This window comes from Leuciscus leuciscus (genome assembly GCF_965113295.1).
Source record: "Leuciscus leuciscus genome assembly, chromosome: 4".
NCBI classification, from domain to species: domain Eukaryota; kingdom Metazoa; phylum Chordata; class Actinopteri; order Cypriniformes; family Leuciscidae; genus Leuciscus; species Leuciscus leuciscus.
In genome coordinates, this window is record NC_138728.1 from 36,415,617 (window position 1) to 36,559,795 (window position 144,179).

At 39.1% G+C, this 144,179-nt stretch overlaps 4 protein-coding genes across 5 annotated transcripts in view; 2 read left to right on the forward strand and 2 right to left on the reverse strand.

The window, feature by feature from the left end:
* Positions 1-12,435: 12,435 nt before the first annotated feature.
* Positions 12,436-90,220, reverse strand: LOC309497339 (uncharacterized protein). Of its 2 annotated transcripts, none has more exons than XM_082167558.1 (11): positions 89,910-90,220; positions 88,349-88,480; positions 87,863-88,216; positions 77,218-77,349; positions 76,849-77,082; positions 74,124-74,222; positions 18,766-18,950; positions 18,463-18,626; positions 16,592-16,837; positions 13,827-13,997; positions 12,436-13,707 (listed from the first exon to the last, which is right to left on the reverse strand). In XM_082167558.1, coding segments are annotated over exons 1-11 (1,791 nt in total). In that variant the 5' UTR covers positions 89,983-90,220; the 3' UTR covers positions 12,436-13,706. The 2 variants fall into 2 exon arrangements, with proteins under 2 accessions (XP_082023684.1, XP_082023683.1); XM_082167557.1 differs by lacking the exons at positions 12,436-13,707; positions 13,827-13,997; positions 16,592-16,837; positions 18,463-18,626; positions 18,766-18,950 and adding exons at positions 69,123-69,601; positions 69,767-69,929; positions 71,378-71,623; positions 72,147-72,310; positions 72,450-72,634 and having other exon boundaries at positions 89,910-90,101.
* Positions 36,583-38,624, forward strand: LOC309496387 (uncharacterized protein; the record flags this gene model as incomplete). Its single annotated transcript, XM_082166380.1, has 6 exons — positions 36,583-36,601; positions 36,700-36,765; positions 36,860-36,931; positions 37,096-37,170; positions 37,265-37,471; positions 37,911-38,624. The coding sequence occupies 6 exons, from the start codon at positions 36,583-36,585 to the stop codon at positions 38,441-38,443; spliced, it is 972 nt and encodes a 323-aa protein (XP_082022506.1). The 3' UTR covers positions 38,444-38,624.
* Positions 38,738-49,505, reverse strand: LOC309498082 (uncharacterized protein). The gene is made up of 6 exons (XM_082168597.1): positions 49,207-49,505; positions 49,043-49,108; positions 48,877-48,948; positions 48,638-48,712; positions 48,337-48,543; positions 38,738-47,900 (listed from the first exon to the last, which is right to left on the reverse strand). Exons 1-6 carry the CDS (start codon positions 49,223-49,225, stop codon positions 47,368-47,370), a joined length of 972 nt encoding a protein of 323 aa, XP_082024723.1. The 5' UTR covers positions 49,226-49,505; the 3' UTR covers positions 38,738-47,367.
* A 48,076-nt stretch (positions 90,221-138,296) lies between the features above and the next one.
* Positions 138,297-144,179, forward strand: part of LOC309497360 (tripartite motif-containing protein 16-like) — a 6,542-nt gene continuing 659 nt past the window's right edge. Inside the window, exons 1-6 of the mRNA XM_082167594.1 lie at positions 138,297-138,918; positions 140,255-140,350; positions 140,437-140,670; positions 142,231-142,390; positions 143,274-143,321; positions 143,560-144,179. The exon at positions 143,560-144,179 is cut by the window's right edge and continues 659 nt beyond it. Coding sequence (XP_082023720.1) covers positions 138,349-138,918; positions 140,255-140,350; positions 140,437-140,670; positions 142,231-142,390; positions 143,274-143,321; positions 143,560-144,077 — 1,626 coding nt within the window. The 5' untranslated portion in view covers positions 138,297-138,348 and the 3' untranslated portion in view covers positions 144,078-144,179. The remainder of the gene's footprint in view (positions 138,919-140,254; positions 140,351-140,436; positions 140,671-142,230; positions 142,391-143,273; positions 143,322-143,559) is intronic.

The following is a 144,179-nucleotide window of genomic DNA, read 5'->3' on the forward strand; positions in this document are numbered from 1 at the left end:
TGCCCAGAAATGGCCAACCCAAACTGAAACAGATACAGTTCATGAACCCTTTGTACTAAAAGCACAAGTAGTGTGTTATAATAATAAACAAGTATTATAATAATAGTTATAAATAGCTTCAAAGTTTTGTAAAGTTATTTCTTAACTTATTAAAGTTATTACGTTATTGTTTAACTGAAAGAACGAGCAGAGAGAGAGACCGGGTCTCTCTCTCTGCTCGTTCTTTCAGTTAAACATGCGCCCTGTCACAAGCGCAGCAGTTCATCCACATTACTCACCGATCAAATAAGACTTTGGCAGGACAAAAAAATCGCTTTGGCGGGCGCTAAAACAAGTTCAGTGCAGGAAAAACCCTGTTGTTGCTTAAGTAGTTATCCTTGAAGTGCTTCGCGTTCGCGCACACAAAAATGACATTATGGGTACATTTCCGTTAAAAATAAAACTCAACCAGGCACTTCGAAGAGGTTCTGATGCTGGGAGACGGTGTAATGAAGCGTGTGGGTTACTACATCCAACAACCGAACATTTTGACTTACTCTCTCGTAACTTCTGCATCCTTGAGCTTAGACTACAAAATCACAGCGAGAAATAAAAATGGAGGATTGCTCAAAGTGTTGGGCCGGGAGTAGGTGTCCTTATTTGGCAGTTCCGCTGCAAATACTGTGACGTAATAGTTCAAAAAACGTAATAGAGAATAGAAAAATCGGAACAGGTTGAAAAATATGACCAAAACAGAATATAAAGATATCAACGAAGCACCTGAAGAGACTAATTTAAACTTTTCTGTACTTCTAAACACTCCAAATATACAACAAAATGGATTTAGCATGATATGTCCCCTTTAAAATCTGAAGATGATAAGTCTAAAACTCTGTATTTAGTTGAATGTTTTTCAAGATCATGTCATATGACTTTATTTTGATTAGACTCTAAAATGCAAACTGATCTTTATTGTCATCTTCTAAGCATCTATTCAGTCTATTGTCTCTATTGTTTTGTGGTGCAAACGAGCCCCATTTAGTGTCAGTCTCCCCTGCACACATTCACACCTCTCCAGCCTGGTTATGGCTCTAAATACGCATTTCTTTTGTCTGCATTATAAGTACTAACGACTGGCTATTCACACTGTATCAATCCCTAATTTCTTTTATCAAAGTTATCACTTCACATTTGAAACTGTATCAAATGCCCTTCTTGAAAAAAGAAACATTTCAGTAAGCATTTTTATTTAAGAAAAAAATCATAAAAATAACTGCTAGGTGGCAGGTGCACCTAGGGCTAGCTAGCTTGTTAGCTTAGCACACCATCAATACACGACAATTTATGAGATTAAAACCATGTTTGTGCTCCAAACCTACTTTATAACGCAAGTTGAGTGTTTTAAATAACCTTCTGTGATCTGATTTGGCTTCAGATAAAAAAATCTGACAGAAAATATATTATTTTATAGTATTCTGCACGATGATAAAGTCTATATCAATTAGCATTACATTATAAATATAATCTATTATTATGAAAATACCTGACACGGCTCAAAAAACACAGGTAAATCAAATATCATTGCAATCATGTTTATTGTCTTCAAAACGTCTTTATCTGCATGTTACAGCGATCTCTATAAGCTGTTTGTGTCAGGGACTTCCTGGAATGTCACATGCTTATGGCACTTCTTCATGTGTTCCATATATGGACTATACTGTGCATAGTGCGCCCTCAGGCTGCTGGTATGGATTGAAAACAGTACATCAGAGTATCCAGCGCTCATAATTATTACATCGACGCATTTGGGTATAAATTCAATAAATATTTTCCTGTCTATAGAAATCTGATGTAAACCTATGAGAATCTATCAATATTTCTCCATATCTGCACATTTTTACATTGCTTGCATGTTATCACTTTCCTGAAACCAATTGCACAGGTTAAAACCATGGGCCCAGCCACATCCATTGAATTCTGGCCATTTACTTGGATACAGTTCATTTCCAGGCCTCACTGCACAAGGAAAAATTGATAGGATATTTCTGGTCTCGTCCACCCTCCCAGACAGTCTAAACCACATGTGTCAAACTCAAGGCCCGCCACATTATTTTATATGGCCCGCGAGAGCATATGGGTGTCTTAAAATTAGGGATGCAACGAAATTTAGGCTGCCGAAAATTTTCGGCCGAAAATAACATTTTCGGTTTTTGGCCTAAAGATACTAAAAAGATGCCGCGCCCCTCCGTGTTCGGCGATGGTTTGACTCTGGCTCAGCGTGTTTTATGACTTTGCGTGCGAGTCCGCTTCCGAAGATGCATAACTTCGAAGCGTGTTCCGCTGTGTGTGCGCGCTGAGCTCTCCGCTCCGTGTTCACAGCGCGTTCTGCTCAATGTTCCGCAAGCAAACCTCCGTGTGTGTGTGTTTGTGTTGCGAGCTCTTCTCAAGCTCACCGGAAAGGCAAAGTCCGCAAAAAAAAACGTGCCGACATGAAATTTCTCTGTACTTGTTTCTTTTTGCAATAGCACTACTGTGCTGTAACATGGTGTGTATAGCCGTGCTGGGCAACACTGGTAAAATTACACGAATCACAATCCTCTCGTTCACTGGTCCTCTCCCTGCTCTGCTCATGCTCTGATAAAAATAGCTTTGTAGGACTATACTTTATTTTGACAGTTGGTCAAAAAAATGAATCTGTTATATCTGATTCTGCTGCATAGAACTGATTGAAGAATAATATATTGATATTTTATATTATTTTAATATAGGTACCAGTATTAGCCTTTTCACCATTTGTATCACTCCGCTTGTCTGTGTTTGCGCCACTTGCATCATTAAGCCAGTAGGTGGCGACAAGTGACTGTCTTTATGAGTGAACAATTGAACTTTAAACTGATTAGTGCCAAAAACATTGATTAACTCAGGAAAGAAACAAGTTGCTGAAACCAATCTTTAATGCTAATATAAATTGCTCATTTGCCTCTGGACACAAAAAGATTGCACTGGTTTTTGATTGAAATGTAACATCTATGCAAAATAATCCTTGAAAGATTTCTCATTTAAGGCCATTCCTGTTTGGAATATGTGATTGTGTATTGTCAGCAATAAGCAGAAACATTCTGCATTTCCATTTTGTAGTGTGGATCATTCATTGCAACATTTATCCTCATACTCATTTTTAAGAATCTGTTATCTTGACAAATAATTTATGCTACTGCCCACTGACAATGCTTTTAAAGCTATTGTTATCCAAATTTTTGGGCCTTTAAACACCTTAAAATGCACATATGTAGGTCGGAGAAATCCACATTTTATCGGGGGAGCATGTCCCCGAACCCCCCTAACTACCTCACATTTGAATACGCATGACTGTGTGGTAATGTGTGCTGGTGTGGCTACAGTGCCAAGGCTGAATTTGTTAGCCAGTTTGCCCCTGCATATATACAATATACATTATTCTCTGTATCAAATCATTATTACCCAGCCCCTGATGTTTCGGGCTCATCCTCTGATGTTTTTAAAACCTAGAAACACCCCTGCAAATGCATATACAATATTTGTAACTTAAATAAGTAATAATCAAATAAAGAGACAATATATTAACATTTTAAAAGTCTTACAGTTACAACCGGCCCTTTGAGGGCAACCATTATGCTGAAGTGGCTCTCAGGGTGTACTCACACTAGGCACGGTTGCCATGAACCGGGCCCGAGTACGATTGTCCCCTCTCCCCACTCCCCCTCTGGCCTGCACTCACATAGGGTTTCAGCATTCGTGCCGGAGCACGCTTACTTCATTATGGTGCGACGGTTTCGGGATAAACAGGAAGAGCGGCGCTCTCACTGAACACAATGGAGTCCAGCACGGTTAGCGCTCACACTGCATGCGAACCGCGCCCGAGTCCAACTGAACCGTGCTCTGGCCCACCTCTTCCAAGCGGGCCAGGGCCGGCTAATCGAGCCGAGCCCGGGCACGGTTCGGAGCACTCACACTAGTCAAACGAACCGCGCTTTGGTGGTCAAACGCACTCGGGCACGGTTCAAACTGGCTAGTGTGAGTACACCCTCAGTGAAAATGAGTTTGACACCCAATGCGAACTGCTATCTTTGCTCGGCCACTTACACTTCAGATGCGCATGATCCTGCAAGGCTGTCCTTTTCATCTCTCACCTCCTCTTCCTCGCGTCTTTGATTTATGTGCTAGAAGACGAGCGTTGGCCTACCAGGCCCCACTCTCCTCCTACCTTCGCCCAGCCACGTACCGCAGCTTTTCCCGGCACTGCACCCCATACAACAATGCCCGCCCCTCTCAACGAATGCCTTCCCCTTAGCGTGAGGTTGCCTCCACCAATAGGACAAGCTCAGCAGTCTCAGCCAATTCATCCCGCGGTCTCTAACTCTCCCCATTGGTGCGAGGCTGCTTCCGCTAGCGACGCAGGCCTATAACACTTCCTTCTCTTCCCACTGCCTTTAACCTTTTTCCGTACCATTGCTCTACAGCTCCTTCAGCAGACCCTAGTGTGAAGGATGCCTCCGCTAGCGAGTGTCTTCCAAACTGCCCCTCCGAACGGCACACTATCAGCCCTGCACTCTGCACTTTTTGGGGGGTCCTCAGTCCTGGCTGCTGTCCCACATTGGTTTGCAATTTTTGGGGAGTATGGGTTTATGGGTTTGGGCCGAAAACACAGAGCTCAGAGTCCTCCCCTCGGAAAGCACGCCAAAATATGTGTACTACTTTACTCTATCTGATTATTTGGAAGTGTGAATCTTGTGAATGTTGGCCGTTGGGCCACCAAAGCCCACCATTCAATGAAACCCTCTCATCCAGGGCTAAAAGGAGAACAAATATTGAAGACTAACTAACTGCTATTGCAACAAGTCTGGGACAGAAGTCTGAAGACAACAGTAGGCATTTTTTATGTACCGTGCCACCTTTGGATTCTATGGGTGTGGCCAACTGCCCCAAATGGAGATGTATAGGCTTGAAAATGAAGACATTTGCTTTTCTGTTTTAACCCCTTCTTTCTTATCAAAAGGGCCATTTGGAATTATTAAAGGAACACTATGTAGCTTTTCAACCTTCATAATATATTTCCAAGACCCTTGTGATGGTACATTGACTTACAATAGGTTGAATGACACATCTGCCATAGCCTGACGGGGTCTGTATTGCTTTTACTGGCACTACATAACTTCGGGGTTCGGATAGTAACCCGGCACAAAAAGAACTACAAAATTCGATTGCTTTACGGCATACAGTACGTCACTTCCCCCACCACTTCCTCAAATTTGGACGTGAGCGTTTATATACTGTCTATGGACGTGAGAGGCCAACCAGTGTTTGTTTTCGGCTTTCGTGCGTATGTTTTTGTCATGGGGGTTGTTTACACCTGGCCACTTCATGCGTTTCTCAGATCGGATAGCTATCTGATCGTGAAAAGACCAGGTGTAAATGTCCTCCGAAACGCATTCAAGACGGATTTGAATCCGACCGCTCAAACCACTTCAGGAGGAGGTCTGTGCCGCATTCCAGACGATGCATCTGTGTAAATGCATCTGGTTGTTGAAACCACATATGTAAATTGTACTCCTCCCAAAAATGTTAAAAAAATAAATAAAAAAAACGTGTGAGAGCGTGTTATAGTCTATATGTTATTGCCAGATATGACGACGCTACTGGAACACGCATTACCGCAGCTTAGCATCGATTCATCAAGCCAATGTGCAAACTATCGCAAATCAAAATGAAAGCAAGTCGCTGACGCTTATCACACAATCATCATCATTAAAAGTAAAGAAACGAAATGATCTTACCAGGGCTGTTGCCGCTCTCTCTTATTGCTGTCTTTGATTTAGAAATTTTAGCTGATGATCAATAAAATGCAGTTCATATCTGTTGCTTTCGGTGATGTGCACTCCATTAAATCTGCATATAGCGCAAGAATTGAAGATCGGATTAAAATCCGTTTCGCAAAAACACATTTATGTGACCAGGTGTAAATGGAATCGTTTTGATCAATCAGAAATCCTATCTGAGAAAACGCATTTAGTGGCCAGTAAATAAATCTCTTATTTGTAAACTTGTTTGCATTCTATGTTGTATGTTGTTGCGCTTGCTTGTAGTATGTCATTTTTTTACATGCTGTTCATTCATCCATTGCTGATAATTAGACCAGTCCAATAATTTCCACATATGTCTAGCTAGCTTTCGATTATCAGAGCTGTTAACAGACTTGCTAACAAACACTCGTTTCTCTTACGTGTTTTTTGCGTTATGTTTTATTGCCTAGCTTGCCTCACGAACTAGTTTGCCAGCTGAACTCAGGTGTTGTGAGGTGTATTTATCACGTAGTCCTGAGGGATATCAGATGATGCTGTTGACGTTGATTCTTGCGATTATCATGAGAACAGTTTTCAATATCTCACATAAATATCAAGACATAAATAAGTCTAACGTAGAGGTTGGGTTGGGTTGGGGGGTGGGCGGAGTCACATTAAATTTAATGAGCTGAGATGAGAACGACTGACATCTCTCTCTTTTCATGCATATTATATTTTCATACATTTCATACAGTGATCAAGACCTGTAGGCCAAGGTGTGTGTACATCGGGTGTCTGCTAATTGTCACACTTTTAGTACGTTGAGGCAAGCTGTGTCTTGACCTCACCCCGTTGTTAACCCTCTGGGGTCTAAGGTGTTTTTGGGGTCCTTGAGATGTTCTGACATGCCCTGACATTGTGCTTTTTTCAGTTGCTTATAAACATATTAATGGCAAAGGTATAATTACACTCTATTTAGCACAAACAGGGCTACCATAATATGTGAGCAACATGTATGTACATGTTTGTATTTTTGAGAAAATAATGTTTATGCATGGTTATTGAAAAAACTAAAAATGAAAATTTCTGAAATAAAGCCACAAAACACATACTAAATGTGTCCACAAGACTTCTGAATAATGCATTTTGTCGCCTAGAGTTTTTTCTTCAAAATGATGTGAAAATCATCCTGCCTAATCGTTCACATAAAACAATACATTGATTTAAATTTTGTAAGACACTTTTTGTTTGGAAAGGCAATATGTGGATGGGCGTGATTCACACCTGAGGAGACAATGCCCCCGCATAATAAGGCTGCATACTTAATTAGCCTTTCATTCAGGTGTGTCACTGAGCCACGAGAAAGAATGCAAGGACAATATATATATATATATATATACTGTATATATATACAGTGAGGAAAATAAGTATTTGAACACCCAAAATAGCAGGGTGTTCAAATACTTATTTTTGCTTTGTATTATTTTTGCAAGTTCTCCCACTTAGAAACCATGGAGGGGTCTGAAATTGTCATCGTAGGTGCATGTCCACTGTGAGAGACATAATCACAATGTATGATTTTTTAACTATTTATTTGTATGATACAGCTGCAAATAAGTATTTGAACACCTGAGAAAATCAATGTTAATATTTGGTACAGTAGCCTTTGTTTGCAATTACAGAGGTCAAACGTTTCCTGTAGTTTTTCACCAGGTTTGCACACACTGCAGGAGGGATTTTGGCCCACTCCTCCACACAGATCTTCTCTAGATCAGTCAGGTTTCTGGGCTGTCGCTGAGAAACACGGAGTTTGAGCTCCCTCCAAAGATTCTCTATTGGGTTTAGGTCTGGAGACTGGCTAGGCCACGCCAGAACCTTGATATGCTTCTTACAGAGCCACTCCTTGGTTATCCTGGCTGTGTGCTTCGGGTCATTGTCATGTTGGAAGACCCAGCCTCGACCCATCTTCAATGCTCTAACTGAGGGAAGGAGGTTGTTCCCCAAAATCTCGCAATACATGGCCCCGGTCATCCTCTCCTTAATACAGTGCAGTCGCCCTGTCCCATGTGCAGAAAAACACCCCCAAAGCATGATGCTTCCACCCCCATGCTTCACAGTAGGGATGGTGTTCTTGGGATGGTACTCATCATTCTTCTTCCTCCAAACACGGTTAGTGGAATTATGACCAAAAAGTTCTATTTTGGTCTCATCTGACCACATGACTTTCTCCCATGACTCCTCTGGATCATCCAAATGGTCATTGGCAAACTTAAGACGGGCCTTGACATGTGCTGGTTTAACCCTCTGAGGTCGGCAAACGCGCCCCCGCGTTTTGCTGGATTTTCTTCACATTGTAGTACAATAAACTTAAATTACTCCGTCATTTATGGTTATACAGAAAAAAGAAATATAAAAAAAGAATCTGTGATATTTCTACTTTTGTATGTGTCCACTTGTGCTTTTGTAAAATAAAGAAAATAAACAGGGTGTGCGTTCTGCCTCTCCGTCGCGGTGAACTTTTTTTTCTTGAGCACGTCTATAAACTGAAACAAAACTCAGCGAATACTTGTCACACATTTATGAGCCATACACCTTTATACACATTTAAGTGTGTACTTTTAAATGATCGGATTCAAACTGAAAACAAATATTCTCTGTTTAAGTAATTTGTATAAAACCAACAGGATGTCCAGTATCTCAAACACTTGCTAATTACTTTTAATTCGACCACGCCCACTCGCGCAAAAGTGATTCACATGCAAATCGTCCACATGGGACGCGAACGCCCTCGTTACCTCAAACACAAAACACCAAAACACTTCACAAGTCTCTGCTTTTCGTCGAGTTTGGAAGACACGTCTGAGCTTACATTGGATTTACCCCCAGAAGAAGAAGAACGCGATTTGAAGACAAGAAAGATGTAAGGTAAGAAATTCGTACTTATTAGTTTATGGTATTGTTGCATAAACTTCACATTGCAGTTGAACTGTTGCTAGATATATGGTGAATATTATACTATTTAGACCCGTGTTTACTGTTAAATACTGTTTGTGGATATCTGCTCAAACAGAGATATGTATAACCATAATGTTTAATATTTTGGAGCGCGATGGCGTTTGAATGTATCATATTTTGGAGCGCGCTGTGCGTTTGAATGTATCATATTTTTCCACCTTTTATGAGGCCCAAAAAAACTGGCTGGTAAAAAGTCACTGTGGCTGGTGTTCAAAAAAGTTAACTTCAGGCCCTGACAGTTACTTCAAATCCAAACAATCTAAAAGCCATTCTTTTTTAAATCTCCTCATTCTTTGTGCAAGGTTGCTCTGAATGACAGGGCCTGAATGACAGGGCCTGATCGCTCCTAATAGGGCAGTTAGGGGAGTGTCTTTGTCTTTCTCAGGTGTTGAAGGCTTACATATTCATGAGATGATCACGCCTCTTCGCATATGGCTCTTCACAGAAAACACGTCTTAGAAATTTTAAATCAATATATTGTCTTATCTGAAGGAGCAGTCAGGGTGATTTTCACATAGTTTTGGAGCAAATATTCTAGGCTACGTGATACAATTTTCAAAAGTCTTGTGAAGAAATAATCAGTATGGGTTTCATGGCCTTATTTCAGTGACAATTTTTTTTGGTATTATCACAAACCACGCATAAATGTCATTATCTCAAAACTACAAACTTTTACATACATGCTGCTGATATATTATTGTAGCAGAGTTTGTGCTAAATACAGTGTAATAAGACTTTAGCCATGACAATGTCACAAGTAACAGAAATAAGCACAAATGTCAGAGCATGTCAGAACACCTCCAGGGCCAGAAAACAGCTCAGACCTCAGAGGATTAAGCAGGGGAACCTTCCGTGCCATGCATGATTTCAAACCATGACGTCTTAGTGTATTACCAACAGTAACCTTGGAAACGGTGGTCCCAGCTCTTTTCAGGTCATTGACCAGCTCCTCCCGTGTAGTTCTGGGCTGATTTCTCACCTTTCTTAGGATCATTGAGACCCCATGAGGTGAGATCTTGCATGGAGCCCCAGTCCGAGGGAGATTGACAGTCATGTTTAGCTTCTTCCGTTTTCTAATGATTGCTCCAACAGTGGACCTTTTTTCACCAAGCTGCTTGGCAATTTCCCCGTAGCCCTTTCCAGCCTTGTGGAGGTGTACAATTTTGTCTCTAGTGTCTTTGGACAGCTCTTTGGTCTTGGCCATGTTAGTAGTTGGATTCTTACTGATTGTTTGGGGTGGACAGGTGTCTTTATGCAGCTAACGACCTCACACAGGTGCATCTAATTTAGGATAATAAATGGAGTGGAGGTGGACATTTTAAAGGCAGACTAACAGGTCTTTGAGGGTCAGAATTCTAGCTGATAGACAGGTGTTCAAATACTAATTTGCAGCTGTATCATACAAATAAATAGTTAAAAAATCATATATTGTGATTTCTGGATTTTTTTTTTTTAGATTATGTCTCTCACAGTGGACATGCACCTACGATGACAATTTCAGACCCCTCCATGATTTCCAAGTGGGAGAACTTGCAAAATAGCAGGGTGTTCAAATACTTATTTTCCTCACTGTACATATATAATTGGTTCACAGTTGTTGTTGTTTTTTCCACAAATTGTGCTTGCAAATTGTATAATATCCAAGGTAAACATTTCTAGTAATTGTGCAGTTAATTGTTCTCATACTGTATTTTCAGATTTGGAATATATTCTCTACCCAAATGTGTCACTAATAAAGCATAATACAATTATTTAAAGAGAAGGCTTATATTGACCTTTTAAGATTTTGTTTACATATATCCTTGTATATATATATATTAGGGCTGGGGGAATTAACGCGTTAATCTTTGCGATTAATTTGAAATGTTTAACGCGTTAAAAAAAAATAACGCAATTGACGCAGCACTTTTTTTTTTTGCCTCGTTTTAATGATTTCCTGTTGCGTCTGCTATTAAAAAGGCCGAAATATGCCGTCCCGCCCCTCCATGTTCGGCGGTCAGGTTTCATTCTCGGGCAGCTTTCATGAGCGGGTCTTTTCCGCTCGGTATGTGCGTCGCGCTCTGTGCTCCGCGCGCACGCGCGCGTGAGTGAGAGTGTGTGTGTGTGTCGGTCGGTCGGCGCGCTCTGTGCTCCGCGCGCGCGCGTGCGTGTATGTGTGTGTGTGTGTGTCGGCTCGCTCTGTCGTTAATGGCCCAGCAGCGGCGAGCTCTCCGTTCCATGTGTGTGTGTGTGTGTGTGTGTGTCGGCGGCTCTGTCGTTAACGGCCCAAAGGCTTCAATCATGTACTAAGCACTGGAAAAGTAAAGTCCACTCAAGTAAGGTGAAATTTCTCTGTTGACTTCTGTTTGCTGAGCTGGTATAGCCATGCTGGGCAACAATGGTAAAATGACCTGCTCTGATCACATGCTCTGGTAAATAATAGCTTTGTAGGACTATATTTTGTTTTAATAATTAATAAAATAATAATAATAATAATAATCTGTTAAATTGATTATGTTGATTGATTATTGAAAAAGAATAATATATTGATATATTGATGTTTAATATTTTAATATAGGGCTATTTTCTGTTCCCTTTTTTTCCTGTGTTGTTTAATTAGGTGATTCTAAGTTTAAATATTGATGATTACAAGCTTGGGGGAAGCGCAATTAATTGCAATTAATTACAGAAATTGTGCAATTAATTAGTTAATTTTTTTTAATCGATTCCCAGCCCTAATATATATATATATATTTTTTTTTTATTATTAAAAAGGTTATACAATTACAACAACATTTAAAATTGTAACAATATTTCCAGTGTAATCTTTCTTTGTAAAAACTAAAGTATACATTTTATCATACGTAATTCAATTCATATGAGCAGAAATTGGCAACATTATAAGCTTATTTGATGTGGCAGTATTTTACAGTAAAAACTTTATAATCTATCCGATTTTGTAGTCGATTTTTACTCATCTCAGTATAGCAATAGAGTTTGGTAAAAGCTGTTCATTCATTCACACACAAAAACACGATTCATTTTGAAACAGTATTTTTGCCAGCTGTAGTAGCTCCACAACAGCACGCATCTGTGCGTTCATTCATTCACACACAGAAACGTGATTCATATTTAAACAGTCTTTTTGCGTACAGACACTTGCGATTAGAACAAAGCAAATAGAACTGACCTATTCCTCAGCCGGATCCGTTTGCTCCTCGAAATGAAACTTCCAGAACTTCTGAGGTAAATTTTCCAGGATTATTATCAAGATAGTATTATTTCTCACAGCGTCGTTAAGTACATGAGTCTGAAAGTGAACTCGCGGTGTGTGTTATCCAGATGATGTGGGCGTTTCACAGGTCTGTATGGGATCGCCTCACATTTGCGTTTGAATAGTGCGCGCTCTCCGTGGGCGGAGTCACATTAAATTTAATGAGCTGAGATGAGAACGACTGACATCTCTCTCTTTTCATACATATTACATAAACTGTGAATATTTGTTTTTTATAAAAATTACTTCATTTAAAAGAAGAGAATTCAAGCTTCATGCCTGTGTGACTGAGTATTCGCTGAGTTACAGTTCACTTTCGGACGCGTTTCAGAATGGACTATACTGACAGAGAGAAAGCAGAACTCGCATCATGTTTATTTTTCTTTATTTGGCGAAAAGCACAACACTTTGTTTTTATTGTGAGTATACACAAAAATAATACACACTTAACAGGATTGAATGATGTAAAACACAAGTATGTAAGATCAAAATCAACAGAGTATTTTTCGTCTCTGTTGCACTGATAAGGGAAAAAAACGAGCCTATCGCGCCGGCACGACAGCCGACCTCAGGGGGTTAACTCATTTTTCGTTCATTTTCCCTACCTGCTCTCCCTTGTTCCCTTCCTTATTTCTATCCCCATTTATTTTCCCTGTGTGTTCTGTCCTGTGCCAGATTGTTGGGAATGTTTCCCTGTTTAGGTGTCTGGTCCTGATGTGTTTTTCCTGCCTTGCCCTTCGTGCCAGTGTGCCGTGCTGTGCTCCAGTCCAGCCACTACTAGTACTGGACTGTGTGTTTTCCCCTCACGGAGTCGTTTATGTTTGCCTTTTGGTTTGTTTGCACCTCAATAAAATCCTTACGTTTCCCTGGGTCTGAGTCCTCACAGACCTGACAAATTTATACAACATCTATCTCTGGATGTGTGTACATTTATTTTACTTAACACTAGTACAGTAAAGACTAATGCTCTTACTATGTCAGAACTACAAGTTACATTTTAAGAAGAGATGTGTAACCTCTGAGTGACCGGTTCATTCTCTGCAATACTATGTAAGTAGCACTAAAATATATAATTCAATCTAAACACATTAAACTAAAACTCAAGAAAATAATGACAACTTTTTTCTTCATTTCTAACCAGGTTTATCAAAAGGTTAGTCAGGTATATTGTATTCCAAGATTACTCCTTGAACAAAGAGAAAGACAGACAGCTAATTATTTCATTTAATTCAGTTTATAGTAAGTTTAACCCATATCCACCCAACAACCTTAAAGAATTTAGTTTGCATATATTGTTTTGAAAAGCACTTCCTCTATAACGATAAGACAATACATATATGCAGAGACTTATTAGAGAGATTTTTAAAGAATTTATTTGTAGTGTCTTGGTTAAATTTAGTAGTCCTTTTTTCACCTATCAGTAAGTTATCATAAGTGATGTGCTTATTTAAAATGTAGATGTTTAAAGACAACAAAGTGCTTGCAAAACTTAATTTAAATGTATTTTTTTAACAAAGTGTAAAATTGATTACAAATGCAGGATCTTTCATTCATCAGGGTTACTGAGCTTTCAGACCCATGGAGATCGCTGAAGAGTGGAGGAAGTCCAAAGATCTTTGCATTGGATGTTACATTTATTTTCTTGTCTGTCATCTTCAGCTATGCGACCATGGATATAGAAGTAGAAGGCAAAGGCTGTTGAATGCGTTTTCTTTTAGAAAGACCCGTTGTAAAAGGTTTAAAATTTGCTTGAAGGCAACTAACTTACCAGAGCACATCTGCCATTTTGTACAAGGCAAAGATTAACCTGACAGTGCAGGAAGATGTGGTCAGAAATGCCTGAGAAGGTGAACATCCTGAAGGAGAAATGGCTTGTTGTATCAACACCGTTCTGAAGGACTTCCACAGTGGTATCTTCAGGGTTGGCGCATCTAGGAAGGGAGGAGGGTTTTTCAAACGAAGGTAATAAAGGGAAAATTAGAGCATGTCAAAATTTGAATGCCTTGTTTATGATGTACTTGGTCATCAGGGCTGTTTCTAGGCATAGGCGAACTAGGTGCAGAGTATTTTTTAGTGAGACTTTAGAATAATGGTCCATCATTAACAGGTAACTGTGCAAGAAGAAATGCAGGACAAATTAGTACTGCATTAACAATTCAGTTTCTTAACTAATATGGAAACATGATGATCTAATCTTTAGGTAATTAGCAATAGCTAATTTAGGACTGTGCCAGTTTCTTATTATGTAATCAATCATTATTGAATCAAATTCACCTAATGAAGAACTATTATCTAAATATGACCAATAATAAAGAAATGAAAGCGTAAGTTCTACCAGAAAGACTCCACTGCCACGTCATTCATTTATAATTTCGCGCAGCCAATCACAGCTTGACATCAAATATAAAAAGACTGATCTTACCCTCCTATTTTGTTGCCTGTAGGTGTTATAGCGAAGTTCTCCTCCATCCTCCCCACCACCACCAGGATGGCTCCCATCCACTCGCCCGGGAGTAGGCTCCGCCCCTTCCTCTATCATCAGGCAGGACCTACCAGTTAACTTCCAGACCTGGCCGAAGGATGGGGCCTACGCCAAAAGACTTTGAGACGGAGCTTGTTGAGGGTTTACCAGCCCGTTCCAGTCATCCCAGAGACTGTCCAGGCCGTTTCAGTCATCCCAGAGTCTGTCCAGCCCATTCCAGTCATCCCAGAGTCGATTAAGAAGACTTGCAGTCACCCCAGAAACGGCCAATCATGCACTTTTGTGCCCCCGGAAATGTGAGAAAGGGAGGGCGCATGTTGTGCGGTGAAATGTTCTTTCAGAGGTCCCAAGCCCACTGGCCCAGGAGGGCCCGAGTACAGAGGTCCCAAATCCATTGGCCCAGGAGGCCCCGAGTCAGGTGTTCAGTGGTCCCAGAGGACCCAATTCTTATGGTCTCAAGTCCAGTGGTCCCAGAGGACCATATTCAGGAGAGGTCAAACCCATTGGTCAAGGAGAGCCTGAGTCAAGATGCCACTAGTCCAAAGGTCCAGGAGAGCCTGAGTCAAGAGGCCCCTGTTCCAGAGGTCCAGGAGAGTCTGATATAGGAGGTTCCTAATCCTTTGGTCCAGGAGGACACGACTCAGTTGGTCCTGTATTCGGTGGTTCCAGAAATATTTAACCTGGAACCAAACCCTAAGCCGCCTACTTCACCAGCTATGCATGTGTTGAAGGAACCTGGGACTGTACAGCTTGAATCCTTTACCAGTTCTGTCTTGTCCAAGGTGGGCATTCAAATCAGCACGGCTACCTCCACAGAGACTGTTCTTTTCAGTTAAATTTGTTTATTTCTTTTCTGTAGTCACTGTGCTAAGTCCGTTTTTATTTCTGTTTTGCTTTTTCTTTGTTGTTTGTTCCTGTCCTCCATCCTGATCCTCTATCCTGATCCATCCTGGCTGCTGCTTTCAAGACCAGGCAGTGAGACTGATACAACATCGGTTGCAGCTCAAAGTTTCCAGCCTCTGGTTCCTCAAGCTACAGCTTGATCTCCAATCATTATCTAGTGCTTCTCCATCTCCTTGATTCTCCAGCATAGCCATCTCATCTGGCTTCCCTTTCTCCTGTTGACTGCCCTGTCCTACTGTTTGGATCATCCTCACTCTTAACCATCTCTATTGTGCCTTGTCTTGTCAATAAAATTCAATCCCTTGGTCATTCTGCATCTGGGTCATCTTTCTCCATAAGACTGCTGTGACAAAACCTGACACAATTTTACATTGGTTAGTGTCATAAAATAAAATGCTAAATCCTCTCTGGGCTGATCAAATCTGACCTATGTGACTGTACGACCATTTAAAAAGGAAAGAAAACAAACGATAGTTAGCTGGGTTTTATGGTATGTAACATTAATAAATACATTTCCATAAATATATCTGACGTGCAACTTTTTCTTAAGATGCATTTTATAACCATTTTCAGAGTAAAAAAAAAAAAAAAACGTTAGACCTGTCGTTCCGGAGACTGTAAGCTTGATCACGAACAGTTGTACTGATCCATCCTCGAGTAACAACGAGAGTAAATGAAGACTGCTATGTTCATTCTTACATCTTATAACAAAACACCTCAATCGCTTAGAAGATTCTTATCTACAGCTGCTCCGGCGTCGAAACAATGGCGGACTGTGTCCAGCTCACTCAGGGCAGATCTACGCTAAAACTGCAGTGTCAATCAACAATCGTGGGAGGGGCTTGTGCCAAAGTACGTCACATAGTCCCGAATCTGAGAACGGCTTGTTCTGAGACAGTGCTTATGATTTATGGGGATTAAAAAAAAAAAAGCACTGGGTGGATTTTGATCATTATAGGGTGGTTGTGTACACACTGCCAACACACATTTATGTTCAAACACCAAGTAAAAGTGAATTTTGCATAATAGGTGCCCTGTAATGTAGTACTCATTTCTACTGCATTACTTCCTGCATAGTTACCTATTAATGATGGACCATTATTTTTTAAAGTAAAACAATTTAAACATCAAAACACTCACTCTCCGATAATCAGATTCCAGCGAACATGATATTCGGCATCATTAACCGGTGTGGCCCAGCAGTTGTCCAGAACTGTTGCAATTTGGTTTCTATCCACTCCTTCCACCTCAACAGCCACATATATCTGCTGGTTCACCTGCATTTGCACCTCCCCGTCATATGGGCTAGTAAACTCTGCATCATGGTAGGGAATCATGCGGATCTGGTATGTGCCCTGGCCAGCAGGAAGTTCCTCACTTATCACACTGTAGGCAAAAACATAAAAACAGGGTTCGTACAAGGTGCTTAAAGTACTCGAATTTTACTTTTTGAATTTTAAGTCCTGGAAAACCCTTGAAAACACCAATATTTTTGAAGAGGTAGTTGAAAAGTGCTTGAATTATTGAAATACAATATATATATACATATATATATATATATATGAAATTAGTGGGTTTTTTTTTTTTTTTTTGGAAAAAACACACCATCTTTTCACATAAAATTCACGCTGCAGCCCGTCTGAGATATAGAGCTATTTCGCATGATATTAAGTTTATAAGTATATAATACAACTTTCATTCTTCAGGTCAATCATATATTCATGGAAATAAAAACAGTTTGAATAAGGAAGGCGATATATTTGTCATAGTATCCTTTCAATGGTTACAGGGATTTCCCATGCCTGACAGCGCTGGTCAATGGATTGATCTCGATGAAGTGAAACATCAGATACCATATACATGTAATTTGAGTTATAAAACAACAACAAATAAAATAAATAAAGACATTGTTTGATAAGTGCTGATTTTAGTCCTTAAAATCCAAAAAAGTAGTGCTTGAAAAGTCCTTGAAAGTCCTGGAATTTCATTTTACAGAATCTGTACGAACCCTGTAAAAATAACAGCAACCATGACCTAAGTCAATTGTAATGGTGATAGCTCATGCCTTATGACACTCAAACCTCCAGCCTTTCAAATATCAGCCTAAGGCAGCAAACCTGCTTTACAACTACTGTAACCTTTATCAACACTTAACTATTAACACTTGTGGATCAGGTGAAATTCTCTGGAAAGTCCTAAATTAGATAAATGATTTTATTAATTTGAGTATATAATAAGCAGTCTCTGTCATGTTCTAAAAGACAGACATGTTAAATATTAGAAAGTGAATGCAGTCAATCCAATTTGGCAAAACATGGTGATTTATCAAAATCACAAAATTATCAAATTTGCCACGATCACTGCAATTAAAAAACGGTAAAACGGTTGTTTATGTGGTGATTAATGTGCATACACTAAAATAAACTAACAATAAGCAATCCACTTTTTTTATAGTAGTTATTAATCTTTAACGTTGTTAATAAAAATACAACTGTTAATTCTTGGTTCATGTTAATTCAGGTCCATTTAATTACTTTTGATTTTAATTATGTCTTAGCAAATATTGAAATGAACATTAAGATTAATAAATGCGTTAGAAGTATGTATCATTGTTAGTTTGTGTTAAGCAATGTAGTTAACTAATGTTAACAAATGGAACCTTAATATAAAGTGGTACCTAAAAATATTATAGATTGTCTGAATACTACCAAAGTCCCTTTAAGACAAGTCTTTTCACTTGGCGGCCATCTTTGAAACGCCACTCGGGCATGCAAGTGCAGCTCCTATCTTTTTGAATGGAGAAACATCAAATTCTCCAAAAGTGTTTGCCAAGCTTACGATTAAATTTCATATTTGAGATCACCAATGAAATCTGAGAACAACAGTCTCATAATTTTTTTCTAAATGCTCGAATCATGACAGAAAACAACATTTTTCAGGCTGGATCAAGCTAATGATCTATAGTCTTTGATACTACACACTGTTATTCAGAAGATATTGAGAACCCTTACCCGCCTTCGGCTCGGAAACCCACGGGCACAGATATGGTCTGGATCAGAGGGTACGCACAAAAAAATGTCATGTTCATCCATATCTCTCTTGAAATGATGCTGTGGTCAGTGTCCGTCAGGTCAGACTGAATGGAGTTTTGGTAGACGAAGTGAGTCCTGTTGCTCTATGAGGAGGAGAACTAATGTCAATTTCAAGCTATGGGACAACTTACTAATCATTACACACACAGGACTGTATGTACAGTATGGATATGCATCTCATTTGTAGCTCTAGTGATGAAACAGAAATGGAAAGATCATTACCATCAGAGTAGTACCACATATGTGGCCTTCATTGTCAAAATAAAACACAAGTCTGCCATCCTCGAGGGTTCCAGTGCAGTTTGGGTCATTTAGGTGCAGGTGCTCAGGATAAAAACCAGATTCAAAGAGCTGGCAGCGGGAGAGAGATATGGAGCCGGTGCTGCTGGCACAAGACTCCACAGCATCTGAGCAGATAAAGGATGGCAAAGATTAAGTATATGTATATTGTGTGTGTGTGTTGAGATCACATTAATAGATGTAGGTGGCAATTTTATTGTGAAATAATGTTTTATTGCGAAAGTGGGCGATTGCAATACAGTCATCTGTGTTGGTTTATCACTAGCAGTTCATGCCTAATTTTGCCTCTACTGCAGCACTCTTAAACAATCTTGTCTAGAAAAGCCCTACCTAAACAGGTAACACGGACCAGAGAGACTGAACAAAGCTCTGAATTGGTGACCCATGTTTTGTGATTTAACATCTATTAACTCTTGCCCCGCCATTGATGGAAATTTCCAGCAATCCATGTTTTCACTGTTATACGGTAGGAGGCGCTATTACAAATATTCAGAAAGAGTCCTGAATCTCCGGTTCAAAACACAGGCAAAGAAGGAGAAACAAATGAAAAAAAAAAAAAAAAAAAAATCAAGAAAATAAACCAAAACTCCTTAACGTTACTGAATGAGACGTCGACCCAGGAAAAGATACAGGTATTTGCAAGCTTTGGGGGTGTTGAGGAACTCGATCTAATCCATCTATGTATTGATCATCATTCTGAGATAGTCTTTGACAAAAAAATTTATTCTCATCTTTTTGTTCAAAATGTTGCTTTTTTTAAAATTAACCTTACCCACATTCAAGTGTTGATAAAAAAAAGAATGAATGAAGCTAGAATAAAAAATAAAATGTTTTTAAAGCATAGGCTCTGTTCTTTCTTTTGATATATTTTATGTTCAGATATTCATATTACAAAATATTCTGGGGGCCATGAACATTTTGTGAAAAATTATCAAAAAGCTGACGGGGAAAGAGTTGATGTGATCTCAAATTCAATTTTAAACCATATGCAAAATGTAAGAATATTTTTACAGTCAGATTTCCTCAAGAGGATATTAATGACTGCAGTTTCATTTATTTGGCTAATTTAAACTGATTGTGTTACAAGTCTTACAACCATCCCTGAGCTCCTCTATACAAACCATTCAAATCGAATGGAGAAAATTGTGACATTCTGATGGAAAACATCAAATAAGAAATCCATTATATAATAAACATGTTAAATATCAAACAGTTCATTATCTATGATTTTCTTATTAATAATATGCAATGTAGTGCTGTGAATTGATTAAAAAATATTATCTAATGTTTCTGTGTGATTCATTATTTTAATGTGAATATGTTTAATATTCCTTTAAAGACAAAAGGTGAAAGTCTCCCCTACAGCTAATCCAATCAACTTAACGATTCAACGTCTGAGTCAGGGGCTCCGAAAGCCATTTGGGCTCCGAAAGGTGAGACTCATTTAAAACACAATAGAGAAAACAGGACTGGCCGGAGTCTCTAGCTAGAAACTGACCCTACTAAAATCAAAGTCTTAAACCTAACTTAATTTAATAAATTTGTAATACAACACCATCAAAGAAGTCTTCAGACAAACAACTTCAGCCCTCTCCGTCTACGATCAACTCTTTCGCCTTCACCAAGGTACCGATTCAGTCAGTCAGTATGCCCTAAACTTTTGTACAGTGGCAGCCTCTAGTGGATGGAATGAAACCGCTCTTCTGACCGCCTTTCGTCATGGCTTGAATGCTGATATCCGCCAACTAATGGTAGTTTACGAGCATTCGATGGGGCTCGAGAGTTTCATCCAGAAAACATTCCGGGTGTCACGACGACTGTCACCTGCTCACCGCATCCATCTCTCTGCTGTATCCTCGGCCCGCTGCAACATCTGTCGGCCTTCCAGCACCCGAACCCATGCAGTTCGATTCCACCCATCTCACTCTTGCGGAGCGTCAGCGGCAAATTAACAACCGATTGTGTCTCTATTGAGGAGGAGAAGGACACGTCTTACAGAACGGTCCCATCCGACCACCACGCCCAGCAGTGAGTACAGTCCATCTACCGCAACAAATTTCTCCTCAAACCCGTACTACCATGTGTATTCTGACTCATCAAACCTCTGTTTCTGCACAAGCCCTCATCGACTCAGCGGGAAACTTCATATCACTCAACCTCCTCAAAAGGCTCAACGTTAAGAGGAAACATAGCCCCCAAGCACTAGAGATCCATTCCATCCTGGGAAAACCGCTGGGCCGTGGTCGCATCTGTTATGTCTCCCCCACCCTGACGCTCTGCATCGGATGTCTGCACACGGAGGAAATGGTGCTGTTCATTCGTCCTTCGACATCCCCTGCCGCTTCCAGCTTTTTCTTTGTGGGCAAGAAGGGCGGAGGCTTGAGGCCATGTATCGATTACCATATTTTGAACTCCCAAACCATAAAGTTTAGCTATCCCCTTCCTCTGGTCCCAGCAGCATTGGAACAACTGCGTGGGGCTCGCATTTTCTCAAAGCTTGATCTTCGCAGTGCCTATAATTTAATCTGCATCTGCGAGGGAGACAAGTGGAAGACCGCCTTCGTGACCCCCTCAGGCCACTTTGAATATCAGGTCATGCCATATGGGTTGTCCAACTCTCCAGCCATCTTCCAGAACTACATGAACAAGGAGGTATTTCGAGACTTCCTCAACCATTTCGTCATCGTCTACATGGACAATATTCTGATTTACTCCAAAACCCTGTCGGAACATCATCAACATGTGAAACGAGTTCTCCAGCGTCTTCAGGATCACCAACTTTACCTCAAACTAGAGAAATGCGAGTTCCACACTTCCTCCGTCCACTTTCTGGGATACAACATTGACCAACACGGCATCCAAATGGACCAGAGGAAGGTGGAATCCATCCAGAACTGGCCACAACCCACCACCATTAAAGAATTACAGAGATTCCTGGGCTTCGCAAATTTTTACCATCGTTTCATCAAGAATTACAGCTTAATCAGTTCACCTCTCACCTCTCTCCTGAAGAACCGGCCCAAGTTTCTGTCCTGGACACCTCTTGCCCTCGTCCCCTTCGAAGACCTCAAAACAGCATTTGTCTCCGCTCCAGTCCTCCGCCATCCGATCCCTGAGCTGCCGTTTGTCGTCGAGGCCGATGCATCCACCACTGGAGTCGGAGCAGTGCTGTCACAATGGCAGGGTGATCCCCTACGCCTCCATCCATGTGCCTTCTACTCCAAGAAGCTGTCCCCGGTGGAGCAGAATTACGACATTGGGAATCGTGAGCTCCTCGCCATAAAACTCGCCCTAGAGGAATGGAGACACTGGCGGGAGGGAGCAACTCTCCAATTCGAAGTAATTACTGACCACAGAAATCATGAGTATTTAAGAGAAGCTAAACGACTCAACCCTCGTAAAGCCAGCTGGGCTCTATTCTTCACGAGATTTGACTTTGTAGTCACCTACCAACCTGGAAGCAAGATTTGTAAAGCAGACGCACTCTCCCGTCTTCATCATCAGGATCCAGAGTCCACAACACCTGAACCCATTCTCCCTCCAGCCATGATCGTCAGTCCCATCCAATGGGCACTCGATGACTAAATCCGTCAAGCTACTTTGACCGAACCTGCTCCGCCGGGAGGTCCTGAGGGACGTATCTTTGTACCATCGACCTGTCGTCTGTCCCTCATGGACTCAGCTCACACCTCTCCGGGCTCTGGACACCCAGGTAGCCAGCGAACCCTCTCGCTCCTCAACTAACGCTACTGGTGGCCCTCTATGGCCCAGGATTTCTCCCGATTCGTCAGAGGGTGCTCAGTCTGTACCATCAGCAAAACTCCCCGTCGACTCCCAGAAGGTAAACTCACTCCAATAGGCCTATTATAAATAAAAATCTGTAATATACACTGCTGTTCAAAAGTTTGGGGTCAGTAAGATTGTCTTTAAATGATTTTAAAACAAGTCTCTTCTCCTCATCAAGGCTGAATTTATTTGATAAAAAATTCAGTAATATTGTGAAATATTACAATTTAAAAATAGCTGTTTTCTTTTTGAATATATTTGTATAATATAATGTATATTTATGATATATTTTATATAGGCTATAGTCTGGTGCGCTACATGTTTGAACAGTACTATGTTTTAAGTAAATGCTAGCTGCATTTGAGTCGCTGGATTTGCATTTGGGAACGCAACATTTCGTCATTCGAATCGTTAATAAATCTGTTGTTGTTTACAAAGAGAAGTTTTAGTGTCACTTGATCCTTCAGAAATCACTCTAATATGCTGATTTGCTGCTCAAGAAACATTTACCATTTATTAGTATCAATCTTTAAAACAGCTTCTGATGCTTAACATTTTTGTGGAAACAATGATACCACTCAAACGTTTGGTAAGATTTTTAAAAAAAGAGAGAAATTAATTATTCATCATACATTAAAGTGATGAAAAGAGTGAAGTGAAGACATTTAAAATGTTACAAAAGATTTCCATTTAATAAATGCTTTAATAAATTGAATAAATATATTTGCTAAATACAAATGAATGCTGTTCATTGAGCTTGCTATTTATCAAAGAGTTCTGAAAAAAAAATAAAGCATCACCATTTCCACACAACATTAAGCAGCACAACTGATTTCAACATCGATAACAATCAGAAATGTTTCTTGAGCATCAAATCAAATTGTAATGATTTCTGAAGGATCATGTGAGACTGAAAACTAGAGCAATGATGCAGAAAATTCTGCTTTGCATCACAGGAATAAATTACATTTTATAATATATTAAAATAGAACACTTTAAAAAATATATTATATTTCTGTTTTTACTGTATTTTTGATCAAATAAATTCCCTTACAAGACAGAAGCAAACGCAAGTCTCCGATTCATATCGGATTTATTTCCACGTATGAATGAGGCCTGAAACTGATCTGAGAATATCAGAATCCACGCACTTTTTTCTTGTTTACACGTTCGTGGGTCATATCCAATCTGTGCCACATGGGAGGAAAAAAATCAGAATTGCACTTATAAGAGCTAATGCACAGTTCCAATATACTGATATACATACGTTTTCTTTCTCAACCATCTTTTAAGACATAACTGCCTATTGTTTATGAGGATACTCGCCAATACAGGCATTTTCAAGCGCAAGAAGACGGGAAAGAGGGATCCATTCTGTATTTGAGCGCTTTCTGAGATGCGGATTTATGGGCGCGCTTTTCGGATATTTGCGCACAGAAAACTTCCCACACAGCGAGTAACAAATAAAGTTCCCTTTCGCGTCTTCTTGCACTTGAATATTTCAACTTGCAAGTATAAAATTGTGACGATGCAGCACTGGACACTGGACTATCAACTGTCCTGAGCCTTGTTCACACAAAATTGTATTGCTACTAGTAAACAAAAAAATATTACTATAACATATTATTAATAATACTGGCAAATGAAATAGTTTCATATACTCTCGCAAACGGCGATTTTTAATTTAATTTTGCACGTCAGGCGAGCGTTAATTTTAGATGTGTGTATACACATTCAGCCGGGGTTCACCAAATTTTGCTCAAAACCTCCACTGACACCGTTATTTTTCAAAGGGCGATGTTTTCATTTTCTACGCTGAGTGTGTGCAGGGTAGGGCTGTCAACGAATATTCTAAATTCGAATATATATTCGAATAGTTTTAAAAAACAGAAATTCGAACGTGAAAATTAATATTCGAATGTGAATTTCGAATATGGAAAAACACGCCCGCGGAAGCAGAGGCGCGGCTGTCTGCTTTGCGAGTGGGCGCGCGCGCTGCCTGAAGCCTTGTTTATACTTTCGCCTGTCTCCGCAGCGCGAGTCTCCGCAGACTGCGCGCGCACCTCCCCCAAACGGACGAGGCGTTTATACTCGACGCGCTCGCCGTTGTACTATTCTTTGAAACGATAGGGGGCGATTCGCGCTCGTGCGGACGCGTCGAGTATAAACAAGACTTGAGGGACAGGTCACACGAGTCGCACTGTCTAGCACAGTCGTGCTGAAAGTTGACAGTGCACTAAAAGACAATGGAATAAATTGCAGTCAGTTTTTCCTTTTTTAATACAAGGACCAATAATGTAAGTAGCCTTTTTCTTTTTTAATAGCACTTTATTTTTTATGAACCTCAGGGTAAAAGTTCTTTGTTGTCACATTTCTCGGAATTGTGTGCCTCATTTTATTTAAAGTTAAACAGAAAAGTTCCATGTTTACCACAGCACAGCTCGCTCGGAGCTTTCAATGTCGGTTCTATACTGTAAAACTTCAATTAATGTAAATACATTTGGTTCAATCACTGAATGAAGCCTGCTATATTTGGGGCAAGAGTCGCGACCTTAAATTGCTTGCACAAAACTCTTGATCAGCACTCAACATGTGCTTATTGTTGTTCATTTTACCGTTATGAGCAGAGAGAGAGCGTGAGCGCGAGAGAGAGAGAGAGTGCCTGCGAGTGAGCGAGACTGAGGTCTGCGGTCTTGGCCATTAGTTTATTTACTTGGTTTTGTGTTGGTAATACATTGTCAAATATGTTTAAACTTAAATTAACTACCTATACAAGTTATGTATGTCTCTTTGTATTAATTTGTCCTGTTATTGACGTAATGCGCGTCATTGAAAAAATGCGCAACCAGATGTTCGAATAGTTCGAATATTCGTGTGTTTTTTAGAGGGAATATTCGAACGTCATTTTTGAGCAATTTTGACAGCCCTAGTGCAGGGTGATTTCAGTTTCATACAGTCATGCTCTGCCATTCATCTATTATTCCAAACTACTTTCACATATACAAAGAGGAAGAGGGTTTTGACAATGACAATAAAAAAAATTAAAGCTGCAAGCAGCATTTATCGGGGTTCAAGTGTTTAAAGCCTTTAAGCACACATCCGTAAAAAGATATTAAGTTTTATTTAGCAAGCATGTAAACACTTAGAAAACTTAGGAAACCAAAAGTAATTTATAAAAGATCATACAAGAGATTCAGTCAAGAATCATTTTGTAAGGACGTAAATAATGTATGTTGGATTGATGTTTATAAGGAAGTTCATCCTGATGATTCATTGTCAGCATTATTTTACCCTTTGGTGGACAAACATGCACCTATGAAAAAATGTACAGTGAAGAATGTTAGGGCACCATGGATTGTTAATGAGTTGAAAAACATTATGTTTGAGAGAGATGTGGCAAAGGGTACAGAGCAAACAGAACTAGGAACAAGGAGGACGTCTATTGCAAATTAAGAAATCAAGTAACTAAAATTAATAGGAAAAAGAAAAGAATGTTTTACAAAATTAAAATAAGTGAATGTAAATAAAGTACACTCAATGAAATAATGGAAAGGAAATCAAGTCAAATTCCTTCTTTTATTGATATAGGTGACTCATTTGTAACTCTTTTTAAACCATATGAAATTGGAAATTATTTTAATGATTTTTTCATAAAGTTGATAAATTAAGAGAAGAAATGTTGTTTGGCAGAACCAGTTTAGCACATATTTAATATCAATATTTAAAAAGGGATTTTTCCTTTAGCTTGGAAAGATGCAAAGGTTATTCACTGGGTTAATGGTCATAATAGTCGACCAATACATTTGCTACCAGTTCTTAGAAAAGTATTGAAAATGATAGTTTGTGAGTAAAGTCAATTATTCTCTCGTGCAGGGGCTGCTTCACTGCATTTATGCGAGAAAGCGGTGTTCTTTTTAAAAGAAGCACTTCAGAAATAGCTGAAATTGCATTTATTAGGATATTATAAAAAATTATACAAACTATACTAGCCTATAATAACCTAACCTACATATTTTAAAATTGTATCATATATTGCTGCCACAATAACCTTTTAAAAATTTTACGTGCTTTCTCCCCATTTTTGTTCGCTGAGGTGGAGCTGCGATGAAATGGTGTTCTTGTAAATAATTTCCAGCATTTCAGTAATTAAAGTGTACATCTTACATACAGTGCTCGGCAGTGATCAAAAAGGATTTAAACAGTGAATTTTGAATCTCTTCTTGTAAACTCAGAGATGTGGATTCACACATCAATTAAATTACCAAACGACCTGTTTGTCAAAAAACAGTAGGTACTAATTTGGCCAGGGATTTTTACGCGGGTTGGTTGTGAAAAACACTGACATTATGGATTTGGACAGCACTAAAATCATCGACTTACCCCTGTAAATGTTTAAAATACCGTACGAGCCAATGAGCAACAATTAGCATCTGAATAGGACTTAATTGATAGTCTGCTTTCACTGGCCTTTGAAAGCGCTCCACAGATGGCGCCGTCTTTTAGAACAACTATTCGCTGTATCGCTGCCATAGTTTGATCAAACTCCCCACCACAATCATTCCCTTTAAATGGACTAAGCCTTTGATGGTTTGCCAGCTGATGTGGTCAAAACAGATAGAAAATATGCTAACAGGTATGGGAAGAGGTTTGTCAGTTATTAAGAGATGTGTAAACTTTTTAACCACAAATGTAACCATTTGAAAAATTACAATTAGTTCAGAACACAACTCACTTTAAACTGTAATAGAAGGTCTAATATAATAAGAATGCACTGGTGAAGGATTGCAAAGTCTCTCTGCTTTGTTTTATAAGAAATATTTTTGTGTCTAGAGTTCCTAATGTCCTGTACTCTCAACTTTTGTATAGTAGTACTAGTCATAATTTTAACACCAGGCATGCATAAAAGGGATGTTTTTTATTCCCTGTTTCGAAAACCACTGCAAAACAACAGACTGTAATGTATAGACTAATGAAAATATGGAATGATTAACCATTGATATTACACATTTTTAACAAGAAAAATTTGTTTAAAAAAAAACTTAAAGGAATATTTAATGGCACAATATATAGTAAATTGTTGATCTTGATATTTGGAATGAATGCTGGGTTAGTATGTTTCATTGACATGACTTTTTATTGTTGTTGATTAAATATAGTTTTGTATTTTTTACTTGTTGGGACCCCAGGAAGAGTAGCCACTGCCTAGGTAGTGGCTAATGGGGATCCAAATAAACAAATAAACTTAGATCATAGATGGAAAATACAATTTACAGCCAATACAGGCAATTTACTATTTGCCAGTTATATCACCACGTCTTGCCTGATCTCCAACACTTTTATTAGGTGTCCTCAAAGTGTGCCCATACATGTGTCAAATTTGTTGTAAATATCTCATTTTGTTTTGAAGTTTAGACACTTATATTTATGAGAGCATAACAATTATCCATGGGTGACATTGATTGGATTTTTTATTTTTTTTGTCAGTTTCATCATAATTTTGACATTTGGGTGTTATTGTTTAGCTATTGACCTGTGTTTTCAAATTTCCTGTGGTGTTTTTGTCTCGATCGAACTAATGGTTTTGAAGATAATCGCAAGTTTTTTAAGCACTGAATGACACAAACCATTCCTGGCGAAACCTGGCCCTTCTCAGGCTTTTTCAGGGCATTGTGAGATACTGAGTTTTTGAGATACGCCAATGTTCTTATAGACTATCATGGCACCCTGCACAAAAACACTGCATGCCAATTTTAATCGGACTAACGGTTGGGTGCGGTAATAGCCATTTTCATGATTTTTTTTCCCCTGTTGTAGCGCCACCAAGTGGCCAATCGTCAATCGCGAATATATATATATATTTTTTCATGTGACCTCGGATTGAGCTCATGAACATGTGTCCCGAGTTTAGAGAAAATATCTCTTTCCGTTCACAAGTTATAGCCGCCACAAGTGGCCCCGGTCACATCAAACATTTTGGTTCCCCTTAGTGACCATGAATTGAAGTTTCAATATTTTTTTTGTTTTTTGATGATTATTGATAGTCACTCTCCTTAGAATATTTCTGCAGTGGTTTGGTTCCGATCAGGCCAAAAACCTAGGAGTAGTTCGCAAAAGTAGGTTTTTCAAAAAAAACTAAATTTTCTCTCAAATGGCGCCTGAAGGGCGAGCAAATCTGAGGCAATCATTTTGTCCGCCCTGAGCCAAGGATTCCAACGATATAAGACACTTGAGCCTGCGCCTAATGGTTTAGGAGTTATGAGCCATTTCATACTTTTGACCGCTGTAGCGCCCCCATCAGGCCGATCGGGGCGGGCCTTGTTGACGTTGTAGGCGGTGTGAGTACTACCAGCCCTCAAAGTTTCAAGTCTCTACGACTTATCGTTCGGTCTGCCCGATTAGTTTTAGATGGTGAATGCTGCATCATGGGAAAATTAACAATAACAGTAGGGTTTCAGCACTACGTGCTTGAACCCCTAATTACTATTTGCTCTGGGTTTTTCTCATCTCTATCAGCTTACAACGTGATTTCATTTGTTAAAGCCACAGATTCTAATTTTGTATGTTTGAGCCATATTAGCTGAGGCACACATAGCATAGTCAATTAGCGTTAAGCTATTTGGCAAAGCAGGCCTAGGTACACATAGCATGGTTCCCAACCTTGGTCCTGGAGAACTCCTACATCTGCACATTTTGTATGTCTTCCTAATCAAACACCCGATTTAACTCATCAGCTCATTAGTAGAGCCTTCAAGACCTGAAATGGTTGTGTCAGAGAGACATCCAAAATGTGTACTGTTGGGGGTACACCAGGGACCACACTGGTAGATTACAATGGATCTCCTGTTCCTGGATACGTACCTTCCAGCAAAGTTCAGCTCCAACCCTGATCAAACACCCCTGAACCAGCTAATTACTATCTTCAGGAGCACTTGATAATTACAGACAGGTGTGTTGGATCAGGGTTGGATCTAAACTATGCAGGCAGATAGATCTCCTGCCTTGCGTCTCAATTTCCATACTATCCACCCTAAACAGTATGTGAGATAAAATAAGTGTCCCAAAACATAGTATGTTGAAAAGAGAATGCCAGAAGTCCCCGGATGGTCTACTATTTCCGGTGGTTTTTCGAAGTGTAGATCTGTGCTCACTATAACAGCTAATATTGCCCACAATCCATTGCGCTTTTTATGGAGTTTCCTTTGTGTCTTTTTTATTCAATCAAACATACTGCGTTTGAGAGTAAAACTAATTATTTTGTAAATAAAAAAATTTAAAGATTGCAAAAAAGTCTTCTAAATAAAGAAGTTGATAAAATGATTTGCAGTGCATTTAAATCTTTGAAAACCTTTATTTTGCTTTGTGCATTTCGAATACGTTTCATCACAAACGCACACTTTCTGCTGTCTTTTTTGCGGATCTAAATCTTTTGCTTGCGAGTGAAGCTGGTTCTCAGTGGGCAGACAGAAAAAGACAGCAGAAAGGAAAACATAGTGGGCGTGGTCAACCTGTCACTTCGATCCAGGGTGACCAATAGAAAAGGGCCTTCCATTCTGGTTGGTAGAGACCCTACCAACCAGAATGGAAGGCCCTTTTCTATTGGTCACCCTGGATCGAAGTGACAGGTTGACCACGCCCACTATGTTTTCCCGCTGTTGCCACACACAGAGAAGAGCGAGCGAACGAACTAGTAACATGGCGAGCAACAGGTCCTTTACTGGGTAAGATAACTGATTTAATATCACTGTGGCGAGCAGGACGAGGCTGGTGGCGTGATTACAGATGAGCGACACCCGTGCGACGCACCGGTCTCATGTCTATCACGGAGGAGCGGAAGCATAAGAGGAGGAGCGACGACAGGAAAGATGGAGAGAGGACTGGCCTGGATTGTTCATTGTGTTGTGTTTTGTTCTATTATGTGTGGGGGCAGTCGTCCTTGACTTTTGTTTTGTATTTGTTTATTTTTTAAAGTCTTTGAACGTTCACCGGTTCCCGCCTCCTTCTTCCCACAATAACGAACTGTGTTACAATCACAAAATCAGTGACAAGTGAACTGAATTATTCTCTTCTTATGCTCTCCCATTTAAATACTTAACGTTGGCTAGTATAAGAAAGTGAATTGAGACGCAGCACAGGAACAGAATTGGGGACCCCTGAGCTACACTGCAACCTGCTTCTTGCGTCTTATATACAACTCATGGCTGCCCACATTTCTTTCTCTTGCATGTTGGGGGATTTTTCACATGTACACTCGGCTTGTATTGTCCAGTCTTCATTGTCACCTGCTCATTGTGCTGCAGCATGTATTGCTCACAGCGGCGTGTCGTGTATGTATTGGCAGGAGCAAGTCTCGTACTTATTAACTTAATAACATTTGTCATATCCATTACTGTGCCAAACAATCTGAGAGTTGTCATGATAGATATAGAAATAAGAACAGCTTTGACAAAATTGTTTTCTGTTCAATGATTCTGTTTGTGTTTAGGTTAGGGATGTCCCGATCAGGTTTTTTTGCCCTCGAGTCCGAGTCCGAGTCATTTGATTTTGAGTTTCTACCGATACCGAGTCCCGATCCGATACTTCTAGAATACATAAAAAAAGAATAAAGAAGAGCGAAAAAACAGATCCAGGATGTTCCTTATTTTTTATTTAATTCACCTTATTTTAACATTCAACAACTCTGTTAACAAACAGAGATCGTTTCGGCGCCGAGTCTATTTTTGCTGCGCCGAGTGACAATGCATTGATCATGGCCAAAATACACCGCAGTTTTATCCAAAAAGTGCATTGATGATATCTATTGTGTTTTAAACAGTCAATCAAATGACCAACAGCAATTTAAAAAGAAAACAAATGTCCAAAAACAAACTTGTTGCCAGAACAATAAAAACAAAGATGAACCAACAGTTATATTAATGAAATTATTAATAAAATAAGCTTCTTGACAAGTCGTTTCTCTTAAATGTATTTGAAAACGAAATAAAGCAATGGCAACTTATCCATTATAGAGTACTCTGTCTGTACACAACCCGCGGTTCAGCCGCGCGTGACAAACGCTGCAGTGTGAAAGCAAATCGTGCCTGTCCTGCTCCTGCTCACCATACGCGCTGCTCCTGCGCTGCTTACGCTCTGCTCGCGTGCAGTGTGAAACCGGCGTAACTCTGTGGCACCGCATAACTATAGATGTGTTAAAAAATAATGAGAATATATATACATATATATCCGAGTCCTGATCGGGAGGTAACGTCCGATTCCGATCGAGTCTGAAAACACGTGATCGGGCCCGATTTCCGATCACGTGATCGGATCGGGACATCCCTAGTTTAGGTATTTCATCTTTCTTTCCTTTTTCCTAATTCTTCCCTTTTACAAGTCTTCTATAATTATGGCAAAAGCTAGGTCATCATTGCATCTTATTTTGACTTCAAAATGCATGCGCCAATGTCGTTGTACATTTTGTCATTCCTTAAGATGTTCTGCCCTCTAGTGGTTAAATAGCACTACTGTTGGTTTCCTAACCTAGAATATGCCATCTCACATAAAAATCATGTGGTAACAAGCATACATACACAATGTGGTATACAGCCAATTTAAATTAATTATTAAAATAGTTAAAATAGTCACCTGATGGTGAGGCTATTGATGAAGATGTTGGAGAGGTTGTTGACTGTGAGGATGATGATGGTGCTGAGGTTTGTGAAGATAGAGTATCTGGCAATGAAGATGATGAGGATGACAAAGTTGGTGAGTGTGGTGTCGTTGCTAAAGATGGTGAGGATGGTGATGAAGGCTGTGAATGTGCTGATGATGTTAAGAATGAGGAAGATGATTTTTAACACTTTTACACATTTATTAAGACTTCTTGGATGGATGTTTTGTGTTGAAACTATTAAGTCTTACATTGAATGCACGTCTGCTGGTAGTCAGGACAGCAGTCACCGATTAGGATGCAAACCTAGTCACAGTAACACCCACGGTAGCATTCATTATTATGTCCAGCACAGCAGAGCACTGTGGGTACTGAACACTGGCCTGAAAGACATAAGACCCAAGACTGTGCAGATCATAAAATTATCAAGACATGACAATACAAATAACAGCAATACTTGGTGATCTAAATGTACTGCATATAAATAGAAATATGCACAGCTTTGGCAAAAGTTCTGTTCTGTATAAGGGTTCTGTTGTTTTTAAGTTTTTCCTAATTCTTTCCCCAGTACTAGTGTTGTTGTTGTTGTTTTTTACTTGTGGCAAAAGTTTGATCATCGTTGCATTTTATTTTGGCTTCAAAATGCACACACCAATGCTGTTGTACATTTTGTACCCTTAAGATGTTCTGCCCTCTAGTGGTAAAATAGCACTACTGTTGTTTGGCAGATCAGCTTCTTTAACATGGAATAATTGTGATACCAGGCTGTTTTTTAAGCATGACAATCACTCAGTTTCAGTGTTTTCCTAACCTAGAAAATGTTAACTCACATAAAAATCATGTGGTAACAGGCTTACATGCACAATGATGTATACAGCCAATTTAAATTATTCAAATAGTTAAAATTGTCACCTGATGGTGAGGCTATTGAGAATGAAGATGTCGGAGAGGTTGTTGACTGTGAGGATGGTGCTGAGGTTTGTGAAGATAGAGTAATTGGCAATGAAGATGATGAGGATGATGTATCTGGCAATGAAGATGATGGTAATGTTGCTAAAGATGGTGATGAAGGCTGTGAATGTGCTGGTAAGAATGGGGAAGATGACTTTTAACACTTTATAAAAATTAAGACTTCTTGGATGGATGTTTTGTGTTGAAACTATTAAGTCTTACATTGAATGCACGTCTGCTGGTAGTCAGGACAGCAGTCACCGATTAGGATGCAAACCTCGTCACAGTAACACCCACGGTAGCATTCGTTATTATGTCCAGCACAGCAGAGCACTGTGGGTACTGAACACTGGCCTAAAAGACATAAGACAATGACAGAGAACATAAAGAGTTCTGTGCAGCTTTTAAAATCATCTAGACATGACAATACAAATAACAGCAATACTTGGTGGTCCAAATGTACTGCATATAAATAGAAATGTGCACAGCTTTGGCAAAAATTCTGTTCTGTATAAGGGGTCTTGTTTTTTTTTTATTACTTTTCTTTTTCCTAATTCTTTCCCCGGTACAAGTGTTGTTGTTGTTTTTTACTCATGGCAAAAGTTTGATCATCGTTGCATTTTATTTTGGCTTCAAAATGCACACACCAATGCCATTGTACATTTTGTCATCCCTTAAGATGTTCTGCCCTCTAGTGGTTAAATAGCACTACTGTTGTTTGGCAGATCAGCTTCTTTTAACATGGAATAATTGTGATACCAGGCTGTTTTTTAACCCCCTGGGGTCGGTGGTCGCGCCAGCGATACCAGCTTGCTTTTTTTATTATCAGTGCAAAAGAGACTCAAAATACTCTGTCGATTTTGATCTTACATATAAGTGTTATACATCATTCGATCCTAAGTGTCTATTTTTTGTGTATACTCACAATAAAAACAAAGTGTTTTGCTTTTTGCCAAATAAAGAAAAATAAACGATGCGAGTTCTACCTTCTCTCTGTTAGTAAAGTCCATTCTGAAACGCGTCCGAAAATGAACTATAACTCAGAGAATACTCCGTCAAACAGGCATACAGACACACAGGCATGGTGCTTGAATTCTCTTCTTTTAAATGAAGTAATTTATATAAAAAACAAAGATTCTCAGTTTATGTATCTGTATAAAAAGAGAGAGATGTCAGTCGTTCTCATCTCAGCTCATTAAAGCTCATTAAGTTTTAACGTGACCCCGCCCACAGAGAGCGCGCACTATTCAAACACAAATTTAATTTAAAAGTTAATTTGAAAAAAACTATTGAACGAATGATACACTATTCGTAAACCGTTTTTGTAAAATAAAAATAGGCTGATAAAAAAAAAAAAACAGAAAAAAAAAAGACTTCCAAAATAATCCGGCGGGCCAGAAAATATTGCTGGCGGGCCGCCTATTGCTGACCCTTGGCTTATAATGTTGCCAATTTTTAAATAAAAATGTTAAATGTTAAATATATATATATATATATATTTTATGTTTTGTCAAAAATAAAGTCATCAACTAAGATTTTGTTCCAATGTAGGCTATATTCAAACTAATGAATCCTTATATATATATATATATATATATATATATATATATATATATACAGGGGTTAAATTGGGATTTATTATGTGGGGGGGCTCTCCCCCCCCCCCCCCCCCCAAAAAAAAACATTAAATGGCAATTTCTGGAGAGTTTTGTGCAAAGAAATGGAGAAATTGAGTGTTACATGATATGTGAAAAACTGCAACGTTAAGAGCATACTTTGCATTGTTGTAGTATTAACAGGTATTAGGACATTTAGCATTTACATTACTGTTAATCAGCAGTGGTGGAATGTAACGAAGTACAAATACTTTGTTACTTTATTTAAGTACATTTTTCACATATCTGTACTTTACATAAGTAGAATCAATAGTGCATAGGCTACTTTTGACTTTTACTTCGTTACATCTCCTGTTTTCGGTGCTGATGCGGTGGTGACGCGTTCATGTAACATGTAAGGGTGGCGCTGCCAATAAAGGCCTAAAAGCTGTCACAAAGAACCGGCAAAAGTAATGATTATGAATATGTAAAATATAGCAAGGAGACATTTTAATTGTTTATTAATGAACAAGTGTTTTCTAAAAATTACACATGCAGCAGTCTGTTTACTTTTTGAATTGTTTGTTTAAAAGAAGACATTTCAAGCTTTCTATATATTTTTTTTACCTCAGAATAGTTTATATCTCACAATTCTGATTTTATAACACGAAATTTCGACGAATATCATGCAATTCTTACTTTATATCTCCAAAATTAATTGTGACTTTATTACTCAGAATTGCGACTTTATTTCTCAGAATTGCGACTTTATTTCTCACAATTCTGACTTCATATCTCGCAATTCTGAGAAAAAAAGGGGCGTCGCCACTTTTGAATAAGAAACAATATCAAGACTATAAAACTCTGCACATCACATTTTTGACTTTATTGATTCTGCTTTTATTCGTAATGCAATGGACCGGTCAACGGGACATAAATTAATCCTTAAAGGATGGGACTTTATGGGACATTTGCACAAAAAGAATAAATAACTTACTGTAAACATAAGAAAAAACATAGCCTAAGTTGCACTGGACTAAGTCGCATTTTTTTAGAAATTTATTTCACACACACAAACACAAAACATTTTTACAGACAGTTCTCCGTTACGGACGTGAGCGCTCTAAAGCGGCACTAAAAGAATGTTTTAAAACTTTCACAGAGACCTCAAACTAAAAGCACAAAGCCTGTCAGTAGTATTAACATATACTTTGTGTCACTTTTGGGTTGATTTATGACCCTTTGATTGATTTATGACCCTAGTGTCACTAGTGATTGACAGGGGAATCCATGTGTCAAGAAAACAGGGACTCTGATTTACAGTGTCAAGCTAGCTGAGATTTGCGTCCTGATTGACATGTGACCGCGATGTCACATGTCCACCCGTGATGATGTCCGGTTGGGTGGCTATTTTAAAAGACAAAAACAGATCAAACAGACGTGTCTCTGATTTACAGTGCCAAACTATCTGGCCATTTGTCCTGGCTCCTTCCAGTCTGATGGGGATAAACTGTTTGTCTGGAGAGGATGCGGGATGTGTGAGCGCTATTATCTGTGGTGTTAGGTGTGTATGTAAATGGCGTTGTATGGGAACAGCCTACATTTAACACTTTTGACCATCCATGTGGCCTGTATAAAAATGGGTTCACTTCATCAGTAATCTATGCAAGCAGTTCGCGTCTGCATCTCTGTCGCGTTCTCAAACTACTATTTTCCACGCCGCATTTCGTTATTGGAAACGTGTGCGTAGGTCACAAGAAGATGGACGCCTGTCTTAACAGTAAGTGTTTTTTTATTATTTAGTAATATTGTTAAGAAACTTTATTTATACGAGTCACTGTTCTATTGCGTTACTTAAACAGGTTCTCTGCGCTTCAGGTGATGTGACTGATATGAGTCTTTTCGATATCGTTGAGGAGCTTAATTTCCTGAATCAAGCGAGTGGTACGTAATAATTACGTTTTATGTTTAAATGTTGCTATTGTTTGTATGTTTGTATGTGTGTGCGTGTGATGCATAATCGCTTTTTATAAACCAGGAGGAGATCCGAATCAGAGGTCCAGCACTGTACAGGCCCCATCGCGAGAGAGCGCGGAAGTCCTTGTGCATCGTAAGTGTTTGTGTATTCTGCTTCCTAAAACTGAACCGTGTGTGTGTGTGTGTGTGTGTGTGTGCGCGTGTGTGAACACATATGCTTCAGATATTGTATTGTGCGTAAGAAAAAATATCGTATCTTCTTTGTATCTCACTCTCTCTCTCTATCTTTTTTACCAGCCCGACCGAAACGGGAAACTGTCGCAGCATTAGTACATGCACCCCCGCGAGACAATGTGTGCATTCCACCAATCAGTAAGTGTTGGTATTTCGACATTATCGACCAGTATAATATTTGCTATTACGGCCTGATGCTTTTAGTTTAAAACTACCTTATGTGTATTTCCAGAAGGTTTATCAAACATTGTGAACCGTATTGGTGCGTCTGAATCCACTAATGCTACGGAGAAGACTAGTTCGCGTGGAATAGAAGCAAAACCGAAAAACAGACTCAAGCGTAAAGCTGCTGTGGACATCGCACCAAAAGCAAAAGTACCAGCTGATTTCAAACCACAGACATCATCCCGGAAGAAGCCAAGACGATCTGCTGCTAAAAGTATGTGATCAAACAAAGCTGTTGGATTGATTTCTAATTATACTAAATCAGATGCAGATAATGTAGCAGAGTATGATAATGTTTTTATTTGGATGTAATAGAGAGAGAGTCCCGTGTATGTGTGTGTGTGTGTGTGTGTGTGTGTGTGTGTGTGTGTGTGGATGTGCGCGCTAACATTGCGTTACTTTAAAACTGTTGTTGACATGCATGTTGTTTAAAAAAAAAAAAAAAAAAAAACGTGAACTTGCATATCTCTTAGCCTATCTTTTTAACTTACTGTGGTGGAGAACAATGTCTAAAAGTGTAGACATCTCTTCTCAAACACCTTTATAAATAGGCATGTTAAAAAAAAAAAATAAATATATATATATATATATATATCATCTTTTAATGCATAAAATATACAATTTTTATTTTATCCCATCTTTTTTCTCAACAGATGTGGTCGTGGATGACAATGCAGTCCCCGATATAAATGACGTTCAGAGCTGGAGTGATGGTCTGATAGAATCGTGGGACGACTGTGTATTTACACCCGAACCCGAAACACAGCGACGTGTTCCATCCAGCGAGAGCATAGTGGCTGTGGAAGAATCCGACCATGAACAGCTGCCTTCAAATCAGGAGGCTTTCAGACGGGAATCACAACCCAAAATAGACATTCAACACATATTCGGACTGATACAGGAGGCTGTCAACACCACATTGAACAACATCGAGGTACGATTAAACAAAACCCTTAACGAACGCCTTAATGGTTTTGAGAGACGCTTAGATGCTTATGAGAAAAAGCATGATGTTTGTGAATGTTCTACGAAAGCAGTGCTACAACAGCAGGGTATTTGGATTAAACAAGTCTTAGCAGTGCAACGATTGCATAGGGGTGATAACCAAAAAGAAGCCCAAGGTCAAAGTCTGATGGTGGATCTGTTAAAACAGGTTGTGTTCATGCTTAAAAAGAATCACAGATGAGTTGTGATTAGTTGCGTATTATTTTAATTTTATTTTTGTGTGTTTTACTTTTTTTCTTTTACACAATGTGTTTTTTCTTTTACCGTGTGTAATTTCAGACTGGTTGTGTAGCTGTTGATTAGGTAGTTTTTCTTTCTTTCTTTTTTCACTGGTTTTATTTTCTGTAGTTTCAAGTGTACAACCTACCTATTGTTTAAATAAAAAACAAAACAAAATTTTCATTAAAATGGTATATTTCAACAATCACAATGTTGATCCCATGCGTTATGTGGCCTATTACCAGAATCAGGCAGGCAATGGACTTCCGGGGTATGCAGGAGGCGGAGTTATGTATGGCGCTGGTTTGGGCGGACTTTTTAGGGGTCTCTTTAGAATGGCTATACCATTACTAAGACGTGGATTTAGCATAGCCAAGCCACATCTTAAATCAGCAGCGAAAAACATACTAAGTGACGTTGTTAGTAATACGTTATCGCGATCATTTAATAACAATTACGATACTCAAGACGGATCCGGGTTAATGGTGATGGCACGCAAGAGTGTACCTAGACCACCGGGGGTGCGGAGGAGTGGCCAGAAGCAGAAGAAAACAAAACAACCCCCCAAGAAAACATCAGTTGTAAAACGCAAGCGCAAGGAGACAGCTAAGCGTACTGCTTCAAAAAGATCAAGGAGTTCTGTTAAAACAATATTTTAGATCATGGCGTTACTACACAACATGTCAGAAGAGTGTTTAAAAACCGAACTGGATCTGTTTACTGTACCACTGACACAAACCGCTATTGAAAAAAACACTTATATAGAAATACCACCATTATCAGCGATATCTGACACATCCCCTCTGGAATTTTTTATTGCGGGGAATGGCGAGGATTACGTGGATCTAAACAACACTTTGTTGTTTATGCGTCTCAAAATCACTTATGCAGATGGAACGGAAATTAGAGACGGCGATCCCGTAGGGCTTATTAACTATCCGGGAGCCACTATTTTTTCACAAGTGGACGTATCGCTTGGAGATCGACTCATTTCACAGAGTTCTAGCACATATCCATACCGCTGTATGATAGAGTGTCTTACTAATTATGGTAAAGACACCCTTGAAACACTTTTCTCAGCGGGGCTCTTTTACAAAGACAAGGCGGGGCATATGGATGTGACGGACCCTGCCGGGGAAAATAGCGGTCTGACAAAGAGAGCTGCCTTCACCAATGCTAGTAACGTGGTCGAACTACTCGCACCAGTTCACAGTGACATCTTCTTTCAAGATAAACTTTTACTCAATGGATTGGACCTTAAAATTAGAATGACTAGAGGTAAAGATGAGTTCTGTCTGATGAGGAACAATGACATAGCCTACAAACTGAACATCCAGACAGCATCGCTATTTGTGAAAAAAGTGACAGTGTCACCAGCTGTGAGACTGGGTCATGCGCAAGCCCTGCTCTCAACCACAGCCAAGTACCCCATCGATAGGGTGTGTTTGAAAAACTTCTCAATACCAGCCGGATCACGGGTCTGTAATCAAGAAAACTTATTCTTAGGGCCTTTACCAAAATCTCTGGTTCTAGCGATGGTTGATAATGATGCATTTGTCGGGGCCTATAATAAAAACCCTTTTGCATTTAAAAACTACGATTTAGAATTTTTAGCCATTTATCTGGATGGTCAACAGTATCCCTCGAAGCCTCTGCAGCCTGAATATGAAAATGGTTCTGCAGTGCGGGAGTTTTACCAGTTAGCGCTGGCCTCTGGAAAGCATCTTAAAAACCAGGCTCTGAGTATCGATAGGGAGGATTTTCTGCATGGCTATACACTCTACGCGTTCAATTTTACACCAGACGAGGAGTGTGGCCAGCATGTATCGCTTATCAAAAGCGGCAATATCAGACTAGAAGCCCGTTTTAGACAGCCACTACCACAGACTGTTAACTTAATTGTTTATGCTTTATTTGACAGCATAATTGAAGTGTCAAATCGTCGACAGGTCCTTGTTGATTACTATTAACGTGTTAAAATGAACACCGTACAGCTTACGAGTGTCATGGATAAGATTTCGTGCAATACTTATTTTCTTGGAGTACTACCATGTGACTATCTACCGAAAACCCCTTTAAGAAGATTACCATCAATGGTTTTAATCAATACAGATCCATCAGGACTCCCAGGTCAACACTGGTTGGCCATCTACATAAACGATGACAGCGTAGGTTGTTTTTTCGATAGTTTTGGTAATAAACCTGATTACCAAGGCTTTCACCCCGTTATCAAAGACTTTTTAAATCTCAATTCTAGTGAAGTACAACATTCCACTGTGCAAGTCCAAGATTTTTCATCAGACACATGTGGTCAACACTGCGTGTTCTTTCTCTACCACATGTCAAAGGGGTTTGATTATGATTATGTGTTGAAATTGTATACCAATGATTTAATTAAAAATGATAAAATGGTGTCAACATTTGTGAAAAAACTCAAACATGTTCCATGTAATGAAAATGTTTTTAAATGTATTCAGTGTGTGCAATTGGGTGAAATGTACATGTATCATGCTTAATATTTTTAAATAAAACAACTTAAGAACAAATATTTCTTTCTTTAAACTCTTTTTATTAAACACACACATCATATTCAACAATACATGTCATAAGTTCTCAAAAACAACAACAACAACAACAGGCTACACACAAACTGGGGGATTAAAAACTTAACCATTGACTCTGGTCTAGACTGGGTGATATGAGGTCTTCTGGATGTCTTGAATGTATCGGTGTGCTCGCATGCAATTTGCGTTTTTTACTCTTCCTAGGTAAATCGGTTACAGTTGGGGTCGATTTGGTTTTGAAAGAGTTAATTGCATGTCTGACATAGTGGTTTGGTACCACAGAGTGTGGCAAATTTAAACTAGCAAAAGCCTCCAGAAACTCGTCCCACCCACCAGGTCTCCTCTCTTCAGCAATCTTCTGTGGGGCCGTTACGCTTTTAATTAAGTCAAGCATGTGTGAACCAGGTATTGTTCTGCCTTTAAACACAAACTCTCCCGACTCAGTCCACGATGTAATATCTTTTGTTTTAGACATTTTATCTAAAATGTAACGGACATTTTTCACACTCCTCTGTGGAATATTCTTTAAAATCTCTTCTGCAAAATCATCTAAACCATTGCGGCCAGTAACACGATCTGTTGGGGGTGGGTCTTCTTTTACAATGCTGTCAGGCTGTGGTAGACTTAATGTTAATTTGGCGGATTCCCTATCCCCCTGTCTAGTGAGTGTTAAAAACCTCTGTAAAACACCGGTGTACATCTTAGCTTTTTCGTGGTGATCTATGTCAGACCTTTGCAATATATTTCTTATAGTCGCATCCAAATTGTTCTCCACAACATGTTGTATAGACTCACGCGTGTTAGAGGATTTCAGCTTATCCAGCTGGTGTTGCGGGATTAAAAACATCTTCTCAGCGTACTCCATCACCAGCTTATTTAGATGTAATTAAACTGGTTATAAAGGGAATTGCGACGCTTAACAACGGTAATAGAAATCCTCCTTGTTGATTGATTAACCGTCTTTTACGTCTAACGCCAACCTTTTTATCTGCAACAATCTTGATCTCGTTTCTTTTTCTCTTTAGTTTCTGATATTGTTGTGGTGATAGTGGAACATTACCATGGACTACGTTGAGAGCTACTTCACACAACGACACAATGAGTTCGTCTGTAGCGGCCTCTAAAATTACGCGTCTTTGTTTAGGTGTGGCTTTTAATAACAATTTTAAAAGAGGCAGGTTTCTTAAAAGTCTTGCAGACATTTTCAAATTCCTGTCTAACAAAGTCAAAGTTTTCTTTTCTGAACGTACACAACTGGATATTGTGACAGAATGTCAGTTCTGAGACGGTACTGCTCTGGTGTTTTTGCTTTAAAGTCAATCAAAAGGTACCCGAAAGGCATGCTGGTCGCATTTTCATAACACTCCATAAAAAATTTTGTGTTTCTGGGATACATCTGGCGTGCTAATACATTGATTTGTGTATTGTCTCTGGGGTTTTTGAACAGCACTAGATAATTGGTGTTCAAACTGATGGTCCTGCTGGATTTACCTTGAGAAAATAAGTTTTGTACAATATACAAGGCACTCAGGTTTTTGTGGTGCACATACATCGTGAATAAACGTTGGATTTCAGAATTGTTACTAGCATCATCCATAACATCATCTAAAATCACAAAATTATTCTTGTCGGGTGGAAACAAACGATCGTCATTCAGAGTCTGGGGGATACCTTCAATAAATTTAATATCATACAGTTTCAACAATTCGTCATATAAAGACTGCCAACAATTATAAATGTATACAATGTTTTCAACATTTTTAGAAATTACACTTTTAGCATTTTCCAACAACATTTTTACAAAAAATGTTTTTCCTGAGTTAGAAGGCCCACTTAACACACAGGAAAAAGGGTGTTGCATTCTGAAATCGAAACCATCTGCGTCTAACACCCCTCGATGACCAAAAACGTTGTCAGTAGCCATATGGTAATGTGGTAAGGTCAGGTAGCAAAACACGCTTATTGTACACAACTTGGAATTTTTTCACAACTGACTTGTTGTGTAATGTGAACTGCTTTTTGTTCCTCACTATACTGTCGGTGTGTGCAAGAATATAATCTCTGTCGCCCCGCCCCCTCACATACTGATCAACAAGCCCTATTAACGAGTCTAGCCTGATGGCCTCAGAGTTTACTGCATTCAGAGTGATGCCTTTGGCCTTCATACACACCTTACCCTTGGCAGTACGATACCCGTAACTCTTAGGGCCACTTGAAGAGAATTCAACAATGTGGTCTTCGCCCCCGACTTCATCAGTAAGGTCGCCAAGGTATGGGCCTAGTGGGGGTTCGTATTCACCGTCTTTAGATATGTACACAACGCTATCGGTATCGCAATAAATCAGTCTGTCCCCCAACCTGTCCATAAGATCATAAAGTTCCAACCGTGCGTGCGCTGTCGTAAAAGCCCCGAGAAACACATTAATGTCACGAGTCTGAGCTCCTTTCCCATCTGCGTAAGACCACTGAACGACCGCAACGGTGTCTGACACAAATGAGAAATGCTTGACGTCATACTCAACGCCAAAAATGTGTCGGGCAAACTGTTCAGGGTCTGTAAGTATTTCAGTTGTCGGTAGCTGTTCGCGCATAGAGAACCGGCCCCACAATGAATTAAGAACGAGTTTCATAATGGATCTGCGTGCGGCATTAAACTCAATCTTGTCCAGATTCAGCTTAATCCCTTCTTTCTCAAAGTAATCTCTAACATAAGATTCTTTGTCGTCGTCTGTCACAACATCTTTTGGAAAACCTGAACTCTCCTGTTTGAACTGTAAAAATGTTTTAACATAATCACAAAACAATGTTTCAGATCGTTGGGGGAAATGCCAGACCTCATCGATTTTTGTCACTTCATAACCCTTCTCAATTGCTTTTAACAGCTCGATGCTAACCCAACAACCGTGAATAGCCCTTTCCTCATCTGTGTGTACACACGGATGTGTCTGGTTTTGTTGTTCAGCACAGGACCTACAAAGTGGAAACATTAACTTGCCCCCAGTCCTATAAGGCAATACAGGATGAAGCAGCTTCCGCGGCGGAAGGACCGTAGCCTTGACGAGGCCATAATAATCTTCAAGGTTTTGAAAATCCTTGTATATTATTTCAGGGTGACCAATTGGGTAGCATTTTCGCGCCTGGCAGTAGGGATAGAGAGAAGTAAAATCTACATACTTAATACGCTCGCCCTCCGCGACTTTGTGGTACAGTTTTAACGCATTAGTTCGACCCCCGAATAAAGCTTCACGTGGTTTCAATCTTTCAGGGTGATTGTAAGTAGCCATGAAGTCCATCACTGCTACGTCGGTCTGTTTAGCACGGACCCAATCACACTCCCAAACCACCTCAACCTGAAGACCGTACGCACGCTCCAAAATTTCAAGCTTGTCATCACATTGTCTTTTCAGAATACCATAAGGTACTTTTGATAACGGATTGAGATCATTAGGGTTATGACAACGTTCGCAACCATGAAAAAAACACCCAAGAAATTCGAATGCTTTTTTCACGGTACCCTCGCCATAAAAACCATCCACATAGTATTTTCCAAATGACACCTCACCACGGTTTAGAGCATGTTGAACATCTATGGACTGTGTTGTTCGGATATATTCAAGCCATTCAATTGAAATGTTTGAATACGTCTTGTTCTGGTTGATGTACGCACAGTTGCGTGTTAGCGCTATTGTGTCTTTAGGGATGAAGTGTGTTTTATACGTAGCCATACATGTGGCTGCCAATGTAGTGTAATTAAACGGATCAAGGCCTGTACACAGAATGAATTCATTGCGATACTTCATACATACGTCCCTCAGCAGAACAACGTCGTTTTTACCATAAATCGCCAGTTCTTTTTTAAAATCGAACATTTTGTCTGAAATGGTACTGTACCAGTTATCAAACGCCTCTCTGTCTTGGCTCGACATTGTCGCGTACCCGTAAAATTCCTTGTCAGGGTACGGACCTATGTAGTTGTCATTTTCAACACGGTTAAAGTGATGCGGGAAATACCCCTTCTCAGTGTTAGTCAGATTAAATGCAGCAGGTGTCTTGGCCAGCCGCATGGGTATGAAGGAGTATGAATCAATAAACCGCTGTTTGAATGCAGCGTCATACATTAAGATTAGACGACAGCCTTGCATCGTAATTTTAGGGGCAAACCCCTTCTTAGTAAAGTATTCCAAAAGGATGAAATTATCAAACCCTGCCGCGTTATGCGCAATCCATGTGTAATTACTGTAACGAGGCTGTCTGAATTTTTTAACGAGGCGATCCACACAATCTGGTCCTTCGGCCACGAATTCTTCTCCAGCAAACGTAATAGCGCATACGAAATTGGCGATGTGCCTTCCGTTTTCATAACGGGTCTCAAAATCGTAGAAAATGTAACGATCGTTTGGCATCTCTGCCTTAACCGGCTGGATAAAACATTGATGCACACCATCGGTAACCAAACTCTCACCACAGTGCACACAACGATCTGCAGGGCATTTATGAGGTCTGGGTTTAGTGCCGCTGACATGGTAACGTCTATTACATTTTCCGCAATATTTGGTGACATCACACTGCGCGTATTGCATACCTTGAGGTGGTTTTTTATGCATCTCAAAACAGTAGTCAGACTTACAGTAGCGCAGACAGTCGTTGCAATGTTTTGGCTTTTTGGGTTGTTTATGACATTCTGGGTCATTACAGACATCACAGACGTACCGACATCTGTGATCTCTCCTACATGTGAATCCTTGGTAGCAAAACTCACACACATATGGTGTCCCAATAAATGCGCGTAGGTTTTTAATCATATAATAATGATTGTCATGCAGGTACAAAAACACTGTTTTAGCATGCGGATCGTCCGTGTTTGTATACTTCTCCAAAACACCCGTATCAGACCGATAGAAGACAACTATTTTAACATTGAGAATGCGTTCAAACTGTCTGATGTCATTAAATGCTATCTTGTGTTGATCAGCATATCCAGCTGACTTCTGCATTGAAGTTGCTACAGACTCTAGCTCTGCGTGCGGTTTCTGAGGGTTTAGGAAATGTGCCAGGCAGATTGCAAAACAAAGATTGTTTGAGACGTTCGTGGGGCAGAACAGATTAAGTCTGTTTTTGCCAATCACTTCGTTGTGCGCATGGTCACGTAACTTTCGATAAGCACCGCCATGTTTACCTCTTGCTATCGACACTCTTAAATTCAATCTCTCATCAAACTGTACATCAGAGTTGCTCTGCATTATTTTTTCAAGCTCGTTTATAAATAGATCTACACTGTAACCATTGCCACCTGACAAAAGTGTACTAACATCTGATGTCAAACTCGGACCCCTCAAGGTGATGCTGATTAAACTACCATCTCCACCTAACAGTCTGGAAAACGCCACTATTTCAGAAAGTGTGTCATGTAAAAACATGGTGTAGGCTGCTAAATCTGTAGAAGATATCTCCCGCAGATTTATAAGCCTGTGGATTTCCAGACCATTGAACCTAGTTCGTGGCAGTACAGTGTACCCACTCACATCACCGCCCTCTCTTACAAGTGATTCTATATCGCCACGTGTGAGACCCATGTTGGGTGCATCGGGGTTGAGTGTGGGTTGTGACTGTGTACACATCCCTCCTCCTGACTGCTGGGGAGTTACAAAATGTTCAAAATCAGAATTTGGTTCTGGAGTAGGTTCAGATACCACTCCTGACTGCTGGGGGGTTACAAAATGTTCAAAATCAGAATTTGGTTCTGGAGTAGGTTCAGATACCTCTCCTGACTGCTGGGGTGTTACAAAATGTTCAAAATCAGAATTTGGTTCTGGAGTAGGTTCAGACACCTCTCCTGACTGCAGTGTATTCACTAAATGTTCAAAATCAGAATTTAGTTCTGGATCTTCATCTGACATCGAGCTCATAATGGTTAATAATTCTACCAAAGTGTCTTTTGTAGACTTAGGCCTATTAATTTCCTCCATTGTCTGTATTAAATAACGCAATGTTTCTGTGTTATTGCACTGATCAAGGGGTACCACACTACCATCATCTCGTCTAAACCTCGCTACCCGATCCTGATCAAAATCATCTGACTCCCGACAACGTTTGGCCATTTAAAAAAATTTTGTTTTGTTTTTTATTTAAACAATAGGTAGGTTGTACACTTGAAACTACAGAAAATAAAACCAGTGAAAAAAGAAAGAAAGAAAAACTACCTAATCAACAGCTACACAACCAGTCTGAAATTACACACGGTAAAAGAAAAAACACATTGTGTAAAAGAAAAAAAGTAAAACACACAAAAATAAAATTAAAATAATACGCAACTAATCACAACTCATCTGTGATTCTTTTTAAGCATGAACACAACCTGTTTTAACAGATCCACCATCAGACTTTGACCTTGGGCTTCTTTTTGGTTATCACCCCTATGCAATCGTTGCACTGCTAAGACTTGTTTAATCCAAATACCCTGCTGTTGTAGCACTGCTTTCGTAGAACATTCACAAACATCATGCTTTTTCTCATAAGCATCTAAGCGTCTCTCAAAACCATTAAGGCGTTCGTTAAGGGTTTTGTTTAATCGTACCTCGATGTTGTTCAATGTGGTGTTGACAGCCTCCTGTATCAGTCCGAATATGTGTTGAATGTCTATTTTGGGTTGTGATTCCCGTCTGAAAGCCTCCTGATTTGAAGGCAGCTGTTCATGGTCGGATTCTTCCACAGCCACTATGCTCTCGCTGGATGGAACACGTCGCTGTGTTTCGGGTTCGGGTGTAAATACACAGTCGTCCCACGATTCTATCAGACCATCACTCCAGCTCTGAACGTCATTTATATCGGGGACTGCATTGTCATCCACGACCACATCTGTTGAGAAAAAAGATGGGATAAAATAAAAATTGTATATTTTATGCATTAAAAGATGATATATATATATATATATTTTTTTTTTTTTTTTTTTAACATGCCTATTTATAAAGGTGTTTGAGAAGAGATGTCTACACTTTTAGACATTGTTCTCCACCACAGTAAGTTAAAAAGATAGGCTAAGAGATATGCAAGTTCACGTTTTTTTTTTTTTTTTTTTTTAAACAACATGCATGTCAACAACAGTTTTAAAGTAACGCAATGTTAGCGCGCACATCCACACACACACACACACACACACACACACACACACACACATACACGGGACTCTCTCTCTATTACATCCAAATAAAAACATTATCATACTCTGCTACATTATCTGCATCTGATTTAGTATAATTAGAAATCAATCCAACAGCTTTGTTTGATCACATACTTTTAGCAGCAGATCGTCTTGGCTTCTTCCGGGATGATGTCTGTGGTTTGAAATCAGCTGGTACTTTTGCTTTTGGTGCGATGTCCACAGCAGCTTTACGCTTGAGTCTGTTTTTCGGTTTTGCTTCTATTCCACGCGAACTAGTCTTCTCCGTAGCATTAGTGGATTCAGACGCACCAATACGGTTCACAATGTTTGATAAACCTTCTGGAAATACACATAAGGTAGTTTTAAACTAAAAGCATCAGGCCGTAATAGCAAATATTATACTGGTCGATAATGTCGAAATACCAACACTTACTGATTGGTGGAATGCACACATTGTCTCGCGGGGGTGCATGTACTAATGCTGCGACAGTTTCCCGTTTCGGTCGGGCTGGTAAAAAAGATAGAGAGAGAGAGTGAGATACAAAGAAGATACGATATTTTTTCTTACGCACAATACAATATCTGAAGCATATGTGTTCACACACGCGCACACACACACACACACACACACACACGGTTCAGTTTTAGGAAGCAGAATACACAAACACTTACGATGCACAAGGACTTCCGCGCTCTCTCGCGATGGGGCCTGTACAGTGCTGGACCTCTGATTCGGATCTCCTCCTGGTTTATAAAAAGCGATTATGCATCACACGCACATACATACAAACATACAAACAATAGCAACATTTAAACATAAAACGTAATTATTACGTACCACTCGCTTGATTCAGGAAATTAAGCTCCTCAACGATATCGAAAAGACTCATATCAGTCACATCACCTGAAGCGCAGAGAACCTGTTTAAGTAACGCAATAGAACAGTGACTCGTATAAATAAAGTTTCTTAACAATATTACTAAATAATAAAAAAACACTTACTGTTAAGACAGGCGTCCATCTTCTTGTGACCTACGCACACGTTTCCAATAACGAAATGCAGCGTGGAAAATAGTAGTTTGAGAACGCGACAGAGATGCAGACGCGAACTGCTTGCATAGATTACTGATGAAGTGAACCCATTTTTATACAGGCCACATGGATGGTCAAAAGTGTTAAATGTAGGCTGTTCCCATACAACGCCATTTACATACACACCTAACACCACAGATAATAGCGCTCACACATCCCGCATCCTCTCCAGACAAACAGTTTATCCCCATCAGACTGGAAGGAGCCAGGACAAATGGCCAGATAGTTTGGCACTGTAAATCAGAGACACGTCTGTTTGATCTGTTTTTGTCTTTTAAAATAGCCACCCAACCGGACATCATCACGGGTGGACATGTGACATCGCGGTCACATGTCAATCAGGACGCAAATCTCAGCTAGCTTGACACTGTAAATCAGAGTCCCTGTTTTCTTGACACATGGATTCCCCTGTCAATCACTAGTGACACTAGGGTCATAAATCAATCAAAGGGTCATAAATCAACCCAAAAGTGACACAAAGTATATGTTAATACTACTCCTGTCTTTAAATTTAATTTCGTTTTGTATTAATTGTATCTTCATTTTAATTGATGTTTCATCAACCAATTGTCTGGATTTAATAAATAAGTAGCCTAAATATACTAGGCTATTAGAAAATAGATAATCAGGACACGGAGGCGCTGGCGAACCTGGAGCTCGTCTCATAAATGAACCGAAACTCAGCGTGGGCCTATAAGGTAGCCTATTGCCTCACAGACCTGAGACATATAGATAGCTTGAAATGTCTACGTTTAAGCAGAACAATTCAAAACGAAAGAAAACAGACTGCGCTGCTTATGTAATTCATATGAAATGTGCATTTCTCTCTGGCGCTGCGAAGATCGCGAGTCGTCAACTTCATCTGTCTAGCCGACACTGACATAAAAAATAACTGTTTTAATAGTAAACAATTAAAATGTCTCCTGCTATATTTTATATATTTGCCTGTTCCTTACAAAACACTGACAGTGGGGTTTTTGACTGGGTTTTTTTTTTTTTTTTTAGCAGCTGCGGACAAATTCTTTCGACACACACACAATAGACTATTACGTAACACTCTGCGCTTATGTTTTAAAAACATAATTTAACATATAAATAAAAAAAATGAAATAGCCCACTTAAAGTGTTTATTACAAATAAATGACTAAATGCTAAAAATTAATACATTTTAATGAACAAACATATGCGTTGCATTTACAATTCTGTGAAAACAGCACCCCCACTTCCCGCGGCCCTGAATAAAATGAATATGTTATGTTCTGTGGAGAGTATCCGGTGGGTAGCCTAGTATTACTTTTGGTTTGCGCAGTGTAATTCACAGAATTACAAAAAAAATATTTTGCCACCTAAAAGTTAAAGATTTTTTGTGTCACGTCCATGGCATGTGTAGCCTATTTCCCTCATATTAAATATTAAACGCATGTGTAGACTGATATTTTTCTAATGTCTGGACTCCTTTATTAAGGGAGTATTGATATATAAACAGTTTTAATATATTGGTATTAAATGCATTTTCTGAGAATTTTTCTGAGAATTATTTACTGAGAATTTTACTGCATGTCACGTCCATAACGCTGGAATTGACATCACTTGATTACACATTGTATTACCTTGTTATGATATAGTGACCCATACAATGTGCCAAACATATTTTCCTTACCTTGTCGTTCAAGGCCAGGGCACTTTTTGTACAACCAACGTTGTGCTGAACTTGACAAAATTGATCTCCAGCGGCGGCCAGCAGCTCGTGAGTTTCTATTTATTTATTGTTTAAGGGGGTTGAAGGTTCTGGAACTTTTGCGCGCTTCCACATCCCGCACAACTACGGATCTCCCAGGAACATTCATTATATATTGCTGCGTACATTTATCCGTGTCGGAGTTTTGAGTAGTAGCCTAAGATGCGCATGGCATGCGCGAGCGGTGCGCGATCATGGTCGACTGACAACGAGATTAAGCAGCAGCTGAACAAGAATACGGCCGTGTCCCGATTGTTCTCATCTCAGTTCCGCCGAGACAAAATAGACATGCCATTTAAAAAATCTTTCATTTATTGTCAGAAATATGTTTTCAAAAGCATCACTTTCATCAAATTTGATGTGACATAATTTCCATTAGGCAACTGACTGTAAACAGGCACATCAGGACACAAACGAGCAGGCTTATGTGCCGGGGCTGAGCCCCGGAGAGCCCCGGCCCAATTTAACCACTGTATATATATATTGTCCTTGAAATGAAAGGTTCATTATGCGGCTCATTATGCGGGTCGTTGTCTTCTCAGGTGTGAATCACGCCCCCACGCATATTGCCTTTCCAAAGTGTCGTACAAAATTTTAATCTATGTATTGTTTTATGTGAATGATTTTGAAGCAAAAACTCTAAGCGACAACACCTTGTGGACACATATTTAGTATGTTTTGTGGCCTTATTTCAGAAACTTTAATTTTTAGTTCTTTCAATAACCATGCATAAACATTATTCTCTCAAAAATACAAACATGTTGCTCACATATTATGGTAGCCCTGTTTGTGCTAAATAGAGTTTAATGACACCTTTGCCATCAATATGTTTATAAGCAACTGAAAAAAGCACAAATGTCAGGGCATGTCAGAACATCTCAAGGACCCCAAAAACACTTTAGACCCCAGAGGGTTAAGCATGACAATCACTCGGTTTCAGTGTTTTCCTAAACTAGAAAATTTTAACTCACATAAAAAAAATCATTTGGTAACAGGCTTACATGTACAATGCGGGAAACAGCCAATAAAATTATTATTAAAAATAGTTAAAATAGTCACCTGATAATGAGGCTATGGACAATGAAGATGTTGGAGAGGTTGTTGACTGTGAGGATGATGATGGTGCTGAGGTTTGTGAAGATAGAGTAACTGGCAATGAAGATGATGAGGATAAAGTATCTGGCAATGAAGATGATGAGGATGACAAAGTATTTGAGTGTGGTGTCTTCCATGTTGATGATGGTAATGTTGCTAAAGATGGTGAGGGTGTTGATGAAGGTTGTGAATCTGCTGATGATGGTAAGGATTGAAGATGATATAGAATTAGTTTCTGTGATATTAAAGTGTTGTGATTTTTATTTTTTTTGCACTTTTTACATTTATTAAGATTTCTTGAATACGTTTTGTGTTGAGAGTTTTGAGTCTTGAGTAAATTCACAGATTTGTCATATTCCCTTACATTATTAATCATTTCATTCTATCACAGACAACGTTTTGCGTTTTGTTGAAATACTTAACTTAATATGATTTATTTATTTTAAAATGTTGCCACAAGGTAAAAGATTTATGGTATTACTATCCTTGTGGGGACATTTGTACTGAGGGTTTACCAGGTACACACACACACGGTGGATTCATAAAGTAAGGCCCTTTAATTTTTTTCCTACATTTTAATTTGCGGCCAATTTTCTGCTAAAATGATTTCCATTACTTATTTTTTCACATCAATCTACACTCCACATCCTATGATGCGAAGTAAAACCAGATTTGAGATAACTTTGTAAATTTAGTAAAAAGAAAAAAAACTGAAATATCACAATGACCTTACCATTCAGACCCTTTGGTATGATAGTGGAAATTTTAAATTTAGTGCAACACTTAAACTTGAGTAAATATATGGGAAATTCAATTGATTGGACATGGTTTGGAAATGCACACTTGTCTATAAAAGGTCTAACTGCTGTAAAGTCATATCAGAGCAAAAATCAAGCCATCAACTTTGTTGCGTTGCTGGACACGCCCCATCCGGCCCTAATGTAACCCTCGTTCCCTAAAGGAGGGAATGGGAGACGTTACGTCAATGCGACAACGTAATTGGGATCACTTCAGGGAGCCCTATCATCTACAAATGTGTCTACAGAACGAGCCAATGAACGCTGGTGTGCGTTAATCGCGTCATGCGATTCCCTATCAGTTGCTCACATTCGACGGTACGTCGACGTGACTACGTAATTGGGATCCCTATAGAAAACGCTACGATTAATGCCACATCTAGCGCCCTACGCAAGACTCTCAGACCCCCAACTGACTGGGGCGGAAGGCCTGCATAGAGGGAGTTCAAACTGCTGTTCTGTTATACCCCACACATTGGAACTCTTGGATAACACAGGGAAAGTGTGCCTTTCCAGGGGAGAAGCCACATCCTGCCCGAAGGGAGGTACCATGTGGAGAATACACATATGGACTGGCTGGTTAGGGGCAGAGCAACATGTGGAATGTCACTGGGTGGCTCCAGCCTGAGAAGGGGGAGGCAACACCGGGCATTGACGGCAGAGTGGACTCTGCCAAGGGAAAGACATGGGCTCAACACAGGGAGCTGGTCATGGAGGAATATGCATATGGGATCGCTGGAGGGATCACAACATATGGAACCCAGCCTAGCACAAGTTACACAAGCATACGCGCACTAGGCCTGGCGTCAGACGCTCCGCAACGTCTGACTGCCGAAGGGGTGCGGAGGAACTCAACAGGGTTTGCCTTAGTGGGGAACTCGACTGGAGCAAAAAGCGCACATATCCACTCCATGTGGAGGGGAGTGGCGCAGCAAGCCAGCACGAGAGGCTTTGTGTTATGTCCACGTAAAGGCACAGAGCGCGAACGGGACAAAGAAAAACAAGGGCTGGGTCTGCCTCCTCCAAAGGTAGCGATGCAGGTTCACCACCTGGTCCCGGAAGGGCCAGGGCGGCACGATTCGTCGACCGAAAATGCATGCAGGTCCCTACCCTCTTGATGGAGGCCAATGCAACCAGGAGTACTGTTTTACAGGACAGAATTTTTAACTCAGCTGATTGCAAAGGCTCAAAGGGTGGTCTCTGAAGTGCCGAAAGGACCAGAGTGGGCGAGGCAGATTTAGTCTCCTCGTCCCCTTCAGGAACCTGACGATCAGGTTGTGCTTTCCCAGCAACTTACCCTCAACTGCATCGTGATGTGCGGCGATGGCGGGCAACATACACTTTAATGGTGGAGGGAGACAGCCTTCGCTCCAACCCATCTTGCAGGAAGGAAAGCACAGCTCTGATCGAGCAAGTTCAGGGGATTCTCCTGGTGAGAAGAACACTACTCAACAAACAGGTTCCACTTCAACGCATAGAGGTGCCTCGTAGAGGGGGCTCAAGTGGAAGTGATGGTGTCGACTACCACCTGGGGTAGGTCACCTAGAACCTACTCGTTCCGAGTTTTCAGATATCTGGACGCGGGTGGCATAGGCTGCCCCGTCTCTGAGAGAGCAGGTCCTCTCGGGGGCCAGTGGCGGAACAAAAAGAAAAGGAAACAAAATATTCTCTGCGAAGGAGAGGCGCATTCACCATCTCCTGAAGAGCAGTCTGATCCACCTCTGGGTCGCCAATCCCAGGGTCGTTTGCACCTCAGCTTGCCTCCTAGTTTGGCAGTGGCGTGGACGGGCGGGGCCGGCTTGCTCCACACTGAGGCCTGGGTGATGGCAGCTGTTGTGGCTTAGCGGGAGCAGAGGATGCCGCAAGAGGTCGACCAGCAGTCCGCCGGGGCAGGATGTGCTGGATGGCCTTCATCTGCTTCTGGGAGGCTGAGAACTGCTGGGCAAAGCTCTCGACCGCATCGCCGAATAACCCATCCTGGGAAAGAGGGGCATCCAGGAACCGATATTTATCGGTGTCCCTCATATCTGCCAGGTTAAGCCAAAGGTGGCGTTCCTGGGCCACCAAGGTGGACACCTGACTGATGGAATGTGCGGTTTCTTTCGTTGCTCGGAGGGCGAGGTCAGTTGCCGCACGGAGGAGGAGGAGCAGCTCTGGGTCCCGGAGGAGCACTGGGTCAGAACCACCCTCGTGCATATCCATAATTACCTGGGCCTGGTGGACCTGCAGGAGCGTCATGGCATGGAGGGTGGAAGCAGCCTGTCCACAGGTGGATTACCCCGCCAGGAGGAAGCGGACGCTGGACACAGTTGCATCGCAACGGCACGCTCCACTGGCAGGACATTCACATACCCCTTAGCTGCTCCGCCATCGAGGGTGGTGGGGAGGGAGGAGCCAATAGGACGGCTTCTGGCACTAGACGGCACCGTCCAATCAATCAATCAATTTATTTATAAAGCACAATTAAACACAATTATCGTTGACCAATGTGCTGTACAGAGTAAAAAACAAAAACAATAACAGAATAAAATCAACAAGAACAAACAAAACTAAATCAACATTTATATTTTGTAAGACAAATCAAATAAAAATGGACAGAGTGGGCGCAGTTCTAATTTCAGTAGGCAAATTGTTCCAAAGTCTTGGAGCAGCAATCGAAAATGCTCGATCTCCTCTAGTCTTAAGCTTGGATCTAGGAGCCACTAAGAGACCTAAGTTTGCAGACCTAAGAGCTCTTGCAGGTTGATGGATTGTCAGCAGATCGGAAAGGTAAGACGGTGCTAACCCATTTAACGACCTTTTTCTAATTCTTCCCCTGTACAAGTCTTCCATAATTATGGCAAACGTTTGGTCATCATTGCATCTTATTTTGACTTCAAAATGCACACACCAGTGTCGTTGTACATTTTGTACCCTTAAGATGTTCTGCCCTCTAGTGGTTAAATAGTACTACTGTTGGTTTCCTAACCTAGAATATGCCATCTCACATAAAGATCATGTGGTAACAAGCATACATACACAATGTGGTATACAGCCAATTTAAATGAATTATTAAAATAGTTAAAATAGTCACCTGATGGTGAGGCTATTGATGAAGATGTTGGAGAGGTTGTTGACTGTGAGGATGATGATGGTGCTGAGGTTTGTGAAGATAGAGTATCTGGCAATGAAGATGATGAGGATGAAGTAACTGGCAATGAAGATGATGAGGATGAAGTATCTGGCAATGAAGATGATGAAGATGAAGTAGCTGGCAATGAAGATGATGAGGATGAAGTAACTGGCAATGAAGATGCTAAAGTTGTTGAGTCTGGTGTCGTTGTTGCTAAAGATGGTGAGGAAGGCTGTGCATTTTCTGCTGATGGTAAGAATAAGGAAGATGATACAAAATTAGATTCTGTGGCATTAGAGTGGTGTGATTTTTAACATTTTAAAAAATGTATTAAGACTTCTTGGATGGATGTTTTGTGTTGAGACTATTACATCTTACATTGAATGCACGTCTGCTGGTAGTCAGGACAGCAGTCATTGAATGAGAGGCAAACCTCGTCACAGTAACACCCACGGGAACATCGGTTATTCAGTTGAGGACAGCAGAGCACTGGGGGTCCTGAACACTGGGCTGAAAAACCAAAAGAGTGTGCAGATCTTAAAATTATCAAGACATGACAACATCAATAACAGTAATACTTGGTGATCCAAATATACACCATATATAAAAAGAAAACATCTTTCGACAGATTTTAAGTCAACTTCATAGCTTCGGCAAAATGTATTCCCTTACATTGTTAATTGTTTTGTTCTATTTAATATTTCCCCCCTAATCCCTCTCCTTTTTGTATCTAAGATGACATCACAATTATAGACTTTTAAAATAATAAATACAATTTTGAAGTTTGTGTTCCTTCAAATACTATTTAAATTTTTTATGTATAAAAAAAAAATCAAAACAGAAACACACACGCTTGTTTTGTTTTACTGTATTACTGAGGACTTTGCATAGACTTCCATTGATTTTATATCAGGATAATTTTTTTTTTTTTTTGCCTAACCAAACCCCAACCACTGAACCTACCCATCACAAAACACTACATTTAAATGAAAACATGGTTTGGCAAATTTATAAGCCTTTTCAACTAGTGAAGACCAGAAAAATGTCCCCACTAGTCAGTCGGTTGTCATAATGTTCTACTATTTAAGTGAGGACATTTGGCCCTCACAAGCAGTGTTGGGGAAAGTTACTTTTAAAAGTAATGCATTACAATATTGCGTTACTCCCCAAAAAAGTAACCAAGAACTTGTATTACTTAGGGCGTTTTTCCACTGGGTTCGTTTGCTGCGGTCCGAACCCGAGTGCGCTAGTTCCCGGCGCCTCCCGCAGCGTTGGTCTGGTTTCACACTCAATTAGTTGTATCGAACCCAGGTGCGTTTGCAGTGATCTTACGTCATCGCAAACGCACACGGAAAATGCATGGATAATACAACTCGACTGAGCATAGCTGTAATTTGTCTGTTTTTTTGGTGCTATTATGCACAACATAGTGAGAGACATCACCTCTTCAGTGTCCCACAACGTTCCCCTGCCACTCATGGTTGTCGTGTGTGAGGAAACAATGATATCGACAGTGATACGCATGCGCGGGATACTATACTTCCTGAACAAGCGCGCACCCGAGTCCGTGTTGCTTGCACATTAACGCGAACCGCGCCACGGTTCGGGAGCAACCGAGCTCAGACCACCTCCTCCAGGTAGTCTCGGGTTCGGTACTCTAGTGCGCACCCGGGTCCGATGACAGCGTTCACATTAGCGATTTTTCATGCGAACCGTGCCCCGGTCCGCACTAAACTGCCAGTGTGAAAGCGCCCTAAGTTACTTTTTATGAAAACATTACATTACATTACTTTTGCGTTACTTTTTCTTACCTGGGCTGAGCTTGCTTGTTTGTTTTTTAAAAACAACAAAAACAAGCAAATGTCAAGGCCCTTTGAATAAATGAATAAGCTGGCTGAAGGAAATGCATATTTATGCTTGTACAGTAGAGGGCGCCACTCAAACAAACCTTTCAACTGTGCTGCCATTCTGGATTAAAGAACAATAGCATACAGCCACTCAGGAGAAGGAAGTTCAACACTCTTATTTCTAAATCTAATCTAAAGATAACTTTTGCTTATTCCTGTGGTTGAATTAGATAATTGAAGGTCAGCTGCAAAGACATGTGGTTAATAAAGTGAGATTAAAAACAAAGTATATTTGTGTAATTTAATATGGTTAATTATAAGAGTTTTGCATAAAATTCTGAGATTGCATTTTACTGTTTTTATTAATTTTGAGGAATACTGAATGTTTTCATGCAAGTGAGATGAATAAATTGCATTTTCACATTTAGTCTACAACTAAAATAACCATCATGTTTTAGTTATTAAGTTAACTTTGGCTAAATTTCATCATACATGCTTCATGTAGTTAGGTAAAGCCTTGATTCAAAATGAAGTATTTAATAAATGAATAAATAATAACAGTAATCACTGTTACTCTTTATAGACACTAAGTTTTACTTTGGTTGTTTTTATCTTCTGTGAGTCCCCGTCCCAACCCCTCTCCTCCCCTCCCCTCCCTTCCCTTCCCTTCCCTTCCCTTGTAGTTTGTCAAGTATGTCAAGTACAACATGTATACACACAAGTTACTTGAAGATTGTTGTCTGTCTTACCTGAAACCATGTTCCTGTTTTTTTTGGTTCAAGAGCAGTAAGAAAAGCCAGATGTGGACAACTAAAACCTTCATCCTGGTCTAGGTGTCTTATCTAACACAACTCACTTTATTGTCACTTCACCGTGTACAGAAGTATGAGATGGGGTGTGTGTGTGTGTGTGTGTGTGTGTGTGTGTGTGTGTGTGTGTGTGTGTGTGTGTGTGTGTGTGTGTGTGTGAGAGAGAGAGAGATTGAGAGAGAGAGAGAGAGAGAGAGTTTCATATAGGTGGAGATATGCTCTCACTAAGCATGATTTGATGTACGTCAAAGTGGCATTTGTCACAATGCTTTGAAGTCTGAAATTATGACAGGAAGGCTGAGGGAAAAATTCTGCGATTTTATCATTCAAATAATGTCAAATACTTTCTCAGTAATTTACAGAGGTGTCTAGATAAAAGTAATGAGGGACCTTAACAAGGTTTTAGTAAGAGGGGAACCTAAACTATTGTATCCTTCAAATCTGCCTATTCAGTGTATTGTGTTGTTTAGACAAATCTTTTCTTTCAGTTCTGTGATAGGTGGTCCAGCTAAGGCCAAGCAACAGCAAGTCAATGAGAGACTTATTTCAAATGACAGGAAAATTAACCGATCATTTTGTCCCTCTAAATGGGTGGGACATGTTATCACATGTTAACGATATGGGGAACACTAAAAAAGCTGGAAAAATTGCTAGCGTTATTCGAAATGGAAACTGCTAGCAACATTAGTGAGGAGGACATTGTTGATAATTTATTGTCCACACCGTTTAAGATAAATTTTGAAGAAAAGATGTAGTTAATCGACAAAAAAAAGACCTACAACTAGAGCTTAATTTGGTGCAGAAAGCCAAAGCTTTTGAAAGCATTTCAACCCCAGCAATTACAAGTGAGACTCTGGAAGACAGCATCAAAGTTATTTAAAATCTAATAGGTCATGTGCCAAATGATTTTATTCAGGCTGCCACTACTACCGTTTTATATTTTAAGCTTTATTTGAGAAAACAGTCATTTTGCAGGATTACCTGTCAATCTGTAAATTTACCAACTCAGCGACTATTATGTACATTTGTTGAAATTCTACATAATAGTTCATCTTTTTCCAAATAAACCATACGTTTATTGAATGTTACATTTAACCCTCTATATGGTACGGTGTTGCCTCCAAGTTTTTTATAAAAATGAGACACCCATTTAGGAAAACTCAAATACTAAACAATTAAAGAGTGCAAAAAAGTGGTCACATGACCCAAAGGGGTCCATTTTGTGTCCTGTTTCAGCACATGTGCACAGGTCACATGGCTCCATATTTTCTCCAGAGAAAAGTTAACTTTTCACTCATTTGCGCAGTTATAAACCCAGTTATAATCACCATTAAAAAAAATATATTTATAAGTATTTTCAGGAACTTTGCAATATATATATCATCAAATGTCTTAGAGGACATAACCCAAAACTATCCTGAAGTGAAAGAAATCTTTCGAGACTGTGTTGTTATAAGCACAGCGCTGCTTTGCTTTCCCTTTTCTGAAGTGGTTCCAAATGACTGTTTGTTTTTTAATTCTCCCCTTCATAACAGTCATGGGGGTGGCTTAGTGACTGTCTTAAAACAGACTTTCCTCGCTCGTTGTAAAATGGTTTCTGTAAAGGTTTTTTCTAGTTTTGAAGTGCAGATATTAAAGGTGAACTAAGTAACTTTTTTTTCCTTAACTGAACAGCTTCGGAGTCATTGGAATGGTTATATTACTTATTTCGGATTGAATGGTGGACGTTTCGCACCCCCCTGGTGCCCGTGAGCGGAAAATACGCACTTGCAACTTTGAGCCGGCGGGCCGCTGCGTCAGGAAGTCTCGCGTGATATCAGGTCTCGCGATGTAAACAATTGCTTTACGGCCAAAAGAAATCTGCTAAAATGCTGTCATTATTGCGCTCCCTCACGCTGTTCGAACCCGAATGAAGAAGACGTTTTAAAGAACGTCCCATCTGCTTTGATGTCGTTGATCTATAGCCTCTGGTGTCTGAGAATCAACAACGAGTTTTTACAACAGTGTTGTCAAATATCTATTCCGAAGCTGTGGGGGGAGCTCTAGAGAGAAACCTGCGAGCAAAAAGCGAGAATACAGCGAAGAAATCCCGAAGCTACTGAGTGCTGCTTTAAGGTTTGAGTGGAATGGCCCTGTTCTTTTAGCAGTGTTGTATCTCCCCCCCACATCTTGTAAAAGACTTTATTCTTGAATTTACGGTATTATTGGGGGATATCACTACTAATTTTGATCGCTTTTTATTAGTTGGTGATTTCAGCATTCATGTTTGCTGCCTGTCAAATACTCTCTTAAAGGAGATTTTAAGTCTCATTGACTTTTTTAACCTAGTACAGTGGATAAATGATTCTACTCATATTCATGGCCACACTTTGGATTTAGTACTTACCTATGGTTTTTCCATCTCAGAGATTGAAATATATGGGATACACTGATCTCGGACCATAAGCCTATTGTATTTTATATGTCCCAGCCAAATCTATTCTATTCACCTGCAAATGCTCAAACACATGCTCGATACTTTTCTTCTCATTTTCATGTGAATTTTAACACGTGAGTTCAAAACTGTCGTTGGATTCGGCTCTTCCTGATCTAGATGTCAACCAACATCTGGAGCTGCTTAATGATGCATGGCTGGATGTTTTAAATGAAACTGCTCCTTTGAAAGTTTTTAAACCAAAAACTTGAACTGATCGGTGGCAAACCTCTGAGACCCGCACATTAAGACAAGCTTGTAGGAAAGCAGAGCGGAAATGGAAAAAGGACAGACTTCAAACGTCATCTAAGTGGCTCAGGGATTGCCTTAGTGGCCTACCAGTCTGCTGCAAAGGCCGCAAAAGCTGCTTATTTTTCGAACGTAATTTCTAATAACCATCATAGATCTTGTTCTCAGTTATAAATGCTGCCTTAAATCCACCTGTCAATACTTTTCCAAATCCCTCAAATGCACTATGTGAAAGCTTCTTGAGTTTCTTTATTGATAAAATAGCTAATTTAAGGCCTCAGGCAATAGTGTCATATAATGATCATTATGCTCCAACTATGCCGCTAACCTCGAGGGAGGTTTTTCCATTTAACAATTTTTATTGATTTTCTATTAAACCATGTAACATTTTTTACAACACATATTGGACCAAATGTATACAACCAAATGTTGCTGTGTTATACAAATATGAATTCCTATGAAGATAGTATAGTATTCTAAGAAGGGGCTCCAAACCTTCCTGAATGTTTGCAAGGAGCCTTTAAGGGTATACCTGATCTTCTCCAGCTTCAGGAAATGCATTACATCCTTAACCCATCTAGTGAAGCTGGGGGGTGTTTGCTCCTTCCAGGAGAGCAGAATGAGATGTCTGGCAATCAGAGAAGTGAATGCTGTAATGGGGTATGTTTGGGGGCGATTTTCAGAGGTAAATCCAAATAGGGCACATACTGGGTTGGGGGTAATGTTTTTTTGAAGTATCTTAGAGTAAGCACTAAAGATGTTGGCCCAGAATGTATAAAGTTTAGGGCAGGACCAGAACATGTGTATATAATCCGCTGGTTGGCCTTTACAGCGAGGGCACGTGGGGTCTATATCAGGGAAGATTTTCACCAGTCTTGTCTTGGTCAAGTGTGCTCTTAGAACTATTTTACGAGGGAGGTTTTTAAACCCATTACCTCACAATATCTTGCTGAAACTATTGCCACCCTCAAACCCTCTTTCTGTCCTTTTGATGAAATACATCCTCGTTTTTTTTAAATGTTAACAGAATCTATTGGCCCAGGCCTGTTATCTTTTGTGAACAAATGTTTATTAACTGGTTTGGTCCCTGCATGCCTAAAAATGGCCTTTGTCACTCCATTACTCAAGAAGCCTTCCTTAGATATTTCTGAATTTGAAATAATTATCAACCTATCTCTGTGATTCCGATTTTTTTTAAAGGTACTGGAAAAGGTACTGGACTTAACCAGACTGAAAAATTTCCAAAATTTTAGACGTATTTAGAAATGAGTTAAGTCTTTTCACAGCACTGAATCTGCTCTGCTGAGAGTGCTAAATGTAATTTAATTGCTACCGATGCTGGCGACCCTGTGGTTTTAGTTCTCTTAGACTTAACTGCAGCTTTTCATTCTGTGAATCATTCGTTGCTCTTATCTAGATTAAAAGATGTTGGGGCTAAAAGGTTCAGTCTTAAATTGGTTTAATTCCTATTTATCTGACAGATATTTTTCAGTCAGGATTGGCAGCTTTAACTCCTCGGCTGCTCTCCTTGAAACTGGACTTCCCCAGGGCTCTATCTTAACTCCCGTGCTCTTCTCCCTGTACATGCTTCCTTTAGGCTTGATTTTAAGAAGGCATGGTGTATCTTTCCATTTTTATGCGGACAATACACAGATCTATTTGCCGATAAGAAGAACACATTTAAATCTTCTGCATTTAAATCTTTATTAGATTGTCTCGATGAGGTAAAGCTTTGGATGGCAAGTACATTTTTAACATTGAACGATTCAAAGACTGAGGTTATAGTTTTTGGCTCATCTGACAAATTTGAGTTCGATAACAACACTCTAGGTAATTTGTCTGTTTTTAATACCAGATGTGTACGGAACCATGGAGTTTTCCTAGATAGTCGATTAATGGATGTTCACTAACAGTGAACGGAATTGTCTAGCCCCTCTCTCTCTAACATCACTGTACCAACTCTAGTTTAGTTTAGTAAAATATTTTTACCCGACTGTTTTTTATCTCACTGCCATCTTTTTCCCTCCACTGACGTTTCTCTTCGCCCAACACCCTGAGCGTTGAAACAATCCTGGCTCTCAACAGCCAGTAAGGACTTTTAAGTTAAGACATAACATGTTTTTCTTTCTTTTCAAATAAAATTACCATATACATATATTTAGGGGGACATGCATACACATACAGTATATATTACAAGCACTCGCAAATTCGATCATATTACTCCGGTGTTAAAATCATTACATTGGTTGCCTGTCACTTTTAGGATTCATTTAAAAATTTTGTTATTTGTATTTAAATCTCTACATGGTTTAGCCCCATCGTATATTGCTGATCTAATCCAGGAACAAAAGTCAATGAGATCACTACGATCACAATTTCAGAAACGTCTTGTTGTTCCTCGGTCTAAGATGAAGTCTAGAGGGGATCGCGCTTTTGCGGTCGCCGCCCCTAAATTATGGAACAGTTTACCTTTATATATCAGGGACCTTCCCACACTCAATCAGTTTAAAAGCCATCTGAAAACATATTTTTTTATGATAGCGTTCGATCAAGATAAGTGTGAAGGGTGCTAGTGTCATTTATTTCCTTTTTATAATATATGTTTTTTGACTGTTTTATGATGTTTATACTACCTATTTAGATATATGGATATGCATTTTCTTTTATTTGTTTTTCTCTGCTCATTGTTTTATTGTTTGTACAGCACTATGGTCAACTTTGTTGTTTTATTCAGTGCTTTATAAATAAATTTGAATTTGAATTTGAATATAAAATGTTACAAAATAACCTGCAAGAAATATTAACAATCCAACTGAATTAAACTTCAACCAAGATTCATAAATATAAAAAAATCTACCCCAAAATATTAGTTTGACACTGCATTAAAATATATATTATACATAAAATGCATATTTTATGGGGAAAATGAATTAGTTAAATGGTTAAAAATACTATAGACTGAACTCGTAATACGCATGTGCACGCCATCGCCGTTCTCACTGGTTCGCGTTTTTGAAGTTTGCGCAGAAAGAACTAAAGAGTGTTCTGTTAAACGATGTCGTGTTAGCGGCCCCTAAGTAAATAACTAATGATCGTTGCGATGGAAGTGAATCAATCAAACTAACTTTAGCTGGACAATAACTTTATTCTAGAGCTGCTATAAAGCCAAAACAATCTCTGTTACTTTACTTTCCTATTATCAATGTAAAGCCACTTTGGAACATTCTACATTGTTAAAAGCGCTACATAAATGAAGATGAAGATGACTTGACTTGACATGACAGATGCTTTTATCCAAAGCGACTTACATTGCATTTCAAAGTACACATTTACATTCTTATCAGTTCTTGCTTTCCCTGGGAATCGAACCCATGACCTTGGCGCTCTACTGTTTGAACTACAGGAAAGCTTACTACTAGCACTGGACTGTGCGTTTTCCCCTCACAAAGTAGTTTATGTTTGCCTTTTGGTTTGTTTGCACCTCAATAAAATCCTTCCGTTTCTCTGGGTCTGAGCCCTCACCTCATACTTCAAAAAGTACACTTAACACTAGTACAGTAAAGACTATTGTTCTTACTATGTCAGAACACATTTTAAGAAGAGATGTGGTTAACACTTTATTTTGATAGTCCGTTTGTTGAGACTATACTAGTTATTAGTAGCCATTCAGTAGCTTGTCAACAGTGCATCAGTTGACATTCAACAACACTGTTTCAACAGACAAGTAACATACGTTCAACTGACTGCCTATAGACTATAAGGTACAATTCAAGTGTTGCCTGTTGCCAAAAGTGCCTGTTGACTGTCAATATTATTTTGCAACAGGTTATTAACCAATTGTCGACTAACTTTCAATTGTCAACTAACTTTCTGTAGATTGAGTACCAACAACTCAAGATCAATCTGTCAGTTAAATGTCAACAGTCATGTCAGCATATGAAGTATATGATACTGTATATCCTACTCAAGGGGTCTCATATGCATCAAATTAATGATTATTTTAGCTGATTTAAAAATGTTTTTAAAAAATTGTTAACCATTTGTAGATAATCTGTTGATAGTCAACTAAAGATTAGATCTGTTGCTTGTCAACAAATAAATTGTTTATGATCAGTAGACTATTAATAGACATTATCCACTAAGTGTTAGTAGATATATTTTAGGACTATCTAATTAAAGTGAAAAACAGTTTATATCAGTAGAAAGTCTATAACCTATCAACAGATTGAAAACATACTTTTTTGGTACGTTTGGATAGATGCTGAAACGTAAGATACAGACATGTCTGCAACTGCAACGTAGAATTATTACGAATTCACAGCTACAAAACGTTTACGAATCATAAAGATATCTGTATCATTTCCCTTATACTGTTTTATAGATAAATGTAAGTTCCCTTAACCCTACTCCCAAACCTAAATATAAATTACTCATTTTATACAGAATAAAACACTTTATGGACAGAGATGTGTAGGGAAATGCCAGTTTTATTAATAGCATTAAAATATATTTTGAGTCACTAACATTAATCCTACTCCTGCCCCTAAACCTACCCATAACTATTTCTTAAAACTATGCAGGCTAAAATTATGAAGAAAAACAACAGATGTGTAATCATAATAATTTATTGCGAAAATGTAAATCGGTACCAAAAGTCGCTCAAATGACGATGTGTTGCAGTCCTCTCTGGCAGTATATAATAGTTTTGTATAAGGGACAGAGCAGAATTTAAGTTATTAATCCATGAAAATGTTAACCCAGCTTCCCTCTGCGTGAAGACGGCGTGCGCGCTTCAGTATTTCAATGTTGTTTCAACTGAAACACGGCATGCTGCAATTTGTGACGAAGCAGGCGAGAGCCAATGAGCGCTTGATATCACTGCCGTAAAACATGTCGTAACGCTTCTTGAGGGCGCAATTTTTGAATTTAAATTCATCACGAGCGCGGGATTTGACATTTACGGTCGCTTCTGAGAATGGAGATGGAGACCGCTGGATGTGGATGAAGGGATGAATTTGGATCTGTTTCTTGCTTGCGTATGGATTATAAAGATTTGGATTACATCTAACGTTACGTTAGCTAATAAAAATTATGTATTTTGTTAATTTATATTGTGTTTTGGTGTATTATGGTTCTATAGGAGAAAACGCCTTTTGTGTCTCACCGTAACGTTAAATAAACTAAATGTTACAAAATGGTTAAACGATTAAAGAAGGTATTGTTAAGGGTTTAAACTATAGTCTTGTCTGTTAATCCTCCGAAGCGAGTTTGCAGCAGGAACAGAGATTATTTCTTAAATGAGTAACTGTTATAACGTTAAACTGCATTTAATAAATGCGATTTTCTGTAAACTTACTGTCATGAAAGGCTAAATGTATTAATTATAACTTTTGATCTTGGCCTCGGGCATTTGAAATGATGTAAGTAAGTAAGCTTTATTTCTATAGCACTTTTCACAGACAATGGAGTCACAAAGTGCTTCACAGAGTTAAAATACATACAATACAAAATTACACATATAAAGTATATGTGCCACAATAAAAAAAAAACAAAAAAAACATAAAACTAGTTAAAAGCTTGTCTAAAAAGATGTGTCTTTAGGTGCTTTTTAAAAATTTCTACAGATTCCGAAGCTCTCAAGTCTAATGGAAGAGCGTTCCAGAGCCTTGGAGCCACCACGCAAAAAGCGCGGTCACCTCTCGTTTTTAAACGTGTTCTAGGAACAGTTAAAAGATCTTGACCCGAAGACCTCAAAGAACAGCCTGAAGTGTAGGCATGAAGTATATCCTGGATATACGCCGGAGCTTGATTATGCAAGGCTCTAAAAGTAATGGTTAAAATTTTAAATTGCACTCTAAAACTAACTGGAAGCCAGTGAAGAGCCTTGAGTATAGGTTTAATGTGAGATCTTCTTTTGGTCTTTGTTAAAAGTCTAGCAGCAGCATTCTGAACTACTTGCAATTTGTCCATGGAGGAATTGTTTAAACAAGTGTACAGTACATTGCAGTAGTCAAGACGAGACGAAATAAAAGCATGAACAAGCATCTCCATCTCATTATTAGAAACTACAGATCTGATTTTAGCGATATTTCTGAGATGGAAAAAACAGGAACGAACCACAGATTTGACATGACTGTTAAAACACATAGATCTATCAAAAATGACACCTAGGTTTCGCACAGCATTACATTCTGATGGTGATACAGCCCCAATGGCCAGTTTAATCTTGGGAAAAATGTTGTCAGGAGCAAAAATCAGCACTTCAGTTTTATCTTGGTTTAGCTGCAAAAAATTGTCTGCCATCCAATTGTTGATGGAGGCTAGGCAGTTATGCAACAAAGACAGTTTGTCTAGCCTATCAGAGTTAAAAGAAAAATATAATTGAATATCATCTGCATAGCAGTGATATGATATTTCCCCAAAGCTACTAATAATCTTCCCAAGAGGAAGCATATACAGGCTGAACAACAGAGGGCCAAGCACAGACCCTTGGGGCACACCACAGGACAAAGGAGCAGAATCTGACATATATTACCCTACGGACACCGAAAAGCTCCTATCGGAGAGATAGGAGGAAAACCAATCCAGAGCTGACCCAGTAATTCCCACAGTTTTTTTCAGTCTATGTAGACTATTGAGAGTTCAATATATGCTCAATATAATTTTTGTCACATAATCAGATGGTTCAGATGTGATCGTGATATCCTAGTAAATAATGGGTTGTATTATTTTGTATTTAATAAAAGTGATTTTTTTTCTCTCTGATGTGCTGGCCATAGTGTTTGTTCTACTTCAGTCAGGTCAGGTATGCAATCTGTTGATAGGTTATAGACTTTCTACTGATATAAACTGTCTTTCACTTTAATTAGATAGTCCTAAAATATATCTACTAACACTTAGTGGATAATGTCTATTAATAGTCAACTGATCATAAACAATATATTAATCTGTTGATAGGTTGTAGACTTTCTACTGATATAAACTCTTTTTCACTTTAATTAGATAGTCCTAAAATATATCTACTAACGCTTAGTTGAGAATGTCTATTAATAGTCTACTGATCATAAACAATTTCTTTGTTGACAAGCAACAAATAAGCAACTACATGTAATCTTTAGTTGACTATCAACAGATTATCTACAAATGGTTAAAACATTTTTAAATCAGCTAAAATAATCATTAATTTGATGCACATGAGACCCCTTGAGTAGGATATACAGGATCATATACTTCATATGCTGACATGACTGTTGACATTTAACTGACAGATTGATCTTGAGTTGTTGGTACTCAATCTACAGAAAGTTAGTTGACAATTGAAAGTTAGTCGACAATTGGTTAATAACCTGTTGCAAAATAACATTGACAGTCAACAGGCACTTTTTTGTAAAATCTGTAGATTAACACTTGAATTGTACCTTATAGTCTATAGGCAGTCAGTTGAATGTATGTTACTTGTCTGTTGAAACAGTGTTGTTGAATGTCAACTGATGCACTGTTGACAAGCTACTGAATGGCTACTAATAACTAGTATAGTCTCAACAAACGGACTATCAAAATAAAGTGTTACCGAGATGGGTAACCTCTGAGTGACCTGTTCACTCTCTGCAATACTATGTACTACTTTGTAAGTAGCACTAAAATATTTAATTCAATCTAAACACATGAAACTAAAACTCAAGAAAAAAATGACAATGTTTTTTCTTCATTTCTTAGCAGGTTTATTCAAGGTTAGTCAGGTATATTGTATTCCAAGATTACTCCTTGAACAAAGAGAAAGACAGACAGCAAATTTTTTCATTTAATTCAGTTTATAGTAAGTTTAACCCAAATCCACCCAACAACCTAAAATTATTTAGTTTGTATATATTGTTTTAATTGCACTTCCTCAATAACGATAAACCAATGCATGTATACAGAGAGTTATTGGAGAGATTTTTTAAGAATTTATTTGTAGTGTCTTGGTTAAATTTAGTAGTCCCTTTTCACCTCTCAGTAATCATAAGTGATTTGCTTATTTAAAACAAAGTGCTTTTTTATATAACAAAGTATTGAAAGTATTGATTATCAATGCAGGATCTTTCATTCATCAGGGTTACTGAGCTTTCAGACCCATGGAGATCGCTGAAGAGTGGAGGAAGTCCAAAGATCTGTGCCTTCTACGTCTATATCCATGGTCGCATAACTGAAGATGACAGACAAGAAAATAAATGTAACATCAAATACATGCTTTCTACAAAGCTAAGGCTGTTGAATGTGTTTTCTTTTAGAAAGACCCGTTGTAAAAGGTTTACAATTTGCTTGAAGGCTACTGTCAGTAATGCAGTTGAAATTTACTGTCGAAACTTACCAGAGCACATCTGCCATTTTGTACAAGGCAAAGATGAACCTGACAGTGCAGGAAGAAGTTGTCAGAAATGCCTGAGAAGGTGAACATCCTGAAGGAGAAATGGCTTGTTGTATCAATACCGTTCTGAAGGATTTCCACAGTGGTATCTTCAGGGTTGGCGCATCTAGGAAGGTAGGAGGGTTTTTCAAAGGAATGTAATAAAGGGAAAATTAGAGCATGGCAAAATTTGATGACTTGTTTATGATGTACTTGGTCAGCAGGGCTGTTTCTAGGCATAGGCAAACTAGGCGCCAAGTATTTTTTGGTGACTCTTTCGAATAATGCCCAATCATTAATAGGTTACTATGCAAGAAGTAATTCAGGACAAATAAATAGTACTGCATTAACAATTCAGTTTCTTAACTAATATGGAAACATGATGAACTAATCATTAGGTAATAGCTCATTTAGGACTGTACCAGTTTCTTATTATGTAATCAATCATTATTGAATCAAATTCACCTCATGAAGAACTATTATCGGACTATGACCAATTATAAAGAATTACCATTTAATTACTAATCACAACATTAACCTATGTGACTGTATGATCATTTAAAAAATAATAATAATAATAATAATTAGTTAGCTGGTTTTTATGGTATGTAACATTAATAAATACATTTCCATAAATAGATCTGAGGTTAAGATGCATTTTTTTCATCTTTTTCTTAAGATGCATTTTATAACCATTTTCAGAGTAAAAAAAATTATTATAATTGCTCATGTTTCAGATACGTTAATGTTGTGAATAGTAATTAATTAGTAATAAGTGGTCATAGTTCGTTAATAGTCTGAGGAGTTGCATTACAAATGTATTAAATGTTTAATATAGGTTGCAACAGTAAAAGTTGAGTACATTGAAGTTAGCATTTTTAAGATTCAGTTATGATGATTATATCAAGAGATTCCTGCCAGTCCTGTTCTCTAATTGCTGAGACGACTCTCACCCTTACCCTTTGTCTTTATGCATTTCCTGACCATTAAGCTCAATGTACAGTTGTGCTTTTGTCTCTATGATAATGTTAATGTATGGGCGATCTAGTCAGGCTGATTGGATTAGCATATATGCGTTTGAATAGTTATGCTGATTGGATTGAGACTGGTAACACGCTGGAGTCTAGGGCGGTTCCTTAATCTGTACATGCTTTGTTCAACCTCAATGTAAATCCCTCCCCCTAAATGTATATAAAAGTGCAAGGCAACTTTCTTTAGATTAGACTTGATGATGATGATGAACTACATACTTGATGAACTACAGACATGGAAGAATAAATCTCTTCTGCTTATAAAATCCATCTCAAGTCTCCTGGTTTCTGCTTTGATGAAGGAATAAAACTTTCTAACAGAGGCTAATCTCAATCTGTGATTGTTGATTACCTAATAAAGAACTATTTCAGCCCTAAATTCACTATGTCTTGATAATTAGTTAATCTTGTTTCCATATTAGTTAATAGTTACCTATTAATGATGGACCATTCATTTTTAAAGTGTTATCCAATTTTGTTGTATTCACTTTCTGAGATTGAAACAAATTTAATCATATAACCATATAAACATCAAGTCACTCACTCATTGATAATTAGATTCCAGCGAACATGATATTCGGCATCATTAACAGGTGTGGCCCAGCAGTTGTCCAGAACTGTTGTGATTTGGTTTCTATCCACTCCTTCCACCTCAACAGCCACATATATCTGCTGGTTCACCTGCATTTGCACCTCCCCGTCATATGGGCTAGTAAACTCTGCATCATGGTAGGGAATCATGCGGATCTGGTATGTGCCCTGGCCAGCAGGAAGTTCCTCACTTATCACACTGTAGGCAAAAACATAAAAAATAACAAAAACCATAGCCTAAGTTAATTGTAATGGTGATAGCTCATGCCTTATGACACTCAAACCTCCAGCCTTTCAATTATCAGGTTAAGAATGCAAACCTGCTTTATAACCACTGTAACCTTTATCAACACTTTTAACCCATTGTGGATCAGCTGGAAATTCTCTGGAAAGTCCTAAATTAGATAACTGATTCTATTAATTTGAGTATATAATAAGCAGTCTCTGTCATGTTCTAAAAGACAGACATGTTAAATATTAGAAAGTGAATGCAAATTGGCAAAACATGGTGATTTATCAAAATCACAGCCCTCCTTTGCCGCGATCACTGCAATTAAAAAACGCTAACACTTGAGGTCCCAATTAATGTGAATAAACTAAAATCAAATAACAATAAGCAATACATTTGTTACAGTACGTATTAATCTTCAACTGTAATAAATTAAAATACAACTGTTAATTCAGGTCCTTAAATAACATTAATAGATATTGAGTATTCTTACCCGCCTTCGGCTCGGAAACCCACGGGCATAGATATGGTCTGGATCAGAGGGTACGCACAAGAAAATGTCATGTTCATCCATATCTCTCTTGAAATGATGCTGTGGTCAGTGTCCGTCGGGTCAGACTGAATGGAGTTTTGGTAGACGAAGTGAGTCCTGTTGCTCTATGAGGAGGAGAACAAATGTCAATTTCAAGCTATGGGACAACTTACTAATCATTACACACACAGTACTGTATGTACAGTATGGATATGCATCTCATTAGCAGCTCTAGTGATGAAACGGAAATGGAAAGATCATTACCATCAGAGTAGTACCACATATGTGGCCTTCATTGTCAAAATAAAACACAAGTCTGCCATCCTCGAGGGTTCCAGTGCAGCTTGGGTCATTTAGGTGCAGGTGCTCAGGATAAAAACCAGATTCAAAGAGCTGGCAGCGGGATAGAGATATGAAGCCGGTGCTGCTGGCACAAGACACCACAGCATCTGAGCAGATAAAGGATTTCAGAGATTATATATACAGTTGTGTTCAAAATAATAGCAGTCCAACATCACTAACCAGATCAATCACTGTTTTTGGTAGAAATGATATGTCTACATGGCAAATAAATTACTAGTAGGTGTAGTAGAGTAATAGAAAAACAATAGTCATGACATATATGCTGCTAATTCTGTATAATTGAATCATTAATTGAAAGGGGTGTGTTCAAAATAATAGCAGTGTGGAGTTCAATTAGTAAGGTTAATCATTCTGTGAAAAAACTAGTGTCAATAAGTGGCCCTTATTTAAGGATGAAGGCAGTACTTTACTGTACATGATGGTTATAGTGCATTTCTCTCTGAAGATCTGAATAAAATGGGCCGTTCCAGACATTGTTCAGAAGAACAGCGTACTTTGATTAAAAAGTTGATTGGAGAGGGGAAAACGTATAAAGAAATGCAGAAAATGATAGGCTGCTACCAGAAAGACGTGGAAGAAAACGGAAAACTACCATTCGAATGGATCAAAGAATAGCCAAAATGGCAAAGACTCAGCCAATGATCAGCTCCAGGGTGATCAAAGAAGATCTAAAGTTACCCGTGAGTACTGTAACAATTAGAAGACACCTATGTGAAGCCAAGCTATCAGCAAGAAGCCCCCGCAAAGTTCCATTGTTGAAAAAAACGAACCCTTACCCGTCAGGGATCACTGGTGATCCCGGATTTTTGTAGTTCAAAATATTTTTGAGCTTATATATCTCAATATTAATAACAGTCTGGTTAATTTTGAGTCTTGAACTATAAACTCTCAAGGGTTGGCTTTCTAAATGTATGTGTGTTATGTTTCTATTCAGAATTACTTATGAGCAGTAACCTTTTTATTCTGGGTATGTCATGTATGCAGCACTTGCCAAAATTGGGGGTGATGAGGAAGGGGTTTTAAGGGTTAACTTTTAATGTTCTCTTTTGTCTTGTCACGCTTCAGTGGTTTAAAAGCATTTGTATGAAGAATGTGATCATATAATGTAACGCTAGCTAAAGCATGACAGAAAAAAACGGATGCTGTGATAATTGCGTTAAATATTTTTAATGCATTAAGCTGAAAAAAAAAAAAACACATTAATCACGTTGCGTTAACATTGACAGCATGGATGTAATCAAGGCGAGACGGGTGTTGACTATAATTTCTTGTTTATTTGACCGTAAGCGCAACAAGCCATGAAAAAGAGGCAGCTTTGTTTGCAATTCCATGCCGAAAATTTGAATTTTTATTATAAATTTGTGTGCGTTATTTGTTGTTATAAATTATTTTTTAGACATTTTTTTTAAATGTTTGAAGGAGTTTTTAGACAGCACCCCTGCTCTCGCCAGACGACACCCGGTTGAGAAACGCTGATGTAGACTGTGAAACTGACTTGAGTGAATGAAAATGTGTTGTTTTTTGGTTTGTTTTTAGATTAATGTATGAATACACAACAAGTGTGAGAGCACTTACCAAAGTTTTCAGGATTTGGTCTTTGTCCTTGCAAGCAACAACAGCCATAGACACCACCTCTCTCCTGGCAAGCCTCGTTTTCAGTGCAAGTACTACAAACTAAAACAGACAAGAAGACCATTGCACAAAAGGACATTATTATTATTATTTTATTTATTTACCAGGACAATGCATATTAACAACAGTATGCCTGTAACATGCCAGAGTTAGCCAGTGGCTAATTTTCATCTGTAGTCCTGATTGCCAGATGTACAGTGGCACCCTTATTCATGGAAGCATGCAGTGATTTGGATCTCTGGATCTTGATTTGGATCCATATGTGTTAAAGTATATCAATTGGCGGACATTTAAACATCCGGAGTATGACTCCTAAACGCGAACAACTTGAACATTTACTTGAACATTATTTCTTTTCAAGAAAACTAACAAAGCAACGCTTTTTAAATTAATTTAAAACCACTTCTAATCATGATATAGATACATTTATTGACTAAACAAAAGTTACCTTTAGATTAGATTTAGAAATAAGAGTGTTGAACTTCCTTCTCCTGAAACCTTTTGTTCTTCAATCCAGAATGGCAGAACAGCTGAATGCTTTGTTTGAGCTACGCCCTCTACAACAGGCGTAAATATGCATTTCCTTTTACCTGAAGCTTATTCATTTCACTTTGAGTGTGAAAGGGCCTTAACATTTACCAAAAATAATAATTAAAAAACAAACAAGCAAGCCCAGCCCAGGTGAGAAAAAGTAACGCAAAAGTAATGTAATGCCTTACTTTCCATTAAAAGTAACTAAGTAATGCAATTAGTTACTTTTTGGGAGTAATGCAATATTGTAATGCATTACTTTTAAAAGTAACATTCCCCAACACTGCTTATGAGGCGTTTCTTCCTCCTTTCTGCTTCAAGGTCTTGATAAATTGTGGCATTTCTTTGTTGTTTAGAATCCAGTGTATATATATATATATATATATATATAAGAACACCTGGGGCCTATACCATGAAGCCGGTTCAAGTGGCTAGCCAGCTTAGAGTCCTGCACGGGTTCGGGTACCCGACGGGTGACCCGCAAATTTTGCTCAAACGGGTGAAAAATATCCAACTGTGTCGGATACGGGTGTGGGTCGGGTCGGACACGGGGGAAACACGGGTCTAAACACGGGTTTAAAACAATCACATGCAAACGTAAAAATATATGCATATTTTTAGGAACACATCTACAAAAATATTCCTGTATTTCAAGTTGATAAAATAATAAAAAATCCACATCAGTTTATTTGTGCCCACGCGCCACGTCCTCCCAGGATCTATAACGTTACCTAGGCTACTTTCACTTTTAAAAATTCCTCATAACTGCGCGCGCAATCTGCTTGCAGTCGTCGAGATGGATGCTGAGGAGTTGAAGAAAAGAATAGCTAGTGGAGATTGTAAAGTTGTCGACAATACGTCATCAAAAGGCAAGTCCAGTGTGTGGGAGAAATTTGGAGTTATCTGAAGAAAATATTGTGAAAGGCTTTGCTGCATGCATTTTCGTGTTGGATAGCCGCAAATGTGGAACTTCATCGCCGAGGAAGCACGCAGAAACTGTGGTAACCAAGCAGTTCTATCGAACAGTATTTTTCAAATTTAACACTGTTCAGTATGTGTGGTGTGCAGGGCGTGTTTGAACCCAAAATTGTCAGATGTAGGCTAGACGAAATTGCGTGGCAGATATAGTGTTGCAGCCGCATCTGTTACTCAGTTTTGTGGTAACGTTTGCCATGTTCTTCATGTATCGGCCTTTTGACAGCTTCGGCTGAAGTTGTCCTTGTGTTAATTGTCGTTTTAACTTCTGTATGACCTGGCAATAAACATTTTTGTAATTGTGTCTATATTGTGATTGGCTAAACTGATTTTATTTCGGGTGCGGGTCGGGTGTCGGTTCTATTTTAAGCGGGTCGGGTCGGGTGCGGATTTTAATTAGTGCTGTTGACGGATAACGGGTCGGATGCGGTTTGAAGCACTGCGGGTACGGGCGGGTGCGGATTTACAAAATCGGACCCGTGCAGGACTCTGAGCCAGCTATGTTTCAGTTTAGTTTGCGCCAACCCTGGGTTTTAGGCACCATGAAAGTGGTTTGGCTTTTAGCAGTGTTCATCGCCATAGTAACTTACGCTCCACGGCTAACCTGGTCCGGTTAAGTAGCAAAGTAGCAAAGTAGCATGTCTGATGCGATAAAGTCACTCCACCTGTTTCTACTCCAAATTAAAGGTCACTACATAGCAAATGATTTTTAAAGACAAAATCGTCTGGCTTTTAGTAATGCTTATTTAGAATAATAATTTTGTACGATTTACATATTATATATGTAATTATTAATTGATCACACATGTACGATTTTAATTTATCAGTTATTATTACGCACAGTTTAAATGCAAAAGTAAAGGTATGAGAGTCGGCTGTTAATTGACTAATTTGTATGTTTTAATTTAAAATGTTTGCGATATTAACACAAGTACATGTTTAAATGTTTTACCACTTGCTTGAGCAACTTAATATATAAATCTAAACAGTTGCACACTGCAAACGCAGCATATGTGAAAGCACAATGCAAACGGAGTATGTGTGAAACAGGCGTAACCTAGAATGTCATCTCACATAAAAATCATGTGGTAACAGGTTTTCATGTACAATGTGGGATACAGCCAATTTAAATGATTAAAATAGTTAAAATAGTCTATAATACCTGATGGTGAGGCATTTGATGAAGATGTTGGAGAGGTTGTTGACTGTGAGGATGATGATGGTGCTGAGGTTTGTGAAGATAGAGTAACTGGCAATGAAGATGATGATGATGAAGTATCTGGCAATGAAGATGATGAGGATGAAGTAACTGGCAGAGAAGATGATGAGGATGAAGTATCTGGCAGTGAAGATGATGAGGTTAACAAAGTTGGTGAGTCTGGTGTCGTCCACGTTGCTGATGGTAAGAATGAGGAAGATGATACAAAATTAGATTCTGTGGCATTAGAGTTGTGTGATTTTTTTTAACACTTTAAAAAATGTATTAAGACTTCTTGGATGGATGTTTTGTGTTGAGACTATTAAGTCTTACACGGAATGCACGTCTGCTGGTAGTCAGGACAGCAGTCACCGATGAGGAGGCAAACCTCATCACAGAAACACCCACGGTAGCATTCGTTATTATGTCCAGGACAGCAGAGCACTGTGGGTACTGAACACTGGCCTGAAAAACCCAAAGAGTGTGCAGATCTTAAAGTTATCAAGACATGACAACAACAATAACAGCAAATTGGTGATCTAAATATACACAATATATTTATAGAAAACATATTTTGACAGATTGTAAGTCAACTTCATAGCTTTGGCAAAATGTATTCCCTTACATTGTTAATTACTTTGTTCCATTTAGTATTCCCCCCCTAATCCCTCTCTCCTTGTTGTATCTAAGATGACATCACAATTATAGACTTTTAAAATATAAATACTTTTTTGAAGTTTGTGTTCCTTAAAATACTATCTAAATTTTTTATGTATATATTTTTATGTATGTATGTATCAAAACAGACACACACCTTTTTTGTTCTTTTTTTTATTTATTATTTATAAGCCTTTTCAACTAGTGAAGACCAGTAAAGTGTCCCCACTAGTAGGTCGGTTGGCATAATGTTCTACTATTTAAGTGAGGACATTTGGCCCTCACAAGCAGTGTTTGGGAAAGTTAGTTTTAAAATGAATGCATTGCAATATATATACTCCCCAAAAAAGTAACTAATTGCGTTACTTTTTCTCACCTGGGCTGGGCTTGCTTGTTTGTTTTTTAATTATTATTTTTGGCAAATGTTAAGGCCCTTTCACACTCAAAGGGAAATGAATAAGCTTAAGGTAAAAGGAAATGCATATTTACGCCTGTTGTAGAGGGCGTAGCTCAAACAAAGCATTCAGCTATTCTGCCATTCTGGATTGAAGAACAATAGGATACAGGAGAAGGAAGTTCAACACTCTTATTTCTAAATCTAATCTAAAGGTAACTTAAGCTTATTCCTGTGGTTGAATTTGATCATTGAAGGTCAGCAGCAAAGACACTGGTTAATAAAGTGAGATTAAAAACAAAGTATAGGAGACTTCCGGTCGCGACATGTAGGGAGAGGACGCACACGCGGAGGCTCCCAGTTTACTTTTTGTCATAATCTCATTCTAATTCATTCTTTGCTCGAATCTCGACATAACTTTTTTGGCTGTAGTTGCTTTAGCTTATTCCTGCAAAATGAGCAACTCCAAAAGCACAAAATCAGCCAGTAACACGCAGACCCCGGCTACACGTGCAGCTGGAAAGCTAGCATCCTTTGCAGCTAACGTTAACAACTCTCCAACAACTGAGAAGGCGCCTGCGACACCCGAAGCGGGGGTTATGGACCAACTTTCGGCTGAATTCGCAAAACAGAGAACCTCGCTCAAGGAGACCAATTCAAACGTCACTGGATTCGCTACAGACGACAATCAACTCATTCCAGAGCCGTCTTACCTCTGTGGAATCTGTAGCTGGTGATAACTTTGAACGGCTAACGGTGGCGGAGTCTGCCATTAGAATGCTCCAGAGCCAAAATCAGGTGCTTCTAGATCGGTGCGATGACCTGGAAAACCGCTCGCGGAGATCCAATCTCCGTATATTGAACATCCCCGAAGGCTGTGAAGATGGCAAAGATCCCCTAAAGTTCATGGTAGATGTACTGATGCAAGTGATGGGACCCGAAGCCTTCCCTACACCGCCTGAGCTGGAGAGAGCCCATCGGACCCCGACTTCTAAACCCGGCCAAAGATCATCCCCTCGCGCGTTCCTGGTCTGCTTCTCCAGATTCCAGCAGAAGGAAGCTGCGCTGCGCTGGGCCCGGAATCATGAACTCAAGTATCAAGACGCCACTCTAAGGGTCTATCAGGACCTCAGCGCTGCTCTCGCTAAAAAGAGAGCTGCGTTTAACGGTATAAAGCAAGCCTTGTATCAGAAGAACGTCAGATTCCACCTGCTCCACCCGGCCCGACTGCGAGTGATGTATGGGAACGATGTACTCACTTTTGATTCGCCTGATGAAGCTCAGAAGTTTTTCGACCAGAAGTTCGGCAAAGAGTAGGACTTCACCTCATATGTTACAGTCTGGTTTGTCTGTACAACCCGACGATGGTTAATTGCCCGAACTCAAGGTGTCTATGTTCACCTTATAATGGTAAGCAGCAGTCCGGTACGAATACATAACGATGTTTATGCTAGGCTAATTCATACTATGCTATGCACGAGTTTATACATTTAAATCTTAACGGAGTAAACCATTCGTGCTGCTTTCCAGATGTGTGTAACGTTACGCGTGCATATAGGTATGTTTCTGCGTGTATCAATTTATAATATGTGTTTTCTTACAATAAGGGGAACAGGCTTTGGCCTCTGTGAATGTTCAGTGGTTGACTTTTACTGCGTTTCCCAACCACCTCACCCCTCACTTTTTTTTATTTTATTTTTTTATTTCCATTATTATATATATATTTTTTTTTCTCTCTTTAATTCACTTGAATGTTGAGAGGATTTATTGTTGAATATTAAAAATAACTGGGAGCCCCCCCCCCAGACCTAAATATTAAGAGAATGTGCTACCAGAAGCTCTTGGAAATGGTGTTTAGCCTGCAGCTTGCCTCAGGGAGAGGGACAAGTATAGGCTTTGTTCTGGTTTTGTGTTTAGATAAGGTTAAGATTAGGGATAGGGTAAGGGACAACTCCACACTTTTGCAACATAGGATCTTCTTTTTTTATTTTATTTTTAACAGAAGTTTCTTTTCCTTTGCATCATATATATTTTTTGTTAAACATGGTGCATGGTACTGATGCAAGAGGGGCTGCTGTACGTTTCATTAGCTGGAATGTGAAAGGTTTGAATGGGCCTGTTAAAAGAGCCAGGATATTTAATCATCTTAAACATTTAAAATGTGACGTGGCATTTCTTCAAGAATCCCACCTACTGGTTAAAGACCAAGTCAGACTTAAAAAAGGTTGGGTTGGTAACATATTTCACTCTAATCTTAATTCCAAAACTTGTGGAACAGCCATACTGATTCATAAAAAAATTCAGTTCAGTGCGACTACTATTATTTCAGATCCTCAAGGACGCTTTGTGATGGTTTCTGGACTCCTCTATCATAAGCCTGTGGTTTTGGTCAATATTTATGCCCCAAATTGGGACGATGATAAATTTATGGGTAAAATGATCTCATTAATTCCAGATTTGAATTCTCACCAGTTGATTTTTGGCGGAGACTTAAACTGTGTGATAAATCCAACACTTGACCGCTCCCATTCTAAACTTACAAACCTTTCCAAAAAAGCCAAACTTTTATCACGTTTTATGGATGACATAGGATGTGTTGATCCTTGGCGTTTTTTGTACCCAGTGGGTAAATCTTTTTCTTTTTTTTCTCCTGTACATCACTCGTATAGTCGAATAGACTATTTTTTCATTGATCAGAACCTTCTTTCTTCTGTCACAAAAGTCGAATATTTGTCTATAATTATATCAGATCATGCGCCTGTATTACTAGATCTTGCTTTTCCTCTTTGCAAATTGGAACGCCCCTTTTGGAAATTAGATAGAAATCTTTTGACCGACGACATCTTTTGCAAAATGATATCCCAAAAAAGATGATATTTCCCCCTCTCTCCTCTGGGAAACATTAAAAGCTGTAATCAGAGGTGAGATTATATCATATTCAGCTAAAATAAATAAAACTAAAAGAATCAAACAAGAGGAGCTCATTAAATCAATATCTATGGTGGATGCTCAGTATTCTACCTCTCCTTCCCCCGAGCTTTACAAAAGGAAGCTGGATCTCCAAACGCAATATAATTTGATATCAACTGAGAAGACAGAACGTCTTCTTTTAAAATCACGGGGATATTTCTATGAACATGGCGACAAAGCTGGACGTTTATTAGCACACCAACTTAAATGCCACTCGGCATCCCAACAAATCCCCCAAATACGGAAAGATGATGGTGTACTAACTATCGATCCAGTTGAAATCAATGAAACATTTGCCTTATTTTATTCAAATCTGTATATGTCAGAGATGACAGAAGATGGCTCTGATATGGAACATTTTTTCAAGGACCTCCAAACCCCTTCAGTAACAGCAATACATAGGACTAAGACTGAGCTCCCACTAGATCATATAGAAATCTCTAATGCAATAAAAGCAATGCAAAATGGCAAGGCACCGGGCCCTGATGGGTTCCCTATAGAGTTTTTAAAAAAGTTTTCCAACAAGTTATCAACAATTTTGCTCGATATGTTTAATGATTCTCTGTCCCGTGGCTCTCTCCCACAGACACTAACTGAAGCATCTATTACTCTCCTGCTTAAGCCAGGTAAAGATGCCACAGAATGTGGCTCATACCGACCCATCTCCCTCCTCAACAGTGATGTAAAGATTTTGGCCAAAGCTCTTACCTTACGCCTAGAAACCACAATACATGACGTGATTTCTGCTGACCAAACTGGTTTTATCTCCGGGCGGCACTCATTTACAAACATCCGTCGACTTTTAAGTATAATTTACTCTCCTGTATCTAGTGTGGTCCCCGAGGTGGTTATCGCACTTGATGCTGAGAAGGCATTTGACAGGGTGGAGTGGGGATACTTATTGGCATGTTTAAAGAAGTTTGGTTATGGCCCTAACTTCATTTCATGGATTAAACTTCTGTACAGCTCACCAAAAGCCTCTGTAGTAACAAATGGCAAACATTCACACTATTTCCAGCTGTCAAGGGGTACTCGCCAGGGCTGTCCAATCAGCCCACTTCTATTTGCCTTGGCCATAGAGCCCTTATCTATTACACTCAACACTTTACCATCAATTAGTGGAATACACAGGGGGGGGAGGGAGCATAGAGTATCTCTATATGCAGACGATTTATTATTATATGTATCAGACCCTGCTTTGGGCACCCCTCATATTACCCATGCTTTGAGGAAATTTGGGGCTTTCTCTGGGTACAAATTGAACTTTAGTAAGAGTGAATGTTATCCTGTTAATGATCTGGCCCTTCAAATACAAAATGATGTTTTACCATTCCAAATGTCTAAAAATGGCTTTAAATACTTGGGCATTAATATTACAAGGGACATGCAGCACCTCTATCAAGAAAACTTCTGTCAGCTCTTTGAAAAAACTAAATTAGACCTAAAAAAATGGAAATCACTTAATCTATCCTTGGCAGGGAAGGTGAACTGTATCAAAATGAATATACTCTCCAAATTTCTTTATCTATTTCAGTGTATCCCACTTTATCTCCCTAAATCTTTTTTTAAGTCCCTCGATAAAGCTTTTATCTCATTTTTATGGGATGGGAAAAAGCCTAGAATACGGTTAGAATTACTACAAAGACCTAAAGACCAAGGTGGCTTAGCTTTTCCAAATCTTTGCTACTATTATTGGGCCGCAAATGTTCAAAAAATCATACATTGGCTACATACCCCTGACATAGACTGGTGCCTCTTTGAGGCTGCATCTTGCACCTCAACATCTCTTAAAGCCCTGGTCACCTCCAGCCTGCCCGCCCCTATTATGAAATACACTAATAATCCAGTAGTCATAAATACCCTTCAAATTTGGTTTCAACTTAGACAGAACTTTAAATGTGAAAACCTTTTTCATTTAAAGGAGAACTTGGTAACTTTTTTAACTTAATAAAACTGTCTAGAAATCATTTGGATGGTTAAACAACCTGTTCTGGTGATATTGGTGACTTTCCCCGCTCCCCCCAGCGTTCCCAGGCGGAAAACCAACCTTGCAACTTGCGCACTGCCGTCCCGGCAAAGTGAAATTGGAAGTCTCGTGAGAAGCGAGAACTAGAACGAGAACGAGCGCGAAACACAAATTGCTTTACGGCAATTCGACATAAACACACACGCATGTATGATGTATTACCAGATTACTCACCTCGGTAGACATAGCTCCACGCGATACAGTTGGCTTGCTCCGATCAAAACAAACGCACATGAGCAGCGGTAGAGAGGGGGAGGAGGCCGCCGCAAGTGAGTTTTTTACGACTGTGTTGTGAAATATACGCCCCCCCACAGCTGTAGGGGGAGCTCGTGGGGAAAACATGCGACAACAAAAGGGAAAATCAGCGAAGAAGTGACTAGAGTTCGCTAGAGTTACAGAGTTCTCCTTTAAGTCCCATACACAATAATCACCTTTTCCCCCAGGCAATGCTAGACTCTGAATTCACTCTTTGGCAAAGGCGAGGCATTCTCTATTTTAAAGACTTGTACACAAACTCCATTTTTGCAAACTTTGATGATTTGTCGCACAGATTTAGTCTACCGCGGTCTAGCCTATTTCGTTACTTTCAAATCCGCCACTTCCTTCAGCACCATTTTTCTAACTTTCCATACACACCACCACCCTCGGGCTTAGAGAATTTGTTAGAACCCGCAGTCAATTCCCCAAAAAATATTTCAAGGATATATGGCCTGATAACCAGTCTTAAAAGCACAAATCTTGCAAAGATTAGAGCAGACTGGGTGAATGAGTTAGGGGAGGAACTAGAATTAGAGGAGGACATTTGGCACAACGCTCTACTAAGAGTAAATGACAGCACTTCCTGTGCCAAGTTGAGCTTAATTCAATTCAAAATTCTACACCGTATTCATTACTCGAAAGTGAAATTGGCTAAAATATATCCTAACATTGATGCTAGCTGTGACAGGTGTCGTAACACTCCTGCCAACTTAACCCATATGTTCTGGTTGTGTCCAGCCCTCACGACCTACTGGTCTATGATTTTCAAAACATTGTCAGAGGCTCTTAACATCGACCTCCAACCTAACGCTGCAATGGCCATCTTCGGTATTACAGATAGAAGATACTCTACACTAAGGAAAAATTATAAAAACATAATTGCTTTCACAACATTGCTTGCACGTAGAAGGATTTTATTACACTGGAAGTCAAATAATCCACCTAAAGTATCTTTATGGCTTAGTGACCTAATGCATTTCATACAGTTAGAAAAAATAAAATACACACTGAGAGGGTCCAGGGACAAATTCTTCTATGTCTGGAACCCAGTACTGTCACACCTGGGCAAACTTAAGACTATGCCCACTTAGTACCAATTAGCAGCCCCTCTTGCTTATTCACTTGTTACTGTGATATTTATTTACCCATGTGAACCAAATGTCCTGTGAAGTGTGCAGCCTTAGTTGCAGTGAGTCTGTGTGTATACTTCCTTTTAAAAATTTTTTTTTTATTTTTTTTTTTATTTTTTTTATTGTACTTCAATTAGTTCTGTCTTAATTTATTATTTTTTACCTTGGATGAATGTCCCATGTTCCGAGGGAGGGAGGGAGGGAGGGAGGGAGGGAGGGGGGGGGGGTTGTTATTATTAGAAAATATGAGCATTGTTTCTACAATTGTTGCCTTTTGTATTCATGTATATGTACATGCCCTGTATTACTGGTGCTCAATAAAAAATGCTTTACAAAAAAAAAAAAAAAAAAAAAGTATATTTGTGTAATTTAATATAGTTAATTATTAAAGTTTTGCGTAAAAATCTGAGATTGCATTTTACTGTTTTTATTCATTTTGAGGAATACTGAATGTTTTCATGCAAGTGAGATGAGTAAATGCATGATCACATTTAGTCTAGAACTAAAATAACCATCGTGTTTACACAGCGCACACACACCTCCTCACTTTATTTCTCTCAACATGGGGACAGGAGAGCTGTCAGTCAATAAATGTGATTAAGTAACTAGCATTACTTATTTGAAAAAATAACTTAGATATTTTGTTGTAAATTGAAAAAAGTAATGTGTTACTTTACTAGTTGCTTGAAAAAGTAATCTGATTACATAACTGAAGTTACTTGTAATGAGTTACTCCCAACACTGCTCACAAGTACAGTCAAAGCCACACACACACACACACACACACACACACACACACACACACACACACACACACACACACACGCACACACACACGCACACACGCACACACACACGCACACACACACACAGAGAGTCCACCAATTAGTGGACCCTCTAACTAGTTTGTCACAGAACATGTATACACACAAGTAGGGATGCTGCGATCAGGATTTTTGCAGCCGATACCGATTACCGATTTCTTGTCATGGTGATCAGTCAATATCAATCCTGATACCAATGCTTAATATACTTAATATAAGAGAAAGATAAATACAAACAAAATGGAGAAAATGGAGCAGTCTGATGCAGCCCACACTTAAACACTGTCCAATAGTAAACTTTGGAGGACAAAATAAACATTGAATCGCCTAAAATGGAGAAGTCTGATGTAACTTAAACCTTGTCCAATACAAGTCTGAGCAGGACAAAATTCATTTAAAAAAAAGAAGAAAAAAAAACCTAAAAAAACCCTCCTAAAAGAACAAATTTGAGTAGTTTGATACATCTTATTAGTAGGGATGGGCATTTCAAGCAAAAATAATATTCGAAGATCGCTGGGTATTATTAAATTATTATTAGAAAATTGCACCCCTCCCCATATGCACGCACACATGCATGTATAGGCTACACACGTGAGAAAAGCGGAGCGGTGTGACACTTAAATATAACTTAAAAACTGTAAATATACGTTTCATATTTATGTTTTATATAATATAATGTTCTTTTTTAAATTTCATCTATGTTGATTTATATGAAAAGGGAACCGCATGAGATGGGTAAGATAGGATCATAAGATGCCTAATATATCAGGAGACATTTGGAGTGGGTCAGACATGATTTTGACCACTTAATTAAGTTTTGTTTTGTAGAAAACCATTCTTTAAAGTGAATTTCATTTTGTAAAAATTGTATCTTAATTTCAATCAATGTTTCATCAACCAATTACCTGGATTTAATAAATAAGAAGTAAATATAGCAGACAATATAATCAGGACACGGCGGCGCCGGCGTGTGAACTGGAGCGCGTCTCATAAATGAACCGAAACTCAGCGTATAAGCTACTTGCCTCACAGACCTGAGAACGTACAGAAAGCTTGAAATGTCTACTTAAAAAAAATAAAATAAATCACACTGATAAGAAATGGGAATATGATTATTATGAAACGGGGAAAGTGGTTTGGCTTTTAGCAGTGTTCATCGCCATAGTAACTTACGCTCCCGATCTCTAAGCGATCTCAAACCGAAATTGGACCAATCAGTTCTGAGCAAAGTAGCATGTCTCATGCGATAAAGTCACTCCACCTGTTTCTACTCCAAATTAAAGGTCACTACAAAGCAAATGATTTTTAAAGACAAAATCGTCTGGCTTTTAGTAATGCTTATTTAGAATAATAATTTTTTACAATTTAGATATTATATATGTAATTATTAATTGATCACACATGTACGATTTTAATTTATGTAAGGGATAATCCACGGCTAGCCATGCATTAAAGGATTTTAATGCATGGCGTAGAGGCGAAGAACCGCCCGACGCGAAGCGGAGGGTGGTTGCTTCTACGAAGTGCATTAAAATCCTTTAATGCATGGCTAGCCGTGGATTATCCCGTTTATACCTTGGTTATTTGCCAAGTTAAAAACAAGTTAAAGCTGTAACTGATGTTAACAGTGTAATTTTTTAACAGACGTGTAAAAATGACGGTTATTTTCTTAAGTTACGGCTCGTTAGTTCTAGCACTCCGTCCACTTTAAATAAAGTAGAGCCATCGGATTGCTTTTATTTGAATGAATTATCACATTTATTTAAATTCATTATTAAAAGAGAGAGACAGAGAACTGAAAGAGAAGGAACAGAGAGAGAGACAGAGAACTGAAAGAGAAGGAACAGAGAGAGAGAGAGAGAGAGAGAGAGAGATGCGTGCGCGAGTTACCTGTGTGCGTCTCTTTAAAGTCTAGCAGCTACAGTCCCCTCGTTGCTTAAGCATATAGCTAACTTAATGATTCTTTAATGGATTTATTACAATTATTTATGAATGACAGGCAACACTGATAGTGACAAGGCAATCTTTATTTGAACTAATCATGTCATTTATTTATTGTTAATTCTTTGTGCCGCTTTTTGTCATTCAACGTCTTCTCCAAGTCTTCTTTTTCGTCTTGTGTCTGGGCCCATTTCTCAAAATTGGCATATTCACCATACAAATTAAACGATATGCAAAAATCATCCATTTAGCCTACCTAAATAAACGTTTTCCTATGAGTCTCTCGCTCTGCTTGCAAGTGTAACTGTGTTACTATGGTTACCAATGTTTATAGTAGCGGATTAATTTTTAACTGTAACTGTAATCAAACTGACTGGAACTACCTGTGCATTAAAGGGTTTTACTGCACACCTTCCAGCCAATCAGAATCGAGTATTTAAACAGCCCATGGTATAACAGTTATTATTATGCACAGTTTAAATGCAAAAGTAAAGGTATGAGAGTCGGCTGTTAATTGACTAAATTGTATGTTTTAATTTAAAATGTTTGCGATATTAACATAAGTTGCCACTTGCTTGAGCAACTTAATATATAAATCTAAACAGTTGCACACTGCAAACGCAGCATATGTGAAAGCACAATGCAAACGGAGTATGTGTGAAACAGGCGTAACCTAGAATGTCATCTCACATAAAAATCATGTGGTAACAGGTTTTCATGTACAATGTGGGATACAGCCAATTTAAATGATTAAAATAGTTAAAATAGTCTATAATACCTGATGGTGAGGCTATTGATGAAGATGTTGGAGAGGTTGTTGACTGTGAGGATGATGATGGTGCTGAGGTTTGTGAAGATAGAGTATCTGACAATGAGGATAATGAGGATGAAGTAACTGGCAGTGAAGATGATGAGGATGAAGTAACTGGCAGTGAGGATGATGAGGATGAAGTAACTGGCAGTGAGGATGATGAGGATGAAGTAACTGGCAGAGAAGATGATGAGGATGAAGTATCTGGCAGTGAGGATGATGAGGATGAAGTAACTGGCAGAGAAGATGATGAGGATGAAGTATCTGGCAGTGAAGATGATGAGGTTAACAAAGTTGGTGAGTCTGGTGTCGTCCACGCTGCTGATGGTAAGAATGAGGAAGATGATACAAAATTAGATTCTGTGGCATTAGAGTGGTGTGATTTTTAACACTTTAAAAAATGTATTAAGACTTCTTGGATGGATGTTTTGTGTTGAGACTATTAAGTCTTACATTGAATGCACGTCTGCTGGTAGTCAGGACAGCAGTCACCGGCGATGAGGCAAACCTCATCACAGTAACACCCACGGAAGCATTCGTTATTATGTCCAGGACAGCAGAGCACTGGGGGTCCTGAACACTGGGCTGAAAAACCCAAAGAGTGTGCAGATCTTAAAGTTATCAAGACATGACAACATCAATAACAGCAAATTGGTGATCTAAATATACACAATATATTTTGACAGATTGTAAGTCAACTTCATAGCTTTGGCAAAATGTATTCCCTTACATTGTTAATTGCTTTGTTCTATTTAGTATTTCCCCCCTAATCCCTCTCTCCTTTTTACATTGTTAATTGCTTTGTTCTATTTAGTATTTCCCCCCTAATCCCTCTCTCCTTGTTGTATCTAAGATGACATCACAATTATAGCCTTTTAAAATATAAATACAATTTTGAAGTTTGTGTTCCTTAAAATACTATCTACATTTTTTATGTATATAAATTTATGTATGTATCAAAACAGACACACTTTTTTTTTTTTTTTTACTGTATTACTGAGGACTTTGCATAGAGTCTTTAAGTACTTTTGTTTTGTAGAAAACCATTCTTTAAAGTGAATTTCGTTTTGTAAAAAATTGTATCTTAATTTCAATCACTGTTTCATCAACCAATTACCTGGATTTAATAAATAAGAGGTAAATATAGCAGACAATATAATCAGGACACTGTGGCGCCGGCACGTGAACTGGAGCGCGTCTCATAAATGAACCGAAACTCAGCGTATAAGCTACTCGCCTCACAGACCTGAGAACGTATAGAAAGCTTGAAATGTCTACTAAAAAAAACAAACAATTCACACTGATAAGAAATGGGAATACGATTATTATGAAATGGGTAACCAGAATACCTTGTTTATGTACGCTAAAATGTATCATGCTGCATAAACATTACTTTTGCCGGTTATTTGTGGCAAGCTTTATGCATGCGCTTGATATGCAGAATGTAGGCAATATATTAGGCTACGATAACGCTCATTGTGGTTTAGTATTCTCCCATACTGTATATATTTAAATGATTAAATTAATATAAATATGCGATTAGACTAATGGCTTAAATGAACTACTACTAGTCGACTAGAAAAAACTTTAGTTGTGCAGTCCAACTTATTTCACATATTTTCTAACCAGCATGTCACAAAGGGCATTCTGACTGAGCGGGCGAAGCATACTCTTCAGAAAGGTGCTCTCGCCACGGAGGACAATGCTCCTCCACGTGAGATTTCTTTGAAACATACATGGCAAATAGCCATTTTTTTCCTTGTTTCTTGAAACATCATAGTAATTCCACAACGGCGATGACATGACTGCGTCGCAAAATCATTTAAGTCCCCACGCAACCATTGTCCCTCCTCACGTTTTTACGTCATCAAATTGCAATCGGTTTGTGAGATCGGCCAAGTTTAGTGAGTACCGGTCGAGTCATAAAATGTGATTATCGGCCGATACCGATCTCCGGCTGATCGATCGGAGCATCCCTACACACAAGTTACTTGAAGAGTGTTGTCTGTCTTACCTGAAGCCATATTCCTGTTTCTTTGGTTCAGGAGCAGTAAGAAAAGCCAGATGTGGACAACTAAAACCTTCATCCTGGTCTAAGTATATGTCTAACTCAACTTTATTGCCACTTCACCCTGTACAGAAGTATGAGATGGTGTGTGTGTGTGTGAGAGAGAGAGAGAGAGAGTGAGAGTTTTTATATAGGTGGAGACTGAATACAGTTACCCACATCCCTCTCACTAATAATTATTTGATGTACGTCAAAGTGGTATTTTCATTATGCTTATAAGTCTGAAATTATGACAGGAATGCTCAGTGACATTTGTCATAATGCTTAGAAGTCTGAAATTATGACGAATGCTCAGTGACATTTGTCATAATTCTTATAAATTTGAAATGCTTAGAAATGAGGAATGCTCAGTTGCGTTTCTAGATTGAATTACACCCTGGGCGTGACCTTCTTCAAGCTTAACACACACTCACAGCGACGTCTGTCACTGTTTTTTCATGTTTTACTACAAAGCTGCTGCAATAAGAAATCTATTGTATAAAGTAGCCTACTATATACATAAACGTGATGTGAACAGACTGCAGCGCTGAATTGCAGAGCTGGTGAGAGCATACACATCACTATGATCAGATGCTTTATTAACTGCTGTCATTTTTGTTGTGTGCACATATTTATAGAAACGCCGTTCTCAGCAGCTGGGACGGTGTCGGGATGTTCACTAACAGTATTCCTGCAAAGGTATTTCCAACTTTGTTTTACCCCCTAAGCAAAGAAGAAAAAGAACTTCACAGTGAATATATATCGGGGTCTTGAGTCAGTTTCCTCCGATACCTTTATGTCTGACGCCTTTTAATCTGAGTCTGTTTCGTCCGATGCCTAATTGTGCAAGACCTAAATACCTGACGTTGTTTTTCCTGAGAACTGAAGCCTTTCAATCTTAGGCGCGATGCCATTTTGTCCAATGACTAAAGCCTGTCAGGACTCGGGTTTGATCTTCCTTCTGTTTTCTTCCTCCTTTGTGTTTGTTTCTGTCTTTTTCTCGTGCATCTGCGCACAGCTGTTTGTGTTTCACAATCAGTGAATCCGCTTGTTTGCGCTCAACTGTCTCCCTTTATTGCTTGATTTCTCAGCTACATCTTTGCTTCCATTCCCTTTATTTTCTGCCAGTGTGTTCTGTACCTTTTCCTGGTCACCTGCTTGTTTTAGTTTAGTTTAGTATAGTTTTTTTCTCACATATTTTTCTCTGCCCAGTTGTGTTGCGGCTCCCTGTCCATCTCCAGCATTCACTGGTCTTGGACTGTTCTATCAGTCTCTGGACTGATTTCTGCTGTGAACAACTGCCTGTTTCTGATCGTGAGTTGGGATGTCCCTCTTGGTTCTGTTTGATCCTCGCCTGACTATCCTGCTTGTCTGACATTGATTCTCGCCTCACGATTTAGATTTGATTGTCCTGGACTCTGACCCCTGCCTGCCTGATCATTCTCTTCTCTGCTGTTCCAATCTGGCCAGGAGCCGTTAAGCTTGAACTATATTATTGTTTCAATAAATTGAAATGAAGCATTCTTCTGCTTTTGGATTCTCCTTCCTCAAATCGTCACAAAGCCTTTTAGTCAATATGAGTGACGTCTAAGGATGTCCTAAAATGTACACCGTACTTGGGTTATACTAACTGAATCAGCATTGTTTATCTCCAATGTGTATCATGTTAGTGAACCAGGTTTTACGGCTTCCTTTTTTGCTGTCATTGTTCGGGTGTGTCGCGTCACTACAGTGTAATTCTACTTCAGTTGAGTTGTGTTAAGTACTGAGATTCGCCACTTTCTCTTGTATTGCTTGCATGATTATAATGGCCGAGTAAGCGCCACCATCTTCTCTCTGGTTTGGTGTTTCAACCAGGGCTGCGTTTCCCAAAAGCATCGTAAGCCTAAGTTGATCGTAAAAACGATCGTACGACTGATCTTAATATTACGGTCTGTTTCCCAAAAGCATCGTAGCTTAAGTAGCACTTGAAAATCTTCGTAGATCTACGAGTGCTCTGGAGTAATCGTACATCACCAAGTGCATCGTAAGAAGACAGATTTATGAGGACACCTGCAGGACAACTGACAGATTACACCTTTAACTTTATTCAAATGCAATGTGATTATAATATAAGGTTTGATTGTACTTTATTGTACACTTTATTACTCTTTTTTTGTTGTTGGTTAAATTAATGTATAAATTAAATAATTAAAAAGGTCAGAAAACAAAACAAAAAATAGAAATAATTTAATCTAATAATTTTAATCAAAATTAAATGAATGAACAAAAAATAAATAAAAGAAATCCTTTTAATCTGTTAAAAATTACATCTTTGTTTCACTCTATCTCCTCTAAAAGGACATTAATTTCATCTTTTTGAAAGGAATCTTTTTTTTTTTTTTTTTTTTTTTAGCTATTTTGTCAGTGCCTCCGCCTGTAGGTGCTTTATATAGACTTGTCTTGATTGCTAATCCACAACAGATGACAATTATTAGGTTAAACGTTCCATATAAGGTTATGTTTCAGCACTTCACGAATGGACAGCGACTCTTAAGTAGCACGTAGAGCGCATTCTCGCGCGTTCATGTTAAGTGCATTTTTGGGAAACGCTCGTGGAATTGCTGCGAGCGTTCGTAACCTTGCACGTAGAAAGCGCTCTTAAGAGCTAAGATACATCGTTATCGGGAAACCCGGCCCAGGTCCACTACTGCATTTGAAATAATAGATAACTGCAAAAATAATAGATCCGAATCTAGATTTTTAGAACGCGTATTAGCTCATTTTCCATCAACCGCTTAAAAAACACTGTGTATATGCTGCGCAAAACACGTGCGCACTCTGATGTAAATGTAGCACAGGTGGTTAAGTCACTCAGATTTTTGTATTTTTTTTTTTTTTTTTCCCTACCGCGTCTTCATGTGATAGGATTTAACTTTCTTGAACTGTTGGTCTTCTTTCATTTTTTTTCCCTAAGGAAAAAACATTTGATTTGAAAAGAATTGACTGGAAACAAAGAACTGAAAATTGTTGAACTAAATCTTTATTGATTTTAAGAAACCTAACTGATTCTCATTTTGAATTTGTGTAATCCACATTTGGATGGATGTGAACCCAATTTGATTTGACTTCTATATATATATACATATAAATGTGATTTATTTACAAGGTGCACCTATAGTTTTTTTTTGTTGTTGCATAATCTAACATTTGTACTCTGTCATACCGGTATATTGTTTATCCTGTTGTTATCTTTATATCTTATTATTCCTTTTGGGATGTTTACAGATTTTCCCTTATTTACCATTTAAAATAGTAAATATCCAGCTGGTGAAAAAATTCTAATCATTTTATCTGCACAAGTCTTTAATTACATTAATCACAGGCTCTATAGTCGAACCTAACTGGTCCAAATAAAAAAAATTGTTGCACTTACTGTTGGAAAAATTTCAAATAATATTCATAACTATTATAAGAGCAAAGAGGTGCTACATAAAACTTGGCGAGCCAGAGCCAGAGCCAGGAGCCTGTTGTACAGATAGTGCAGAACAAACTTGATAGAGGGGCTTATTGAGCTAATTCAGAAATGGAAGTAGTGCAAAGTGAAGGTGTTTGCGTCCCCAACGCTGTGATAATCAGTGGTCTCACCCACACTGAGAGAGATAAAGAAGTGATGGAATACCTGGCAAGTTATGGTTCTATTGAACGAATGACCCTAAAACAGAGTTTCACAGACAACTCATCATTGAATTCAGGCATGACTCAGCGATGCAGTCTTTTGAACCCTCTCTTCCCTGTACTTTGCAGAGCAACAGCCAGTAAAGACTTTTCACTCAAGACATAACATGTTTTTCTTTCTTTTCAAATAAAATTACTATATACATTTATTTAGGGGGAAATGTATACACATACAGTATATATAAAATGTTACAAAAAAAACCTGAAAGAAATATTAATAATCCAACTGAATTAAACTTCAACCAAGCTTCATAAATATAAAAAAATCTACTCCAAAATATTAGTTTGACACTGCATTAAAATATACATTATACATAAAATGAATTTTTTTTATGGGAAAAATTAATTAGTTAAATGGTTAAAAAACAAATAATAAATCTATATAAATAAGAATATTTGATTTCTTTGTTCAGAGACATAAACATAAAAACATTTTTCATAAAGCGCAGTTTTGGTTGTGATAAGACATGCTAGAAATGAATGTATTAGATGTGACACCAGATAATACGTGTATTGGCACAGAATGTGTTTTCTATTATTTGAAGCACGAACTAAGCAGGAATGTGGCTCTATAGGAGGAATTAAAACATACTTGACAAACATGTAGACAGACCTGTTTTACACGCGTCACTGAAACACAGAACCAGAAAACATTTCAACTCATCAGTTTAGGGAAAGAGAAACTTACAGTTGTGGTCATAGGCTTTTGTTCAAAATACGAGCGAGTACATCATGAATCCACCTTTCAAACTTTTGTCTTATCCTGAATCACTATTGTACACTTATAAGTGTTTATGTGCAGACTATTTTAGACCTGGCAGGAAGACAAATGCTGCCAACTATCCCAGTAGGCTACCTGTTTGACTCGTCATATACATAAACAGAGAGAAGTAGCTCCAGCTTCTATGTTCTTCTGACAAACACATGCAGTTTTATTAACTCTTTTCCAGCCAGCGGTTTTGAAAAATGTTGCCTGCCATCGTTTTTGATCATTTTCACAATTTCATGGTCCCCAGAATATTTTGTTTAATGAATACCTGAACATGCAATATATTAAAAGAAAGACCCTCTGCTTTTAAGCAAAAATAAATAAATGTTATTCTAGTTTCCTGTACTCTTTTTTTTTTTGGCTGCCTAGCAGCGTGAATAAAATCGCGCTGCGCGCAAGGCAGCATGGGGAAACCCAGGCTAATTTATGGGCCTAACAGCAAATTAATTATAATCAACACCTGCAAGTGTACACTTTGAAGAGTAAAAATGACATAGAAGGTTACCTAATTCAACTTTATTAAAACTGCATATGGTAATCAAATTGCACTTCCAAAAAAAATACCTTTGTGAGAAAAAACAAAAACATACTATACAGGGAGTGGACTAACATTAACTAGCATGAGCAGACATGAGAAAATCTAGCAAAGAAACGAATGAGACGACAAATCAAATGAAAATATAAACAGGTGCGGTTGCAAACATTATTTTATTTATTTATTTTTTCTCTGTGCGTTTCCAAAAAAAAGGAAAAAACATTAACGTGCAACAAGTAGGCTACGCGCTTAAGTCACTGCCTGTTCAATGAGTGCTGAAATCCATTACTCATCATTAAAGTCATTTTGGCTTCATACTTTTGACATAGTTAAATATTTGTCATACCTGACCAGAAGATGTTCGAATAAATGTCACATTAGACAAGGAAGTTGTAGGTTGTGTTTGAATAATTACGTATCTTATTTAGCTGAGGTAAATTAAACGCAATTCTTACGTATCCTTGCTTGATGAAGAATGAGACGGTCCAACTGTCAGTTAAAATTTAAAAGGCTGATTTTCGCGCTTCAGGGCAGTGACGAGTACATATGTCGTCCAGTGGTTGTCAAGACACCGTTGGCACAACCTTAAGCAATGGCCCTGAACGGTGGTTTAATGTCAACATTGTGACAACTCTGTAACAACCTTCACCACACAACATATTTATAGCAACCTTTTGGCCATGTTGTTAAAACGTTGTTAGAAGGTTGGGTACGTTGTGCCAATGTTCTGTGTTTGCTGGGAATGTGTTCCCATTGTTTCAACAACCTTGAAAAAGTAAAACAATTTCCAATGCTTTTACAGTCATTTATTTAAATGAATATTGGTACCGTAATATCGTTGACACAGTATTCATGCCAAGACCCAGGAGACATGATTTGTGCAAGGTTTCTGTGATGACAAAGACAAAACAGTTACTGCACTACATCAAACAAAACAATACAAGAGAACTGAAATGTGGGGCAGAACCAGAACTTGAAATTGAGTATTATATATTCATTTTCACTGACACTTTACAAAAAAAGTTATCCGTAAAAATAATTAGATCCTTAGTCAGATGAACAAGTCAGATAAAAACCCACGTGTTAATGGCCACACTTTTATTAAAATGTGGTTAAGAACGACCACATTCTCTGAACTCCGAACAGTGCACTAAAAAACCTATAGATGAGCATGTGTTCTTCCTTATTGAATGTTTTGCCATGCTGAGGATCAAGGAAAAAAATGTCATGCTCTCCAGGCTTCATAATCTGTTGACATGTCACAATATATACACCGAAAGACAATTGCAGTTTATATATCAAAAAGTATCTAAAAAATTATGCAGACGTAAGTTATCCCAGGTAAACACTACAGATTCAGAATGATTTACACAAACCATCCAAGGAATCACCACAATTTAGAAACTGTGACTGGGTTTCACATTAAACAGAACTGGCTATAATACATACAGGCAAGTGTAGTAGTTTCTCTTCATGTGTCCTGAAAAAACATTCACATTCTGTATGGAAAATTGAACATACTTTAATTTAACTTAAGGCAAAATTGAGAATTTTAAATACAACAACATTTGTGAGTATTAACGTTGTGACCACTGTAAGCACATCTACAAAAGTATGTATATTTCAGCTAAGGGGCTGCTTGAAGGTAGGCCTATAGGTCACCAATAAATTAAAATGTTGGTGTATGATTGTACCTGTACATCCTTCCATATATATTTTTTTTTTTCTAAATGCAATGGAAGACAATGGGGACCAGCAACTGTTTGGTTACCATTCGTCATCATCTTTTGTGTTCAGCAGAAGAAAGAAACTCATACTTGGTGTGGAACAACTTGAGGGTGACTAAATGATGACAATTTTTATTTTGGGGTAAACTATCCCTTTAAGCAGCTTAAGTAAATTGAGCACAAAATATTATTTTGACTATTTATATGACTATTTCACCTGTGATTTTGCTGTGGTCTCTATCACTTTCAGGCAACAGTTGAGAACCTGTGTTTAAATAAAATATAGAAACTCAATATTTAAACAACATTCACCATTAATTGAAATATTCAAATATAATGTCTTTGAATTGTGTACCGTTCCCTCAACTTCTCTTTCCAGTCCCATGCAGCACAGGTCTGATCAGTTTAGCATGGTGTTATATACAGTTGGCAATAGCTCGTCTTTGCACTTTCTGACATCCAAAGCATTGTTTAGCTCACATTCAGATAGAAATACATAAATGCTCAGGCTGATGACCAGTATTTTGTGAGGATAGAATCCCTAAAATTCACTTACCAACTGCTGTTGCCCCTCATTTGGCATGGTCCCCCAAAATGTTTTGCTTGATTTAACAATGTTCAGGCTTGTTACCACATGACTTGGAGAAAGTTTAGGGTCACACTGCGACTGGACAGCAGTAAAAAAAAAAAAAAAAAATTCACTTAAAATGTAAGCAAATCACACACTTTCAATGAGTTAAAGAACAACCTCAACCTGTATGCATTTCTTTCTCATTCAGAGTTGTATTCAAAGTTTGGGTTGTCTCTGGAAAATTTGGTTCTGCTCCTATGCATGTGTTATAAAGATATAGTTAATACAATTAATAGAATGGAATGACCTAATCACATGCAGCACATTCATAGAATATCTATACATTACCAAGTATGACCTTTCCATTGGAGTCTAATTGCAAATTAGGATTTCCACAGAAAAATTTCTTAAATTGTTCCAACTTCTTCCTTGTTCCGTGTGAGATTCCAGTGATGAAGAATGTTTCGAGCAAGAAAAATGTGTGCAGAAGGTCTTAGCATATTCATGAAGTAATTGTTTCTCTTTACTTCAGAAAACAGCTGCTCTGCACACTGACTATTGATCTTTCCAGCCAGCTCTGGTACAAGACCAATAGTGCGCAGCATATCTCTCTTGTCTTTACTATTGCTTTGGTGGAAAATGTCACAGAGGCAATAGTGCTCTGAGGACCCTGTCAATGGGTGGCAGTCAGGATCCATAGGTTTTTTTCTTGTGAGCCAGCCAGGGAAGATGAACCTTTAGCTTTCCTTCTTTTGCTTTTTGAGGAGGGGTCTTGTACTCTGCCCTCAAAGGGATGTAAAGGTGGGTGAAGTGGTTTTCGATTATTTGTGTGTGCCACTAATCCTCTAGCGTAATCATAAATTGTGATATTGGGAAAGTGTTTCCCTCTCTCCTGGCTTTTGCAGACTTTGAGGTGTTCCCTGGCGTTTTAATTACGTTTTCCAATTCAGCATAACCTTCAAGCAATAACTCTTGCCGGATCATGATTAGCACGATGATATTATCTCATTTGATCTCGGATGTTTTAAGCAACGTACGAAGAACGGACCCCTGGTCATCAGGAAAGCTAATACAAAGAAGAAAGAGGAGGAAGAAGCAAGGAGAGCTACAGGAGGAATTGCACAAACGTTAAACCACAAAAGACAGGAAGAGAAGTGAACAAGAATGGAAAGTGTTAGAGAAAAAGATTGAAGAATTAGGTGTAGTAAAGAGCGAGGAAGTGTTTCCAGAACTCCCAGAAGAAAAAATGAGCTTGATCAAGGAGGTTTTGGGTGGCAGAGGGGTGGGGGCATTTATATGTCATGCGTGGGATTTGGGTGGCAACAGGGTAATTTTCAGTGGGAAAATTTTAACTTTCCACGCTAAAAAATGGCTATTGGGCCATGAGCGGAAATAGGTATGAATTTGATGCACATGTGTCCATCTATACGAAGGCAGCAGATGTCATCTTGGATGACTTGGTTGTACAGTAGGCTGTCAATAACCAGTTATCAACTCAGTCAGCACAGTCACACAGATAGCCTGTATATTTGTCGTACCGATCACTCATTGTTAGTATAAAAAAAAAGTGACTATGATTATGAATGTATATTTGCATTTTCAGCATGTATAAATATGAATTCACAATTAATAGTGGTGTGTAATGTCTTCGCTTCTATTCTGAAAGTAAATGTTTATGAATATGAATGAACGCTTGTTAATTAGGGGCCAAGCACAGAATGTGCGTAGGCACCTATTGTATCTGTTAGCGCACCAAAAATAATTCTTCTTTTTCTTCCGCTCTGGGAGTCTATGGCAGCCCATAGAACCGCTTGCGGGAAAGTTGTGCAATTTGGCACACTGATAGAGGACAGACTGAACAGTCACCATAGCAAATTTGGAGTCTCCAACTCATTCCCTCTAGCGCCACCAGCTGCCCAAATTTGCACTCATGTTTATGCTAATAACTTTTGAACCACAAGGGCTAGAAACAAAATTCGTTTTTCCTCTGATTCCTGACCTCATGACGATTCGATTGCACCCAATGACGTCATTTTCCGTCATGAAAAGTTTTCCGCCATTTTGAATTTTCCGAAAAAGCTACTTTTTCGAACTCCTCCTAGGCCGTTGCTCCAATTTCCATGAAAATTGAATCAGATCATCTACAGACCATGGCGACAAAAAGTTATGGAATTCAAGTTGATTCGCTTAGCAATTTTCGAAAAAACCCACAAACAAATTTTACGTAGCGCTTGCGAAAACAGACGTAAGGCTGTATCTCCGCAACGCTTTATTGGATTCAGACCAAAGTTGGCACATGTCATCACAAGCATGACCTGAGGCTACATGCTGCGTTTCGGCGCAGCGCCACCTACTGGTCCGGAGATATGAAAAATGGCTATTTTTGCTTATAACTTCTGAACAGTTTGCCCAAAAATCATCAAATTGGTCTCGTTAGATTCAGGCCAGCATGCTGAGTCGACTGATATCCAATTTTACCATATCGGCCATTTTGGCTGTCGGCCATTTTGAATTTTGTGCTAAAATGCTGTATTTTAAGAACGCATGAATGGATTGTTACGAAACATGGTATGGGTCATCAGCACGATGCCCTGAAGGATCGTGAGAAGTTTCGAAACAGCGCCACCTTGTGGTCAAAAGTTATAACAACATTTCCAAAAAGGCTAATAACCTTTGAATCAATCTGCCTTTTGAAATGCCACTGGTCTTAATAGATTCCCTGGGTCACGCTGAGAACATAGATACCAAGTTTGCCATATTTGGCCGAACTTCCTGTCCGCCATCTTGATTTTTTGTCAAAACCTACTTTTTCGAACTCCTCCTAGACCGTTTGTCCGATTTTCACCAACATCGAATCGTATCATCTCCACACTGTACCGACAAAAAGTTATGGAATTCGTGTTGATTCGTCAAACCGTTCTCGAATACCGCGCAAACAAATTTTACGTTGTGCTACAGCTACAGATTTAGTGCAAAAGTACTAAATCGCCCATAACTCCTAGACTCCTTTTGTCCTAGACTCAAGTGTCTTACACCAATGTGATCCCTGGCTCAAGGCGGACAAAATGGCTATCTCCAATTTCGATTTAGGCCCGAAAATGTTTCTGCTATGTCGAATTTTGTCCGAAACCTACTTTTGCGAACTAGTCCTAGGTTTTTCGCCAGATCGGTACCAAACCAGTCTAGGACATTTCTCTGGACTCTCTAGATCAGTAATTATCGAAAAAAAGTTGAACTTTTGCATTTGGGTGGCTGTAACAGGGTCATTTAGAAAAGGGGCATGGCAAAATACACTAAAAAAGCCTATAAATCCCAAATGAAAACTCAGAACTTCACCAAAATTGATCAGCATATGTGTCAGAACATGGTGAGGAAGCATGCAGAGTTTCATGGAGATCGGACCATAGGTGGCGCTATAACTGGCAAAAAGCCTTCATTCTTATTAGGGGTTCAAGCATGAAATGCTGAAACCCTATTGTAATTGTAAGGATTCGTAAAACGCATCGTGCAGGCCAAACCGTAAGGCCTAGAGACGTGAAACCTGTCCAGATGGTAGGCCTCAATTTGGGGACAACCTATCAGAGTATGACCCCGAATGGCCCATAGGTGGCGCTACAGCGACCAAAAGTACAAAATCGCCCATAACTCTTAGACCGTTTGTCCCAGGATCAAGTGTCTTATGTCGTTGGAATCCTTGGCTCAAGGCGGGCAAAATGGCTATCTCCGATTTTGATTTAGGCAGGGAAAAATTTCTGCTATGTCGAATTTTGTCCGAAACCTACTTTTGCGAACTAGTCCTAGGTTTTTCGCCAGATCGGAACCAAACCAGTCTAGGACATTTCTCTGGACTCTCTCGATCAATAGTTATCGAAAAAAAGTAGAATTTTTGCATTTGGTTGGCTATAACAGGGTCATTTGGAAAATGGGCGGGGCAAAATACAGTCGAAAGCCTATAAATCCTAAACAAAAACTCAGAACATCACGAAAATCGCTGAGCATATGTGTCATGACATGGTGAACAAGCGTGCCGAGTTTCATGCAGATCGGACCATAGGTGGCGCTATAAATGGCAAAAAGGTTCCCTTATTATTAGGGGCCAAGCACAGAATGTGCGTAGGCACCTATTGTATCTGTTAGCGCACCAAAAATAATTCTTCTTTTTCTTCCGCTCTGGGAGTCTATGGCAGCCCATAGAACCGCTTGCGGGAAAGTTGTGCAATTTGGCACACTGATAGAGGACAGACTGAACAGTCACCATAGCAAATTTGGAGTCTCCAACTCATTCCCTCTAGCGCCACCAGCTGCCCAAATTTGCACTCATGTTTATGCTAATAACTTTTGAACCACAAGGGCTAGAAACAAAATTCGTTTTTCCTCTGATTCCTGACCTCATGACGATTCGATTGCACCCAATGACGTCATTTTCCGTCATGAAAAGTTTTCCGCCATTTTGAATTTTCCGAAAAAGCTACTTTTTCGAACTCCTCCTAGGCCGTTGCTCCAATTTCCATGAAAATTGAATCAGATCATCTACAGACCATGGCGACAAAAAGTTATGGAATTCAAGTTGATTCGCTTAGCAATTTTCGAAAAAACCCACAAACAAATTTTACGTAGCGCTTGCGAAAACAGACGTAAGGCTGTATCTCCGCAACGCTTTATTGGATTCAGACCAAAGTTGGCACATGTCATCACAAGCATGACCTGAGGCTACATGCTGCGTTTCGGCGCAGCGCCACCTACTGGTCCGGAGATATGAAAAATGGCTATTTTTGCTTATAACTTCTGAACAGTTTGCCCAAAAATCATCAAATTGGTCTCGTTAGATTCAGGCCAGCATGCTGAGTCGACTGATATCCAATTTTACCATATCGGCCATTTTGGCTGTCGGCCATTTTGAATTTTGTGCTAAAATGCTGTATTTTAAGAACGCATGAATGGATTGTTACGAAACATGGTATGGGTCATCAGCACGATGCCCTGAAGGATCGTGAGAAGTTTCGAAACAGCGCCACCTTGTGGTCAAAAGTTATAACAACATTTCCAAAAAGGCTAATAACCTTTGAATCAATCTGCCTTTTGAAATGCCACTGGTCTTAATAGATTCCCTGGGTCACGCTGAGAACATAGATACCAAGTTTGCCATATTTGGCCGAACTTCCTGTCCGCCATCTTGATTTTTTGTCAAAACCTACTTTTTCGAACTCCTCCTAGACCGTTTGTCCGATTTTCACCAACATCGAATCGTATCATCTCCACACTGTACCGACAAAAAGTTATGGAATTCGTGTTGATTCGTCAAACCGTTCTCGAATACCGCGCAAACAAATTTTACGTTGTGCTACAGCTACAGATTTAGTGCAAAAGTACTAAATCGCCCATAACTCCTAGACTCCTTTTGTCCTAGACTCAAGTGTCTTACACCAATGTGATCCCTGGCTCAAGGCGGACAAAATGGCTATCTCCAATTTCGATTTAGGCCCGAAAATGTTTCTGCTATGTCGAATTTTGTCCGAAACCTACTTTTGCGAACTAGTCCTAGGTTTTTCGCCAGATCGGTACCAAACCAGTCTAGGACATTTCTCTGGACTCTCTAGATCAGTAATTATCGAAAAAAAGTTGAACTTTTGCATTTGGGTGGCTGTAACAGGGTCATTTAGAAAAGGGGCATGGCAAAATACACTAAAAAAGCCTATAAATCCCAAATGAAAACTCAGAACTTCACCAAAATTGATCAGCATATGTGTCAGAACATGGTGAGGAAGCATGCAGAGTTTCATGGAGATCGGACCATAGGTGGCGCTATAACTGGCAAAAAGCCTTCATTCTTATTAGGGGTTCAAGCATGAAATGCTGAAACCCTATTGTAATTGTAAGGATTCGTAAAACGCATCGTGCAGGCCAAACCGTAAGGCCTAGAGACGTGAAACCTGTCCAGATGGTAGGCCTCAATTTGGGGACAACCTATCAGAGTATGACCCCGAATGGCCCATAGGTGGCGCTACAGCGACCAAAAGTACAAAATCGCCCATAACTCTTAGACCGTTTGTCCCAGGATCAAGTGTCTTATGTCGTTGGAATCCTTGGCTCAAGGCGGGCAAAATGGCTATCTCCGATTTGCTCGCCCTTCAGGCGCCAATTTCGAGTAAATTGCATTTTTTTGAAAAACCTATTTTTGCAAACTTCTCCTTGGTTTTTCGCCCGATCGGAACCAAACCACTACAAGAATATTCCCTGGAGTCTGACAATCAATAATCATCCAAAAAATTCTAAATTTCAATTAATGGTCGATAAGGGGAACCAAAATCTTTGATGGCACCATGGCCACTTTTACTAAAATGTTTATAAATTGTGAACGGAAAGAGATTTTTTTGCTAAACTTGGGACACATCTTCCTGAGCACAATCTGAGATCACTTGAAAAAAATCGCAACAATTGGCCACTAGGTGGCACTATAAAACGGTTATAACTTGTGAACAGAAAGAGATATTTTCGCAAAACTTGGGACACATGTTCATGAGCTCATTCTGAGGTCACGTGAAAAGAAATCATGACAATTGGCCACTTGGTGGCGCTATAAAATGGTTATAACTTGTGAACGGAATGAGATATTTTCACTAAACTTGGGACACATGTTCATAAGCTCAATCTCAGTTGACATGAAAAAAATAGTGACAATTGGCCACTTGGTGGCGCTATAACAGTGAAAAAAATCATGAAAATAGCTATAAGCGCACCCAACCGTTAGTCTACTGAAAATTGGCACACAGTGTCTTTGTCCAGTGTGCCATGATAGTCTATGACAGGGGTGTCAAACTCATTTTCACTGAGGGCCACTTCAGCATTATGGCTGCCCTCAAAGGGCCGGTTGTAACTATAAGACTTTTAAAATGTTAATATATTGTCTCTTTATTTGATTATTACTTATTTAAGTTACAAATATTGTATATGCATTTGCAGGGGTGTTTCTAGGTTTTAAAAACATCAGGGGATGAGCCCGAAACATCAGGAGCTGGGTAATAATGATTTGATACAGATAATATTGTATTATTGTATATATGCAAGGGCAAACTGGCTCAAAATTCAGCTCTGGCACCGTACTAGCCACACCAGCACACATTACCACACAGTCATGCGTATTCAAATGTGAGGTAGTTAGGGGGGTTCGGGGGCATGCTCCCCTGATAAAATTTGGATTTCTCTGACCTACATATGTGCATTTTAAGGCGTTTAAAGGCCAAATTTTTTTTGGGATAACAATAGCTTGTTTAAAAGCATGTCAGTGGGCAGTAGCATAAATTATTTGTCAAGATAACAGATTCTTAAAAATGAGAATGAGGATAAATGTTGCAATGAATGATCCACACTACAAAATGGACTGCAGAATGTTTCTGCTTATTGTTGACAATACACATATTCCAAACGGGAATGGCCTTAAATGAGAAATCTTTCAAGGATTATTTTGCATAGATGTTACATTTCAATCAAAAACCAGTGCAATCTTTTTAAAACTAATCAGTTTAAAGTTCAATTGTTCACTCCTAAAGACAGTCACTTGTCGCCACCTACTGGCTTAATGATGCAAGTGGTGCAAACACAGACAAGCGGGGTGATACAAATGGTGAAAAGGCTAATACTGGTACCTATTTTAAAATAATATAAAATATCAATATATTATTCTTTAATCAGTTCTATGCAGCAGAATCAGATTTAACAGATTTTTTTTTTACCAATTGTCGAAATAAAGTAGGCCTATAGAACTACAAAGCTATTTTTGTCAGAGCAGGAGCAGATCAGGGAGAGGGCCAGTGAACGAGAGGATCGTGATTCGTGTAATTTTACCAGTGTTGCCCAGCACGCCTATACACCATGTTACAGCAGAGTAGTAGGCCTACTATTGCAAAAAGAAACAAGTCCAGAGAAATTTCATGTCGGCACGTTTTTTAAGCGGACTTTGCCTTTCCAATGAGCGTGAGCAGAACTCGCAACACTCACTCACACACACACACACACACACACACACACACGGAGGTTGCTTGCGGAACATTGAGCAGAACGCGCTGTGGACACGGAGCAGAGAGCACAGCGCAGTGAGCGCACACACACAGCGGAACCGAGGGGAACGGAACGAAGTTATGCATCTTCGGAAGCGGACTCGCACGCAAAGTCATAAAACACGCTGAGCCAGAGTCAAACCATCGCCGAACACGGAGGGGCGCGGCAACTTTTTAGTATATTTCGGCCAAAAAACGAAAATGTTATTTTCGGCCGAAAATTTTCGGCAGCCTAAATTTTATTGCATTCCTAATTTTAAGACACCCATATGCTCTCGCGGGCCACATAAAATAATGTGGCGGGCCGGATTTGGCCCGCGGGCCTTGAGTTTGACACATGTGGTCTATGAGAACATTGGTGTATCTCAAAAAACTCAGTATAGGTCATTGGCACAAAGCCTTGAAGGACCCTTAGAAGTTTCAAGAAAGCCCGTGTTTTTTTCACAGGAGTGACCTCCTAAGAATCCTTGCCAAGTCCAACAATACCAAACATGCCAGGTTTCGCCTTATGGTTTTTGTAAGTGTCATTTAGAGCTTTAAAATTTTTTGGTTATCTTCAAAGCCGTTAGTCTGATCTAGACAACAACAAAAAAACAAAGGAAATTTGAAAACATAGGTAAATAGCTAAACAATAATGCCAAATGTTAAAAATATGATAGGAACAAAAAAAAAAAAAAAAAAAAATCCAATCAATTTCACCCATGGATTATTTTGATGCTCACATGTTTGAAACGAACAATGAGGGATTGTGATGGACAGGCGAACAAATTTGTTTTGTATCGGGACTGGCGAATCCCCGTCCATACTGTCAATAACCGTTCGCAAAGAACCGCCCACTTTAGTTACTGTTGCTATGTCTGACAAGCGACGCCACTCTCACACCACACCAAGTTCTCAAGCAGTGAAAAATACATTGCGGATCAGAAAAAAGACTGCGCGCTGACAGACAAGTACTTTTGATATGAAACAGGGTCTCCGCGGATCCTTAAACAGTATTAAAATGTCTTAAATAAAATATAAGTTTTTTAAGGTCTTAAAATGTAATAAATTTCGCTAATTTTCGAAGAGTGGCATTAAATTTCATATGGGCGGCATTAAATTTCATCTGGGCAAAATGAAAGAAAGATATGTCTGGAGAAACTATTTTCCATGCTAACGTTATTTCACCAGCGCACGTCACTGTCTAATAGGCATGTCGCTTAAATAACGTTCGGAACGCGTCGCTGGGTAACACTGTTTGAGAGGGTCCTTTTTCACGCGGCACGGGTGTTTTTATATGAATGTATCTGAAGTGAACTGACGATCTTTAGAAAAGTTTCATTGTTATTACGATTGAATCTTTCTTTATCTTTCCTGATAAAGCAGCGTTTATGAGCTTTGCTTTGTGTACAGCCGTTACCGGGGAAACCGCTCCTAAAGCGCCTCCTGCTGGCACCTCTTTGTAAACAGCCTTGCAAACCTGTATTAATACTAGTGTGGAGGTTTTCTATAATATTCACTCATTACAGTAAATTAGGGCATTCTAAGTCAATCTACTGCAGTATTTCCTCTCTCACTCAGTAGAAAATGTGGTTAACACCCAGTCATGCTTAAAAAAAAAAAAAAAAAAAAAAAAAAAAAAGTAATTTACCGTGAAACCGGTAGACTATAATTTAGCAAAATACTGTGATATGTATTTTTGGTCATACCGCCCAGCACTAGCATTAGGCAATTTTTCTGGATGTTTATGTTTGCACACCTTATCTTATGGTAAACTAAACTTACTTTATTTAAATATTTGACAGACATAGGCTATCTTAATAAAATTCTCTTGGTATCATTGCTTTAGTAATAAGTTGGCAGTTTTTATGTTTGTATAAGGGTTAGGGTTAGGGGTTGTGTTTTTCATATTTTTAGGAATGTACAAAGGAACTAAATCTCAGGAATATGCTCTCCATGTCAATGGATGGACCCTCTGTTAATTGGAAATTTATGAATCTCCTGCAAAAAGAGCATGCTGAGCAATTTGCTGGGACACAAATTCAAATTGTCAATTTGAATTGACAATTTCAAATTCTTTGCTGTTGTTTGGAAACTAATTCCCTTTTTTACTCCATCCATTTTTTGGACTGTGTTTAACTTGTCATTTACAATTTGATTTGTTATGTGCTGTTTGTACGTTATTTACAGCAGTATTGTTGTTGTATTGAGAAGGCAGTTGCCTGACATGCACTTTATGTTGCTAAATATACACTGACTATTTGCACTGTTGCTCAAATACAAATGTGCTTTGTTAACCTGAACAGCATAGAGTGTAGTTTTTATATATATGTTTGCCGTGGTAATGGTCTTAATTTTTATTCTTGAAGGTCTTAAAAGTCATTCAATTTGTTGAGCAAAAATGTGCAGATACTCTGTGAAACAAAGTCTCACCTTTCAAATGTAGTCATTTTTTAGAGACATTTAAACAATAAATACCGTTTTGTGACTCCTTAATGTGTCTGACAGATCGCTGTAGACTCGAGGCTCAGTTAAAGCTGCTTGTGAACCGATCATCTCTTCCTTCTAGTTAATTTATAGCATTAAAATAAACATGAATGAACATAAAAGGAATGTTGTTTTAAAGTGCTAAGACGTCAGAACACTTTGTTTTTCAAATTTAATTCCTCCTATGTTAATCTACTAACTCTCCTGACTGCTTTGTTGGACAAAATGGCGGATTATGATTAGTCAGATCGCCTGTCAATCAAACTCCCTGCGAAGGGTCAATTGAGAATGCCTGTGCGCACAATCCTGATCTAATCGACAACTTTGCAGTTGCACATAGGAAAGCCCGGAAAATCCCACTATAATGTAAGAGAGCATCTTTTTCATGTATTTGGACCTAGGCCTAACAATGTTTTATAATGCGCTGTCCCCATTGTTTTTTTGTTGTTTTTTTGTTTTGTTTTTGGTGAGCGTAGGCTACTCCTGATTTTGTTAGTCATCTCATCTCTTATATGCTGTGTATGATCATATCCTGCCCTATTCATGGTAGCCTACTCGCGGACATTGCGTCATCAATGTCATCAATTGCGTCATCAAGGGGCCCGCCTTGATAATCCTACTTAAGAGCCCAGTGTTGGCTCGTTACGCCACTGAATATAATTGTCTAAACTCCTTATCAAAATTAAATATTTACAACAAATCTGACACATATATATGGGCACACTTTGAGTACTACTAATAAAAGTGGTGGAGATCAGGCAAGACTATAAGAAAACTAGGCAAAAGGTGCTATAACTGTAAAAACGCTTTAAAACCATATATTTCCTATGGCAAACAGCCTGTATTGGCTGTAAATGGACTTTTTCATCTATGATGGCAGTTGTTAAATGCTTGCTAAATAAAACTTAATGTCTTTTGATGCTTGTGTGCTTAAAGGCCTTAAAGGCCTTAACTGCTTGAACCCCAATAAATGCTGCTTGCAGCTTTAATTAGGGGCCAAGCACCGAAGGTGCGAGGCACCTGTTGTATCTGTTCCCGTTCTTATTATTCTTCTTCCGCCATGGGAGTCTATGGCAGCCCATAGAACCGATTGCAAGAAAGTTGTTTTGGTTTGACATTCTGATAGAGGACAGTCCCAACATTAAATACACCAATTTTGGTGTTTCTAAGTCATTCCCACTAGCGCCACCACCTGTCCAAAGTTTCACTTTTATTTTGCTAAAAACTTTTGAACCTTGTGGCCAATCAACAAAATCGGCCATTTTGGCTGTCGGCCATTTAGAATTTTGTGCTAAAATGCTTTATTTTAAGAATGCATGAACGAATTGTTACGAAACTTAGCATTGGTCATCAACACGATGTCCTGAAGGAGCGTGAGAAGTTTCGAAACAGCGCCACCTATGGTGAATTTGTTTATTCAAATGCTTATAACTTTGGATGTGATCGACTTATTTTCACAAAACTCATTTCTTTAGACTCCTGAATCGTTGCCAAGTCCCACGATACTAAACATGCTAGGTTTCGCCTTACGGTTTGTGTAGCGTTGTGATTTAGCGCTTAAAAAAACATTTGGCTTTATCTTCGAAACCGCTTGTCCGATTGAGACGAAACCACCGTCAGAAGTTTGGAAACATAGGTCGATAGCTAACACTAATGTCCAAATGCGAAAATATTGATGTTTAGGGGTAGTAAATTCCAATCAAAGTCATGAGTCAGTCATTTTTTACGTGTTTTTTCATATAAATGTCTATAACTCTGAAGTGAATCGAGATATTTTCACCAAAATTGATACACATATGTATGGGCTCACTCTGAGGACACGTAAAAAAAAATTGTGGGACTGAGCCTCTTGGTGGCGCTATAATAGAACAAAACATGAAATTCCCACTGACTTCAATACAGTTTTGTGAAATAAAATGCTATACTAAACAAATGCATTGGTGTAATATTACGAAACTCAGAATGTGCCATCAGCACCATCCCCTGAAGGTACTCAAAATATTTCGAAACAGCGTTATAACAAAGTTATAACAAAATAACTAAAACAAAATATTAAAAGTTATAACAAAGTTTTCCAAAAAGGCTAATAACTTTTGAATACATTGGCCTATTGTACTGCAACTGGTCTTAATAGATTCCTTGGGTCAAGCCGAGAACATAGATAGAATAAGTTTTCTTTACTTGGCCTAACTTCCTGTCCGCCATCTTGATTTTCATTCAAAACCTACTTTTTTTAACTCCTCCTAGACCGTTTGTCCGATTTTCAACAAAATCGAATCGTATCATCTCAAGACCATGCCGATTAAAAGTTATGGATTTCGTGTCGATAGACATAACCGTTTTCGTATAGCGCAGCAGCAAAGTTGAGGCATGATGCCAAAAGCACTATTCAGGCTTTATTTCTGCATTGCCTTGACATATTGACACCAAACTTTGTATGTGTCACTGTCACTTCACTCTGACCACATCACATCAGTTTTGTAACTGCGCCACCTATTGGTCGAAAGTGATAATCCATTAAATCATATTTTGAATGACTTTTTATATTATTTTTCAGCCATTTCACCTAAAATCCTCTTTAACCCTCTGAGGTCTGAGCTGTTTTCTGGGCCATGGAGGTGTTCTGACATGCTCTGACATTTGTGTTTTTTTCTGTTACTAGTGACATTTTCATGGCTAAAGTCTGATTACACTGTATTCAGCACAAACTCTGCTACAATAATATATCAGCAGCATGTATGTAAAAGTTTGTAGTTTTGAGATAATGACATTTATGCGTGGTTTGTGAAAATACAAAAAAAAATTCTCACTGAAATAAGGCCATGAAACCCATACTGATTATTTCTTCACAAGACTTTTGAAAATTGTATGACATAGCCTAGAATATTTGCTCCAAAACTATGTGAAAATCACCCTGACTGCTCATTCAGATAAGACAATATATTGATTTAAAATTTCTAAGGCGTGTTTTGTGTGACAAAGCCATATGCGAAGAGGCGTGATCATCTCATAAATATGTAAGCTTTTAACACCCTATTAGGAGCAATCAGGCCCTGTCATTCAGAGCAACCTTGCACAAAGAATGAGGAGATTTAAAAAAGAATGGCTTTTAGATTGTTTGGATTTATTTACACAATCCAAAAATACAAATGACAAAAGAGCACATTGAAAACAATGATCCAAAGACAGAGACCTTTGTGCCATTCCTAAAAACATTGTACATACCTTTAATTTCCAAGGTGTTTGATTTTCACTTTACCATGTTCATGTACAGAGACTCATGTGAATGTTGAAGTCAGCAGGACTCAGTTGCATCTGGTCCCTGAAAGAAAAAAAAAAAAGAAAAAACTGTGAACATAATGATATCAAGAGAAACTATAGGGCTGCACGATTTTAGATTTTTCTGGTTAAAATTTATTTTTAAAATTCACAGAATACACACACACACACACACACACACACACACACACACACGTTTCCAACAACATATAATGAACACCAGGTTTGTTGTGCCTTGTAGGCATAGGCTACACAGTGCTGCATAAAATAATAATAACAATAAATTAAATCTTCCAAAAGATTTCAAGAACAACTACGCTAGAGAAAAATATATTGATTATCATATGTTACTTCAAATGTTTCCATTCGTTATGATGATATGAAATGAGATAATTGTAAAAACATAAAGCCTAATGTTTGGTGCATTTTTCCTTTCAAACGCAATCGCGCTCCAAAATATGATACATTAAAACCCACAGCGCGCTCCAAAATATGATACATTCAAACGCCATCGCGCTCCAAAATATTAAACATTATGGTTATACATATCTATGTTTGAGCAGATATCCACAAACAGTATTTATCAGGAAACACGGGTCTAAATAGTATAATATTCACCATATACAGTATCTAGCAACAGTTCAACTGCAATGTGAAGTTTATGCAACAATACCATAAACTAATAAGTAAGAATTTCTTACCTTACATCTTTCTTGTCTTCAAATCGCGTTCTTCTTCTTCTAGGGGTAAATCCAATGTAAGCTCAGACGTGTCTTCCAAACTCGACGAAAAGCAGAGACTTGTGAAGTTTTTTGGTGTTTTGTGTTTGAGGTAACAAGGGCGTTCGCGTCCCATGTGGAGATTTGCATGTGAATCTCTTTTGCGCGAGTGGGCGTGTCAAATTAAAAAGTAATTAGCAAGCGTTTGAGATACTGGACATCCTGTTGGTTTTATACAAATTACTTAAACAGAGAATATTTGTTTGCAGTTTGAATCCGATCATTTAAAAGTACACACTTAAATGTGTATAAAGGTGTATGGCTCATAAATGTGTGAGAAGTATTCGCTGAGTTTTGTTTCAGTTTATAGACGTGCTCAAGAAAAAAAAGTTCACCGCGACGGAGAGGCAGAACGCACACCCTGTTTATTTTCTTTATTTTACAAAAGCACAATGTTTTGATTTGATTGTAAGTGGACACATACAAAAGTAGAAATGTCACAGATTATTTTTTTATATTTCTTTTTTCTGTATAACCATAAATGACGGAGTAATTTAAGTTTATGTTGCTGCTATGTGAAAAAAATCCAGCAAAACGCGTCGGCGCGTTTCTCGACCTCAGAGGGTTAAATGTCTTTAATTGCTCATTGTTGCAGTTGGTCTGACACTTTCAGACATGTCGAAATGTCTTGTCGTCTTATTCTGCTTGGCCCCGGTAATTGCTGCTTGCAGCTATATTTATATTTGTTTTTAGTGAGGTACCATGGGTCTGATGCCCAATCCAACTAAAACAGTAAATGTTCATGATTTCATTTGAAGAACTGTTCAAATTTCATGCAAATATCTGATAAAATGAGGAAGTTACAAGCAAAAACATGTGAAGAATAAGCATTTTCGGCCACATGCCTTCTATTGTAATTAATGTACACTTTTTTAATATAATCCCCATATTATAAATATCATATTAGGCGGCGAGCTACATAGGCCTACCGTGCACCCCGTAGATATATACTTTATTCATCCCAAAGGGACATTTTAGATGTCCAGTAGCTTATACATGCACACACACACATATCTAACACACATAGATAATCTAGTCGGTTATGTAGTTGGTTTCTTCAACATAGTTGAACTGCTCAGTTATGTCCGAGTCAAGACATGAGTCAGTGGGCCAAGTGACTGCAGGTCCTCCAAGGCATAGGGGATGTCATGGGACAAAACCAAAGTCCAGATGCATTGTGCATGTCCCTGGTCTTGTATATGGACCACTCGTGCAATTATGGGCAAACGCAGATTCTGATGCAAGATTAGCCAGAATGAAAGAAATACGTGACAAGAGATTAGCTGAACCACTGGAATCTGCTCACAGAATGACTGTAACCTGTGAACTTATACCAGACACCATTACAGAAGGTGATGGATATCACAGAGAATTCTACCAAAGATTCACCATGAATCTCAAAAGACTCAACCAGAAGCCTGAACTATTAGCAGCAAGTTCAAGGCAAAGTCAGAGGGTCTCATCTGGTGACAAGGTGCTCTTCACACCTGACTGTATATTCTGCAACTCAATTACACGGAAGAAGGTAAAAAATAAAGGGATATGGACGACTGAGGGGTTAAGAGAGTTTGAGTGTGATGGGTGGAGAACAGTCCTCAAAGTTGCAGAACAAAAATTTGATGAAAATTTGCTTCGCAGAATTAGAGGAAAGGATCTATTTGCTACAGAACCTAAATACCACAAATCCTGTAGAGTCCAATATACACAAAATTTTGGAAAATGGAGTAGTGCAAGCACAGAAAACGTCTCAGGTTACGACTGTAACCTATGTTCCCTGAGAACAGGGAACGAGACACTGCGTCGATGACGCTTTGGGGAACGCCTCAGGCGTGACAGGTGTCTGAAATCACTATAAAATCATGGCAATCACATTGACCGGCGACAGCCCGTGAATCATTAACGTAAATGATTAACGTGCGACCTGCAAGTATAAAAGGGCGCCTTGCAAACATGACAATCACCTTATCGTCTGAAGGGACTGTTTGGTAGGCAGGCCCCGAGGCATGGCAAGGAGACGCAGTGTCTCGTTCCCTGTTCTCAGGGAACATAGGTTACAGTCGTAACCTGAGACGTTCCCTTTCAAAAGGGAACTCGCACTGCGTCGATGACGCTTTGGGGAACGATATACCAACGCCACCATGCTAAGGGGAGTGCATGCCAGGTGGCAGTGACAACTGTCAGAACCAGCAAATCCAAAATGAAACGCTAGAACTACTCACCCTCAGGTCACACTGGGCTGTCAGTGACAGCATTCCCTACGGTCATAGCCCAAGCTAAGCCTCACAGGAAAACCTCCATAGACAGAGTTAAATGAAAGGCCTACCCGGGCCTGCTTAGGGCCTGGAACCACAGCTCCCAATAGAAGGGGTCCCTTCTAGGGAATGTGGCTAGGGAACCCGAAGGAACCCCAGCCAGTCACTATTCAGGGGAACGTACTCACCCCAAAATACCACCAGGACGGCCTGACCTGGCGTCAGCTACATAGACACTTAGCCTGGCCACTTCCTGTCTGTCTGAACACAGAGCCTCTGGATACTTGCCCTAGGTAAGGCATCCAAACCGAGGGACTGCGAAGCTGGCAGTGAACCAACTCGGCCCGGATCTTAGAGACGGGATATCCCGGAGAGTATGACTCAGCATAGTGCTTTCCAACCCTTGCCAGCGAGGGGAGTTTCTCTACTCGATCCATGGATCTACCCAGTGTTTGTGTTTCAAAACACTGAGGAGGCCTGCGAGGGCCTAGAACTGAAATGCCACCAGGCAGGCCTGACCTGATGTCACTACATAAGACACTAAAGTCTGGCCACTTCCTGTCTGTCTGAAGACAGAGCCTCTGGACACTCGCCTTTAAGTAAGGCATCCAGCCCGAGGGACTGCGAAGCAGGCACTGAACCACTCGGCCCGGATCTCAGAGACGGGATATCCTGGAGAGTATGACTCAGCATAGTGCTTTACAACCCTTGCCAGCGAGGGGAGTTTCTCTACTCGATCCATGGATCTACCCAGTGTTTGTGTTTCAAAACACTGAGGAGGCCTGTGAAGGCCTAAGGGCTGATCCAACTGGGAGGCCTCACGAGAGGCCTACGACCGTCTAACCAGACTCAGGAGTCCAAACACTCAAAGTGACCCTCAGTGAGGGGAGCAATGGTCCACCTGGTAGGCAAACCAGGCTGTAGGCAGAAAAGAGGTTCCGGGAGGGAACCCGTAGCAGAGGGCGAACGCTTTAGTTGAGCCAGGGCGCAAGCCCGCTTTCAGCAGCTGCCTAATAAGGCCAGCTGGACTGATAGCAAGTGGCCACTAGCTTCAAGAACCCAGCATCGTTGGGAGACCACTCACAGGGAGGCCTGGTGAGGCCTACTACATGATAACCACAGTATGTGGGGAACTCACCTTCAAGGAGGCCTGGTGAGGCCTACTACCTGATAACCACTGCATGTGGGGAACTCACCTTCAGGGAGGCCTGGTGAGGCCTACTACCTGAGAGCTCACATTCAGGGAGGCCCGGTGAGGCCTGCTACCTGAGAGTCACAGTCTGAGTGAACTCACCTTCAGGGAGGCCTGGTGAGGCCTACTACGTGAGAGCTCACATTCAGGGAGGCCCGGTGAGGCCTACTACCCGATAGTAAGTCATCCTGATAACCATCTTAAGTGGGAATTCACATTCAGGGAGGCCTGAGAAGCCTACTACCTGACAGCAACTGGTAGTTATGAGCCCAGAGTCCGGGTATAGTTCCAAGGCGGCCTGCTAAGGCCAGCCAGCTGGGGACTCGCCTATCAGGGAGGCCCGGTTGGGCCTACTAGCTGATAGCAAGTAAATTCTGCTACAAAGGTACACTGTTGGGTCCAGCCACAGGACCACAACGTTAGGACTCACCTCCGAGAAGGCCCGTTTAAGGCCTATTACACATCAGTGAGTCAACTGCCCGAACCACCGAGGCCAACCACGAGAAGTAGGCTGGCCTACAGCGCCCTCTAGGGGGCTGACCATTCAAGGAGGCCTGCTGAGGCCTACTACCTAATGGTGCAGCCTTCGTTGGCAGATAAGCTGTTTACACAGCGCCTACAGCATTCTGGTACCTAATTACATTGCCCATGGCAGTGTGCTCAGCAATAGTGCTAGCACCCCTTAAACAAGGGGAGTACAACATACGCCCCTCTGCGTCAATGGAGGCCCCAGAGTCAGGGGCCTACCATCAGTAAGCATGGGCGTCAGCTCATGGCAATGCTCTGGCTTCAGGGGAGCGTACTTCGCTTAGAACTTTCCGCTCGACCCGAGCCATAGTGGCGCGAGGTAGAATAATACAGAACTAAAGTGAGGAACTCAGACCGACCCTGTAACACAGAGGAAAACTCTCACCTCACCCTGAGTTTTAACAGGGTGTAGGCCTGCCAGCGGCTGTAAGGGTGACAGAATGTATCTGTACCCAACCTAGGGGAGTGAGGCTTGCTTGTGAGCCAACACCGACAACCCGACGCTCGAGCAGTAGCTCAGCGAGGTGAGTGTAGCCTATACTGGCGGCCCTGATCCGTACGCTAGTTCTGCACGGCAGGGTCGGGCAGACAGACCCAGTCTCTTCGTGAGGCAAAGGATGGCCTAACCCTGCTCAATACCTCTGCACCACGCTGCATTACTCTTGTCGCCCCAGAATGCAGAGAAGGGGGCGGGCCTTGGCCTAACGACTCCCATGGGAGGAGGCTGTCAACAGGGATGCTAAACACCTACATTCATTTTCAGAGTGAAGGGTCAGAGGCAGAAATGCACTAGCAGAGCGCCTCCACTATCCCTGGCATAGCCTAGGCCAGCTAAGGAGGCAGCCCTGGTGAGGGCCAGCCTGCAAGCATAGATCTACCTGAGGGCTCGGAGGAGCCACAGCCTACCAGGAAATAGTCATCATTATTTGATACAGGGGCTGCAGAATCGCTCAGCCCACTGAAAACCCCAAACAGAGCTCAGAGGGGCGATATACTCAGGAAGGAAGTGCAACGGACCCGTGGGCCGGACATAAGATCTATCTGAAGCTCCAGCGTCAGTCCAAACTCCAGTAAATACTTCTAAGAGAGAGACCAACTACTCTACCCTGAGGTGGCTAACAGCACAGGGGCTAACACAGTTCACAACACAAGAGAAGCCCACACTTTAGCTGGTGCTTCTTCCTATCGTTCTAGCCACCTAAGGGGAATTTCAGGGCCCTTACAAATCCAAAATGTACCTTACCTTAAGACTTTGACATGACCCCATAGCTCTATACAGGGAACGAGGTCTGTAGAGAGATACATATTAGTATTTATTTTTCACAAAATTACTCTTTAGGAAGACCAGTCAGCTCACCTGCGGCATGCGGAACGAAGACTCGCCAGATAGTTCTTTATGAACCTGGGGTCCATCACTTTACATGCCTGAAAGAGGCGCTCTCACTAACCAAGCCTGGGCGGGCCATCAGAACATTGTTCTCATCATAGGCCCCGCCCCAGGCCTGATGTAATGAACGCCTAGGGAGTCGGAAACAGAGGGGAGGGCAGATTTTATGACCCTCTGAGGAGGTCATCCCTCACCGACGCTGTCGTTTGTTGTGGATGACCTCCCTCAAATCCCTCCTGTTGCGGGAGTCACGCCTCTTCTGCGCCCTGCTCCTCCCAGGAGGGGGCGCACGAGAGGTGACGCTGGCTCGCTGGCCCTGCCTACGATCCTCAGACCGAGAAGGGCCAGGTCCTCCCGCCTGCCTGGGCGTGGACGCGGATCTCAGCGGTATACAGGTTTTAAACGCCGCTGAGCGCGCCTTCGCCTCCCTGAACTTCCCCACCACCGCCTCTACGGAGGTGCCGAAGAGTTCAGAGGGCGAAACCGGCGAATCGAGGAGAAAGGCCTTCTCTTTCTCCCCGATGCCGGCTAGATTTAGCCACAGATGTCTCTCCGTGGCCACCATCGCTGCCATCGATCGACCGATCGACGCAGCGGTTTGTTTGGTGGCCCGGAGAGCAAGATCTGTGGTCCGGCGCAGCTCAGCCACCGCCTCAGGGGACATTCCTGCCCCCTGGTCGAGATCCCCCAGCAGGTCGGCCTGGTACGCCTGTAGTACCGCCATGGTGTGCAGGGCAGCACCAGCCTGACCTGCTGCCGTGTACGCTCTACCATTCAAACGAGCCGTTGTTTTTAGCGGTTTGGATGGCAGGGTTGGAGCTCTCAGTGTCGATGCCCGCCCAGACACGAGATAGTTCGCAAACGTCTCGTCAATGGGCGGCATCGACACATACCCATGCTCTTCGATCCCCTCGACATCAGCGAAACTAGCCCGCTGATGTCGGTGGATACGGGCAGAGTATGGGTTCTTCCATGCCGGGCTCCACCTGAATGATCTCCTCATCATCCATCACCTGCTCGTCCTGAAGAGCACCCGCTGCAGGAATAGTCGGAGAAAAATCTTCTTCGTCATCCACCTGCAACTCACCCTCGTCATCCGCCGAATCATCTGAGAGGTGAACACCCCTCTCAAGACGATCGGCGAGATCCCTCTGGGAACCCCATGATGCAAGTCGCCGCTCTGCCTCAGCGCGAGCGGGACCTGAGCCACGAGGTACAGATGGTGAGCCCTCCTCACTCGAGAAGAGGGCTAGACGAGAGCGGAGCGTTCTCAACGGAAAACACTCACAGTTTGCACAGGCGGCTCCCTCGAGAACCGCCCGTGCGTGCTCTTCGCCCAGACAGAGAACGCACAGTTCGTGTGTATCAGCCGGCGTCAAATACCTTGGACACGGGTCTGCACATTTCCGGAAGCTTTCAGCCTTCTCCGTGCGTTTCATATTCTTTTTTCACGATTCCTCTAGTGATATATTCAAACAGACAGTCCCTGAAGACGATAAGATGATTGTCATGTTTGCAAGGCGCCCTTTTATACTTGCAGGTCGCACGTTAATCATTTACGTTAATGATTCACGGGCTGTCGCCGGTCAATGTGATTGCCATGATTTTATAGTGATTTCAGACACCTGTCACGCCTGAGGCGTTCCCCAAAGCGTCATCGACGCAGTGCGAGTTCCCTTTCGAAAGGGAACAAGGGGGTGCACGGTAGGCCTATGTAGCTCGCCGCCTATATCTTTCTCAATCCTCAACTGATTTTCACAATCCAGGTGTCATTGTTAGGGGTGTTTGAAAATTTTGCACATACCTACTTTAATGTAGAGAAATGTGAGTTATGATGGGAAAAAGTAAATGTGTAAAAAGTGTTTAATGTTGAAAAAAAGAAAAGAAAAATGATGTAAATGTTTGTGAAGTTAGTTTTTGCCAATGAAGTGTTACCACGAGGTGCTAGTCTTGCTAACCTTGTACATAGATTCTAGTGTATCAACCACATGTGAGTTGATTAGAACGTGTGTTTCTTCTGCTGTCGATCGTGAGATCCTGCGGCTGAGATTGTCGTCGAGGAATTGTCTTGCCTGTTGCTGTGTGTTGCTTGGACTGGCGAGCAATTCCCATTTGATTCGTACCTGGTGACATCATTTACAAGTGTGTGAGACTAATTGGTAGGACAAGCCATTTTGCCCTCTCTGATCACTTTAGTTTTTCTGTTTTATTTTCTCTTCTGTTCTTACTGGACCGAATAGTGTTTTTTTTTTTTCTTCTTCTTCTTCCGGACGTGCTGGATTGAGATACTGTTTTTTTTTTTTTTATGGACCAAGGGCACTTTTCCATTTTTTCCATGTGAACCCTCTTCATCATTTAATGTTTTGTTTTTTTCTGCATCTGAACTGAGACATTGCATTTGAACTGAGACATTGCATTTGATATGAGACACTGTCTTTGTTTATTTTTCATTTGATTTTCCAAGTGAACGAGGCACATACTGTTGTTTATATGTGTTTCTGTTTGTTTTTTTCTTCATTTAATTTCAAGAGTAAATAAGAGAAAAAAAATCTGAAAGAGATTCGAAAAAAATATAGTTTTCTTAGTTAATACTTACTTTTGACGTCTGAGTGTTTTTTTTCTGTTCTTGCTCTTGCTGTTTTTTTTTCTTTCCTCCAGAGTCGCACTTAGTCTTCTGTGGCTGGTCCAAAATTTGTTTAAACTCGTGACATAGGTTACACTTAGGTCAGGTGCGAAATAGAGAAAAATCTACGACAATTTGCTCAAGAAACATTTCTGAATATTATCAGTTGAAAATGTTTGTGCTGCTTGATGAAGTGTGGAAATCATTATACCGAATCTGTTTTCAGGATTCTTTGAGTAGCAAGTTCAAAAGAACAGCATTGATTTGAAATAGAAATCTTTGCTGTCATTTATCAATTTAATGCATCCTTGCTTGCTATAAAAGTATACATTTCTTAAATCATAGTGATCCCAAACTTTTATAATGCAAATCTTAAGTGATGAAAATGACAAGAATGTCATGTTTAAAACATAGATTCAACAACTTTTAAAGGTTTCATTTTTCAAGATTACATGTCAAAAGTGCCTCTATAATTGAAGCCCAAGAACATACATGTTTATGAAACTATGCCTATGAACTATAGATCATGGATAGATCATAGATCATAGATCATAGTATCAATGATCATCATTGTGTATCATCCAGCTACACAGTGCAACACATGGTCAAAGAAAGAACACACGACAAAGAGAAACATCAGTGTAGGGTGCAAAATATTTATTAGGCCACTGATATGGTTGTGGACATTATTCAGTCGTTGCTAGAGATGACACAGTTTTAAAGCTTCATAAGGTAAGGTAACAGAGAGCATAGCAATAAATAAATGAAATGGTAATTGTTTCATGTATTTAAGTATATTGTATATCTGCTGTATCAGTGTAGCTGTAATCATTCAGGTGTTCTGGGATTTTTGGTTTCACAGTAAAAGTGGAACCTAAATCCTTGTGATAGTTTGTAAATGTATATTTGTTTGTAAAAATAAAAGTTATTTATTTATTTATTGGAAATAGGCCTATGAAAAATCAATGGAATTTCAGTAACATTTTTCAGCACTATGACTTTTACAACCACAGACATAGAGAACATGGAGAATGTTGAATGTTTTGGCTCAGAACAGGTTTGAACACATCATATGGTTCATCACGCCAGTATATTGTGTTACAAAAACTATTATGTACATTTATACAGGTTTATTTCAGTTGTCACGGGGAGTGACATATTCAACACATGAGTTAAGACAGTTTTAAAGGATTGCAAGATACAAAGGAAAAGTAAAACGAAATAAAAATATGTATACAAGTAGTTGAAGTTTGCTGTGCTTTATCCTAACATTACACGAAGTGAATGTCTGCACAGTCAGGGACGACTGCACAAAATGTACAAACTAATAAAAACATTATGAACTTTACGAAACGATAAACAATTGTAGTTTAAGTTCATGTTGAATAATTATATATATATATATATATATATATATATATATATATAATATAATATATATATATATAATATATTATATATAATATATATAATATATATATTATATAATATATATATATATAATATATATATTATATATATATAATTATTATTATATATATAATTATTATATATATATATATATATATATATATATATATAAAATTATTATATATATATATATATATATATATATATAATTATTATATATATATATATATATATATATATATATATATATAATTATATATATATATATAATTATTATATATATTTTTTTTTTATATATATATATATTTTTTTTTATAATACATTAAACCTGCTGTGCTGAGAACTAAAATTCTCAGTTCCACGCCCGGGAAACTTATGAATATACAAGGTGGAATGCTGTGAGGCAGCCTGAAGAAAGATTGTGAGGAGATTAAGGTTAAAAGATAGTATTTTGTTATTATATAAAAGATAGTATTATTATATTGTATTATAGTTTGTTTACAAAATAGTGCACAATGTATTCAAATTCACAGGACCATGGTGCCACATATGTAAACATATATGAATACACATAAACATATAAAACATATAACCATATCATCTATATAAATCTACATCCCAGACAGCAACATGGAATCCACGTGTACTAGATGTGGGCCGACACTATGTTGCTGTACCACTTTATCGTTTTGTGTTGTCATGTTATCAATTGCGTGAGTCTCATGAGAATTCCTGCATTTGAGAGTATTAACATTGTGACCGCTGTAAGCACATCTACAAAAGTATGTATATTTCAGCTAAGGGGCTGCTTAAAGGTATAGGTCACCAATTAATAAAAAATTTGGTGTATGATTGTACCTGTACATACTTCCATATTTTTTATATATTTTTTTTATAGATGCAATAGAAGACAATGGGGACCAGCAACTGTTTGGTTACCATTCGTCATAATCTTTTGTGTTCAGCAGAAGAAAGAAACTCATACTTGGTGTGGAACAACTTGAGGGTGACTAAATGATGACAATTTTCATTTTTGGGTAAACTATCCCTTTAAAATGTAAGCAAATCACACACTTTCAATGAGTTAAAGAACAACCTCAACCTGTATGCATTTCTTTCTCATTCAGAGTTGTATTCAAAGTTTGGGTTGTCTTTGGAAAATTTGGTTCTGCTCCTATGCATATGTTATAAAGATATAATTAATACAATTAATAGAATGGAATGACCTGATCACATGCAGCACATTCATAGAATATCTATACATTACCAAGTATGACCTTTCCATTGGAGTCTAATTGCAAATTAGGATTTCCACTGAAAAATTTCTTAAATTGTTCCAACTTCTTCCTTGTGAGATTCCAGAGGTGAAGAATGTTTCGAGCAAGAAAAATGTGTGCAGAAGGTCTTAGCATATTCATGAAGTAATTGTTTCTCTTTACTTCAGAAAACAGCTGCTCTGCACACTGACTATTGATCTTTCCAGCCAGCTCTGGTACAAGACCAATAGTGCGCAGCATATCTCTCTTGTCTTTACTATTGCTTTGGTGGAAAATGTCACAGAGGCAATAGTGCTCTGAGGACCCTGTCAATGGGTGGCAGTCAGGATCCATAGGTTTTTTTCTTGTGAGCCAGCCAGGGAAGATGAACCTTTAGCTTTCCTTCTTTTGCTTTTTGAGGAGGGGTCTTGTACTCTGCCCTCAAAGGGATGTAAAGGTGGGTGAAGTGGTTTTCGATTATTTGTGTGTGCCACTAATCCTCTAGCGTAATCATAAATTGTGATATTGGGAAAGTGTTTCCCTCTCTCCTGGCTTTTGCAGACTTTGAGGTGTTCCCTGGCGTTTTAATTACGTTTTCCAATTCAGCATAACCTTCAAGCAATAACTCTTGCCGGATCATGATTAGCACGATGATATTATCTCATTTGATCTCGGATGTTTTAAGCAACGTACGAAGAACGGACCCCTGGTCATCAGGAAAGCTAATACAAAGAAGAAAGAGGAGGAAGAAGCAAGGAGAGCTACAGGAGGAATTGCACAAACGTTAAACCACAAAAGACAGGAAGAGAAGTGAACAAGAATGGAAAGTGTTAGAGAAAAAGATTGAAGAATTAGGTGTAGTAAAGAGCGAGGAAGTGTTTCCAGAACTCCCAGAAGAAAAAATGAGCTTGATCAAGGAGTTTTTGGGTGGCAGAGGGGTGGGGGCATTTATATGTCATGCGTGGGATTTGGGTGGCAACAGGGTAATTTTCAGTGGGAAAATTTAAAACTTTCCATGCTAAAAAATGGCTATTGGGCCATGAGCGGAAAGAGGTATGAATTTGATGCACATGTGTCCATCTATGCGAAGGCAGCAGATGTCATCTTGGATGACTTGGTTGTACAGTAGGCTGTCAATAACCAGTTATCAACTCAGTCAGCACAGTCACACAGATAGCCTGTATATTTGTCGTACCGATCACTCATTGTTAGTATAAAAAAAAAGTGACTATGATTATGAATGTATATTTGCATTTTCAGCATGTATAAATATGAATTCACAATTAATAGTGGTGTGTAATGTCTTCGCTTCTATTCTGAAAGTAAATGTTTATGAATATGAATGACCGCTTGTTAATTATATTTGTTTTTAGTGAGGTACCATGGGTCTGATGCCCAATCCAACTAAAACAGTAAATGTTCATGATTTCATTTGAAGAACTGTTCAAATTTCATGCAAATATCTGATAAAATGAGGAAGTTACAAGCAAAAACATGTGAAGAATAAGCATTTTCGGCCACATGCCTTCTATTGTAATTAATGTACACTTTTTTAATATAATCCCCATATTATAAATATCATATTAGGCGGCGAGCTACATAGGCCTACCGTGCACCCCGTAGATATATACTTTATTCATCCCAAAGGGACATTTTAGATGTCCAGTAGCTTATACATGCACACACACACACACATATCTAACACACATAGATAATCTAGTCGGTTATGTAGTTGGTTTCTTCAACATAGTTGAACTGCTCAGTTATGTCCGAGTCAAGACATGAGTCAGTGGGCCAAGTGACTGCAGGTCCTCCAAGGCATAGGGGATGTCATGGGACAAAACCAAAGTCCAGATGCATTGTGCATGTCCCTGGTCTTGTATATGGACCACTCGTGCAATTATGGGCAAACGCAGATTCTGATGCAAGATTAGCCAGAATGAAAGAAATACGTGACAAGAGATTAGCTGAACCACTGGAATCTGCTCACAGAATGACTGTAACCTGTGAACTTATACCAGACACCATTACAGAAGGTGATGGATATCACAGAGAATTCTACCAAAGATTCACCATGAATCTCAAAAGACTCAACCAGAAGCCTGAACTATTAGCAGCAAGTTCAAGGCAAAGTCAGAGGGTCTCATCTGGTGACAAGGTGCTCTTCACACCTGACTGTATATTCTGCAACTCAATTACACGGAAGAAGGTAAAAAATAAAGGGATATGGACGACTGAGGGGTTAAGAGAGTTTGAGTGTGATGGGTGGAGAACAGTCCTCAAAGTTGCAGAACAAAAATTTGATGAAAATTTGCTTCGCAGAATTAGAGGAAAGGATCTATTTGCTACAGAACCTAAATACCACAAATCCTGTAGAGTCCAATATCCACAAAATTTTGGAAAATGGAGTAGTGCAAGCACAGAAAACAAGGGGGTGCACGGTAGGCCTATGTAGCTCGCCGCCTATATCTTTCTCAATCCTCAACTGATTTTCACAATCCAGGTGTCATTGTTAGGGGTGTTTGAAAATTTTGCACATACCTACTTTAATGTAGAGAAATGTGAGTTATGATGGGAAAAAGTAAATGTGTAAAAAGTGTTTAATGTTGAAAAAAAGAAAAGAAAAATGATGTAAATGTTTGTGAAGTTAGTTTTTGCCAATGAAGTGTTACCACGAGGTGCTAGTCTTGCTAACCTTGTACATAGATTCTAGTGTATCAACCACATGTGAGTTGATTAGAACGTGTGTTTCTTCTGCTGTCGATCGTGAGATCCTGCGGCTGAGATTGTCGTCGAGGAATTGTCTTGCCTGTTGCTGTGTGTTGCTTGGACTGGCGAGCAATTCCCATTTGATTCGTACCTGGTGACATCATTTACAAGTGTGTGAGACTAATTGGTAGGACAAGCCATTTTGCCCTCTCTGATCACTTTAGTTTTTCTGTTTTATTTTCTCTTCTGTTCTTACTGGACCGAATAGTGTTTTTTTTTTTCTTTCTTCTTCTTCTTCCGGACGTGCTGGATTGAGATACTGTTTGTTTTTTTTTATGGACCAAGGGCACTTTTCCATTTTTTCCATGTGAACCCTCTTCATCATTTAATGTTTTGTTTTTTTCTGCATCTGAACTGAGACATTGCATTTGATATGAGACATTGCATTTGATATGAGACACTGTCTTTGTTTATTTTTCATTTGATTTTCCAAGTGAACGAGGCACATACTGTTGTTTATATGTGTTTCTGTTTTTTTTTTTCTTCATTTAATTTCAAGAGTAAATAAGAGAAAAAAAAAATCTAAAAGAGATTCGAAAAAAATATACTTTTCTTAGTTAATACTTACTTTTGACGTCTGAGTGTTTTTTTCCGTTCTTGCTCTTGCTGTTTTTTTTTCTTTCCTCCAGAGTCGCACTTAGTCTTCTGTGACTGGTCCAAAATTTGTTTAAACTCGTGACATAGGTTACACTTCGTCAGGTGCGAAATAGAGAAAAATCTACGACAATTTTCTCAAGAAGCATTTCTGAATATTATCACAGTTGAAAATGTTTGTGCTGCTTGATGAAGTGTGGAAATCATTATACCGAATCTGTTTTCAGGATTCTTTGAGTGGCAAGTTCAAAAGAACAGCATTGATTTGAAATATAAATCTTTGCTGTCATTTATCAATTTAATGCATCCTTGCTTGCTATAAAAGTATACATTTCTTAAATCATAGTGATCCCAAACTTATAATGCAAATCTTAAGTGATGAAAATGACAAGAATGTTTAACATAGATTCAACAACTTTTAAAGGTTTCATTTTTCAAGATTACGTGTCAAAAGTGCCTCTATAATTGAAGCCCAAGAACATACATGTTTATGAAACTATGCCTATGAACTATAGATCATGGATAGATCATAGATCATAGTATCAATGATCATCATTGTGTATCATCCAGCTACACAGTGCAACACATGGTCAAAGAAAGAACACACGACAAAGAGAAACATCAGTGTAGGGTGCAAATTATTTATTAGGCCACTGATATGGTTGTGGACATTATTTCAGTCGTTGCCAGAGATGACACAGTTTTAAAGCTTCATAAGGTAAGGTAACAGAGAGCATAGCAATAAATAAATGAAATGGTAATTGTTTCATGTATTTAAGTATATTGTATATCTGCTGTATCAGTGTAGCTGTAATCATTCAGGTGTTCTGGGATTTTTGGTTTCACAGTAAAAGTGGAACCTAAATCCTTGTGATAGTTTTAATTTGTAAATGTATATTTGTTTGTAAAAATAAAAGTTATTTATTTATTTATTGGAAATAGGCCTATGAAAAATCAATGGAATTTCAGTAACATTTTTCAGCACTATGACTTTTACAACCACAGACATAGAGAACATGGAGAATGTTGAATGTTTTGGCTCAGAACAGGTTTGAACACATCATATGGTTCATCACGCCAGTATATTGTGTTACAAAAACTATTATGTACATTTATACAGGTTTATTTCAGTTGTCACGGGGAGTGACATATTCAACACATGAGTTAAGACAGTTTTAAAGCATTGCAAGATACAAAGGAAAAGTAAAACGAAATAAAAATATGTATACAAGTAGTTGAAGTTTGCTGTGCTTTATCCTAACATTACACGAAGTGAATGTCTGCACAGTCAGGGACGACTGCACAAAATGTACAAACTAATAAAAACATTATGAACTTTACGAAACAATAAACAATTGTAGTTTAAGTTCATGTTGAAACTATATATATATATATATTAATAATACATTAAACCTGCTGTGCTGAGAACTAAAATTCTCAGTTCCACGCGCGGGAAACTTATGAATATACAAGGTGGAATGCTGTGAGGCAGCCTGAAGAAAGATTGTGAGGAGATTAAGGATAAAAGATAGTATTTTGTTATTATATAAAAGATAGTATTATTATATTGTATTATAGTTTATTTACAAAATAGTGCACAATGTATTCAAATTCACAGGACCATGGTGCTACATATGTAAACATATATGAATACACATAAACATATAAAACATATAACCATATAATCTATATAAATCTACATCCCAGACAGCAACATGGAATCCACGTGTACTAGATGTGGGCCGACACTATGTTGCTGTACCACTTTATGGTTTTGTAATGTCATGTTATCAATTGCGTGAGTCTCATGAGAATTCCTGAGAGTTGGCAGCCCTGTACATGTGACACCAACATACAGTATTTCTTGTATTGGTACAGAATGCGTTTTCAATTATTTGAAGCACGAAATGAAACTAAGCATGTTGACGAACCCCTTTTACACGCGTCACTGAAACACAGAACCAGAAAACATTTCAACTCATTAGTTTAGGGAAAGAGAAACTTACAGTTGTGGTCATAGGCTTACATAACATTACATTATTAAAGGTACAGTATGAAACTTTATTTTTGCTCAAAATTAATATAATGAGCAAGTACATTATGAATCCATGAGTCTCATCCTGAATGGCTACAATAAGTGTTTATTTTATAAATATAATATTTTAGACCTACCTATTTTAGACCTGGCGGGAAGACAAATGCTGTGGACTGTCCTAGTACCTGCTTGACTCGTCATATACATGAACAGAGAAAAGTAGCTCTGGCTACGATGTTCTTCCGCAAGACACGTGCATTTTTATTAAACAGTGTACTTTTAACACTCTGGGGTCTGAGGTTTTTCCCAGGGAGAAAAAAAAAGCGAGTGACATACTTCAGTGAAACACAGTTAGAAGTTTTAATCCTTGTTTATGAAGAATATAAGCCAATTATTATAAGTAAAAAAAAAAAAAAAAAAAAAAAAAAAACAGGCAGCCCTGTAGATGTGACACCAGATAATTCTTATATTGGCACAGAAATAGTTCATTTTATTTGAAGCAAGAACTAAGCAGGAATGTGGCTCTACAGGAAGGAGGAACCTACTTGAAAAACTTGTAGACAAACCCCTTTTACACGCGTCACTGAAACACAGAACCAGAAAACATTTCAACTCATCAGTTTAGGGAAAGAGAATAAAAAAAATATCATTGTCCTTTCATAGAATATGGATGGGGATTTACATACAAATTAGGGACCATCTAACTCCAGGCAGAATCTTAGCTATGTAAAAATAAATCTGCAGTTGTCCTTCATTTAATTATTTGGACTGTGATTGTATTACAGACTTTATCAAAAGAGATCTCATATTTATCTCATATTGCACTATTCTTTCTTTTCAAGTTTCAAGTTCCAATTAGAAAAAGTGACAAGGAAATGGACCTTGTACAGTGGGGTGGGATTAGGGGGATGCTTTTAAGTGGTTCACATCCTATTTCTATGGAAGATTTTTTGCAGTGGAGCTTGGAAACTCTATTTCGTCTTCTCAGCCTGTTTCCTCAGGGGTTCCTCAAGGCTCATGTCTTGGTCCTGTTTTATTTGCCCTATATATGCTCCCTCTGGGATTAATCTGCCTAAAATAAATATGCATCTTACCATTGTTATGCTGATGATATCCAGCTATATGTGCCCATGAGATGTAATGACGACTCCAACATTACTGCTCAATGAGTCGAAATCGGAAGTGCTGATTTTTTGGTCCACCTAAATTAGCCAAACAGCTTTCTTTACATCATGACCCCTTAGCCACTAATGTCAACACCCAAGCGAGGAACCTTGGTGTAATTTTGGATTCAGAGCTAAAATTTGATAAAGAAGTCAATGTCATGGTCAAAAGTAGCTTTTATCAATCGCCAAATCGCGATTTTAGCATCGCCAAATTAAAGATAATTCTGTATTTTAAGGACATGGGAACTGTCATTCATGCTTTTTTTTTTTTTTTTTAGATTGGATTATTGCAACTCATTATATTTAGGATTATCTAGAAAGTTGCTATTAAGGTTGCAGCTGGTGCAAAATGCAGCAGCCAGACTGTTGACAGGCACAGGGAAAAATGGTCTAGGATTTCTCCGGTGCTGGCATATTTACACTGGCTTCCTGTTGAATTTAGAGTCCAATATAAAGTTTTGACAATGGTTTTTAAAGGTTTGCATATGGTCTTGCTCCGGAGTATTTAGCACGTCTGATACAGTTACAGCATCATTACTCCGCTCGACTCCTAAGATCATCCCAGAGTTTGCTCCTACATGTTCCCAAATCACGGTTGAAAACCAAAGGAGATCGTGCATTTTCTGTGGCAGCCCCACGTCTTTGGAATAGTCTTCCACTGCATATCAGATCCTGTGACTCGTTAGAATGTTTTAAATCTATGTTGAAAACTCACCTCTACGCTGTGGCACACAATTGCTCCTAGGTTTTAGGATACTGATCAGGTTGTATATTGACCCAGTGTTTTGTGTTGAGTAATGTTTGTTGAGTGTTTATTGAGTAATTTTTAGATATGTACAGCACTTTGGCCAACTTGTGTTGTTTTTAAATGTGCTTAACAAATAAATATTGATTGATTGATTGGTGGCCATAGCAACGCAGACAGATACAGACAGACTTACTGACAAAGACGGATAAGACAGACAAGTCGACAAAGACAGACAGAGAAGTAAGATTAAGGAAATAGATAAAGATATAGATTGGAGAGATGGATAGAAATACAGATAGTGAGAGTTTACGAGAGATAGACAGAGATACAGTGCCCTCCACAATTATTGAACCCCCTGGTAAATATGATCAAAATTGGCTGTAAAAAATAAATCTGCATCGATTATCCTTGTGATCTTTCATTCAAAAAATGTGCAAAATTCTAACCTTTCATTGAAGTAAAAGAATTGAAAGTGGGGGGAAATCACATTATGAAATAAATGTTTTTCTCCAAAACATGTTGGCCACAATTATTGAAACCCCTAGAATTTTTTACGAGTAAAATATCTCTGAAGTATATTCCCATTAATATTTACCTTTTTTAGTACACCAGGGTGACTAGGAACATGAAACTGTCCAGCTATGACTTCGTGTTTCACAGGAGTTTAAATATGAGGAAACACAAAGGCCAAATCCCCTTAATCATCCATCACAATGAGTAAAACCACAGAATACAGTTCTGATGCGTAGCAAAAGATTGTTGAGCATCACAAACTAGAAAGTGGCTGTAAGACAATAGCTAAAGAATTGAAAATCCCCATTTTGACCATCAGGGCAATAATTAAGAAGTTATAACCAACTAAAGATGTTATGAATCTGCCAGGAAAAGGACGTGTGTCTATACTGTCTTAATGCACGGCGAGTATGAAAGTTTGAGTGGCCAAAGACTCTCCAAGGATCACAGATGGAGAATTGCAGAGATTAGTTGAGTCTTGGGGTCAGAAAGCCTAAAAAAAAAATTATCAAACAACCCCTACATCCCCACATGTTGTTTGGGAGGGTTTAAAAAAAAAACTCCTTGCTCCTCCAAAAACAAATTCCAGCAAATTTAATTGTCAGACACGACTGGATCTTCAAACAACACAGGGTTCTGTGGTCAGATGAGACTAAAACAGAGCTTTTTGGCAGCAAACACACTAGATGGGTTTTGTGAACACAAGGATAAAAAGTACCCCATGTGTACAATTTAATATACCATTGGATCTTTAATGTTGTGGGCATATTTTTCTGCTGGAGGTCCTGGACTTCTTGTTCAGATACATGGCATTGTGGATTCTATCAAATATCAACAGATAAAAAATCAAAACCTGACGCCTTCTGCTAGAAATCTTATAATGGGCCGTGGTTGGATCTTCCATCAGGACAACGATCCAAAACAAACATCAAAATCAAAACAAAAATTTGTTGTGGAGCACAAAATGAAGCTTCTGCCATGACCGTCTCAGTCCCCTGACCTGATGAGTGGGCTGAACTGAAGAGGAGAAGCACCAACATGGATCTGGGAATCTGAAGGATCTGGAGAGATTCTGTGTGGAGGAATGGTCTCTGATCTCTTGTCAGTTATTCTCCAAATTCATCAGGCATTATAGGAGAAGAGTCAGAGCTGTTATCTTGGCAAAAGGAGATTGCAAAAAGTATTTAATAAAAGGGTTTCAATAATTGTGGCCAACGTGTTTTGGAGAAAAACATTTATTTCATAATGTGATTTTCCCCCCACTTTCAATTCTTTTACTTCAATGAAAGGTTAGAATTTTGCGCATTTTTTGAATGAAAGATCACAAGGATAATCGATGCAGATTTATTTTTTACAGCCAATTTTGATCATATTTACCAGGGGGTTCAATAATTGTGGAGGGCACTGTAGAAAGAGGTTGGCTCTTAAAAGTGCCTTTGGGTGTTGAAAATCAGGTGTAGCTTGGTTCAAAAAGGTGAAGTTTGACAGAATCTGCAGGGAGAACAGAAAATGTTACTTATGTAGTGTAGGCTAGCTAAGTTGAAATAAGTTTTAAAAAGTGTACCCCAATTGTGAGAGATTCCCATTTCCTTATAAATACTTAAGATAAATGAATAGAAAAATAATGGTTTTAAAGATTTATGTGCAGTAATGTTAGGCCAAGTGATATTGTTATTACTGACACATTACAGTGACGTTCGAGAGTAAATGACATCGTCTAGATAATGAGAGTTAGCTTATGTTGAAGTTAGCTAACCATTTAGCAAGCCTAATTTCACAAGAGTTTTTTTTTTTCTTTTTTTTTTCTGATAACGAGGAAACCATTGGTCGGGCTTTAATTTGTTGGCCTAACATGTAAACCATGTGAGTCTAATGACAATGAAAGGCATCAATTATAACATTTAAGCAAAACGTGATTATTACTTATGAACGTCGTAACTTACCTGGACGGTGGTTTGAGCGCAATGAGAAATCACTGAAGAAATCACCCAATCGCAAAGCGGACTGGCTCCGTCTCCACAGCAACGGATGCTGAGGTTCAAGGGTAATGCTGGCGTCAACTAATTAATTAAATTAAATGAATTGATTTTATTTTAATTGAATTAATGTCCAAAACAAATCCCCGTTCTCACGATCGAAAGAGAAACAATTTAAACTGATGGTCATATCAGTCGATAAGGCTCATGGATACTGTAGATTTCCGTTAGATGACACACCAAACCAATGGAAAAACGGTATTTCTCAAAAAATAAACAGCAACATTTAGAAGCGGTAGCCGTAGCACAACTCTGCAGTCTCGTTAATTGAATATATTTACTATATTTTGACTGGAAGGAACCGCGGATGATGGTTTAGCTAATGGTGAGAAGCCTACAGAATATAAAGCAATAAAAATAAGGACAAAAAAATCTCTGATTAAATGTTGAGTAATGTAGCGCTTGAAGTTGAAAAAAATTAATGGCAAATGATAAAAAGCAATGTTCCAGATTGGCAGAAAGAAAAACATGGTGCAGACATGAAATATACTTCCTAGTGAAATACATTAGATTGAAAGTCGTGCTGAGTGACACGGAAAAAAGGGGAAATTCGTGTTTACGAACACGAATCAATAGATTAAATTTGAACTGCAGTGAGACTGGGTTGCGATAGCAACCGCATGGTGAAGAAAAAAAATTAAACTTATCTCGTTATTACGAGATTTTAAGTCGTTATTTTGACATAATATCCGTTATTTCGACATAACTTATTTCGACATAATAAGTTGACATTCTAATCTGCATTAAGCCACATTAAGGTTCTTATAATGGTTTTCTATGGGAGGAAAATGCTTAACATGTAATTAAATGCGTTGCGTTCATATTCTGGGCTCATCTGATTTTTTGTACATAGTATAGTCTACTATATTATGATTTTAGTATCCTAATGATTCATAAATGCACACACAATTATCCATGAACTTGATAAATGTTGCAGATATGTTTTACTATGCACAAACAAATGCCTTTCAACTTATGTGTGCAGAATTAAATGAATGTGCAATTTGTACAAATAAAGTCTGTAGGCCTACTATATGTGTTGAAGCCATTTTTTCCATCTATGTTGATTATATGAAAAGTGAACAGCATGAGTATGATAGGATGCGCAATATATCGGGGGACATAGAGTGGGTCAGACATGATTTTGACCAGCTTCATTAAGTTTTGTTTTGTAGAAAACCTTTCTTTAAAGTGAATTTCGTTTTGTATAAATTGTATCTTAATTTTAATAAATTTTCCATCAACCAATTACCTGGATTTAATAAATAGTAAGTAAATAATAATAAATAAATAAATAAGAAGCAAATATAGCAGACAATAAAGCCTAATCGTGACATTGAGGCGCCGGTGCGGTCACTTGCATTGCACATGAACTGGAGCGCATCTCATCATAAATTAACCGAAACTCAGCGTATGCCTCATATATCTATAGAAAGCTTGAAATGTCTTTAAAGGAACACTCCACCATTTTTTCATATTAAACTATGATTATGAAATCAACTATGCAGTTGATTATAAACTATGATTACGTTTTTTTCATATAACAAACAGAGATTTGGTCCCTAATGAATGAACTGGGCTAAGCTAAGTGCTATCATAGTGTCGCCGCGCGCCAGAGCGATTGAGTGCACGCACTGAGATGAGAGAGATATGCATCAACTCGTCTTAGTTAAGGGAATAACATAGTTTAATATGAAAAAACGGTGGAGTGTTCCTTTAAAAGAAACAATTCAAAATGAAAAGAAATATGCTACTCTCTGATTATGTAATCCATTATGTGCATTTTTCTCTATATGCTCGTCAACTTCATCTTTGCGACACTGACACAAAACACTAGTTTATTAATAAAAATCAATGCACGTGTGTCACCGGATTTACAAATGCACATCTTGCTTGTTGCACGCAAACATATAATGTCGAAATAACGACATAAAAAAAAAAAATATATATATATATATAAATGCGCAGCTCCCCCAGTCAATGATCTAGCATCCCCTCAGCACCTGTTAAAAATTATCTGGTGTGACCCAATAGCGTAATTTGTCATTCTTTAAATATTTACTTTTAAAATATGTGTTATTTCAAGTGTGATTGCCTGACACATACAGAAAACCGTTTTATAATTTTCAAATTTAAACAACTCAGTGTCAGATCGGAGGTTGCGTTGTCGAGGTAAGCTGTGTTGGTCTTATATTGTTTTTAATCTCGCTAAGATAAGGATGATTTTTGTACATTTATAGATTTAAGTATAAGCGTAAATACTGTTTATAGATGATGAGTATTGTGTTATTTGTCAGATAATGGCTGATTTCTCACCAAGCAAATTTGCTTCTATTAATGATGAAGATGTGGAGGCGGTACGAAAGTATTTTCAATTGTTGGCTAACAAATGTTGTTAATGTAATTTTTGAATAATTGTAGCTAATCGTTCTCATTAACGCAGTCGCAATTTATATCTCATTTCATTAGTAAACCTTTGCGTTACCAAGGCAACGACTGACGCATTTGTATTACATTTCAAAGAGCGGCCACTATATGCCCCACATTGAAAAATGTAACCGTAGTTGGTCGGCACGGAAAGGAACGGTTTCGCAATGAGAAATGTTCGGCATGATGATGGAAAAGAGGCTATAATTATTACTGTAATATTCTGAACTTTTAATTGGAACCGAAGTAGAACTGTAGCCTACTCAAAAGCATCAGTCGTTTCTCTCTTCCCGGCCTTCTTTGACCTTACCGCTGTAACAAAGTGAAATGTCTGTAACAGGCACGTCCACGTCCATGTTAGAATGGAATGGTGTAGTAATACTACGTGGCGTTAGAGGGCACTATATAGGCTCACCTGTTTGGCATATAAGGTGAAAGCTGACATGAAGAAGCAAGTCAGTTTGGGGTAGTGGGAACTATTAACTGTGTCCCAATGTGAAGGCTGCATTCTCCGAAGGCCGTATTTGAAGGCCGATTGCGTCACAGTGGCGCGACGAAACGTCACAGCGGTGCGACGAAGGACGTCCCAATTCAAAGACTGAATCCTTCGAAGGTCGCATTTGAAGCCTGATTGCGTCACCAATTCAGTTCTGCATCCTACGAAGGCCAGTTGCGTCATCGCAGCGCGACGAAGGCTAAAAGCGACGCCAAATGCAGCCTTCTTTCCCCGTGAAAGGAAGGATTCAAAAACGGATCGTTAGTGTCCTATTCTACCCCATAAGTCATTGCGCGCCGGTGACGACAGCATTTTCATTTGAAAAAATGGCGTCCTCGAGTTCGATGGTGGAGGGAAAATTCACTTTTAAATATAAGTATTATGTTTTCATTTACTTAAATAGCTAGCGAAACCACAGTCAAAAGCCACAAGTTTTTCTTTCTTATAAACTTCATCTTAAGGGCCAAAATAAATGGACACCTGACTGTTCTGCCTCTGAGTAGATTTTGTGATGCACTTCTCCCCAGGTGACTGACTAAATATGATGGACTGACTGAGTGCCCGGAAAGCTGTGGTAATGGCCCATCTATCATCAGCTTATGATGCTGGATAAAATCTGTGAATTCAGTGGATGATCAGTATGATTTTAGTGTTTGGGCAACTCTTCCTTGCAGAATCTACAAATGAAGCAGCATCTGTCACAAAGACAGCCTGTCACGCTTCACTGTTGCTCCCACACCATACGCTGCACCGTTGCCGTGGCTTGTGGCAAAGAAGTACTTTTATAGTTTGAAATAGCTCCTTGAATGAGCTGGTTGGCATGAAACACCAGACAAATAACTTTTTAAACTGAGAGGCAGATCCATCACTAAATATGTGCATCGCTCTCATTGCAGGATGTTTCTCTTGAATGTCCTCCTCAATCCTGGTGAGGAGCGTTGCCACAGACTTCTTGTAATGTTCCAAGCTGTCACTCACTATGGCATATGACTCTGGTTCTCCTTCATACCCCTTTTCCACCAAAAAAGAACTGGTTCGGAACTGGTGCTGGTTCAAAGTTGGTTCAACTTGCGAACCTTCTCAGAACCTGTTTGTTTTTCCATTGACCAGAGAGCCCAGCAAATGACGTCGTTACGTCACTGTGTACGTTGCCATGAGTCTTAGCTTTCCCAGAAACGCTTCCGCTAACAAACAGTTTGTCTCCTCCACTGACCACTGTTTCGCTTTAGAATCCATCTTTCTTCAATCATTCTTTCTACTAGCTAGCACTGTGTTTTTAGCAATGGCGGTCACAACCTTTCCCGTCGAGTTGTTGGTCACAATAACCCCACCCCCAGCCCCCGACGTAAGCATGACGTGGTAAAAGAACGGTTCTAGTCCAGCAAAGAGTTGGCCGAGAACCGGTTCTTTGGCTGTCGGAACACAAAGAACTGGTTCACGAGTAGGCGCCGGCTCCGAACCGGCACCAGCACTGCTTTGTTGGAAAAGGGGTATTAGACCACAGAACAGAGGGAAACACTTTCACCTGTTTCTGACCGGATCTGATCTTGGCAAGCAGCCCTGTAGTTTTCAGCAAAGTCTACCAGTAGCACCACAGTTTCCTTGTCTGTTTTTGTTTGCTATTTTTTGGCCTGGAAAAATGTGATTTGTTTTCTCTTCACAAAACGGTGATGCAGAAATTCTGTAGCAGCTGTCTTCAGAAAATCAAATACCTCTCCTAGTGTGATTATGGATTCCGGATGTTCACTCTTGAAGCAGCGCTTGGCCTCTAGAATAGACATTGTTAAATGCCGTTTCTGGATTTTCTTAAGCACATCCCTCATCCCTGGTGCTTGCCTTGATATGTCATATCTCATAGAACTCCTTGACTTGATTATATGTAGTAGGTGTGGCAGTCATATTATTCATTTTCTTTTTCTCTTGAAGAAGGCACAGTGATGTTGCGATTTTTTATTTATTTTTATAACTGTACTTTTTTTAGGGCTGCTAGGTAAAGCTTACTTCCTTGTCTAGAGACACTTTCTTGATTTAAAAGGTTAATTCTGTGCAAAGTGGGAAACTGTGACTTCTTCAGAAACGCCTTTTTTGTCTTTGTCTCGCAAGCTCCCTGACTCTTTCTGCCTCCTGGTTTAGTTGTGCGTCTTTCTTTCTTATCTTTCTGCTTTTTTTCTTTTCCTTGAAATTTTCATTATTCCACTTCTTCTCTCTGAATGCCCTTTGTCTTTCAGTATTAGTTTTTACCATTGCGCTGTAGGATGAGATGAACATAGTATAAATACATTTTATTGTTGTTTCTTTATTCGTTATTGTATTTATTTGTTATTATTGGTTGTTGTTGATTAATTAAAGTTACATACATTGATATTTTGTAATAAAAAAACAGTTAAAACTTACTAAACTGATCATTTCATTAGCCACAGTGTTTTCGAGATTATATACTGTATAAACTCCTCTATGGGTTTTAAGAAAGGGAAGTATGGAGGCAGAAATAATACATCCTGGGACATCCATAGTTGCTCTCTGTCAAATCCCATTTCTTCCCCTGCAATGTGTTTTTGCCAGGTTGAATCCAGCTTAATCCACAAAGATAAAAGTATGTGGAGTTCGCCTGGCTTCCCTCTCCATTACCCTCTAAATTACAAAGACAGTTTTACTGTCATGTACAATATGCATAACCCTGTTTGGTTTCTGAACAGACTCTTACCTGGACAAACTGATACCAGAGTTCATCACACGTTCACTGTTTCTCTCAAAGGGTTCAGTGCACAACTGTCTGCCAGCTCTCTGTCACAAATTTCTCTGTTCAGTTTTATTGATTTTTTAAAATTGCAATTACCTTTTCAACAATGGCAATTTCCAGCACATCTGAAAATATTCAGGGTGCTTTCATTGTGTTGTCTGCTTCTCTGTAACAAATATTCTTTGAGCGTCTGTTTGAGACTGACATCTAGTGGACGTTTTATTATCTTTGGCACACGTCACTCAAACACAGAACCAGGAAACATGAGTTATGGGAAAGTGAAACTGAAGTGTAGTTGAGCTGTTGTGTGTTTGTGTCTCTGTGTTCATGCAGTAAAATGGCAGAAGCCAGAATATCTCAGGATGAGTTCATGTGTTCAGTGTGTTTGGATCTCCTGAAGGATCCAGTGGCCACTTCCTGTGGACACAGTTACTGTAAGATCTGTATTACAGACTGCTGGGATCAGGAGGATGAGAAGAGAGTCTACAGCTGTCCTCAGTGCAGACAGACCTTCAGGCCAAGACCTGCTTTAGCTAAAAACACCATTCTGGCTGAAATGGTGGAGAAACTGAAGAATACTAAACTTGCTGCTGACTGTTACGCTGGAGCTGGAGATGTGCAGTGTGACGTCTGTACTGGAAGAAAACACAAAGCCGTCAAGTCCTGTCTGGTGTGTCTGAACTCTTACTGTCAGAATCACCTTGAACAACATGAGAGTTGGTTTAAAGGAAAGAGACACAATCTGACTGATGCCACTGGACGACTGCAGGAGATGATCTGCCAGAAACACGACAAGCTCCTCGAGGTTTTCTGCTGCACTGATCAGAAGTGTATATGTGTGCTGTGTATGGATGAACATAAAAACCACGACACTGTATCAGCGGCAGCACAGAGGACAGAGAAACAGGTATGAACTTACAACTACTGATGAAATAATGTAGACTTAAGTTTTAATTTCATTAATGAAATCTATGACGAAAAGTGTTCATTGACAACCTTTTTTCCATGACTAAGTGTATGTTTACACAACACTGTTTTCAACTGAAAAAACAAACAAATGTGTTTTGGTTGTTCATTTTCAAGACGTTTTGGGGGCCTGGAAACACAAGCTTTTGAAAACATGTTTCAAAATACAAGCTTTTGAAAATGATGCCTTTACGTCTCCATGTAAACAACAAAAATGGAAATTGTGTTTTTTTTAATGAAGTGACATTGCCAACTACTGGCCTGGCAGCACAAGACAGACTTTTTAGTCATTTTCGCAGATCCGTGTGAACGGGGATCATTTTGACAATGTTGTCGTCTGTTTTTAGTACATCGATGTTGTGTTAACCTACCCTAAGACAAGACGATGATGAGACCAACATCATTAAATGATAATATGATTATATCAACATTCAATATCGTTGACGGAAAAAACAGAGACTAAAATGTGGTTAAAAAATAATAATGTTCACGAATACCTGCTGTTCGCGAGTGAAACACGCAGAGTGGATAAAATTCACGCAGAATTATGTCAAAATGCCCATATCTGCGAGTATCCTTGTGAAATATGGTCGATTACGTCTTAAGTGAACTAAAAAGTTGAAACAGAAAATGCATGTGTTGGATGTGTGCAGCTCTTAAAGTGACAGCAGCCTAATAAACCTACTGAAAATTTTTAAATACTAGACAAAAATCCTTAGAGTTATATTTTGAATGGAAACGGATAGGCCTTGTGCATTATTTGCACGAAAATATTTTCTCAGACAATCTGCTGTTATCATGATAAGCAATTCTCTCTGTAGTTCAAACATTAAAACACAACATGCCACAGGAAAAGTGTTCAAAAAGCATTTATTAGCAATAAATATTCATTGTGCTTTTAATGAAAGATAAAATAGTATTCAAGCAATAGACTGAACCGTGAAAGTAACAGAAGCTCATGCAAAACATTTTAACAGGCATAATTAGAAAATAACTGAAGGAAATATTTGATTCATGTTCTTTTGGTTTTCTCTACACAATATAAAAAAAAAAAATACAAATGCAATGAATATACAGGTACTCAGTATCAGCAAGTACCAAAAATGAAAGTATCGGTATTGGACTCGTTCTGGGAAGTGCTATCTATCGGTGCATTCCTAGTTTGAGCCTTTGAACATTTCCATACTAGATCTCACATCAATATTTGCTTCATATCAGCTGTTCACATGATGATTTTGTGGTAGTATTACTCTCACTGTCATTGGTTTGTCCTTTAGCACCAGCTGAAGGAGACGCAGAGGTTGTTCCAGCAGAGGATCCAGCAGAGAGAGAAAGATCTTCAGCAGCTGAGAGAGGCTGTGGCGTCTCATAAGGTGAGTCTGGAGAAGAAGAGAAGTTTGAGACGTCTCAGTCAGGACTCACTGAAGCCACTGTGTGATTGTGATGTGTGTCCTAACAGCGCTCTGCACAGACAGCAGTGGAGGACAGTGAGAGGATCTTCACTGAGCTCATCCGCTCCATTGAGAGAAGCCGCTCTGAGGCGACACAGCGGATCAGAGATCAGGAAAAGACTGCAGTGAGTCGAGCTGAAGGACGACTGGAGCGACTGGAGCAGGAGATCAATGATCTGAGGAGGAGAGACGCTGAGCTGGAGCAGCTTTCACACACACAGGATCACATCCATTTCCTGCAGGTAACAGAGATCTAGAAGAACAGGGTCATAGTGGACTTGAGCAAGAGACTCAAAGAGAAACATTTCTTGAGAGCAGAATGAGCCGTTGACTGAAGTGTTGATGATGAAGATGTTTTGAGCTTCCAGACAACAACAGTTTAAAACTTAACTAATATTTAAACTTTTTTTTTTACAACAGTGTGAAACTTGATGGTACCATCCGACACAATTTTTTTTTTTTTACAACTTTTCACAATGCTGAATTTTGGTTGCAATTAGGTAATGTTAACATAGGTTTTAAAAATATATATTTTAAAACCACACCTAAATTAAAAAACGATTTAACCAAAGTAAAATGTCGAATAGGTATGTTTTCTTTAAGTACTCAAAAAACCCAGACATCCCAAGTCTCCCGGAAGTTCCGGGAGTCTCCCGCATATTGATAGCGGCTCCCTGATGCCCGCAAATCAGTTAAAATCTCCCGGAAGCAAGAGCGCGCAAGCGTAGTCTAAACTCAATTTTCTTTTGAGTTTAGACAAGACAGACAATTAAGGCATAATGTACAGTTGTATCACTAAAAACAATAAACAACTGGACACGAAATATTGATGCAAAAGTTTTTATCAGCTCATTTGTAACAAATTTTAACTTTTCAGCAAAAAGTTCCTCAAAGCAGCTTAAGCCAAGACACGAAGTTCAAAAAAGATAAACATGCAGTATGATTTAATCATTTGTTAGAGATATTATCTGTTATGCAGGCTATTATTAATTAGGCATATTGACACTCACTGAGTCGTTGTAAATGTGACGCCGGTGGGGATGTTGAAGTTGATGTTTTTAGTTTGTTCAGCCAAAGCATCTCCTTCTGTGGACTTTTCTTTGGTTGCTTCTAAAACACAATTATTATAAATATGTTTGCGGTTGAATTTCATGCTAAGGTTATATATATCTGAAAGTGGACACTTGCTATCAGGATTTGATGTGAGTTTATTTCTCCACTTCTCTCTGTCTGCAGTGGTCAGAGTCCAGTAGCTCTTTAGACTACCCTCACATCTATGTCCTGTCTCGGTCATAACCTTAATTATTATAAATATAAATTATAATCTGTCTGGTTTCCAGTCCGGCGCGTGAGAGGAGTTGTATAATCTAGAGTAGCACACTGTTCTTTAATTCAGTACATCCTGGTTTTGTCGTAGTGGATGGAGATAAAATACGGAAATATAGCAATGCTGCGTTTTGAAACCACAAAACCTGACCACTAATCTACTCGTAGCCTTTGAACTGCTTTTCCTAAGCAAATCTACTTAACCCTCAAACCCTACTCAACATTTATGTTCTTAGCTAATGTTTTATCATCCAAAAAACAACAACGATTGACTAGACAGTTCACATATAGTGTGTGACTTGCTATTATTTGTTGCTCTAATGTCATATAATGAAATGTATCTGATGCTGTGAAAGAGCTGGATTTAGTTCAGTTACTAAAGATGTCAAGATCAACAAGAGCCGCTGAAATCTGACAGTAGTGCAGGTTATTGATGAAGTGTGGAGGTGATGAGCTTTGATTTCTGTTTTCTGTAGAGTTTCCAGTCTCTCTCAGCTCCTCCTGAATCTACAGACGTAAATGACAATCCCTTCAGTTCTCTCTCCTCTTTTGATGTTGTGAGAGAATCTGTCCGTCAGCTGAAAGACAAACTGGAGGATTTCTGCCAAGAGGAGCTGAAGAAGATCTCTGACAGAGGTAAAGTCCTGGGGCCTCATTTATAACCGTTGCGTTGCACAAAACAGGCCCTGAAAGAGGCGTACGCCACTTCCGGTGCATAAATTGTGATTTCTAAAAACAAACTTGACGGGAAAATTTGTGCACCTGCACGTAAACTCTGAGTCATGTGTACAAACATTCTGGAGACGGAGCAGTTTGGCGACACCGATGGTGAGCTGGAGTTAAATGTCTTTTGGGTCACTTTTAGACAGAACATTTTAAGAAAATTATACATATATAGAAAGATAATACAAATATAATTTCACTCACCAAGCCTATCACATGAAGCAAACATCCATCCTTTCTTAAATGGCCCGTTTAGTGAAACTGACGCATATATAAATATAATGCTTTTTGAACACTTTTCCTGTGGCATGTTGTGTTTTAATGTTTGAACTACAGAGAGAATTGCTTATCATGATAACAGCAGATTGTCTGAGAAAATATTTTCGTGCAAATAATGCACAACAAGGCCTATTCGTTTCCAAGTCAATTAAAAATACTATTGGCCAATGGAAAAGATTGAGAAAAACTTTATCTGTATTCAAAAACAAGGCAAGGATAGGCTGCTAAATGATTTTCCTAATGTCTTATACCATTAATCAATTAATTAATTTGTCTAAAGTCTAAATATTTTTTACCGTACGCCATTTTCGGCTTTCGGGCGCACGTACACTTTAAGTAAGGATCATACACACAGTTTTATAAATGAGACCCCTGGAGATTCATCAGCTCTCAGAAATGATCCTCCATCATCTCATATCATGCAGAAGATCATATTAGAAATGTCTTAGGAACGGATGCATGGATCATTTTCTCTCAACATGATAATCACACTCTTCATGTCTGTTGATTTCCACAGTCACTTTCACCAACATTGTTCCCAGAACCAGGAACGACTTCCTACAATGTAAGTCACTAAGAAAACAAGCAGAAAAACTCACAGTGTCTTCATGTTCTTCCTGTAGAAGGTGAAAGAAAACATGATAGAAGAGTTTTAGAGTTGATCATGTAATTGATGATTTGCACAGGATATCTGGTAAACTGTACTGAGACACTGCTGATATATTGAACATGAATAGTTCAGCTATAATAAAAGATCAGACAGATTCATAATTCCTGATTCTGATGTGTTTTCTCTCCATCAGATTCTCATCAGTTCACTCTGGATCTGAACACAGTGAATGAACACCTCCGTCTGTCTGAGAGGAACAGAGTGATTACATTCACTTACACAGATCAGCCGTATCCTGATCATCCAAACAGATTTGATGTGTTTCCTCAGGTGTTGTGTAGAGAGAGTGTGTGTGGACGCTGTTACTGGGAGATTGAGTGGAGTGGTAGTGTGGAAATATCAGTGTCATATAAGAGCATCAGCAGGAAGGGATCGGGTATTGAGTGTTTGTTTGGATATAATGATCAGTCCTGGAGTTTGTCCTGCTCTTCCTCCAGTTACTCATTCATCCACAATAAGATAGAGACTAAACTCCCTGTAAAGCCCATCAACAGGAGAATAGGAGTGTATGTGGATCACAGTGCAGGAACTCTGTCCTTCTACAGCGTCTCTGACACAATGAGCCTCATCCACACAGTCCAGACCACATTCACTCAACCGCTCTATCCTGGGTTTGGGGTTTATAAGGGATCATCAGTGAAACTGTGTTGATGAATCAGAACAGACTGTAGAGAGATTCTACCCATAATGCTTTGAGCTGCATGATAAATCAGTAACAGTGAGATGTTATAGAGTCTCTTATTTTCTCTTCAT

Excerpts from the sequence above, each read along its gene's own strand:
- LOC309498082 (XM_082168597.1), bottom strand. Across the intron at positions 48,949-49,042 it reads TTTCCTGAATCAAGCGAGTG|GAGGAGATCCGAATCAGAGG; the intron begins GTACGTAATAAT and ends TTTATAAACCAG. Across the intron at positions 48,544-48,637 it reads TGTGTGCATTCCACCAATCA|AAGGTTTATCAAACATTGTG; the intron begins GTAAGTGTTGGT and ends GTGTATTTCCAG.
- LOC309497339 (XM_082167557.1), bottom strand. The coding sequence starts at position 89,982 with ATGAAGGTTTTAGTTGTCCACATCTGGCTTTTCTTACTGCTCCTGAAC. Across the intron at positions 88,217-88,348 it reads CCAGCAGACGTGCATTCAAT|CAGCGTGGACGACACCAGAC; the intron begins GTAAGACTTAAT and ends TCTTACCATCAG. Across the intron at positions 72,635-74,123 it reads ACCAAATCCTGAAAACTTTG|ATGCTGTGGTGTCTTGTGCC; the intron begins GTAAGTGCTCTC and ends TTATCTGCTCAG.